General features: G+C 42.0%; 3 protein-coding genes across 4 annotated transcripts; 2 read left to right on the top strand and 1 right to left on the bottom strand.

The window, feature by feature from the left end:
* The first annotated feature begins 28,551 nt into the window (after positions 1 to 28,551).
* pmepa1 (prostate transmembrane protein, androgen induced 1) lies at positions 28,552 to 109,735 on the top strand. The gene is made up of 4 exons (XM_029682665.2): positions 28,552 to 28,943; positions 93,719 to 93,873; positions 107,489 to 107,542; positions 108,001 to 109,735. The coding sequence occupies exons 1-4, from the start codon at positions 28,838 to 28,840 to the stop codon at positions 108,589 to 108,591; spliced, it is 906 nt and encodes a 301-aa protein (XP_029538525.2). The 5' UTR covers positions 28,552 to 28,837; the 3' UTR covers positions 108,592 to 109,735.
* A 9,605-nt stretch (positions 109,736 to 119,340) lies between these two features.
* Positions 119,341 to 122,728, top strand: LOC135560202 (putative nuclease HARBI1). 2 transcript variants are annotated; one of them, XM_065001667.1, is made up of 10 exons: positions 119,341 to 120,098; positions 120,186 to 120,362; positions 120,453 to 120,514; positions 120,592 to 120,678; positions 120,766 to 120,807; positions 120,876 to 121,165; positions 121,263 to 121,815; positions 121,885 to 122,000; positions 122,097 to 122,208; positions 122,303 to 122,728. In XM_065001667.1, exons 7-10 carry the CDS (start codon positions 121,344 to 121,346, stop codon positions 122,671 to 122,673), a joined length of 1,071 nt encoding a protein of 356 aa, XP_064857739.1. In that variant the 5' UTR covers positions 119,341 to 120,098; positions 120,186 to 120,362; positions 120,453 to 120,514; positions 120,592 to 120,678; positions 120,766 to 120,807; positions 120,876 to 121,165; positions 121,263 to 121,343; the 3' UTR covers positions 122,674 to 122,728. The 2 variants fall into 2 exon arrangements, with proteins under 2 accessions (XP_064857739.1, XP_064857740.1); XM_065001668.1 differs by having other exon boundaries at positions 120,766 to 121,050; positions 121,130 to 121,165.
* Positions 122,729 to 138,318: 15,590 nt separating this feature from the next.
* On the bottom strand, positions 138,319 to 142,733 carry pck1 (phosphoenolpyruvate carboxykinase 1 (soluble)). Its single transcript, XM_029682664.2, has 8 exons — positions 142,620 to 142,733; positions 141,868 to 142,130; positions 141,293 to 141,477; positions 140,860 to 141,063; positions 140,503 to 140,690; positions 139,931 to 140,318; positions 139,564 to 139,791; positions 138,319 to 139,423 (listed from the first exon to the last, which is right to left on the bottom strand). Exons 2-8 carry the CDS (start codon positions 142,089 to 142,091, stop codon positions 138,963 to 138,965), a joined length of 1,878 nt encoding a protein of 625 aa, XP_029538524.1. The 5' UTR covers positions 142,092 to 142,130; positions 142,620 to 142,733; the 3' UTR covers positions 138,319 to 138,962.
* Positions 142,734 to 144,179: the final 1,446 nt, after the last annotated feature.

Raw genomic sequence — 144,179 nt, 5'->3', positions numbered from 1 at the left:
TCATCTGGCAGATAAATCTCATTGGCACGCCAGCTGTCTACGCAGGGTTCCTGCTCCTGTGAACACACCAAACTTGCCCACTGCTCCAGTGGTCAGTCAGGAAAAACCTGTTGCCATGCAACCTGCCCAGCCTCCTAAACAACAGCCAGCTCTGTCTGCCCCTGAGCCATGTCAGGGCTCATGCACGCCAGGACTTTGATACTACCAGGGGGGGCTCCTGTGAGTTTGTTGTGGGTCTTTTGACTCACTGTATTATTATCCTGAAGAGCCACTGTACTTTGGCAAATCGGGGTTGTTATGCGAGCTCAGGACAGTGGGCATGTTAGAGTGATAGCGAATAAACTTTGTGTCGTTGATAAAGAACAAAGTCTCGTTCTTCCAACACAATAATATATTGCATTATGTTATGGCTAGTTATGACACCTACTGTCACGCCCTGGCCATAGAGAGGTTTTTATTCTCTATTTTGGTTAGGCCAGGGTGTGACTAGGATGGGCATTCTATGTTCTTTTTTCTATGTTTTTGTATTTCTTTGTTTTTGGCCGGGTATGGTTCTCAATCAGGGACAGCTGTCTATCGTTGTCTCTGATTGAGAACCATACTTAGTAGCTCTTGCCCACAGGGATTTTGTGGGTAGTTGTTTTGTGTTTTTTCACCTTACAGGACTGTTTCGTTCACTCGCTTTGTTGTTTTTTAGTCATTCAGTGTTCAGTTTATTTAATTAAATTTACTATGAACACTTATCACACTGCATGTTGGTCCCATGATTCCTATTCCTCATCATCAGACGAAGAGGAGAAACGTTACACCTACATAAGTGTCAAAACCCACATTTATTTAAAAAAATAAATCCCTGCCAAGAAAGTTCCCTTTCATTTGAAAGCTTGTTACTTGAATCCTTTGTTGTTTTAAATAATTCTTTACCGTCTTCTTTTTTTCATTATATTTTAAATAACTTGTAGAAAATGCACTTCTTGACACTATCATGAAGCATTATGACCATCCTGTACCACATTAGGTTGTGTTTGTAAATTCAATCTGGAGTGCCAGAGTGCGCACAGAGCGCGCTCTGGGTGTTAGTAAATTCAGAGGTTGTCAGATTGTCCATTCCTAAATTCAGAGCATTCACTCTCTGAGTGTTCAGAGCGCACATTGGACGTGCTGGCAGAAGAGTAGAGTTGATCTGAGAGTTCTGACCTCACAACAGCAGTCAATCACCCAAGCTAACTGGCTAGCTTACTAGCTACTTCCAGACACAAATGAGAGAAGCTCACTCTGACCGATTTACTCAACCTAGCAGAGTTGGTTAGGCTGTTTTCATGTTATCCAGAGATTTGGTGACTAACTGTGCTTTTTTGTAAATGTTTACTGACTCCGACCATATTTGCTGAGTGTTTGTTAAATTCATCAGTTATTCTGCACTCTGGCACACTCAGACGAGAGTGCTCTGAAATCAGAATAGATAGCCAGAGTGAATTTACAAACGCACCCTTACTTGGACTGAGAAAATACACTTTATGCCACTGTTAAGAAGCCTTATGACCATCCTGTGTCACTTCACTTGGACTAAGAAAATACACTATGACACTGTCAAGAAGCATTATGACCATCATAACCATATAAGCCAAATAGCTCTATCACGTACATGCCCTTATATGAGTCATCATTCAAAAAGAGGGTGCCTTGCCCTGCTCCTGAAATCTACTCCTGCATTCATCTCAGTCATCATCAACAGAGTATTGGGGTAGGTGCATGTCTGACATCAATGTGTGTGCAAGACAATTATAATTTTATATGGTCAATTTAATATATATATACCATAAACATACTATTGACACATACGCTATGGTGTAATGGAATGTTTTGCCTTGTGTGGAAGGTTTTGTGGGTTTTTATACTCTTATTAAGGTGCCATAACTAGCCATACAATAATGCAATATATGTAACAACAGGTCTAAATATTTGTGTCATGACAGTGTTATTACCATATTACAAAAGGTTATGACAAGTCATGTCAACTGCTATGACATGGTTATGACCATGTTGTAACGCGTTTAACCTGCTGGTTGTCAAGTAAAGTGTTACCAAAATATGATATAAAACACCATTATTTACATAGAGCTACAGTAGCAATATCTATGCCAAATTGCAGTTCTGAGCATACTAGGCATTCCATATATTCTACAACATCACTCTAACTGAAAATGGCTGTTGTGTTGGTTGAATTTTCCAGGCAGGATCCAGAATGTTCTTCAGCTGGTGAACCTCTTCTTGTGTTGGGTAATGGCAGCTGGTTTAGCAAGCTTTGCTCCTGTGGCGATGTTGACAGGGATGTTGGGTTTAGGGGGCTGTGACTCTGGCTCTATGTAGACAACCGTCTGGTCCTTTCTGCACTCCACAGCCAGGTGGACAGCACTTTCTTCAACACCCACTGCTTCGACCTTTTGCAGAAGATTTGTTTGTACTGTAAGTCTCCTGGAAAGACATTTGAAAGGAAACACTCTGAAGTTTGTGTAAATGTGAATTGAATGTAGGAGAATATAACACCATAGATCTGGTAGAAGAAAATACAAGGAAATAAACATACTTTTTCTGTTTTTATTGTTGCTGCATCATCTTTCAACTGAACAAGAACATCCAAACATTCAGATAGGATGATGGGGACAATTTCAGTGAAAAATGTAAGAGGGCAACGGTACTTGTGCAAAGTTTCAGAATGATAACTTCCATAATGAGTGTGCTACATGACATTTATCATGAAGTCACCCAGGTGTCCCACACAAGTAGCCCAAATGTACCCAAGTGGCCAAATTGGTGAAGTTATCAATTTTGAATGGAATAACAATATACAAAATACCAAAATGGTATCCTAACACACCCCTCCCCCCCAAAAAATGGAGAAAAAAACATGAAAAAAAATATATACATTTACAAAATAACACTTGCAATATTTGGAAGACCCTCAGTCCTCTACACAATATTGTGCTGCTGATGCCAGGTGCCATAGCAGTCTCTTTCTGCTGTAAAGCAGAGGGTCACCAAGCATGTGGTGCAGGTGACTTCATTTTGCAAAGAACACAGCGACGCCTCCATTGCTGTGCCCTTTTGGCCCTGAGGCACATCCATGCCTGCAGAAATACATTCGGGCAGATGAACACCACTTGTGGCAGGAGCTGGATGAACCAGCTTCAGTGGGGGATGGACACCTTGGCACTGGGGGCTCCCATTCAGAGTCAGTGTCACTGTGAAAGAAAATGTTCAGTTAGAATAGTTTCACATATGAGCCCTGTATCAACAGGTATAATAAACAGATATATATATATATATATATATTAATATATATATATATAGAGTACAGGGAACATAAGGTTGAATATATTATTATAGACCTGCTAGATCTACTGTCTCATTTATATTATGATATTTCAGCTAGATTTACTGTCTCTATTATATTACGACAGACCAGCTAGATCTACTGTCTCCATTTCACTTTGGCCATTGTTGTGGGCCTGCCCTCCCTTCAACAGCCTTAAATAGGCTATTTCATTTCACAAATAATATTTTATATTATTAATTTCAAACAACGGCATTAGCATGAGAAGAACTTACCAGTCCAAAACGATGTCCTCTCCCTTCAAAAAATATTCCCCCATTTGGGAATCGCTAAATGAAACGTCCTCTATCAATTTGTTCTAAAATTGTGTGTACATCTGTATATCTAGACTTAAGATTTAGCTTTCCCTGACTTAGTCGCCATACTGATTGATATATAAACAGCTGAATATGCTCTTTACCAAAACAATGCTGTGCGCAACATGTGTGGCTCCTTCCGGTATGAATCGTCAATGGCGAATGAACCTCTTTACGCCGGAGTTTACTACATGGGTTGGTCTTCCAACACATAAACATTACATATTGCCGTTTACCTCAGCTCATTGGCTATCTCATTGGGTTAAAATACAGTCAATGAACGAAACAGCGGTCATATCATTGGTGCACAATGATGTCATTACTTGTTGTCTTCAAATCGGTTTCTTTCAGTCAATACTTCCCGCGAAATGACCCATCAGGTTTGGTTGTGTTACAATTTACCCCGAATGTGTCGTCAAAAATGGAATGAGACGGAATTCACGACACAAGTGGTTCACAAAATGTTTCGTGTTAGGCTATAAAAATGGATTTGATCAAACAAAAGACCATTCATTGTGTAACAATGAGCATTGGGATTGCAAACAGAGGAAGATCGTCAAAGGTAAATGATTTATTTTATTGCAGTCTGTGATTTTGTTACGCCTGTGCTGGTTGAAATAGTTTTTTTTATGGGGCTCTATCCTCAGATCATCATATTCAGCATCATATTCTTTCGCAGTAAATCCTTTTTTAAATCTGACAGCGCAGTTGGATTAGCAAGATTCTAGGCTTTCGAAACATGTGAGACACTTGTATTTTCATGAATGTTTAATATGACTATTTATGTAGCGATCACCGTATATTGTAGAATTTCATCCCGCTACCGGGTTCTGTGCGCAGAGAGGTTAAAACCCATTTTTCACTCCACAAATCTCTTGTTACCAAACTATAGTTTTGGCAAGTTGGTTAGGACATCTACTTTGTGCATGACACAAGTAATTTTCCATCAATTGTTTACAGACAGATTATTCCACTTATAATTCACTGTATCACAATTCTGGTGGGTCAGAAGTTTGCATACACTAAGTTGACTGTGCCTTTAAACAGCTTGGAAATTTCAGAAAATTATGTCATGGCTTTAGAAGCGTCTGATAGGCTAATTGACATCATTTGAGTCAATTGGAGGTGTACCTGTAGATGTATTTCAAGGCCTACCTTCAAACTCAGTGCCTCTTTGCTTGACGTCATGGGGAAATCAAAATAAATCAGCCAAGACCTCAGAAAAAAAATGTAGACCTCCACAAGTCTGGTTCATCCTTGGGAGTAATTTCCAAATGCCTGAATGTACCACGTTCATCTGTACAAACAATAGTACGCAAGTATAAACACCATGTGACCACGCAGCCATCGTACCGCTCAGGAAGGAGACGCATTCTGTCTCCTGGAGATGAAAGTACTTTGGTGCAAAAAGTGCAAATCAATCCCAGAACAACAACAAATGACAACGATCGTACTTTTTGGAGAAATGTCCTCTGGTCTGATGAAACAAAAATAGAACTGTTTGGCCATAATGATCTATGTTTGGGGGAAAAAGGGGGAAGCTTGCAATCCAAAGAACACCATCCCAAACGTGAAGCACTGGGGTGGCAGCATCATGTCGTGTGGGTGCTTTGCTGCAGGAGGGACTGGTGCACTTCACAAAATAGATGGCATCATGAGAAGGAAAATGATGTGGATATATTGAAGCAACATCTCAAGACATCAGTCAGGAAGTTAAAGCTTGGTTGCATATGGGTCTTCCAAATGGACAATGACCCCAAGCATACTTACAATGTTGTGGCAAAATGGCTTCAGGACAACAAAGTCAAGGTATTAGAGTGGTCATCACAAAGCCCTGACCTCAATGTCATAGAAAATTTGTGGGCAGAACTGAAAAAGCGTGTGTGAGCAAACATTTGACCCAAGTTAAACTATTTAAAGACAATGCTACCAAATACTAATTGAGTGTATGTAAACTTCTGACCCGCTGGGAATGTGATGAAAGAAATAAAAGCTGAAATAAATCATTCTCTCTACTATTATTCTGACATTTCACATTCTTAAAATAAAGTGGTGATCCTAACTGACCTAAAACAGGGATTTTTTTACTGGGATTAAATGCCAGGAATTGTGAAAAACTGAGTTTAAATGTATTTGGCTAAGGAGTATGTAAATGTCCGACTTCAACTGTACTTAAGGAAACTGAACATGAGTAAATTGAAAGTGGCTTTTTTCTGGAACCAAGTTACAGTACACAAACACCCACACAACAATATAACAAGCCATCCTGTGCACTGCTGTGCCCAGTCAGATCTTTGACACATTCATCCACTCCCACGCTGAAAGTTCAGCCATAAAAATGTTGGTACCATTGTAACAGGTTGTAATCATGCCCTGGTTTCCAGCATAGGAACAGAAAAGGAAAAGCTGATGTGGTAGTCTCAGGTAGGCCTACTCCAAATCATTTTGGCTCTGACACACACAAATGCAAGCTTTGCAGGTCCACCAACCCATCTAAATACCGCTCACACCCTGCAGTTACCTGTGGATCATGAGAAAACCTTCATAAATTAGCAGAATGTTGATAACCTATTTATTGACACTTGATGTATTGTCCAGTAATATTTAGTTTGAAGTGAGACACCTTCGGTCAATCATAACGCGTCCATAAAGACTCTATATCGCATGACGCTGTACTTACTTTAAAGTCAGACCCCTTTGGTAATTTATAACACATACATAAATGCAGGGTCAGCAGGTAGCCAAGGGGTTAAGAGTGCGGTTCAAATCCCCAAGCCAACATCTGTCAATGTGCCTTTGAGCAAGGCACTTAACTCTAATTACTCCTGTAAGTCGCTCTAAAAGACACCTTCGGTCATTCATAACAGATACATAAAGGCTTATGGTAAACACAAATGGGAAAGAGATGGGAAACTCCTTTCGATTCATATTATATTCCCCTTTCATTTACAAATCTCATGACATGACTATGAGACGTGGTTATATCTAGGGGGATTTATTTTAGTTGAGCTAGCTATCTAATGTTAGCTGGCTAGCAATTGCTCTGAAGTCACCGAAAAGATTTGAAATAACGATTGAGGTAGCTATGTAATCTAACTCGATGCTTAACTACTACAAAGTCATTTAAATGACAATAAATAAAGGTAATTTGATTTGCAAATTCCATCACGTGTGTTTACTCCGCTACTGATACACCGCTAACCAAACAGCAGTGCATATGTGAAAAGGTAATTAAAGGATAACATCACTCAAAAAAAGTTTCTTCTATTTTTCCCAGACCTCAAAAATGGTCCTCTGATGCAGTTTAAGCATTGCTGTGAACACAGAGAATCTACTTTTGGGGGAATGGGGAAAAATAGGGGTAATCTGAAACATGGAAAAACAAACAAATAAACAGATTATCTCCATAGATAGATATTGGTAGTAGAATGGCCTTACTGGAGAGCTCAGTGACTTTCAACGTGGCACCGTCACAGTTCGTCAAATTTCTGCCATGCTAGAGCTGCCCCGGTCAACTGTAAGTGCTGTTATTGTGAAGTGGAAACGTCTCGGGGCAACAACGGCTCAGCCATGAAGTGGTAGGCCACACAAGTTGAAGCGCATGTTCTTGGTTGCAACACTTACTACTGAGTTCGAAACTGCCTCTGGAAGCAACGTCAGCACAATAACTGTTTGCCATGTTCCAACATCTTGTGGAAAGCCTTCCCAGAAGAGTGGAGGCTGTTATAGCAGCAAAGGGGGGACCAGCTCCATATTAATGTCCATGATATTGGAATGAGATATTTGACAAGCAGGTGTCCACATACCTTTGGTCATATAGTGTATTATCACTATATAGCTGCAATTGAGGCAGCTTATTCTAATGCTTACCCTATAATGATGTACTAAATCACAGATTTGGCACATCATTGCACACATGTTGTTGCACATCATAAAAAAATATTGAGGCAGAAATGACAGACAGAAGCCTACAATTCGCAAATTACAGGTAACTGCCTAAATAAAGAAAACACCAACATAAGATGTCTTAATTAATAGGGCTTTGGTTTACCACGAGCCAGAACAGCTTCAATACCCCTTGGCATAGATTCTACAAGTGTCTGGAACTCTATTGGAGGGATGTGACACCATTCTTCCATGACAAATTCAATAATTTTGTGTTTTGTCGATGGTGGTGGAAAACGCTGTCTCAGGCGCCGATCCAGAATCTCCCATAAGTGTTCAACTGGGTTGAAATCTGGTGACTGAGATGACCATGACATTGGTCATTGACATTTACATTGTTTTCATGCTCATCAAACCCTTCAGTGACCACTCGTACCCTGTGGATGGGGGTATTGTCACCCTGTGGGAGCATAACCATGGTAGCCAAAAATATCACAACATTTTCATACATGACCCTAAATAAGCATGGTGGGATGTTAATTGCTTAATTAACTCAGGAACCACACCTGTCTGGAAGCAACGGCTTTCAATATACTTTATATCCCTCATTTACTCAAGTATTTCCATTATTTTGGCAGTTACCTATAGAACTCAACTGATTGAAGATTACGTTGACGTTAATATGATTAAAATATATCGGCCTATGTAGCCTATAGCCTACTGTATTTGTCTTTTCATGCTGTCATCTTGGCTTTCATTTGAAGCATATTTTTTATCCTTCGCTTGTTTCTAACAATTGCAAAAACACTGGCAACTTTGTATTTATAGTCAACTTTGTTCTGAAGTTCTGGGTGGTCGCTGAGAAACAGATTAACACCTTGATTCTATATTTAGAGGAAATCTCCTGTGTATAAAGTGATGCTGAAGGGCAAAAAAGCATCTAACGACGCACTTAGCTGTTCTAGTGGTCTGAGGCAGTCGTAAATAACGAGTGTTTTGAAGTGCAACTTAAGTAAAGATGCTTTTGGGAAACAGCTCAGAGATTTAACAATGCTCATACGGTTCTAACAATTAATTTAGCTTTAAGATGCTTTTTGGAAACTGGGCCCTGTACCATACTACCCACTGGGCACAGATGGAATTTCAATGTCTAGTTTTGATGTACATTTGTTTGAGAAATCAACTAACGTGAATTCAATGTCAAATGAACAACAAATGTCAGCACGTCATTGGTTAAAAGTTTAGTGAAAAAAAGGACATTTCCTTACTTTGATTACTTTTTGAAAATCCACATTGATTCAACGTCATCAGATATTTTGGGGGGGGCCGATGACATGGAACAAAGTTGATGCAACCAGGTTTTGCCCAGTGGGTACTAATTCTTCTAAAACCAAACAACATGCTGTCTATGAAGCCAATTAAGAGATAAGATGATGACACTAGGTCTATTGTGTGACTGCAAACCAGGGAGGAAACAAGTTAATTTCCTCTTGTAATGAACCAACATTTTAGGCGACAGTACATAGGAATTGCACAACTGACATTTTGTTAAAATTGAAGACAGATTACAGTTAATCCGTCTACCTTCATGAGGAACATGGTAAATCTCGGCAAATACTCTTTTGAAAATTATATTGTGCCAGTCTTAAGACTGCAAATCGTTATGTGTGTAACAGGGAGACTAGAAGAGAACACACCTTAGATGCCACCAACCGCCATGTTCTGGCTATCTCTCTCTCGGCTCTCTCTACTCCCTCTCTGTCACGCTGAGCACTGCGAACATGATTAAGAATGCATGAGGAGAATGTTTTACTTGTTTAGATTATACCTTAGCTGAGCCATTTAACAGCCTGTTAGTAGCCCTCACCATTACTCCTATAACCATAAATTAAGTGAGAAACAGCAGGAACCACACCGGGGGCTCTATTTATGTCTGGCACTAAGGAGGTGCAATTGTGAAACGCACGCTAGTTTTCAATTTCATCATGTAAAAACTGGTGCACTGGCATTTTCCAGCTCTAACGCAAGGTTCTATTTACCTGTCTAACATCAGCTCGCTGGTGCTGAGGTGGGAGGGGTGGCAATATTTGAGGTTCCTTAAAAACAAGCGCAAAAGTGACAATTTCATGCAGTGCTAGTGGAAAGTTTTAGGACCCACAAATACAGGTCTTAACAATAATGCAGTTGATAATGGCATAAGCAGTCTATCCAGCCATGATGCACAGTGCCCATGGAAAGAGAGATTTGCCTTTTGTCCTGATAAGTCTCATATTTATTGTAGAAACAAACAAAAGCATTGGTTTCCCCCCATTTACAAACCAAGCATAGCCTACCCTCACCTTCATTAAGGCTGGTTTAGCAGCATCACATATAGTAGGTGTGCCATTTTATCTTGGCCACTAGCCAAAAGTACCATATAAATGAAGGGGTTTAAAATAGTCTACTGAGTGTGTGTTGAAATATCTTTGTCGGTTTTTGCCCTCATGCCTTTTCATTATTTGCAATTCACATACCTGCATTTCGCTTTTAGTAGGCTATCTATCCAAAAGTGGCAATATTACTGTTCCTTTTGAGACACTGTGGAAACAACATAGCCAGTATACACTTCCTCAAAATAGTCCAAATTAATCTACGATAACTCAAGAATCACTCATTCATTTTGACGTTTTTGCAGAGGAAGTGTTTTTACATCAAACTAAGATGTTTGGTGCAGTTTATCTCAAGTGAAAACATTTGCATGGAAACTAGTCATCTCGTTCAATGACAACAAACACTTCCTTGAAGAATCCCGTCCCTAGTTCCCGTTCTACTAGGAGTAAGAGTAGATTATGGGGCTGCAATGGATAGCTGCCGTTTTACGGGCTCCTGACCAATTCTGCTCTTTGATGTGTTTTTTCACACTGATCTTAACTTTTTCTGTACATAATATTTCCACCATAATTTCCTATGACCGGAAACAGCTTCTGGACATCAGCGATCACTAACCTCGATTTGGATGAAGATTTCTACTGAAGAGATGGCGCAAGAGAGGAAAATTAATGGGCTCCCTGACGAGAGTAAGTAATCCGCCTCTATCCTTTGGCGAGTAAGTAATCCGCCTCTACCCTCTGTTCTATTGCCGAACGTACAATCTTTAAAGAACAAACTGGATGAGTTCCGGAGTCGTGGCTGAACAAAGATATGGATATTAAACATCTAGCTGTTTTTTTTGTATCGTCAAGACCGAAAGGCAGCTTCAGATAAGGTTAAGAGTAGAGGTGTGTGTCTCTTTGTTAACAATAGCCTGTGGTCGTTGTGGTCCTAGTGGCCGTTGATTATAATGCAGGGAAACTGAAATCTGTCAAACTTAATTTTTACCAGCAGGTCACCTGTGCAACTAGAGGCAAAAAAATTGTAAAACACCTTTAATTCACACACACATACACATAGAAATCTCACCCTCGCCCTCCTAACTCTATCCTCCTGATTCCTACTTACAAGCAAAAACTCAAACAAGAAGTACCAGTGAAGTGGTCTGAGGATGTGGATGCTAAACTACAGGACTGTTTCAGTAGCACAGACTGGAATATGTTCAGATAACATTGAGGCGTTTACCACATGAGTCACCGGCTTCATTAATAACTGCATCGATGACATCATCCCCACAGTGACCATACGTACATATCCAAACCAGAAGCCATGGATTACAGCCAACATCTTCACTGAGCTAAAGGCTAGAGCTGCCACTTTCAAGAAGAGGATACTGATCTCGACACTTGTAATAAAATCTGCTACAACCTCCAACAAGCCATCAAACCGACAAAACGTCAATACAGGACAAAGATCGAAACCTAATACGCCAGCTCTGACGCTCGTCAGATGTGGCAGGGCTTGCAAACTATCACAGATTACAAAGGAAAACTCAGCCATGAGCTGCCAACTGACACAAGCCTACCAGACAAGCTAAATTCCTTCTATGCTCGCTTCGAGGCAAGCAACACTGAACCATGCATGAGAGCACCAGCTGTTCCGTACGAATGTGTGATCTTGCTCTCTGTAGCTGATGTAATTTCTTTAAACAGGTTAACATTCACATACGGATAACCAGACCGCGTACTCAGAGAATGTGCTGACCAGCTGACAAGTGTCTTCACTGACATTTTCAATCTCTCCCTGACCTATTCTATAATGCCTACATGTTTCAAGCAGACCACCATAGTCCCTGTGCCCAAGAACGTCAAGGAAACCTGTCTAAATGACTATCGCCCCGAGGTACTCACATCTGTAGACATGAAATGCTTTGAAAGGCTGGTCATGGATCCACAGATGACAAAATCTCTATTTCACTCCACACTGCCCTCTCCCACCTGGAAAAGAGGAACACCTACGTGAGAATGCTTAGTGCCTTCAGAAATTATTCATACACCTTGACTTCTTTTTTTTATAAATGTGTTACAGCCTAAATTAAAAATGTATTAAATTGATTTAACACACAATACCCATATTGACAAAGTGAAAACATGTTTGCAAATATCTCATTTACTTAAGCAATCACACCCCTGAGTCAATACTTGTTAGCATCACATTTGGCAGTGATTACAGCTGTGAGTCTTTCTGGTCTCTAAGAGCTTTGCACACGAGGATTGTACAATATTTGCACATTATACTTTTTATTTTATTCTTCAAGCTCTTCCATGTTGGTTGTTGATCATTGCTAGACAGCCATTTTCAAGTCTGGCCATAGATTATCATGCCGATTTAAGTCAAAACTGTAACTAGGGCACTCAGGAACATTCAATGTCATTTTAGTAAGCAACTCCAAAGTATATTTGCTCTTCCATGTCGGTTGTTGATCATTGCTAGACAGCCATTTTCAAATCTGGCCATAGATTATCATGCCGATTTAAGTCAAAACTGTAACTAGGGTACTCAGGAACATTCAATGTCATTTTAGTAAGCAACTCCAAAGTACATTTGGCCTTGTGTTTTCGGTTATTGTCCTGCTGAAACCTCAATTTGTGTCCCGGTGTCTGCTGAAAAGCAGACTGAACCAGGTTTTCCTCTAGGATTTTGCCTGTGCTTAACTCTTTTTCCATTTATTTTTATCCTAAAAAAAACACCTTAGCCCTGCGGATGACAAGCATACCCATAAAATGATGCAGCACCCAACATGTGTGGTTTTCAGTGATGTGTTGTGTTGGATTTGCCCCAACCATAATGCTTTGTATTCAGGACATAAAGTTAATTTCGTTGCCACATTTTTTTGCAGTTTTACTTTAGCAAACATGATGCATATTTTGGAATATTGTTTATTAGGCAAGTCAGTTAAGAACAAATTCTTATTTTCAATGACGGCCAAGGAACAGTGGGTTAACTGCCAGTTCAGGGGCAGAATGACAGATTTGTACTTTGTCAGCTCAGGGGTTTGAACTGGCAACCTTCTGGTTACTAGTCCAACGCTCTAACCACTAGGCTACGCTGCCACCCCCTTTTCACTCTGTCATTTAGGTTAGTATTGTGGAGTAACTACAATGTTGTTGATCCATTCTCAGTTTTTTCCCATCACAGCCATTAAACTCTGTAACTGTTTTAAAGTTACCATTGTTCTCATGGTGAAATCCCTGAGTGGTTTCCTTCCTCTCCGGCAACTGAGTTAGGAAGGACACCTGCATCTTTGTAGTGACTGGGTGTATTGATACAACATCTAAAGTGTAATTAATAACTTCACCATGTTAAAAGGGATATTCAATATCTGCTTTTTTTTTACCAAAAGGTAGCCTTCTTTGCGAGTGTCATGGTTCCTCCTGGTACCAGAGGGCAGTAGAGACCGCCCTAGAGACTTTTATTGTACTCAGGTGTGTCTTATTATTTCATGATTGTTTCCCCTTTAAGAGAGGTGTGTTTTCTGCTTCTCTTTGTTAGTTCTTGAATTCAGTTCCCTATATGTCTCCCCCGTGTGAGTTTTGAGTGCTAGAGGATGTTGTTTTTGGTTTTAAGTATCGTTGTGTTCTCCATTATTCAAGTAAAGTGTTTATGTTTTTCCCAGGTTGTTGATTCCTGGTCAGGTTCATTCTCTGCTCATGGGTTCAACTCTACCTTGTCACAGTGAGGAATTGGAAAACCTCCCTGTTTATTGTGGTCGAATCTGTGATTGAAATTCACTGCTCGACTGAGGGACCTTACAGATAATTGTATGTGTGGGGTACAGAGATGAGGTAGTCATTAAAAACCCATGTTAAACACTATTGCAGACAGTGAGTCCATGCAACTTATGTCACTTGTTAAGCAAATGTATACTCCTGAACTTATTTAGGCTTGCCATAAAAGGGGTTGAATATTTATTGACTCAGGACATTTCAGCTTATTTTTTATTACATTTGTAACAACTTTGACATTATGAAGTTGTGTGTAGGCCGGTGACTCAATTTAATCAATTTTAAATTCAGGCTGTAACACAATGTGGAAAAAGTAAAGGGGTGTGAATACTATCCGAATGCGCTGTAGCTCAGAATTCAACACCATAGTGCTCTCCAAGCTCATCACTAAACTCAGCACCTAGGGACTAAACACCTCCCACTGAAACTTCATGATGGGCCGCTCCCACGTGGTGAGGGTTGGCAACACATGCTTGCTTAGTCTCCTCCTGTACTGCATGTTCACCCACGACTGCGTGGCCGTGCACGATTCCAACACCATTAAGCTTGCTGATGACATGACGGTGGTTGGCCTGATCACTGACAATAATGAGACAGCCTATAGCGAAGAGGTCAGTGACTTGGCAGTGTGGTGCCAGGACAACAACCTCTCCCTCAACGTCAGCAAGACAAAGGAGCTGATTCGTGGACTACAGGGAACGGAGGGCAGAACACATCCCCATCCACATTGGCGGGGCTGTAGTGGGTTGAGAGCTTCAAGTTCATCGGTGTCCACACCATTAAGGAATTATCATGGTCCTCACACACCAATGCAGCCATGAAGATGGCCCGACAGGGCCTCTTCCCACTCAAGAGGCTGAATATTTTGTATGGGCCCAGATCCTAAAAAGTTTTACAGCTGCACCATTGAGAGCATCTTGACTGGCTGCATCACCGCTTGGTATGGGAACTGCTTCTGATCGCAAGCTGCTACAGAGTGTAGTGCGTATGGCCCAGTACATCACTGGGGCCGAGCTGCCTGTCATCAAGGACCTCTATACCAGGCAGTGTCAGAGGAAGGCCCTAAAAATTGTCCAAGACTCCAGCCACCCAATTCATAGTCTCTTCTCTCTGCTACCGCACATCAAGTGGTACCAATGAAGCAAGTCTGGAACCAACAGGACCCTGAACAGCTTCTACCCCCAAGCCATAAGATTGCTTAATAGTTAACAAATAGCTACCCTGACGATCTGTCTTTTGACTCATTACATACACTGCTGCTACTGTTAATTATCTATCCTGTTGCCTAGTCACTTTATCCCTACCTATATGTACATGTCTACATCAATTACCCCGTACACCTTCACATTAACTTACATTTCATTGTTATTCTACACCTGTTACAAAGCATGTGACAAATACAATTTGATTTGATTAGTATGGTTGACCAATCACAGAAGTATGGGCGTAGACTTCGGCTACCGAACTTCAACTTGCCTCAATAAAAATGTGTGTATAAACAGCAGAAAAAAAACCTGGCGAAACGAACAAAAACATAATCAAAACATTTTGTCCTCATATATGCACAAACTGTTTTGACTCGGAAGCATGCCACAGACTTAATGTCATATCAACGGCAGATTATTTTTGAGAATCTGTCTCGCACATTGGCAATGATACGTTAGACATGAGCCTAGTATTTTGTATAGAATTGCGAATGTTATGCGTAAAAACATTTAAGCCAACGTGTGCACCACAGGTGGCTGCTGGCACTTTAATTGGGGAGGAGGTGGTCATAGTTGTCACTACTTCTGCTAGTAACCACCGGTAATGGCAACCGACATTACGCACACCTGGCAACAATCATTGCTCACACCTGTACTTCATCATCACCCTGATTAATCTCCCTTTATTTAGCCCTCAGTAGCCTCAGTCTTCAGGCAGTGTTGGTTTTGTTTATGTTCAGTATGCTACCCCTAGTTTGATTATTGTCATGGTTCTTAATCTCACCTTCTGCACCTGCTTCCTGACTCTCTATGTATGTGTTACAATAGTAAGGGGTTGAATGGAATTAATGGTATGGTATCAAACACATGGTTTCCATGTGTTTGATACCATTCCATTTACTCCATTCCAGAGATTATGAGCTGTCCTCCCTCATGTGAGAAGGTACATAGCTCGATTGCAATGCAATTTTGTCTGCTATTTCTGGAAAAGTACAAATATGATCTGTAGGATGGTTCCATTATGTTTATTAAACATTACATTTGCGAGGAGAATAACGGTGAGTGGACATTTCTCCCATTCTCTTTATATTTAATGTTTATCCAGCTCCTATGAAAAGTTTGGATGTGTGTAAAACCCTCCATAGTCTAAGTTGCCTTGTCTATATTATACACCCAGGGGAGAAATGATGGTGCCTGTAACTGTATTTAGACAGCCTATTTAAACAAGTTTTATGTTTTATTAGAATTTGATCCCCAAAAAAGTATACACCTTCTTTTTAGGCCTTATCAGCCTAGTAAATGTAAATTTGCTTATTGACTGTTTGTCATGTCCAGACTGCAATTTACAGTAGGCCAAACCCTTATATCACTGAGATTTCTGTAGGCTATGTTTAACAATGTTTTTCTGAATATGGGGCAGCTTATTTAATGAAATCGGTGATAACCAACTAACATTGGAATTGGAGTTGATAACAACGCAATACATAAAATACCTTAAGTACACAACTTGAAGCAACAACATATTTAGCCATGGAGCACATTCTGATTGTCCAGTGAGAGGCCAAGTATCGACAGACCCACAACTTATTTTTTTATCAAAACCCTGTCCTTTCGTGACACCGCCAGCTACTGGATCAACATTGTAATCCAAGATGGTGTAGCAGTCATGACTTTTGTCTTTGTCGTGTCCCGTGTGTATCCTTTTTCTTCACATATTTTTCTTAACCTCAACTTCAACATACTCTCCTGCAATCCGCCTCACCCAATGTGGAATGGATCTGCTATTTTCTTTACTTTTGAACTGGAACCCCAACAGAAGCTAGCCAGCTAACTAACTAGTACTCAGCTAGCCACTGCTTGCAGTCATCAGCTACTTTTAGCCCGGACAACTCTCGCCAGTCTGCACAGCGCGACTCAAACCAGAGCAAATCTGATTTATCTCTCCAGATTCCTACCGCAAGCTCTGAACCTTTACCCTGGATCATTGCAGCTAGCTAGCTGCTATCCGAGTGGCCACTCCTGGCTAACGTCTCTGTCCTGACGCAATAACTAATTAGCCTGGAGTTAGCCTTTGCTAGGCTCATCTCCCGGGTAGCCGAAGAGGTAAATTAGCCACTCCTTGTGCTACAATACCTATTTTGCCAATTGGCCTGAACCCCCGCCGACCCATCACGACTGGACTACTGACGTAATTTGCCCGAGTTTTTTTTCTCAATCTGGCTCCTCTGTCGCCACGTCCCCTGAATGCCCATCTGCTAGCCTGCTATCCACGGCCTGCTACATGTCTAGAGCATATCGGACTGTTAGCTTATGAGGCCCATCGGACAAATTCTTTGGCCACTATACCTATTTTGCCAATTGGCCTGGACTTTTACCACACAGAGCCCTTCTGATCCACGACAATTGGTCTGCCGACGTAACAGCACGAGGGGGCTACAACAGACTTAATCTGTCTCGACGTCCCTCTAAGGCCCTTCTGATAATTTGCTAGCCCCAGCCTGCTAGCTGCCTGAATCGCCGTGTCTCCGGCCCACCGAGCCACTCACTGGACCCCTATGATCACACGGCTACACATGCCTCTCCCGAATGTCAATATGTCTTGTCCATTGTTATTTTGGTTAGCAATTGCATTCCCCAGGCGCTCTCATTTGTTGACTTCTGTAACCGTAAAAGCCTTGGTTTCATGCATGTTAACATTAGAAGCCTCCACCCTAAGTGTATTATATTCACTACCTTAGCACACTCTGCCAATCCGGATGTCCTAACCATGTCTGAATCCTAGCTTAGGAAGACCACCAAAAACCCTGAAATTTCCATCCCTAACTATAACATTTTCCGACAAGATAGAACTGCCAAAGGGGGCAGCGTTAGCCTGCAGAGTTCTGTCTTACTATCCAGGTATGTACCCAAACAATTCGAGCTTCTACTTTTAAAAATCCACCTTTACAGAAACAGGTCTCTCACCTTTGCTGCTTGCCATAGACCACCTTCTGCCCCCAGCTGTGCCCTGGACACCATATGTGAATTGATTGCCCCCCATCTATCTTCAGGGCTCGGGCTGTTAGGTGACCTAAACTGTGACATGCTTAACACCCCGGCCCTTCTACAATCTAAGCTTGGTGCCCTCAATTTCACACAAATGATCAATGAACCCACCAGGTACAACCACAAGTCTGTAAACACGGGCACCCTCATAGATATCATCCTTTTTATTATTTTTATTTCACCTTTATTTAACCAGGTAGGCTAGTTGAGAACAAGTTCTCATTTACAACTGCAACCTGGCCAAGATAAAGCATAGCAGTGTGAACAGACAATAACACAGATTTACACATGGAGTAAACAATAAACAAGTCAATAACACAGTAGAAAAAAAGTATATTTACATTGTGTGTAAAAGGTATGAGAAGGTAGGCAATAAATAGGCCATAGGAGTGAATAATTACAATTTAGCAGATTAACACTGGAGTGATAAATGATCAGATGGTCATGTGCAGGTAGAGATACTGGTGTGCAAAAGAGCAGAAAAGTAAATAACTAAAAACCAGTATGGGGATGAGGTAGGTAAATTGGGTGGGCTATTTACCGATGGACTATGTACAGCTGCAGCGATCGGTTAGCTGCTCAGATAGCAGATGTTTAAAGTTGGTGAGGGAGATAAACGTCTCCAACTTCAGTGATTTTTGCAATTCGTTCCAGTCACAGGCAGCAGAGAACTGGAAGGAAAGGCGGCCAAATGAGGTGTTGACTTTAGGGATGATCAGTGAGATACACCTGCTGGAGCGCGTGCTACGGGTGGGTGTTGCCATCGTGACCAGTGAACTGAGATAAGGCGGAGCTTTACCTAGCATGGACTTGTAGATGACCTGGAGCCAGTGGGTATGGCAACGAATATGTAGCGAGGGCCAGCCGACTAGAGCATACAGGTCGCAGTGGTGGGTGGTATAAGGTGCTTTAGTAACAAAACGGATGGCACTGTGATAAACTGCATCCAGTTTGCTGAGTAGAGTGTTGGAAGCTATTTTGTAGATGACATCGCCGAAGTCGAGGATCGGTAGGATAGTCAGTTTTACTAGGGTAAGTTTGGCGGCGTGAGTGAAGGAGGCTTTGTTGCGAAATAGAAAGCCGACTCTAGATTTTATTTTAGATTGGAGATGTTTGATATGAGTCTGGAAGGAGAGTTTACAGTCCAGCCAGACACTTAGGAACTTAGATGTCCACATATTCTAGGTCGGAACCATCCAGGGTGGTGATGCTAGTTGGGTGTGCGGGTCCAGGCAGTGAATGGTTGAAAAGCATGCATTTGGTTTTACTAGCGTTTAAGAGCAGTTGGAGGCCACGGAAGGAGTGTTGTATGGCATTGAAGCTCGTTTGGAGGTTAGATAGCACAGTGTCCAAGGATGGACCAGAAGTATACAGAATGGTGTCGTCTGCGTAGAGGTGGATCAGGGAATCGCCCGCAGCAAGAGCAACATCATTGATATATACAGAGAAAAGAGTCGGCCTGAGAATTTAACCCTGTGGCACCCCCATAGACTGCCAGAGGACCGGACAACATGCCCTCCGATTTGACACGCTGAACTCTGTCTGCAAAGTAGTTGGTGAACCAGGCAAGGCAGTCATTAGAAAAACCAAGGCTAATGAGTCTGCCGATAAGAATATGGTGATTGACAGAGTCGAAAGCCTTGGCCAGGTCGATGAAGACGGCTGCACAGTACTGTCTTATCGATGGCGGTTATGATATCGATTAGTACCTTGAGCGTGGCTGAGGTGCACCTGTGACCGGTTCGGAAACCGGATTGCACAGCTGAGAAGGTACGGTGGGATTCAAGATGGTCGGTTATCTGTTTGTTAACTTGGCTTTCGAAGACCTTAGATAGGCAGAGCAGGATGGATATAGGTCTGTAACAGGTTGGGTCCAAGGTGTCTCTGCCATTGAAGAGGGGAATGACCGCGGCAGCTTTCCAATCATTGGGGATCTTAGATGATACGAAAGAGAGGTTGAACAGGCTGGTAATAGGGGTTGCGACAATGGCAGCGGATAGTTTCAGAAATGGAGGGTCCAGATGGTCAAGCCCAGTTGATTTGAATGGGTCCAGGTTTTGCAGCTCTTTCAGAACATCTGCTATCTAGATTTGGGTAAAGGGGAAGCTGGGGAGGCTTGGGCGAGTAGCTGCGGGGGGGAGCCCCATTCAAAAAATAAACTAGAACCAGGAACAGATATAGCACTTGGTTCACTCCAGACCTGACTGCCCTTGACCAGCACAAAAACATCCTGTGGTGTTCTGCATTAGCAATGAATAGCCCCTGCGATATGCAACTTTTCATGGATTTTAGGAACCAATATGCAAAGGCTAGCTTTTTCAAACAGAAATTTGCATCCTGTAGCACAAATTCCAAAAAGTTATGGGATACTAAAGTCCATGGGGAATAAGAGTACCTCCTCCCAGCTCCCCACTGCACTCAGGCTAAGAAACACTCACCACCGATAACTCTACGATAATCGATCATTTCAAAAATAATTTTTCTACGGCTGGCCATGCTTTCCACCTGGCTACACCTACCTCAGTCAACAGCTCTGCACCCCCCACAGCAACTTGCCCAAGCCTCCCTATTTATTCTTCATCCAGATAGCTGATGTTCTGAAAGAGCTTCAAAATCTGGACATGCTACAAATCAGCCGGGCTAGACAATCTGGACCCTCTCTTTCTAAAATGATCTGCCGAAATTGTTGCAACCCCTATTACTAGCCCGTTCAACCTCTCTTTCGTATCGTCTGAGATGTTTAAAGATTGGAAAGCTGCTGCGGTCATCCCCCTCTTCAAAGGGGGTGACACTCTAGACCCAAACTGTTACAGACCTATATCTATCCTACCCTGCCTTTCTAAGGACTTTCAAAGCCTAGTTAACAAACAGATCACCGGCCATTTCGAATTCCACCATACCTTCTCTGCTATGCAATCTGGTTTCCGAGCTGATCATGGGTGCACCTCAGCCACGCTCAAGGTCCTAAACGATATCATAACAACCATCGATAAGAGACAGTACTGTGCAGCTGTATTCATTGACCTGATCAAGGCTTTCGACTCTGTCAATCACCACATTCTTATTGGCAGACTCAACAGCCTTGGTTTCTCAAATGACTGCCTCGCCTGGTTCACCAACTACTTCTCAGAGTTTAGTGTGTCAAATCTGAGGGCCTGTCTGGACCTCTGGCAGTCTCTATGGGGTTGCCCCAGGGTTCAATCCTCTGGCTGATTATTTTCTCTGTCTACATCAATGATGTCACTCTTGCATGCTGGTGATTCTCTGATCCACATCTACGCAGATGACACCATTCTGTAGACTTCTGGCCCGTCTTTGGACACTGTGTTAACTAACCTCCAGACGAACTTCAATTCCATACAACACTCCTGCTCTTAAATGCAAGTAAAACTAAATGTATGATCTTCAACCGATCGCTGCCCACACGTCCAGCATCACTACTCTGGACAGTTATGACTTAGAATATGTGGACAACTACAAATACCTAGGTGTCTGGTTAGACTGTAAACTCTCCTTCCAGACTCACATTATTAAACATCTCCAGTCCAAAATTAAATCTTGAATCGGCTTCCTATTTCGCAACAAAGCATCCTTCGCTCATGCTGCCAAACATACCCTCGTAAAACTGACCATCCTACCGATCCTCGACTTTGGCGACGTCATTTACAAAATTGCCTCCGTCACGAGCCAGACTGCATCCAATTTGCTATCACAGTGCCATCCGTTTTGTCACCAAAGCCCCATATAATACCAACCACTGTATGCTCTCATCGGCTGGCCCTCGCTTCATATTCGTCACCAAACCCACTGGCTCCAGGTCATCTCTAAGTCTTTGCTAGGTAAAGCCCCTCCTTATCTCAGCTCACTGGTCACCATAGCAGAACCCACCCGTAGCACGTTCTCCAGCAGGTATATTTCACTGGTCACCTCCAAAGCCAATTCCTCTTTCTGCCGCCTTTCCGTACAGTACTCGGCTGCCAATGACTAGAACGAACTGGAAAAATCACTAAAGCTGGAGACTTATCTCCCTCACTAGCTTTAGTCACCAGCTGTCAGAGCAGCTCACAGATCACTGCACCTGTATATCAAATCAAATGTATTTATATAGCCCTTCGTACATCAGCTGATATCTCAAAGTGCTGTACAGAAACCCAGCCTAAAACCCCAAACAGCAAGCAATGCAGGTGTAGAAGCACGGTGGCTAGGAAAAACTCCCTAGAAAGGCCAAAACCTAGGAAGAAACCTAGAGAGCAACCAGGCTATGTGGGGTGGCCAGTCCTCTTCTGGCTGTGCCGGGTGGAGATTATAACAGAACACGGCCAAGATGTTCAAATGTTCATAAATGACCAGCACGGTCAAATAATAATAATCACAGGCAGAACAGTTGAAACTGGCGCAGCAGCACGGCCAGGTGGACTGGGGACAGCAAGGAGTCATCATGTCAGGTAATCTTGAGGCATGGTCTTAGGGCTCAGGTCCTCCGAGAGAGAGAAAGAAAGAGAGAATTAGAGAGGGCATACTTAAATTCACACAGGACACCGGATAGGACAGGAGAAGTACTCCAGATATAACAAACTGACCCTAGCCCCACGACACACAAACTACTGCAGCATAAATACTGGAGGCTGAGACAGGAGGGGTCAGGAGACACTGTGGCCCCTTCCGAGGACACCCCCGGACAGGGCCAAACAGGAAGGATATAACCCCACCCACTTTGCCAAAGCACAGCCCCCACACCACTAGAGGGATATCTTCAACCACCAACTTACCATCCTGAGACCAGGCCGAGTATAGCCCACAAAGATCTCCGCCACGGCACAACCCAAGGGGGGGCGCCAACCCAGACAGGAAGATCACATCAGTGACTCAACCCACTCAAGTGACGCACCCCTCCTAGGGACGGTATGAAAGAGCCCTAGTAAGCCAGTGACTCAGCCCCTGTAATAGGGTTAGAGGCAGAGAATCCCAGTGGAAAGAGGGGAACCGGCCAGGCAGAGACAGCAAGGGTGGTTCGTTGCTCCAGAGCCTTTCCGTTCACCTTCCCACTCCTGGGCCAGACTACACTCAATCATATGACCCACTGAAGAGATGAGTCTTCAGTAAAGACTTAAAGGTTGAGACCGAGTTTGCGTCTCTTACATGGGTAGGCAGACCATTCCATAAAAATGGAGCTCTATAGGAGAAAGCCCTGCCTCCAGCTGTTTGCTTAGAAATTCTAATGACAATTAGGAGGCCTGCGTCTTGTGACCGTAGCGTACGTGTAGGTATGTAACGGCAGGACCAAATCAGAGAGATGGGTAGGAGCAAGCCCATGTAATGCTTTGTAGGTTAGCAGTAAAACCTTGAAATCAGCCCTTGCCTTGACAGAAAGCCAGTGTAGGGAGGCTAGCACGGGAGTAATATGATATTTTTTTTTGGTTCTAGTCAGGATTCTAGCAGCCGTATTTAGCACTAACTGAAGCTTATTTAGTGCTTTATCCGGGTAGCCGGAAAGTAGAGCATTGCAGTAGTCTAACCTAGAAGTGACAAAAGCGTGGATTAATTTTTCTGCATCATTTTTGGACAGAAAGTTTCTGATTTTTGCAATGTTATCACCTCATCCCCATACTGTCTATCACCTCATCCCCATACTGTTATTTTATTCCTTTGCACCCCAGTGTCTCTACCTGCATACTCATCTTCTGCACATCTATCACTCCAGTGTTTAATTGTAATTATTTTGCCACTATGGCCTATTTATTGCCTTACCTCCCTTTTCCTACCTCATTTGCACACACTGTATATAGACTTTTTCTATTGTATTATTGACTGTATGTTTGTTTTTTCCATGTGTAACTCTGTTTTTGTTTGTCACACTGCTTTGCTTTCTTGGCCACATCACAGTTGTAAATGAGGACTTGGTTAGACTACCTGGTTAAATAAAAATATATTTTAAATAATGCGCCCATAATTCCGGCTGTGAAAATAGCACAAATATTTCTGACACACCCTTGAACCTATAACACTACTGCTAAGATTTACCATTGCATTAGATTTGTTTAAAATAGAGCCCAGAATGTTATACGTCGTCGTAGTCTATGGGCGCATTCTGCTGCCCATTCGGAACTCAGGAAATGCAACTCATCAGCCAATGGCAAATTCTTGTCTGTTAACGCAGTCCACATTTAAACCAAGCTGTCAAAAATAATGATGCCGCAGACTGAAGTGGAGATACTGCCTGCGTCGGCGACATGGCCATGAATTGAGCAGCGCTATATTTCCTCTCCCCCGCCTGGCTCACGCAGCAAAGCTGCTCAAAGAACAAAGGAATGTTTGGCGGAAAAGAGGGGCAGAGCACCGAGCGTTATGATAATCATCACCATCTATACTGGGAGGTGTGAATTGCAGACAATTACCACACGCTCAGATAGAAGCCATTAGCCATAGCCATTAGCCCAAACAAAGCAAACCATGTTTCCAAGTTGATGCATGTGCATCCAGGTATACTTATGTGGGTAAGTCAACTTATTTGAATTACATCCTTTCACATGATTTAGTACGTTATTAACATAGTCTTCTTCATTGGAAGTAAACTTCTATGTGAAATAATTGCAGTCATGGCTGTCTTGGTTGTAGAAAAGCAGGAATCTCTAAAGCTGTCCCAGCAGAGACACACATGCGGGGGACACACACACTATGGCTGCACAATCCACCAATTGAGCAAAGGGACACATCCTTTGGCAGGAAATAGCTGAAAAGGTGTTGAAAACCATTGTAAATTTATGACACATCACAATACATCAAACCAATCAAATGCCCTCCATAGTTGAAAACCGCGAAGTGGAACAACATTGTGAGGATGGCCACAATTTAATCCAGTCGCAGATTAAAACCGTATCAAAATATGTTGATGTATGTCATCTTTTTGTTGTGTTTGCTGACATCACAGGAGGAACTACTATTACCTGGTCAGAAAACAGCGGGGAACATAACCTCGTCTCCAGGCTCAATTGCTATATACATTGCATTCTGAAAGTATTCAGACCGCTTCACTTTTTCCAGATTTTCCACATTACAGCCTTATTCTAAAAAGGATTTCCCCTCACCAATCTACATGCAATACCCCATAATGACAAAGCAAAAACTGTTTTTTAGACATTTTTGGAAATGTACTTTGTTGAAACACCGTTGGCAGCGATTACAGCCTCAAGTCTTCTTGGGTATGACTCTACAAGCTTGGCACACCTGTATTTGGGGAGTTTCTCCCATTCTTCTCTGCAGATCCTCTCAAGCTTTGTCAGGTTGGATGGGGAGCGTCGCTGCACAGCTATTTTCAGGTCTCTCCAGAGATGTTAGACCGGTCTCTGACTGGACCACTCAAGGACATTCAGAGACTGGTCCCGAAGGCACTCCTGCGTTGTCTTGGCTGTGTGCTTAGGGTCGTTGTCCTGTTGGAAGGTGAACCTTAGCCCTAAGTCGGAGGTCCTGAGCGCTCCGGAGCAGGTTTCCATCAAGGATCTCTCTACTTGGCTCCATTCATTCTCCCCTCAATCCTGACTAGTCTCAGACCCTGCTGCTGAAAAACATCCCCACAGCATGATGCTGCCACCACCATTATTCACAGAGTGGATGGTGCCAGGTTTCCTCCAGACATGACGCTTGGCATACAGGCAAAGAGTTCAATATTGGCTTCATCAGGCCAGAGAATCTCTTTTCTCATGGTCTGAGAGTCCTTTAGGTGCCTTTTGGCAAACTCAAAGCGGGCTGGTGTGCCTTTTACTGAGGGAGTTGCTTCCGTCTGGCCACTCTACCATAAAGGCCTGATTAGTCGAGTGCTGCAGAGATGGTTGTCCTTCTGGAAGGTTCTCGTATCGCAACAGAGGAACTCTGGCCAAACCTACAAATTTAACATTGTACTTAATAGCAGGGTTTGGCGGAGGTATTTAAATTGTTAAAAAAATACAGATTAAAAAAAATATAGATTTGATGTCGGTTGAAGCAACGTTGACATCACTTGTGGTCTTGCTGGCCTTAAAGAGAAAAGATAATGGTTGCTTATACTACATGTGCAAATATGTTGCGTGTATAAATAAGGCATTACAGAGATGGTTTGACATCCATTGCATTGCAATACAGATACATCAATTGGGAAGTACTATACAACCAAGACATGGCCGTTCCATTCTGTCAGACCCTGGGCTGGGGTGTATTCATTAGGGCACACAATTGTAAACCGTAGCAAAATGTTTTGCAAAGGAAAACATTTTTTTCTTATTTGACAAATTCAGGTTAGTCTCTCCCCGTTCCTGCCTGTTTTCTTACATTTGGTTCCTAGTGAATATGCCCCAAGTGAATTTTGTCAGCAGTCAAAATGTTACTTATTTCATTTAAATCCATAAAGAATCAAGTGCATCATACTACAATTTTTTTCCCCCTTAGAAAAAAATGGTGTTCAATGCGAACTTGCCTTGTATTTCCATATTTTTGGAGGGCAGCTATTCCTCTAGTCCAGTGGTTCCCAAATGTTTTATAGTCCCGTACCCCTTCAAACATTCAACCTCAAACTGCATACCAACGCTTTAGCACCAGGGTCAGCGCACTCGCAAATGTTTTTTGCCATCATTGTAAGCCTGTCACAAACACACTATATGATACATTTATTAAACATAAGAATGAGTGTGAGTTTTTGTCACAACCCAGCTCGTAGGAAGTGACAGAGCTCATATAGGACCAGGGCACAAATAATAATATATATCAATAATTTTGCTCTTAACCATCTTACATATAACATTAACCACAGGTTAATGAGAAGGGTGTGCTTGAAATGATGCACATAACTCTGCAATGTTGGGTTGTATTGGAGAGAGTCTCAGTCTTAAATCATTTTCCACACAGTCTGTGCCTGTATTTAGTTTTCATGCTAGTGAGGGCCGAGATTCCACTCTCGTATAGGTACGTGATTGCAAAAGGGCATCAGTGTCTTAACAGCGCGATTTGCCAAGGAAGGTTACTCTGAGCGCAGCCCAATCCAGAAATCTGATGTAAATCAAATTTAAGGGATAACAAATCCAGTTGTTTGTCATCCATTTCGGAAAAGTACCTGCATAATTGCGCACCCAATTCACTCAACTGCTTTGTTATAGCACATTTGACATTGTCCGTAAGCTTGAGTTCATTTGCACATAAAAAAACATACAATGATGGAAAGACCTGTGTTGTCCTTGTTAATGCAGACAGAGAAGAGCTCCAACTTCTTAACCATAGCCTCAATTTTGTACCGCACATTGAATATAGTTGCGGAGAGTCCCTGTAATCCTAGATTCAGATCATTCAGGCAAGAAAAAACCTCACCCAGATAGGCCAGTAGTGTGAGAAACTTGTCATCATGCAAGCCGTCAGACAAGTGAATATTATGGTCAGTAAAACCAACTAAGCTCTCAATTAAAAAAAAAAAACATGTCAAAACATGTCCTTGATAACCAGTGCACTTCTGTATGTTGTAAAAGTGTTACATGGTTGCTGCCCATATCATTGCATAGTGTAGAAAATCCAATTATGTCTACTTTTGAAAAGAGTTCAGGGGCCTTGCATTAACAAAGTTAACCATTTTCACTGTAGTGTCCAAAATGTCTTTCAAGCTGTCAGGCATCCCCTTGGCTGCAAGAGCCTCTCGGTGGATGCAGCAGTGTACAATAGTTGCGTCGGGAGCAACTGCTTGCACACGCGTTTACCACTCCACTATGTCTCTCTGTCATCGCTTTTGCGCCATCAGTACAGATACCAATATGAGCAGCAGCTACGTTTGGCTACATAAGGCCTGTTAGTGGAATTCCCGCAAGAGAGTAACGGTTAATGTGATTGGATGTTAATTATTTCACTAGGCTACCTGTATTTGACATTGTGTTGTTATTTCGCTGAACACTAGATGGTTAAATTTGATTTTGACACCGAAACGAGGCTACTCAGGCAAGGAAAAAACCTCACTCAAATGTTTAGCTACGTTGGAAAATGTGAGAAATAAAAATGTGAATCACACAGATCTGCAATGATTGTCTGAAATGTATGTACATTGTAGAAAATCATATAGGCTATTATATATCTTCAGACATAGAATAAGCTATTCTTTCTCTGGGTCACTGAACAGTCATGCGGCTTTCAAGACATTGTTATGTCATCGTTAAAACCATTAATCTATTTGCATTAGAGTAGACGACAAGCAAATGAGGCTGTGGTAAAGTTAGAACAAAATGTACTGCATTGGATAATATTAAATGCAAGAACATTTTAATTATAGCCCAGTAAGCCCACCCATGTGCAGTACAAATGCTTGAAACAGAGCATGTTACTACTCTTTTTGAACACTAAAATTAAAATATATTAAATTGATCAGTGTATGACTGGTGTTTCAGTTTGATTTTCTTCTCCAAAACGAATGAAAATTACTGTCTGAATCTAATATGCAGCTTCCAATGCACATTGGCTACAATAATCTGTGTGGGCATTCAGACTGCGATTCGATTGGCCAGATATCCTGTCACTCTTGCCAGTTCAAGTCTGGTGTTGACGTAATCTTGTCTGCCTCTAAGCCCCGCCCCAAGAGGAGCTCAGCCGACTTGGACTTGAATGAGGTGAGCTCAGAAGCCCGTCAGACAGACGGATACAAAGTAGCACAAGCTGTTCACAAACATCGGGGATACTGGAGTACCGACGGCAGGCTGCGGCCCGGGGAGGGGGAGGACGAAGAAGGCAACTGTGACCCCAGACCCCTGACTTCCACCCGCAAAGAATTTACCAAGAAAGAAAATATCGTTTTTATGTGATTTCAGCACCGTCGCGCGCTAGAGAAGTGAACTGGAGAGAGATCTTCGATACGTTTTTCTCCTACATTTCCAGATTTAAATGTTCAACTTCATGGGTCTAATAAACGGTACAGCGGCCATCCAGACCAATGTATCCTGTACATGTAACTGCAAACGCTCGACTTCATTCCAAAGCATGGAGATCAGTAAGTACTTTTTGTTATGTTCAAGCTGCTACTTTTCTGTACTTTTCTTTCCCACTTCGAATGACCAAGCTTGTCAACCAAGCTAAGCTGTCTGTTAGGTCTCGCAGACTTCCATTGCGTGGCTGGTAGGCTAGCTAGCTTAGCTATCTATCCAAGCTCTTTCTGCTTTCAATTCAGCAAAATGTCTGGCTGACTGCCCGGTTTTTATGTGCAACGTTTCTCAGCCATAACATGTCACAGCTACTTTTTGTCTTGGGGATTTTTGTCAACTAAAAAAGGTCTAGACTGTCTGCCGTGGTTTGACATGATGAAATGAAAGCTTATCTGGTCGTCATAACAAAGTTGACTCTTGTGCAGGCCAGACGTCTGGCTATCTCTGATTTCCAGTAATTGGCTCTAAATAAGGTCAATTATACTTCCATAAAAGGTGGCTCATTGAAGACATTTTATAATACAAGCCGTGTACATGTATTGTGTATGTATATGGACAATGAAAGCAAATTAATTAATTCTGGTTATTGGAGTGATCTTGTAAACCTAAATCTTGATCATACCATGCAGACAGTGGGCCAAATATTTAATGGTGGCATGAGAGGCTTTCTTTATCACAATAACATTTTGCATATTTAAATCAGTAGATTGATTATTCTACCAGGGATTCATAATGAATTAATAAAACACAATAAATCGGTTTACAAATGGAAATATGTTTATTTATATTTTTTAATTAAATAGTTGAATTAGAGTAGAGGGGTGATTATTAGACATTAACAATAATTGTATTAGTATCGTCTCTTCTAAATCCACTCGGAAATGTCATTCAGTTATAATAGAGATTCGATATAGTCACAAACAAATTTAGGAGTAAAGTGGAATTTCTTATAATGACAGTTGTGCTAAGCTCTGCCTGCAAGAACTACATGATGTTTTGTCTAGAGATGGAGGGGATAAAAAAGAGCGAGAGATGGTCCCTGGTTTGATAAGAGAGTTTTCCCAAAGAGACAACCAGTCTGGATATCTTAGGGACTGATCTGGACATATTGAATTCCTCAAAGTAATGGACTGTGAGCTCATGTCTCCTGCATACAGTCTCCTCTTTTCCACACAAAAATATTTTTAGCCAGGAAAGAGACAAAATTCTTTTTTCCACCCCCCGGTGCAATTATGGAATTTTGAACGTGATCTGATCTTGGTTTCCCCATAATAAAAGCGCCTTCTTGTATCCTGTCTGTAGTGCTTTGTTTCTCTGTGGTAGGGCAGTCTTGACTGAAGATGAAGTGTAAAAGGTGCATGTCTGAAAGTATTTCCATTATCAGAAACAAATGCATTAGGAAGCCACTGTGTTTTGTCTAGACAGCCCCCCGAAAGAATGAGACGTGGTGGATGACAAAGCTTCAAAATCAGATAAATGGAAAATCTAAATACCACGGCCAGAATTAGGTTATTCACTTTGTTTGCCTCTGTTACTCAAAAACTCAGCCTATTTGGGAATGCTCTATCTCTCTGAGCATTTAAAATAATATGTTGAAATCAATTTCAACGCTTATCTGACTGTGTGGGTGGTGGTGGGGAGCTCATCTCAAGCTTCGATTTGGTGCTGTCTGGTGTTCTAAAGAGCAGAAAGCCAATGAAAGATATTCGACAACCCACACTTCCTCTCAATCTCAGATGATATTTGTCACAACGTTATACAATGCACTTATTCAGTACACACACACTCCTCTTTTCCCCCTATTTCTTCAGTGAAGCTGTATATTTCTAAGCTTCTAAATACTGCTTAACAATTTCATGGCAGGTAGCCTTTAAACGGTTAAGAGCGTTGGGCCATAACCGAAAGGTCGCTGGTTTGAATCCCAGAGCAGGCCAGACGGCTAGATGAAAAACTGTCGTTGTGCCCTTGAGCAAAGGCATTTAACCATAATTGCTCCTGTGAGTAGCTCTGGATAAGAGCGTCTGCTAAATGACAAAAATGTCAAATGTACCCTATTTATTCGATGCAATGATAATAATCACTGGTGGAAAAGAGTGTTTGATGCATTATACCAAGTTATCTAGCCTAAATAAAGTCATTGATAAAAACGGACCTTCTATGGCTATTTTTCACTGCCCAGACTAGAGGGCTGAATTGTTTCTTGATTTGTGATGAATTCCTGTTGATGATCGTTTGATTCTGTCGAGGCTCTGGTTCCTTCCCGGCAAGTGCTTTGAAGACAGACTCCAAGAGGAATCAGAAAAGACTTCACTCTGCTCGAGATAGCGGGTGTGATACTTTAATTAATCGTAAAACAATACTCTCCCATTATACAAACACTAAAGGCAATGGTTTAGGTTTTCTTTTAATCGGTTTCGGCCTGTCCCCCAAAAAGTTAACTGAAATATGAGTTTGCCTTTAAAGGGCTTATTCTCACTGAATAGAGTTATGGGGGTGAAATGTCTATTTACATAATATGTGCATACAGTTGAAGTCAGTTTACATACACTTAGGTTGGAGTGATGACAACAACTTGTTTTTCAACCACTCCACAAATTTCTTGTTAACAAACTAAGTCATTTTTCCAGCAATTGTTTACAGACAGATTATTTAACTTATAATTCATTGTATCACAATTCCAGTGGGTCAGAAGTTTACAAACACCAAGTTTGACTGTGCCTTTAAACAGCTTGGAAAATTCCATAAAATGATGTCATGGCTTTAGAAACTTCTGATAGGCTAATTTACATAATTTGAGTCAATTAGAGGTGGACCTAAGGATGTATTTCAAGGCCTACCTTCAAACTCAGTGCCTATTGGCTTGACTTCATGGGAAAATCAAAATAAATCATCCAAAACCTCTGGAAACAAATTGTATACCTCCACATGTCTGGTTCATCCTTGGGAGCAATTTCCAAATGCCTGAATGTACCACGTTCATCTATACAAACAGTAGTACGCAAGTATAAACACCATGGGACCACGCAGTCGTCATACAGCTCAGGAAGGAGACACAATCTGTATCCTAGAGATGAATGTACTTTGGTGCAAAAAGTGCAAATCAATCCCAGAACAACAGCAAAGGACCTTGTGAAGATGCTGGAGGAAACAGGTACAAAAGTATCCATATCCACAGTAAAACGAGTCCTATATCGACATAACTTGAAAGGCTGCTCAGCAAGGGAGAAGCCACTGCTCCAAAACCGGCATAAAAAAGCCAGACTACGGTTTGCAGCTGAACATTGGGACAAAGATCTCACTTTTTGGAGAAATGTCCTCTCGTCTGTTGAAATAAAAATAGAACTGTTTGGCCATAATGACCATTGTTATGTTTGGAGGAAAAAGGGGTAGTCTTGCGAGCCGAAGAACAGCATCCCAACCGTGAAGCATGGGGGTGGCAGCATCATGTTGTGGGGAAGCTTAGCTGCAGGAGGGACTGGTGCACTTCATAAAATAGATGGCATCACTTGAAAGGAAAATTATTTGGATATATTGAAGCAACATCTCAAGACATCAGTCAGGAAGTTAAAGCTTGGTCGCAAATGGGTCTTCCAAATGGACAGTGACACCAAGCATACTTCTAAGGTTGTGGCAATTTAGTTTAAGGACAACAAGGTCAAGGTATTGGAGTGGCCATCACAAAGCCCTGATCTCAATCCCATAGAAAAGTTGTGGGCAGAACTGAAAAAGTGCGTGTGAGCAAGGAGGCCTACAAAGCTGCCTTAGTTACACCAGCTCTGTCACGAGGAATGGGCTAAAATTCACCCAACTTATTGTGGGAAGCTTGTGGAAGGCTACCCGCAACGTTTGTCTCAAGTTAAACAATTTAAAGAAAATGCTACCAAATACTAATTGAGTGTGTGTAAACTTCTGACCCACTGGGAATGTGATGAAAGAAATAAAAGCTGAAATAAATCATTCTCTCTACTATTATTCTGACATTTCACGTTCTTAAAATAAGGTGGTGATCCTAACTGACCTAAGATGGGGCATTTTTACTTGGATTAAATGTCAGGAATTGTGAAAAACTGAGTTTAAATGTTTTTGGCTAAGGTGTATGTAAACTTCCGACTTCAACTATACACATTTCTATTTACATTAGCGACGGGAATGTCACGAGCCGAGAGAGGGTTCGGTATACGTTCTTGCGTCGCAGCTCAAAAGTACTGTAAATGTCACAATAGCCACTAGCCAGGAGGCCAAGCAAACTATTCACATAGCTAGCTACTAGCTAAAGTTATGCAAGCAACTCTTTATGCGTCTACCATATTACACTTAATTATTGCAACAAATCTCTCTAATAATGCAATAATTCACAAGCATGTCAATATTTTTTATTCTTTGACTGTAGACATTTTTACTTCAAGACAAAAGCACAGAGTTACTGCTAGCTAAAGCTAACAACATGTCATCAACTAATGTTAGCATATCAAAATGAACAATTACCCCTCTAATACAAGTACAGTAGACCTACCTTTTAACATTACAACCAACCAATCATTTTTATCAATATCATGCAAATCATTAGGCTTTGTGGTAAAATCAAATTGTTACTGAGAACTTGGGTATAATTCACTGGGGATTTCAGCAGTTTTATATGGAAGCCCTTTCCCACCACCCAAAAATAAAATACATATAGATCATCCATATAGGTTATGTTTCTTAATTTGTAGCATTGTATGGCAATTTCCATCTGTCCACGTTGTAGAAATGAGCACATCAGGGCTGCCACAAAAGTGTAATAAACTTGTCAGCTTGTAGTCCTAAAAACGGACATTAGTTAGCATTTTCTACCTCTAGTTCATTGAGCATTCCTATGGGCGAAATTAATGGGGAAAGGAATGGAGCTTTGGGATATATGCCAAAAATAAGGTCTGAGGTTAACACAGGCTTAGGAGATCTTATGTTTCATTTTGTTATGCGATAATATTAGTCAGTTAACATGACATGAATTATGAAGCCTTTACTTGCTCAAAATGTCAGTTGCTAACGAGTCGCTAACTGTCAGAAATGGAACTACAACATTAGTCATACATTTTTTCACGTAACTATGTCGACCACGCAAATTAGTCTACGCTACAGTCCACCAAAAAGCTAGTTAGCTTAGTGAGCTTTCTGCTTCCCAGCTCGAAGGAAAATGCAAGGATGTTATATTGTTTGTTTCAGGCGGCAACCTTTTTACTTGTTTTTATTACATAAATGCATCAAAATTCACAAATAGTAATATTAGCTGATGAGATTCCCATAAAACAAAATGTAAAAGATCTAAGCCTTGGTTTACTGCAGACCTTATTTTTTATGTTCATCCAAAACAAACAATTTCTCCATAGGCTTTGTCCAACAAGCCATGGCGGTGTTAGCTTCTGTAAGTGTCTACAAAAAGACTCCATTACTATTGCTCTCTATTTGCCCTAGCACTTTTCATTTGATTTAATAAAAAAATAAGCGTTGAAAAGAGGGACAAAGTACTGTTATTTTGACTGATTCACCTCATGATTTGTTTAACCGGGTTTTTGTTTTCAGCCTCGCTAAGGAGTTTTTCCAGGAGTTAAAAAAACAACATATGTCCTGATTAGAAAAAAATCTGGTCCCAGATTTGTATGATTTACTATCAATTTTTGTTATAGTATTGACATTTAAAAAAACTGTTGAGAGAAATGAGCTTCCATAGATTTACGTAAGCTCAATGCAGCCGGCAGGCGGCAGCTACTGTGACAATTTCAGAATGTAACAGGCTGTTACTGCAATTTCAGGTAAAAATTCAATAAAACAAGTCTCAAATATAACCAAAATGTCTATACATTTCAGCTGTTTCAAAGACATTGCTCTGCTATTATCATTTACACTGTAGGAGTGTTGAGCTCAACTAAGACAATACACTACCCTGATCGGAAGGGGGGCAACTGTTGGGAGAGTGTCGTGCACAACCTCCGGAGGTAGCTCATGAGACGTTATAATTTTGCAACTTTATACAACAGTATTGGCTCTCGAGAATTGATACCTCTTGACTAGCCTCTCAAATGTCCCTTTGCTATTGTCAATGTGAAAACAATCTAATAGGCATGTCAATGTCCTCTGGGGTATAAGCCACAGTAAACACTGCTCTACAACCAACTAACTAATAGCAGTTTGGTGTATACGTCAAAATAATGCCTTGGAGGTGTGAAACCAACAGAGCAGTCAGTCTCGCCAAAGCTAATGAGGCTTACAAACATTAATTCAACCTTAAATTCTCAGAAGGATTGGAAACAAGGAAGGGCCTTGGGCAAGGGATGGTTGTCTCACTAATTTCCATGGGGAATTCATTTCTCAATCAATTGTAACATTTGATAATGAATAATATGATACGGTGTGGGTTCTGTCCATATTCTTGCTATTCATACAAAAGTTTGAAGAAAGGAGGGATCCAGTGCAGTCAAGATGGGCCTAATCATTTGTCGCTAAAGAATGTAATTTTTAAATAGGCCTAGTATTGTGCCCAATTTAATTTGCAGTTAGGGTTGTATACTGTTTTTAAGAGCAAGGGCTTTTCTTTTGAAAGGGGAATTCACACAGTACACCTACACACACATACACCTGTGAACCAGGCTGGGAGTCTGGCACGCAACTTAATTTTCCTGCATCCTTACTCTGAAGACAGTTGGGAAAACAGGCATCGGGGAACATAACCAACCACAGACTGTGGAATGTTCTGCGTTCGACACCATTTTCTCTCTTCTCTCTCTCTCTCTCTCTCTCTCTCTCTCTCTCTGTCTTAGCAGGTCTTCAGTTGAGCAATCTGCACAGGAGCCCATATTCCCCCAAAGAGGTGTTTGTTCATGCATTCTCTTGTTTCTCTGTTCTCATTTCATTGGTAAGGAGAGAGTCTGTCTGACTAGCTCTCATAGGTCTGAATTTCAAGTGACTGTCATTCTTTAGAGAACAGAGCACATCTGCAGGTTGGCAGATTTGTTGGAATCAGAGCGCGGCAGCTTAGAGGTTGAGGTGATTTTAAATTAAAATCTATTCTGCTCTTTCTTATTGTGAAGTACAGTCTTGATTGTGATCAAATTGGACTTGGGTGAGCAACAAAGACTGTCCTTCATCGCTCTCTGTTTTTGGAAACCACTAGGTCTATTTTGGTGTGTTTCTTGTCATGCTGTGAATCTCTTAAATGCTGGCTAAATACATTTCAGTGTCTCGTGGGGAACGTCACCCCATTGGCTGTGTCGAGATTCTCATACTAAAAGTATTTACCTTGTACTACATATAGCCTACTACTTAGAACATACTGTTAGTATAATGTATGCACTAAGCTCCTACATACTACAGTTACACACTAGGCCAACATGCTACTGTTCATCCATATTAAGGAAATGTTCTATTGCTCCATCATGTTATCGACCACCATTTGTTCACTTTTGCTCTTACAGCCGTCCCGTTTTTTGGTTGCATTGAATTGTTGGTCTAGAAAGGGTGATTCTCTTACTGAAAAGTGTACAGTGAATTCCTACTCCATGAAAAGGCTAAATTAAGTATGACATCCTGTCATTCAAGGCATACCCCAATTATGACACATTTTTGTATACCGCACATCTTTTTAGTCTTGCATAGGGTACACTAAACATGTACTAAATAGGATGTAGTATGATTCATTGGATACAGTCTTGTGAAATAGAATACTGAAGCTATTGCCATCCTAAGCGTTATTTCAACAATCAGGCACCTTCTTTTCAGTGCCGCTAACACAATCCCCACCATTTTATGTTTATTGGAATAGCACTTCCTATTTACTTGTTTTGAAGAACAAATGATTTATGATTTGTAACCGTCTGGCCGGCATAGAACAGGCCCAGGCAGTGACAAGACGGACCACCCAGGAAAGTCTAGCTCACATCGCCCCCCTACCCCAACTCCCCCTCTCCTCATACCCAAGAAAACAAAGAATCAAATCTGCTACTAATTCAAGAGAACATGGAATATTCCATTGGACAGGATACAGGTTTTGTTCAGTAACTCCCTTCACTCTTCTTTCTCTCTTATCACTTGTTCCCACACAGTGCTATTCTCCTTTTTCCATTCTTTTTCAGTCAGGTGCAAACATGACAATGGTTGGTTGATTATGCCATTTAGTGTTTAGATTATTTTAGAATCGGATAAAATGAACTGTTAATCCAACACAATTACTTCAATGAAATGACAGTGGTTCGATTGGAATTTTTTGAGGTGGGCAGTAACCTGTTAATGGTTAGGCTACCATTAGTTCTTATGCCTTCCACACATGTTGTTCTTTTGTAAATGGAGGAATATTTTTTTTCCTCATTAGGAGCATGTCAAAAGTTACCTATTCTGGTTACAGAGGCCTAATAGAGGGTTTAATTATAATTTACCCTAATGTAGCAACATCAGGGTCATGTTCAGTGGTCATGAAATGGACAAAAACACTTTGAAACGGAGATGTGAAATGGGGAGGTACAATACTTTCTGAACTTGGGTCAGGATGAAAGTAAGAGTGTTGCACCATTTCATTCCAGACCTTGTGTGACTGCTCATGTGAAACCATTTTTAATCAAACCCTCATTTCTATATTATATCATAACCGTTACCAGGAGTCAATATCTCTGACTCAGGTTGAAGGAATGTAACTTTGGGAGTCTACTATTTGCTCATACCTTCAAATTTACCTCCCTCCCCTCATACCTCCCTCCCCGGATCCTGCATGTACAGTAATTGCAGGGTATGATTATTTTAGTCACTCTATAACCCTGTGTGTACACCATCCCCACCCACCTAACCCCATCTCCATGGGTTACCGAACTAGGCCGCAGCCAAAACCAATGATCTCATCAGTACCACTCACTGCCCAGTCATTGAAAAAACACAAGCCTCTTCCCTTTGAAGTCCTTGCTCATCTGCTCTGACACACCGGCTGTGCGTGAGCTAGCTAGCCAACCGGCATCCATTTGCATTGGAAATGAGGTGGAAGACACAAGACCTGGCAAAACCTGCCAGCAACACGGGAAAAATCACAAAGTGAGTCCTGACCACAGACCTTACTCACTCACCCTACTTGTCAAGACTATCAGATTCTTGAACTCCCTTCAGTTCTCCCCCTACGGCTCTATCTGTGGGTACCATTGGGCCCCTGTGAGGACTTGCCTGTGTACAGTACAGGGAATAAGGGTCCACAAGCAAGCAGATCGAGCTCTGAGCTGTATAATGCTTTATCTCCCCACCCCCTTCAGTTGTTATCAGTGTAGTCCTGGGCTCTATTCCCATCCAGTCACCCCCCCTGCCTCTACCCCTGCTCCCTCGCCCCCAGCCCTAGGGGGATATGCACTAACATGCATGTCCTTTGTTGTCTGAAGCTGGCCAGAATGCCAGACTGGGGAGACTTTTTTTGGAATTTAGAATTTATTTGGGTTATTCAGATCTGGGAAAAGAGTGACCGAGAGAAAGGGAGGATATTAGTGTGTGCATTAGAGGTCGACCGATTAATCAGAATGGCTGATTAATTAGGGCCGATTTCAAGTTTTCATGACAATCGGAAATCGGTATTTTTGGGCGCCTATTTTTATTTTTATACCTTTATTTAACTAGGCAAGTCAGTTAAGAACACATTCTTATTTTCAATGACTGCCTCGTTCAGGGGCAGAACAACAGATTTTCATCTTGTCAGCTCGGGGATCCAATCTTGCAACATTACAGTTAACTAGTCCAACGCAATAACGACCTGCCTCTCTCTCATTGCACTCCACAAGGAGACTGCCTGTTACGCGAATGCAGTAAGCCAAGGTAAGTTGCTAGCTAGCATTAAATTTATCTTATAAAAAACAATCATAATCCCTAATTAACTACACATGGTTGATGATATTATCTAGCGTGTCCTGCGTTGCATAGAATCTGACTGAGAATACAAGTATCTAAGTATCTGACTGAGCGGTGGTAGGCAGAAGCAGGTGCGTAAACATTCATTCAAACAGCACTTTTGGGTGTTTTGCCAGCAGCTCTTCGTTGTGCGTCAAGCATTGCGCTGCTTATGACTTCAAGCCTATCAACTCCCGAGATGAGGCTGGTGTAACCGAAGTGAAATGGCTAGCTAGTTAGCGCGCGCTAATAGAGTTTTAAACGTCACTCGCTCTGAGCCTTCTAGTAGTTGTTCCCCTTGCTCTGCATGGGTAACGCTGCTTCGATGGTGGCTGTTGTCGTTGTTTTGCTGGTTTCGAGCCCAGGGAGGAGCGAGGAGAGGGACGGAAGTTATACTGTTACACTGGCAATACTAAAGTGCCTATAAGATCATCCAATAGTCAAAGGTTAATGAAATACAAATGGTATAGAGGGAAATAGTCCTATAATTCCTATAATAACTACAACCTAAAACTTCTTACCTGGGAATATTGAAGACTCATGTTAAAAGGAACCACCAGCTTTCATATGTTCTCATGTTCTGAGCAAGGAACTGAAACGTTAGCTTTCTTACATAGCACATATTGCACTTTTACGTTCTTCTCCAACACTTTGTTTTTGCATTATTTAAACCAAATTGAACATGTTTCATTATCTACTTGAGGCTAAATTGATTTTATTGATGTATTATATTAAGTTAAAAATAAGTGCTCATTCAGTATTGTTGTAATTGCCATTATTACAAATAAATAAATAAAAATCGTCCGATTTAATCGGTATCGGTGTTGAAAAATCATAATCACCATAATTTGCAAATAAATTGATAAAAAATCCTACAAGGTGATTTTCTGGAATTTTTTTCTCATTTTGTCTGTCATAGTTGAAGTGCACCTATGATGAAAATTACAGGCCTCATCTTTTTAAGTGGGAGAACTTGATGGCTGACTAAATACTTTTTTGCCCCACTGTACGTGCATACTAGTCGACTAGTTGATTGTTTGGTCGATAGGCTATTGGTCCAACGAGTTTTTTTTTTTATCCAGCAGTAGCAAATATATATATATATTTTTTATGGCACGCTCGGTGAACTAATCCATTGCGGAGGCAAGGGGTATGCCAGGTGTACTCTCTGCCTGAAAGAGATCAATTATGCCAACAAAGGGTATCCGGCTCTGCTGGCACATTGTAGAACAGATGTCCACAGACCGAAAGTGTGCAATGTAATAATGTGAAGTATAGCCCAAAGATATTGTTTTTGTTGTGTTGAACTTGACAGTGACACTGTGTGTGTGTGTGTGAGTGAGAGGGGATTATAAAAATGTTTGTCAGTGATTGTTATTTTTGCACACATGTAGACTTGTGCACTTGATCAATGTCTACTATAGTGGGCACTATAATAGAGCAAAAATAGAATGCCTGTTTGTTTCATTCTATTTCTACTTTAAGATGTTTTTTTCCTATAGTGTTTGTGTCTGGTTACAAGCATTCTATTATAGAGGCTGTCATGCCTAACTGCAATATTAGTGTATTGTTTTTTAAAATCAAGACTTCAGTGTCATTTGCAGTAAAGTCTAGGCAACAAGTAACATTGGATTGCTTTCTTACATTTTTTTTTAGCTGTGTGTTAGGTTCACATTAACCACTTTCTTTTACAGAAAGAGAGAGATCATATTCTTTGTTGTTTACTTAGTTAAAACCTGCATTTCCCCCTAGCAGGGATTTTTTTTTGCATGTTTCAGTGCAACAAAAAAAGTGTAACCTTTTTGGGCCCTCACCAGTTTGCATCCCAGGCATAGAAGTAGGTTTATAGGCTACCTGGCTTGCACGCAAATGTATGCATATAAATGTGCCCACTTGTGGATCTGATGGTGTTTCTGATTGGTTTAATACACCACCACTAATGAGCTGTGGAGATTCTCAAAGTAATGTTTTCTTCACCTCAAACAGCAAACAAACACGTCTGTTTTTACATCCATTGATATTGACAATAGATCCTTAATATATTTGTAAAATCTTTCCAGTTCTTTCCCTTCGATAATCACTCTGCGTAAAAGGGAAGAATGTCATGCTCTGATCCAATGGTAATGTCATAAAATAGGCCTACATGATTACCTCTTATCCCTTGTGCAGATAGCCTACAGCTGTGTCTGTCCCGAGCTCACTGGTGCAGGAAACTCTTACATGCTGACCACACTGGTCTCACTGGCATGCGTGAGTGTTGCAAAATACATTTACATATACATGTTATTCAATAATTGAATTCAAACTGCTTGCGCGTCAGCGATCATCTGCGTAACTAGGTGCTAAAATAGACCTTGGTTCTATTTTAGATGCTTGATGCACTGTAAGTCCCACCTCTTCCATCTCCTCATTGGTTTTTAGGAGCATATACCCATGTGGGTGATTGAAAGTTGAACATTCCAGTCCAGTTGGTTGCAGTAATGCACCGTAAAGTTGGTTGCCAACCGCCATATAAAATCCACAGAAGATGGAGACTGAACAAGGAGAGATTACTAGAAACTATGTTTCCCCTTTTATCTGTGGATGAATTGTCAGAGTAGGGAACACACGATTTTGTGTGACTGAAAATGGCTCAAAATTCTACAAAGATCCAGTAAAAGAAAAAAGGGCCGTGTACATTTCAGGTAAAATAACAACCCAATGTTTTTATCCCAGGACATAATAGCTAGCAACAGCAAGCTAGCTAGCTGAATATCCACGAATACTTCATAATGTTTTTCCTTGTCCCCAAATTAATATTGTTGGTTCAGAGTTCGTTTTGATATTTCAACCTGCTTGTCCTGACCACATCTGGTGTGACTGGACAAAATCCACATGCGCGCGATGGCAAATGACATTTCAATAGCATTTTGGGTCATTCCATGTGATTTCAGCAAGCTATGACACCCACCATCTCAAATTGTTCTGAAATGGTTTATGTAGTTATAAACAGATAAAGATAAGCATACCTGCAACATTTTGTTCAAAGACAATTTGGCCTCTTTGAAATGAATTGAATGCACCCAAATTGGCCATATCATTTATAAGATTCATATAATATTCAGCAAATATAGTACCCAACGTCTGATTTCGACCAATCCTCTTCTTAACAATGATTAAGACGTGAAGAATCAAAATAAATGTTCAAAAGCCAGCCACGGACCTCCAAGACCCCATACCAAGCACACCCAACAGTAAGTATACATTATCTGTTCTCTATGGTTTGACAAGTAGTATGACGCTGCGGCTTGGATAAATATTTATTCAACCTATGTAATGTATTCTCAGCGAATTTGGTGCTGTTTATTTTTCCCTTTTCAGAGAAGTTGTCTATGTCCCATCACACAACCTGAATACCAGGTTCTAACCCCTAGATGGTGCTGATCCTGCTGTTAGGTGAAAAATAAGAATCCCCTCCCCTCAATGTTAACTCAACTTAATATTTAAATGATAATGATTTATACACGTACAATTAAGAGCTACAGTTGGGAGAATGTATTTGTCCAAATAGATCTCAAAGAAAAATCATATGAAAACAAAAAACAGGACTATTTATTATTAATTAAATTCGTTCACTTTCTTTTCTGTCTTCAGTGCATCTCCTGTTGCAGTGATGTCGTTAAAATCCCAAATTATTTTTGTGGCCAAGTTGCAGTGTTTGGTACTCTAATGGTGCAGATGATGCTTGTTTTTGGTAGAAAACGTGTGTCCTCTTTGTTTTGCCAAGAAAGTGACTTTGCTGGATTACTTAGATGCATGCTTTCCTTCAATGTTTTCATCATTCACATCCTCCACAATTCCAATCCAGTACTCATCATCATAGAAGCAAAGTAGAAAATTAGAGGCTCGCACATTCACCATTGTATTCTCAACTATGGGTTTCCTTAGGAACAAACTTAATGCATAATCTGGGCAGTACCCAACTTCAGCTGTGGCCTATTAACTATCTAGTGGTGAGGACAACTTCAATGACAAATTTCTCAAAACAGGGGGAACAAAACCCTCACCAAATTCTTTGAGAATACATTACATAGGATAAAGAAACAATACTCCAAGCCACAGCTCTATACTACTTGCCAGACATAGACAACTGATACTATATACATGTTTTTGGTGTGGGGGGTCCATGGGTGGCAAAAAAAAATATCTGTGGATTCATCATGTCTTACTCGTAAAAAAGAAAAGAGGTTTAGCCCTAATTGAACGTTGGGTACTATATTTATTGAATATATGAATACTAACAATTTAAAATGGCCAATTTGGGTGCAATCAATTAGCCTAATTCCTCAGTAATCAAAATATATTTCAACAAAATAACGCTGCAGGAATGCAAATTTTTAGGAAATACCCGTGGTAAGAACTGTTCAATGTTGGTACAAACAGACCAGCTATGCCCTCCGTAAGGCAATCGAAGGCAAAACGACAGTAGAGGGACAAAGTGGAGTCTAAATTAATTGGCTCAGACACGAGAAGTATGTGGCAGGGACTCATGGACAATCACGGATTATAAAGGGAAAGACAGCCACATCGCGGATACCGACACCTTGCTCCCGGACAACCTAAACAGATTCTTTGCCAACTTTGAGGAAAAAATACCGAGCTGCCGTGGTCCACCGCTGCTCACGGGGACTGTGCGCTCTCGTTCTCTGTGGCTGACGTGAGTAAGACATTTAAGCGTGTTAACCCTCGCAAGGCTGCCGGTCCAGATGGCATCCCGAGCCTTGTTCTCAGAGCATGTGCCTGGGGGGTTTACTAACATATTCAATCTCTCCCAGTCTGTTGTCCCCACTTGCATCAAGATGTCCACCATTGTTCCTGTACCGAAGAAAGCGAAAGTAACTGAACTAAATTACTATCACCCTGTAGCACTCACTTCTATCATCATGAAGTGCTTTGAGAGGCTAGTTAAGGATCAGGACATCTCCACCTCACTTGAAACCCTAGACCCACTACAATTTGCCTCCGCCCCAACAGATCCACGGATGACGCACATTGCCCCATCCCTTCTGGATAAGAGTAATACCTATGTAAGAATGCTGTTCATTGACTATAGCTCAGCCTTCAATACCATAGTGCCCTCCAAGCTCATCACTAAACTAGAGGCACTGGGTCTGAACCCCGCCCTGTGCAACTAGGTCCTGGACTTCCTGACAGGCCTACCCCAAGTGTGTTTGCTCAGCCCCCTTCTGTTCACCCATGACTGCGTGACCACACACGTCTCCAACTCAATCAAGTTTGCTGACGACACAACAGGAGTAGGCCTGATTACCAACAACGATGAGACCTCCTTGAAGGAGGAGGTGAGGGCCCCCGCGGAGTGGTGCCAGGAAAATAACCTCTCCCTCAACAAAACGAAGGAGCTGCTCATGGACATCAGTAGATAGCCGAGAGAACACACACAATCCACATCAACGGGGCCACAGTGGAGAGGGTGAAAAGCTCCAAGTTCCTCGTCGTGCTCATCACTGACAACCTGAAATGATTCATTCACACAGACAGTGTGGTGAAGGCGCCGCAGCGTCTCTTCAACCTCAGGGGCTAAGCTGAATTTCTTCAGCCTCCTAAGACCCTCAGGCACTTTTACAGATGCACCATTGAGAGCATCCTGTTGGGCTGTATCACTGCCTAGTACGGCAACTGCACGGTCCGCAACTGCAGGGCTCTCCAGAGGGTGGGGCAGACAGCCCAACGCTTCACCAGGGGCACACTGCCTGCCGTCCGAGACATCTAACACACCCAGTGTCACGGGAAGGCCAAGAAGATCATCAAGGACTTCAGCCACCCGAGCCACAGCCTGTTCACCTTGCTACCATATACAAGATAGTGACAGTACAGGGGCATCAAAGCTGGGACAGAGACTGAAACAGCTTCTATCTCCAGGCCATCAGACTGTTAAATAGTCACCACTAGCTGGCCTCCGCCCAGTACCCTGCCCTGAACTTTAGTTACTGTTACTAGCCGGTAAACATCCGGTACTCAAACCTGCACCTTAGGGTAGCAGTCTCTATCTATGTACAGTGCCTGATTTTGTGTCACTGATCTACACTCCATTCCCCATAATGTCAAAGTGGAGTTTGTTTGTAGAAATGTTTTGAAATTAATAACAAATAAAGCTGAAATGTCTTGAGTCAGTAAGTATTCAATAAGATGCATGGACCCGTTCTGTGTTCAATAATAATGGTTAACATGATTTTTGAATGACTACCCTATCTCTGTACCCGACACATACAATTATCTGGAAGGTCCCTCAATCGAGAAGTGAATTTCAAGCACAGATTCAACCACAAACCAGGGAGGTTTTTCAATGCCTGGCAAAGAAGTGCACTGATTTGGTATACAGTAGGTAAAAAAAAATGAAGTAAAATAAATAGACATTGAAAGATACAGGCGTCCTTCCTAACGCTATTGCCGGAGAGGAAGGAAACTGCTCTGAGATTTCACCAAGAGGCCAATGGTGATTTTAAACAGTTGCAGAGTTTAATGGCTGTGTAAGGAGAGAACTGAGGATGGATCAACAACATTGAAGTTACTGTACAGAATAAAAATGTTCCAACACATGCATCCTGTTTGTAACAAAGGACTAAAGTAAAACTGCAAAGAAATTTGGCAAAGCAATGAGCTTTTTGTCCTGAATACAAAGCGTGATGTTTGGGGCAAATCCAACACATCGCTGAGTACAACTCTTCATTTTCAAGCATGGTGGTGGCTGCATCATGCTATGGGTATGCTTGTCATTGGCAAGGACCAGGGAGTATTTGGGGGATAAAAATAAACAGAATATAGCTATACGCACAGGCAAAATCCTAGAGGAAGACCTGTTTTCCAACAAACACTTTGAGACAAATTCACAATTCTTGGCCTCAACAGCTCCCACCCAAGCCATAAGACGGACAATTTATATTGACACCCCGCCTCCCTTTTGTACACTGCTGCTACTTGCTGTTTATTATCTGTGCATAGTCACTTCACCCCCACCTACATGTACAAATTACCTCAACTAACCTGTACCCCCGCACACTTACTCGGTACCGGTGCCCCCTGTATATAGCCTCGTTATTGTTATTTTCATTGTTACTTTTTATTATTAGTTTTTATTTTAGTCTACTTAACTCATCTTGAACTGCATTGTTGGTTATTAGCTTGTAAGTAAGCATTTCACGGTAAAGTCAACACTTGTTGTATTTGGCGCATGTGACAGTAGGACAATAACCTAAAACACAAGGCTAGATCTGGAGTTGCTTACCAAGACGACCGTGAATCTTCCTGGGTGGCGTAGTTAGTTTTTTACTTAAATCAGCTGGAAAATCTATGGCAAGATTTGAAAATGTCTGTTTAGCAATTATCAGCAATCAACTTGACAGAGCTTGAAGAATTTTTGAAAGAATAATAGGCAAATATTGTACAATCCAGATGCGCAAAGCTCTTAAAGACGAATCACTTTCAAAGGTGATTCCACAGAGTATTCACAGAGTATTGTTAAATGCTTATAGAAATTTATATTTTTCTGTATTTCATCTTCAATAAATTTGCTAAAATATCAGCAACAAAAAAATTCACCTTGTCCTTGGAGTATTGTGTTTAGATGGGTGGAAAAATATATTTAATACATTTTGAATTCAGGCTGTAAACACAACATTTTGAATACTTTCTGTAATGTACATAGCCATTGAACAGTGGTCACTTTGACAATTTTTACATACTGTTTTACTTACTTCATATGATTCTGTATTCTAGCCAATGCTCATCCTGTATAACTACTGCTGTACACCTTTGCTATTCCTATACTGTTTATACCTACTGTCATATACATACTTTTCGTCATGTAGTGTGTGTAATATACAGTATGTGGAAACCTGCTCTTTTCAAACATCTCATCTTCCAAAATCATGTGCATTAATGTGGAGTTGGTGTCCCCTTTGCTGCTATAAGAGCCTCCACTCTTCTGGGAAGGCTTTCCACTAGATGTTGGAACATTGCTGCGGGGACTTGCTTCCATTCAGCCACGAGCATTAGTGAGGTCGGGCACTGATGTTGGGCAATTAGGCTTTCATCCCAGGTCTGGGCTCTGTGCAGGCCAGTCAAGTTCCACACCGATCTCGACAAACCATTTCTTTATGGACCTCGCTTTGTGCATGAGGGTTTTGTTTTGCTGAAACAGGAAAGGCATTGCGCACAGTGATCTTTGGCTTGTGTGTGGCTGCTCAGCCATGGACACCCATTTCATGAAGCTCCCGACTAACAGTTATTGTGCTGACATTGTATCCAGAGGCAGTTTGGAACTCGGTAGGGAGTGTTGCAACTGATGACAGACAATGTTTACGCGCTACACGCATCAGCACTAAGCGATCCCATTCTGTGACCTTGTGTGGCCTACCACTTGGTGGCTGAGCCATTGTTGCTCCTAAATGTTTCCACTTCACAATAACTGCAGTTACAGTTGACCGGGGCAGCTCTAGCAGGGCAGACATTTGACAAAATGACTTGTTGAAAAGGTGGCATCCTATGATGGTGCCACTTTGAAAGTCACTGAGCTCTTCAGCAGGACCATTCTACTGCCAATGTTTGTCTATGGAGATTGCAAGGCTGTGTGCTCGATTTTTTTTTTTTATACACCTGTCCGCAACAGGTGTGGCTGAAATAGCCGATACCACTAATTTGAAGGTGTGTGTGTGTCACTTTGGAGTCCAGAGCAAGCAAAATCGTATGGCCTACCTGTAGCAAACTAAGTGGATGTTTTAGGAGGGCACCCTGCCAGCAGAGTGCTCGTTGCCAGCCGGGTAGCCCTGTTCTTTGCCAGAATATGTTACATCTTCCTCCCATAATATTGAAGGCAGTGCAATTTTACAGCTGCTTTTCTTTAGTCATATAGCCAGTAGCCACCCTAATTAAGCATATCTGAAAATGATCAATCAAATTGGCTAGTAGTAGATTGCTAAACTATTTTATATGGATGATAAATGTTGCCAGGTAAAACTGGGGGAAATTAACAAGTTCTTTCTGGTCACTAATCTGGTTATGTGAGCGTGCCTTTGCGTGCCAATGCTGATGATTGGTCAATGGTCAACAATCAAGATGTGCAACTTTTTGGTTCTGAAGCATAGATGAGAATTTAACAATGATTGCAGGCAGTGAGTTCAAACCAAAAACAAAAAATGTATACTCCTAAAAAAACATTGGGTGAAAATTATACCACCATCGTAAAGGGCACTTTGAAGACAAGAAGGGCAAAGGGGCTTGTGCTCTGCAAAGGTAGAGCCTTGTCTGTGCAGGTGTTCTGCACAGGTGTTCTGCCGCTCAGCAAATTATTTACATTTACATTTAACAAAAACATCGATTTCTTTCTTTATGACATCCAGTGGAACAGCCACTTTACAATACAACAAAAACACGATTTCCTCTTTCACTAAACCACTCACTCCCTCACCCTCCTCTGTTTTGTGTTTCGCTTATTCCTATCCACTCTGAACATTTTGTAAATTCTTTGGGGGTCTGTGGGATACAGGACTGTACCACTGTAACCGCAACAATGAGAAGCACTCGGCTGTGTGCTTCTCTACTCCACCAGCTGCCCCTCCCTCTTTCCATTTTACATAGCCCACTCAACACCTTAACTATTACATAGAGAGAAGAGAGCTGTTATCTCCCATCCAAACATCCAAACAAGAGTGAGAGGGAGGATGAAACAGAATGAAAGATATCAACCTGCCTGGAGCCCAACGGAGACGGCACCTTATTGTTCTCCTGTACGAGGGCATCCATTTTACCATGTTCATTTTTGGATTCATATATTTTTATAGAAATATGCGTGCGCAAACCACATCACAGGTTTTTGCAGACTCACCCCAGCGACAGTATCTAGGCCCTCTGCTTGCTGCACACAGCTTCTCTGCTCTGCAACCCTGGCTTTATTTAGCCTGCCTACACACACACGCACACACACACACACACTACGAAGAAGCTCGCCAATCCGTTTGGAAGAGATCAGTAATATTAAGAGACTGTTGCTCCTCTCTTTGTGACCCAGACCCCAGTGAGAGAAGCGGATTAACATGGCGGATCCCCTAAAATAATGTAGGAGAGAAGTCGATGCATGCGTCAAGTGTGACTGGGTCGTCCCTGTTTGACGACTGTGGTGCATGAATGGAGCCTGCAGACAGTGGGAGGCGACTCAGACACTGTCTGGCACTAATAACAGTGGTGCGTGTGTGCTTGTGTAGGAGCATGTGCATGTGAGCAACCTGGGTGAGTAGAGGCTAAATGTCTGCTCGCATTAGTGAATGCAGTTGTCTGTTATTGAATCAACCGCTTGAGTTTTGTTTCTCTCTTTCCCCCCCGAGTCTTCTGTGAAAGTTAGATTGGTCCACCAGCACATCTGGCCAATTTGGAAAATATCAACGTTTAATGGAAGGGTTTCTTCGATCACTCGGTTGCAATTATTCCCAAACAATATTTTTAAAGATGCTTGATGGAAACACTATTTTCAACTGAAAACATAATCACCTGGAGAATTTATCTGCAGGAGAGAATGACTTTTGGCAAACTCAAGGTGTTTACTTTTGTTGGATGACATGAAAATAGATATCTTTGGCTACGCACACCAATGGTTGGTTTGGCATCGAAATGAGAATGCATGAGCAGAAAATAAAATCCTGGGACCCTTGTTAGGGGCAACGGCATCAACTTTCCTCATTACCAGGATATTTTAGGCTAAAAATTGGCTACCAGTGGAGCTTCCAGCAAGACCATAACCCCAACCACACATCAAAATCCTCAAAGAAATGGTTAATTGGCCACAAAATCAAAATTTTGCAATGGCCATTTCACTCTCCAGACTCCAAACCCATTGAAAACCTGTGGTTTCAATTGACATGGGTAGTCCATAAGCCCAGACAAATGACATCAAGGATCTGGAAGGATTATGTATGGTGGAATGGTCGACGATTCCTTCCAATGTGTTTTCCAACTTTTTAAAACATTTAAACTTTCAGTGTCTTTATGCTCGCAAGGTGAGGGGTGTCAATAATTTTGACTCCTACATTTTTTTGATAGAGATTTTGTTTAACAAGTAATACAAATCTTTCTCGGAGCAATTGTATTTATATAAAATAATATAGTTTGCCAATTTTTTTGGAGCATACAATATACACTGCTCAAAAAAATAAAGGGAACACTTAAACAACACAATGTCAAGTCAATCACACTTCTGTGAAATCAAACTGTCCACTTAAGAAGCAACACTGATTGACAATAAATTTCACATGCTGTTGTGCAAATGGAATAGACAACAGGTGGAAATTATAGGCAATTAGCAAGACACCCCCAATAAAGGAGTGCTTCTGCAGGTGGTGACCAGACCACTTCTCAGTTCCTATGCTTCCTGGCTGATGTTTTGGTCACTTTTGAATGCTGGCGGTGCTTTCACTCTAGTGGTAGCATGAGACGGAGTCTACAACCCACACAAGTGGCTCAGGTAGTGCAGCTCATCCAGGATGGCACATCAATGCGAGCTGGGGCAAGAAGGTTTGCTGTGTCTGTCCGCGTAGTGTCCAGAGCATGGAGGCGGTACCAGGAGACAGGCCAGTACATCAGGAGACGTGGAGGAGGCCGTAGGAAAGCAACAACCCAGCAGCAGGACCACTACCTCCGCCTTTGTGCAAGGAGGAGCAGGAGGAGCACTGCCAGAGCCCTTCAAAATGACCTCCAGCAGGCCACAAATGTGCATGTGTCTGCTCAAACGGTCAGAAACAGACTCCATGAGGGTGGTATGAGGTCCCGACGTCCACAGGTGGGGGTTGTGCAACACACAGGACGTTTGGCATTTGCCAGAGAACACCAAGATTGGCAAATTCGCCACTGGCGCCCTGTGCTCTTCACAGATGAAAGCAGGTTCACACTGAGCACTTGTGACAGTCTGGAGACGCCGTGGAGAACGTTCTGCTGCCTGCAACATCCTCCAGCATGACCGGTTTGGCGGTGGGTCAGTCATGGTGTGGGGTGGCATTTCTTTGGGGGGCCGCACAGCCCTCCTTGTGCTCGCCAGAGGTAGCCTGACTGCCATTAGGTACCGAGATGAGATCCTCAGACCCCTTGTGAGGACATATGCTGGTGTTGTTGGCCCTGGGTTCCTCCTAATGCAAGACAATGCTAGTCCTCATGTGGCTGGAGTGTGTCAGCAGTTCCTGCAAGAGGAATGCATTGATGCTATGGACTGGCCCGCCCGTTCCCCAGACCTGAATCCAATTGAGCACATCTGGGACATCATGTCTCGCTCCATCCACCAATGCCACGTTGCACCACAGACTGTCCAGGAGTTGGCGGATGCTTTAGTCCAGGTCTGGGAGGAGATCCCTCAGGAGACCATCCGCCACCTCATCAGGAGCATGCCCAGGCGTTGTAGGGAGGTCATACAGGCACGTGGAGGCCACACACACTACTGAGCCTCATTTTGACTTGTTTTAAGGACATTACATCAAAGTTGGATCAGCCTGTAGTGTGGTTTTCCACTTTAATTTTGGGTGTGACTCCAAATCCAGACCTCCATGGGTTGATACATTTTATTTCCATTGATGATTTTGTTGTCAGCACATTCAACTATGTAAAGAAAAAGTATTTAATAAGAATATTTCATTCATTCAGATCCAGGATGTGTTATTTTAGTGTTCCCTTTATTTTTTTGGAGCAGTGTAGTTCAGTATTTGAAACATTTATTTTATACAGTCATTTTTCCTAGTCTTAATCAAGGGTGTCAGTAATTTCGGACCCCACTGAGTATTCAATCGGGTACCCCTTTGTTAAGCGACTGACCACCCCTTTCTCTTCCCCATTTAAAACCAAAGGATCATTCACTGCCCATCTGGCACAAGTTCTCACACTTGTTAAGCAGAGGTTCTCCCTCTCTATAAATACAAACTCCCTCTGTCACTCCAAGCCCCCTCCCTGCCACCCCTACCTCCTCTACAGCATACACTTGCAGTCACACTAACCTTCTCCCGCCGCCCAGTATAAAAGTCACAGATCACATGGGGGTAGAGGGCTGCATTCCCGTGGGATGCCCACAGGACCTGCGGGTCCTGATAGAGATCATTGCTACACGGTCTGCATTTTTCATGCTGCGGGCGGGAGTGGGCGTTCAGACAGAGCTTAGCGATGAAAATATTTTTGTTGTCCCCCAGATTATTTAGAAATGGCCGTCTTTCTGCTTTGTGTTCGTTAGCCTAAGGCCTCAAACACACCTACAGCGTCATTGCTCAAAATGGTATGCAGCATCATCTGGATATGTGTGCAACAAAAGTTCAACATTCACCTTCTGCTACCCCTTTCTGTCAAGCCGTCTGCACATACAATTTGATGTGTATGTTCAATATATCCAAATTATGCACCACACAGAACGCACTGCAATTGCACAATGCTGCAAGGCAAACTGAGCGTTCCATTGTAAAAGTAACTTAGATCACATGAGGGCCCTCTCTATTTTTATACCCATTTACAGGTGGTGTCTCTTTGTAATTGAATTATTAACTACAGTGGCTGGCTGGCTAGTAGCCCCGGGCTCTTGTCTGACACTGAGCCAGACTGTCTCGGACAAATGGCTACTACTTTAGCAATGAAGGCTAAAGCTGACCCGTAAGAGCTGATATCAAATCAAATCAAATTGTATTTGTCACATATACATGGTTAGCAGATGTTAGTGCGAGTGTAGCGAAATGCTTGTGCTTCTAGTTCCGACAATGCAGTAATAACCAACAAGTAATCTAGCTAACAATTCCAAAACTACTACCTTATAGACACAAGTGTAAGGGGATAAAGAATATGTACATAAACATATATGAATGAGTGATGGTACAGAGCGGCATAGGCAAGATACAGTAGATGGTATTGAGTGCAGTATATACATATGAGATGAGTATGTAAACAAAGTGGGATAGTTAAAGTGGCTAGTGATACATGTATTACATAAGGATGCAGTAGATGATATAGAGTACAGTATATACATATATATATATATGAGATGAATAATGTAGGGTATGTAAACATTATATTAGGTAGCATTGTTTAAAGTGGCTAGTGATATATTTTACATCATTTCCCATCAATTCCCATTATTAAAGTGGCTGGAGTTGAGTCAGTGTGTTGGCAGCAGCCACTCAATGTTAGTGGTGGCTGTTTAACAGTCTGATGGCCTTGAGATAGAAGCTGTTTTTCAGTCTCTCGGTCCCAGCTTTGATGCACCTGTACTGACCTCGCCTTCTGGATGATAGCGGGGTGAACAGGCAGTGGCTCGGGTGGTTGCTGTCCTTGATGATCTTTATGGCCTTCCTGTGACATCGGGTGGTGTAGGTGTCCTGGAGGGCAGGTAGTTTGCCCCCGGTGATGCGTTGTGCAGACCTCACTACCCTCTGGAGAGCCTTACGGTTGTGGGCGGTGCAGTTGCCGTACCAGGTGGTGATACAGCCCGACAGGATGCTCTCGATTGTGCATCTGTAGAAGTTTGTGAGTGCTTTTGGTGACAAGCTGAATTTCTTCAGCCTCCTGAGGTTGAAGAGGCGCTGCTGCGCCTTCTTCACGATGCTGTCTGTGTGGGTGGACCAATTCAGTTTGTCTGTGATGTGTACGCCGAGGAACTTAAAACTTACTACCCTCTCCACTACTGTTCCATCGATGTGGATAGGGGGGTGTTCCCTCTGCTGTTTCCTGAAGTCCACAATCATCTCCTTAGTTTTGTTGACGTTGAGTGTGAGGTTATTTTCCTGACACCACACTCCGAGGGCCCTCACCTCCTCCCTGTAGGCCGTCTCGTCGTTGTTGGTAATCAAGCCTACCACTGTTGTGTCGTCCGCAAACTTGATGATTGAGTTGGAGGTGTGCGTGGCCACGCAGTCGTGGGTGAACAGGGAGTACAGGAGAGGGCTCAGAACGCACCCTTGTGGGGCCCCAGTGTTGAGGATCAGCGGGGTGGAGATGTTGTTGCCTACCCTCACCACCTGGGGGCGGCCCGTCAGGAAGTCCAGTACCCAGTTGCACAGGGCGGGGTCGAGACCCCGTTTAAATGTTTTCCTCACGTCGGCTGCAGTGAAGGAGAAGTCCGCATGTTTTAGTTGCGGGCAGTGTCAGTGGCACTGTATTGTCCTCAAAGCGGGCAAAAAAGTTATTTAGTCTGCCTGGGAGCAAGACATCCTGGTCCGTGACGGTGCTGGTTTTCTTTTTGTAATCCGTGATTGACTGTAGACCCTGCCACATACCTCTTGTGTCTGAGCCGTTGAATTGAGATTCTACTTTGTCTCTATACTGACGCTTAGCTTGTTTGATTGCCTTGCGGAGGGAATAGTTACACTGTTTGTATTCGGTCATGTTTCCAGTCACCTTGCCCTGATTATTAAAAGCAGTGGTTCGCGCTTTCAGTTTCACGCGAATGCTGCCATCAATCCACGGTTTCTGGTTTGGGAATGTTTTTTAATCGTTGCTATGGGAACGACATCTTCAACGCACGTTCTAATGAACTCGCACACCGAATCAGCGTATTCGTCAATGTTGTCGTCTGACGCAATACGGAACATATCCCAGTCCACGTGATGGAAGCAGTCTTGGAGTGTGGAATCAGATTGGTCGGACCAGCGTTGAACAGACCTCAGCGCGGGAGCTTCTTGTTTTAGTTTCTGTCTGTAGGCAGGGATCAACAAAATGGAGTCGTGGTCAGCTTTTCCGAAAGGAGGGCGGGGCAGGGCCTTATATGCGTCACGGAAGTTGGAATAGCAATGATCCAAGGTTTTTCCCGCCCTGGTTGCGCAATCGATATGCTGATAAAATTTAGGGAGTCTTGTTTTCAGATTAGCCTTGTTAAAATCCCCAGCTACAATGAATGCAGCCTCCGGATATATGGATTCCAGTTTGCAAAGAGTCAAATAAAGTTTGTTCAGAGCCATCGATGTGTCTGCTTGGGGGGGAATATATATGGCTGTGATTATAATCGAAGAGAATTCCCTTGGTAGATAATGCGGTCTACATTTGATTGTGAGGAATTCTAAATCAGGTGAACAGAAGGACTTGAGTTCCTGTATGTTGTTTTGGCCACACCACGTCCCGTTAACCATAAAGCATACGCCCCCGCCCCTCTTCTTACCAGAAAGATGTTTGTTTCTGGCGGCGCGATGCGTGGAGAAACCAGCTGGCTGCACCGTCTCTGATAGCGTCTCTCCAGTGAGCCATGTTTCCGTGAAGCAAAGAACGTTAGTCTCTGATGTCCCTCTGGAATGCTACCCTTGCTCGGATTTCATCAACCTTGTTGTCAAGAGACTGGACATTGGCGAGGAGAATGCTAGGGAGTGGTGCACGATGTGCCCGTCTCCGGAGTCTGACCAGAAGACCGCTTCGTTTTCCCCTTTTTCGAAGTCGTTTTTTGGGGTCGTCGGCTGGGATCCATTCCGTTGTCCTGGGTGAAAGGCAGAACACAGGGTCCGCTTCGCGAAAGTCGTATTCTTGGTCGTACTGATGGTGAGTTGACGCTGCTCTTATGTTCAATAGTTAAGATGACCTGGGGTACCAATGTAAGAAATAACACGTAAAAAAACAAAAAACTGCATAGTTTCCTAGGAACGCGAAGCGAGGCGGCCATCTCTGTCAGGTTAGAGTTTTATGGCCTAGTGGTGAGGGTTAGGATTGAATAGATCTAAACTGAGTGTAGGCTACTGTAGATCTGTTGTAAGGGTTCTTTCTACATGTACCGTGCCTTTGGAAAGTATTCAGACCCCTTCACTTTTTCCACATTTTGTTACATTACAGCCTTATACTAAAATGTATTAAATGTTTATCCTCATCAGTCTACAAACAATACCCCATAATGATAAAGCGAAAACAGCTTTTTAGAAATTTTTGCAAATGTACACTACCGGTCAAACGTTTTAGAACACCTACTCATTCACAGGTTTTTTCTTAAATTTGTACTATTTTCTACATTGTATAATAATAGGAGACATCAAAACTATGAAATAACACAGTGTTAAACAAATCAGAATATATTTTATATTTGAGATTCATCTAATGCAGCACTCCCATCACTCTCCTTCTTGGAAAAATAGCCCCTACACAGCCTGGAGGTGTGTTGGGTCATTGTCCTGTTGAAAAACAAATGATAGTCCCACTAATCCCAAACCAGATGGGTTGGCATATCACTGTAGAATGCTGTGGTAGCCATGCGGGTGAAGACTGTTAAACAGCCTTGAATTCTAAATAAATCAGTGTCACCAGCAAAGCACCATAACACCACCTCCTCCATGCTTTACGGTGGGAAATACACATGCAGACATCATCCGTTCACCCCACACCGCGTCTCACAAAGACACGGTGGTTGTTACCAAAAATCTCCAATTTGGACTCCAGACCAAAGGACAAATTTCCACCAGTCTAAAGTCCATTGCTTGTGTTTCTTGGCCCAAGCAAGTCTCGTCTTATTATTGGTGTCCTTTAGTAGAGGTTTCTTTTCAGAAATTTGACCATGAAGGCCAAACTCAAACATTCTCCTCTGAACAGTTGATGTTGAGATGTGTCTAACTCTGTGAAGCTTTTATTTGGGCTGCAATTTCTGAGGCTGGTAACTCTAATGAAGTTCTTGACTGTATTGACTGACCTTCATGTCTTAAAGTAATGATGGACTGTTGTTTCTCTTTGCTTATTTGAGCTGTTCTTGCCATAATATGGACTTGGTCTTTCACCAAATAAGGCTTTCTTCTGTATACCCCCCTACCTTGTCACAACACAACTGATTGGCTCAAACGCATTAAGAAGGATATCAATTCCACAAATTAACTTTTAACAAGGCACACCTGTCATCAAAGCAAACAGTGGCTATTTGAAGAATCTCAAATATAAAATATTCTTGATTTGTTGAACACTTCTTTTTGGTTTACATGATTCCGTATGTGTTATTTCATAGTTTTAATGTCTTCACTCTTTTACAATGAAGAAAATAATCAAAATAAAGAAAAACCTGAATGAGTAGGTGTTCTAAAACGTACCTTATTTATGTAAGTATTCAGACCCTTTGCTATGAGACTCGAAATTGAGCTCATGTGCATCCTGTTTCCATTGATCATCCTTGAGATGTTTCTACAACTTTATTGGGGTCCATCTGTGGTAAATTAATTGGATTGGACATCATTTGGAACGGCACACACCTGTCTATATAAGGTCCCACAGTTGACAGTGCATGTCAGAACAAAACCAAGCCAGGAGGTTGAAGGAATTATCTGTAGAGCGCCGAGACAGGATTGTGTCGGGGCACAGATTTGGGGAAGGGTACCAAAAAAAATGTCTGCAGCATTGAAGGTTCCCAAGAACACAGTGAAGAAGTTTCATACCACCAATACTCTTCCTAGAGCTGGCTGCCCAGCCAAACTGAGCAATCAAGGGAGAAGGGCCTTGGTCAGGGAGGTGACCAAGAACCTGACTCTGACAGAGTGACCATCAGAAGAACCTTCCAGAAGGACAACCATCTCTGCAGCACTCCACCAATCAGGCCTTTATGGTAGAGTGGCCAGACGGAAGCCACTACTCGGTAAAAAGGCACATGACAGCCGGTTTGGAGTTGGCACCTAAAGGCACCTAAAGGACTCTGACAATGAGAAACCGTATTCTCTGGTCTGATGAAACCAAGATTGAACTCTTTGGTCTGAATACCAAGCTTTAAGTCTGGAGGAAACCTGGCACCATCCCAACAGTGAAGCATAGTGGTGGCAGCATCATGCTGTGGGGATGTTTTTCAGTGACAGGGACTGGAAGACTAGTCCGGATTGAGGCAAAATGAACGGAGCAAAGTACAGAGATATCCTTCGAAGAAACCCTGCTCCAGAGCTCTAAGGACCTCAGACTGGGGTAAAAGTCCACCTTCCAACAAGACAACGAACCTAAGCACACAGTCAGGTCAACGCAGGAGTGGCTTCCGGACAAGTCTCTGAATGTCCTTGAGTGGCCCAGCCAGAGCCCGGACTTGAACCCGATCGAACATATCTGGAGAGACCTGAAAATCGCTTTGCAGCAACGCTCCGCATCCAACCTGACAAAGCTTGAGAGGATCTGCAGAGAGAAGAATGGGAGAAACTCCCCAAATACAGGTGTGCCAAGCTTGTAGCATCATATCCAAGAAGACTCAAGGCTGTAATCGCTGCCAACGGTGCTTCAACAAAGTACTGAGTAACAAAAACCAGTGGCAAAAAAGACCCCAACTCCAGCCTCTAAAAACCCACTGGGTTTGCCTTCAAATTGACTGACTGTAAATCCATAGGCAGATGCCAGCAGCCAGCTCAGTGCTGAATAGCTCAGAAACAAAGCTGATCTCATTGGAGCTTTCACACTGGATGCCACGAACCAAAGTCTGAATACTCATGTAAATGTGATATTTTTAAAATACATTTTCAGAAATTTCAGTCAACTATTATAGGGTATAATGTGTAGATTGATGACAGGAAAAAAACAATTGAATCCATTATCTAATAAGGCTGTAATGTAACAAAATGTGGAAAAAGTCAAGGGTTCAGAATACTTTCCAAAGGCACTGTGTGTTCACAAACTATGCCCGTACCTGTAGGTTCCATAGAGCTAGCATGGCTAGGCTAAGTGTAGCTACACTCTCCAGCTTGCCTCTTTTGAATGTTAGCCGGCCACAATGGCTCTCAATCAGTGGTTTGCAGGTCCCAGAGTCAAGCTAGCCTTTCTATAAACAGAACACCATGTGTTGCAAATAGAGCCCAGTGGTGCTATCACCATTGAGCACTCATTCATTACACCACCTCTCTTATTCTCTCTCTTGTTCTCTCTCTGTCAGTGTCCGTCCTGTCCCCTTCTACCCTCCCTGTAGCAGATCCTCCTTGCTGTTCTCCCAGTGACTTTGGTTCTTGGCATCCAGTGTGAAAGCTCCAAGGAGATCAGCTTTGTTTCTGAGCTATTCAGCACTTTGAGCTGGCTGTTGGCATCCGCCTATGGATTTACAGTCAAAGTCAATTTGATGGCAAACCCAGTGTTTTTACAGGCTGGTGTTGGGGGGGGGTCTTTTTTTGGCTATGGTTTAAAAAAGACAAGACAACATATTATTTGATAGAACACTAAACTCAGATGTTCTAATTTTTGTATAGTGTCTTTTGTAAGTTATAACGCTCATCTAAACAGAGCTTGAAGTTTTTTAGCAAGGCTTTTGGTGGAGACGTACATTTTTTGCTGTAGGACATAATCGATCTTGGGCAGTCACTCTATTGATTGAAAACATGATATTAAAGAGTCTCACACCTAAATAAATTATCTTAAACCATAGTAGTTTCTCCTCACAAAGGGGTTATTCACTCTAGTGCCTGAACAGTGGAGTGGGGCATGGGAATAAGTGGAGATGGGAGGAACGTATGTTGGCACAGAAGAGGGCAACTCCCCATCAGAACAAACCAACCCAAAGCCCCTAACAGGCCTTCATTAGTCATTCTGCTAATCACTACCCATGTCTGGTTGCCCCCACTGTGGCAGAAAGGTTGGGGTTGGGCTGTGGGGTGGGGTAGCTATCTGTCCCTCATTCTCTGTCTCCCTCTCTCTCACACTCTGTGTCGTATTAAGCCATATTGGCCCTGAATAGTGCATATGTTCACTTCTGGGAAAGCCCAGAGAACAATGTCCAGCACTCCGGCAGAATATTTCTCTTTCACATGAAATAAGAATATTTCATTCATTCAGATCTAGGATGTGTTATTTTAGTGTTCCCTTTATTTTTATGAGCAGTGTTTTTATATGTACATATTATTTTTCCATCCCTTTAGATTTGTGTGTATTAGGTAGTTGTTGGAGAATTGTTAGATATTACTGCACTGTCGGAACTAGAAGCACAAGCATTTTCCTACACTCACTAACATCTGCTAACCATGTGTATATGATCAATACATTTTTATTTGATTTGAATGTACGGCAGGGCAAGACATTAACGCCTGTCCGGGACAAGTAAAAAATAAAATGTTGGGCAAGCAGAATTTAGGTTTAAGTTGTCCGAATGGGCAAGTAAATACATATCATACAATATAAAACAATTACTCTGATCAGAATTGGATCAATGTCCTCCAGATGCAATGTTTTGCACTGTGTTCTACCATTTCTGAAGATTGCATTGACGGGCATGAGCAGTCTTTTTCAATTACCCTTTGAGATCAAATCACAGAGCTGCGTGTAGCCTCGTGTGCATCGTTGTTTACATTTACATTTAAGTCATTTAGCAGACACTCTTATCCAGAGCGACTTACAAATTGGTGCGTTCACCTTAAGACATCCAGTGGAACAGCCACTTTACAATAGTGCATCTAAATCTTTTAAGGGGGTGAGAAGGATTACTTTATCCTATCCTAGGTATTCCTGAAAGAGGTGGGGTTTCAGGTGTCTCCGGAAGGTGGTGATTGACTCCACTGTCCTGGCGTCGTGAGGGAGTTTGTTCCACCATTGGGGGGCCAGAGCAGCGAACAGTTTTGACTGGGCTGCGCGGGAACTGTACTTCCTCAGTGGTAGGGAGGCGAGCAGGCCAGAGGTGGATGAACGCAGTGCCCTTGTTTGGGTGTAGGGCCTGATCAGAGCCTGGAGGTACTGAGGTGCCGTTCCCCTCACAGCTCCGTAGGCAAGCACCATGGTCTTGTAGCGGATGCGAGCTTCAACTGGAAGCCAGTGGAGAGAGCGGAGGAGCGGGGTGACGTGAGAGAACTTGGGAAGGTTGAACACCAGACGGGCTGCGGCGTTCTGGATGAGTTGTAGGGGTTTAATGGCACAGGCAGGGAGCCCAGCCAACAGCGAGTTGCAGTAATCCAGACGGGAGATGACAAGTGCCTGGATTAGGACCTGCGCTGCTTCCTGTGTGAGGCAGGGTCGTACTCTGCGGATGTTGTAGAGCATGAACCTACAAGAACGGGCCACCGCCATGATGTTAGTTGAGAACGACAGGGTGTTGTCCAGGATCACGCCAAGGTTCTTAGCGCTCTGGGAGGAGGACACAATGGAGTTGTCAACCGTGATGGCGAGATCATGGAACGGGCAGTCCTTCCCGGGAGGAAGAGCAGCTCCGTCTTGCCGAGGTTCAGCTTGAGGTGGTGATCCGTCATCCACACTGATATGTCTGCCAGACATGCAGAGATGCGATTCGCCACCTGGTCATCAGAAGGGGGAAAGGAGAAGATTAATTGTGTGTCGTCTGCATAGCAATGATAGGAGAGACTATGTGAGGTTATGACAGAGCCAAGTGACTTGGTGTATAGCGAGAATAGGAGAGGGCCTAGAACAGAGCCCTGGGGGACGCCAGTGGTGAGAGCGCGTGGTGAGGAGACAGATTCTCGCCACGCCACCTGGTAGGAGCGACCTGTCAGGTAGGACGCAATCCAAGCGTGGGCCGCGCCGGAGATGCCCAACTCGGAGAGGGTGGAGAGGAGGATCTGATGGTTCACAGTATCGAAGGCAGCCGATAGGTCTAGAAGGATGAGAGCAGAGGAGAGAGAGTTAGCTTTAGCAGTGCGGAGGGCCTCCGTGATACAGAGAAGAGCAGTCTCAGTTGAATGACTAGTCTTGAAACCAGACTGATATGGATCAAGAAGGTCATTCTGAGAGAGATAGCGGGAGAGCTGGCCAAGGACGGCACGTTCAAGAGTTTTGGAGAGAAAAGAAAGAAGGGATACTGGTCTGTAGTTGTTGACATCGGAGGGATCGAGTGTAGGTTTTTTCAGAAGGGGTGCAACTCTCAACTGTTGTTGATTTTCGTGGTTAGTTTGATTTATTTGCCCATTTATTTATTTATTTATATATATATATATATATATATATACATAAATAAATAAATGGGCAAATAAATCAAACTAGCCACGAATATCAACAACGGTGCACACGAGGCTACACGCAGCTCTATATTATATATATATATATAATATATAGAGTGCCTTGCGAAAGTATTCGGCCCCTTTGAACTTTGCGACCTTTTGCCACATTTCAGGCTTCAAACATAAAGATATAAAATTGTATTATTTTGTGAAGAATCAACAACAAGTGGGACACAATCATGAAGTGGAACGACATTTATTGGATATTTCAAACTTTTTTAACAAATCAAAAACTGAAAAATTGGGCGTGCAAAATTATTCAGCCCCTTTACTTTCAGTGCAGCAAACTCTCTCCAGAAGTTCAGTGAGGATCTCTGAATGATCCAATGTTGACCTAAATGACTAATGATGATAAATACAATCCACCTGTGTGTAATCAAGTCTCCGTATAAATGCACCTGCACTGTGATAGTCTCAGAGGTCCGTTAAAAGTGCAGAGAGCATCATGAAGAACAAGGAACACACCAGGCAGGTCCGAGATACTGTTGTGAAGAAGTTTAAAGCCGGATTTGGATACAAAAACATTTCCCAAGCTTTAAACATCCCAAGGAGCACTGTGCAAGCGATAATTTTGAAATGGAAGGAGTATCAGACCACTGCAAATCTACCAAGACCTGGCCGTCCCTCTAAACTTTCAGCTCATACAAGGAGAAGACTGATCAGAGATGCAGCCAAGAGGCCCATGATCACTCTGGATGAACTGCAGAGATCTACAGCTGAGGTGGGAGACTCTGTCCATAGGACAACAATCAGTCGTATATTGCACAAATCTGGCCTTTATGGAAGAGTGGCAAGAAGAAAGCCATTTCTTAAAGATATCCATAAAAAGTGTCATTTAAAGTTTGCCACAAGCCACCTGGGAGACACACCAAACATGTGGAAGAAGGTGCTCTGGTCAGATGAAACCAAAATTGAACTTTTTGGCAACAATGCAAAACGTTATGTTTGGCGTAAAAGCAACACAGCGCATCACCCTGAACACACCATCCCCACTGTCAAACATGGTGGTGGCAGCATCATGGTTTGGGCCTGCTTTTCTTCAGCAGGGACAGGGAAGATGGTTAAAATTGATGGGAAGATGGATGGAGCCAAATACAGGACCATTCTGGAAGAAAACCTGATGGAGTCTGCAAAAGACCTGGGACTGAGATTTGTCTTCCAACAAGACAATGATCCAAAACATAAAGCTAAATCTACAATGGAATGGTTCAAAAATGAACATATCCAGGTGTTAGAATGGCCAAGTCAAAGTCCAGACCTGAATTCAATCGAGAATCTGTGGAAAGAACTGAAAACTGCTGTTCACAAATGCTCTCCATCCAACCTCACTGAGCTTGAGCTGTTTTGCAAGGAGGAATGGGGAAAAATGTCAGTCTCTCGATGTGCAAAACTGATAGAGACATACCCCAAGCGACTTACAGCTGTAATCACAGCAAAAGGTGGCACTACAAAGTATTAACTTAAGGGGGCTGAATAATTTTGCACGCCCAATTTTTGATTTGTTAAAAAAGTTTGAAATATCCAATAAATGTCGTTCCACTTCATGGTTGTGTCCCACTTGTTGTTGATTCTTCACAAAAAAAATACAGTTTTATATCTTTATGTTTGAAGCCTGAAATGTGGCAAAAGGTCGCAAAGTTCAAGGGGGCCGAATACTATTGCAAGGCACTGTATATAATATATATATATATAATATATATTATATATATATTTTTTGCATCAGGTGGATCATTTCTACAATGCGGTGCCTTTTCTGTCCCCAGGAAGTATTTGTTCATGATTATTGTATTTAAGATTTTCTGTGTCCCTGGTTTCACTTTCCATCATGTTTTATTCCACTTTAAAAAAAAAAAAAAATCCCCTTAACAGAATGACATCACATTCAGGAAGTGTCATAATGCTGGCCTTCTAGGCAGAGTTCCTCTGTCCAGTGTCTGTTATTTCACCCATCTTAATCTTTTATTTTTATTGGCCAGTTTGAGATGTGGCTTTTTCTTTGCAACTCTGCCTAGAAGGCCAGCATCTTTGCGGGTACAATTTATTGAAGCTGCTAGTTGAGGACATGGGAGGCATCTGTTTCTCAAACTAGACACTAATGTACTTGTCCTCTTGCTCAGTTGTGCACCGGGGCCTCCCACTCCTTTATAATCTGGTTAGAGACAGTTTGCGCTGTTCTGTGACGGGAGTAGTACACAGCGTTGTATGAGATCTTCAGTTTCTTGGCAATTTCTGACATGGAATAGCATTAATTTCTCAGAACAAGAATAGACTGACACGTTTCAGAAGAAAGGTCTTTGTTTCTGGCTATTTTTGAGCTTGTAATCGAACCCACAAATGCTGATGCTCCAGATACTCAACTAGTCTGAAGAAGACCAGTTTTGTTGCTTTAATCAAAATAACAGTTTTCAGCTGTGCTAACTTAATTGCAAAGGGTTTTCTAATTATTCGCCTTTTTAACACAACGTGCCATTGGAACACAGGAATGATGGTTGCTGATAATGGGCCTCTGTATGCCTATGTACAGTGGGGCAAAAAAATATTTAGTCAGCCACCAATTGTGCAAGTTCTCCCACTTAAAAAGATGAGAGAGGCCTGTAATTTTCATCATAGGTACACTTCAACTATGACAGACAAAATTAGGAAAAGAAATCCAGAAAATCACATTGTAGGATTTTTTTGAATTTATTGGCAAATTATGGTGGAAAATAAGTATTTGGTCAATAACAAAAGTTTATCTCAATACTTTGTTATATACCCTTTGTTGGCAATGACATAGGTCAAACGTTTTCTGTAAGTCTTCACAAGGTTTTCACACACTGTTGCTGGTATTTTGGCCCATTCCTCCATGCAGATCTCCTCTAGAGCAGTGATGTTTTGGGGCTGTTGCTGGGCAACACGGATTTTCAACTCCCTCCAAAGATGTTCTATGAGGTTGAGATCTGGAGACTGGCTAGGCCACTCCAGGACCTTGAAATGCTTCTTACGAAGCCACTCCTTCATTGCCCGGGCGATGTGTTTGGGATCATTATCATGCTGAAAGACCCAGCCACGTTTCATCTTCAATGCCCTTGCTGATGGAAGGAGGTTTTCACTCAAAATCTCATGAATCATGGCCCCATTCATTCTTTCCTTTACACGGATCAGTCGTCCTGGTCCCTTTGCAGAAAAACAGCCCCAAAGCATGATGTTTCCACCCCCATGCTTCACAGTAGGTATGTTGTTCTTTGGATGCAACTCAGCATTATTTGTCTTCCAAACACGACGAGTTGAGTTTTTACCAAAAAGTTCTATTTTGGTTTCATCTGACCATATGACATTCTCCCAATCTTCTTCTGGATCATCCAAATGCTCTCTAGCAAACTTCAGACAGGCCTGGACATGTACTGGCTTAAGCAGGGGGACACGTCTGGCACTGCAGGATTTGAGTCCCTGGCGGCGTAGTGTGTTACTGATGGTAGGCTTTGTTACTTTGGTCCCAGCTCTCTGCAGGTCATTCACTAGGTCCCCCCCGTGTGGTTCTGGGATTTTTGCTCACCGTTCTTGTGATCATTTTGACCCCACGGGGTGAGATCGTGCGTGGAGCCCCAGATCGAGGGAGATTATCAGTGGTCTTGTATGTCTTCCATTTCCTAATAATTGCTCCCACAGTTGATTTCTTCAAACCAAGCTGCTTACCTATTGCAGATTCAGTCTTCCCAGCCTGGTGCAGGTCTACAATTTTGTTTCTGGTGTCCTTTGACAGCTCTTTGGTCTTGGCCATAGTGGAGTTTGGAGTGTGACTGTTTGAGGTTGTGGACCGGTGTCTTTTATACTGATAACAAGTTCAAACAGGTTCCATTAATACAGGTAACGAGTGGAGGACAGAGGAGCCTCTTAAAGAAGAAGTTACAGGTCTGTGAGAGCCAGAAATCTTGCTTGTTTGTAAGTGACCAAATAGTTATTTTCCACCATAATTTGCAAATAAATTCATAAAAAATCCTACAATGTGAATTCTGGATTTGTTAAACTCATTTTGTCTGTCATAGTTGAAGTATACCTATGATGAAAATTACAGGCCTCTTTCATCAATTTTAAGTGGGGGAACTTGCACAATTGGTGGCTGACTAAATACTCCCCCCCCCAACTGTAGATAATCCATTACAAATCAGCTGTTTCCAGCTACAATAGTGATCTACAACATTAACACTGTATTTCTGATCAATTTTATGTTATTTTAATGGACAAAAAATGTGCTTTTCTTTTGAAAACATGGACATTTCTAAGTGACCCCAAACTTTTGAACGGTTGTGTATTATAATTAGTGTTTTATTAGTGACTCAAGCTATTAGCACCAGGCAACATGACTAACCTAGGATTACAGTGTATTATTTAGCTTGCGCCATGGCTAGCTCCAAAGTTGATCCTTCACCATTTAGGCCTAGCTTTTTTAGTAGTCTTGAAGCTTTTTGCAGTAGTGAGCTCTATTTATAGTCTATTACAATTTTATGTTGAGCCCTGTGGTAGCTTAATGCTCAGCCAGTGCCATATTTGGCTTTATCACTAACTTAGAGACTAGCAAGCTAGTGCACCTCACTGCAGGTGAACCTGAAACAGATTTTCCGTTATATGAGCTGTTAATGGTGTCCGACCGGTGAGTGAGTCTCCTCCTTCCATAGCTGCTCTCGACTGGCCTTTGTTTAGCAGTCTAGACATGATGCAAAGGGGAATACAGCAGTGCCACGACTCAGACAGACACCGAGACCTCCTAACCCCTTGCCTGTCACTCCCAAAAGTCGTCCGGGTCTAATATATGCATGTATGTGTGTAGGGGGCAGGGACATGGGAAATTGGGCCGTATATGTGATATGCATAATCTGCATTCTAGATGAGGTTACAGAGGGGCTCCAAGCACTGTGGACTGGTGGTGTAGCCAAGTTTTTCCCACAAATTAAGTTCAGCCATTCAGGTTTTGTTTATTGTTACTGCCCGTGTGATATTTTAGCCTTTGCACAATTAAATGGTTAAATTGTTAGTGCAACGACTGAGGTAAAAAGCGTATCTGTGTCATAACTCTCAATATACCTTTACAATGGCTACCCACACAGAACTACAATTCTGTTTTGTGACTAATATAATTTTGTAGGAATGAATAGAAGTTACAGTGCCTTCGGAAAGTATTCAGACCCCTTGACTTTTTACATTTTGTTACGTTACAGCCTTATTCTAAAATGTATTTAAAAAACGTTTTTCTTCAGCAATCTGCACACAATACTCCATAATTTAGGCCCTTTGCTATGAGACTCGAAATTGAGCTCATCCTTGATGTTTCTGCAATTTGAATGGAGGATTGTTTCGGCACAGATCTGGGGAAGGGTATCAAAACATTTCTGCAGCATTGAAGGTCCCCAAGAACACAGTGGCTTCCATCATTCTTAAATGGAATAAGTTTGGAACCACCAAGACCCTTCCTAGAGTTGGCCACCTGGCCGAACAGAGCAATCGGGGTAGAAGGGCCTTGGTCAGGGAGGTGAACAAGAACCCGATGGTCACTCTGACAAGCATTTCGTTACACTTGCAATAACATCTGCTAACCCTGTGTATGTGGCCAATAAAATTAGATTTGATTTGACAGAGCGCTAGAGTTCCTCTGTGGAGATGGGAGAACCTTCCAGAAGGACAACCATCTCTGCAGCACTCCACAAATCAGGCCTTTATGGTAGACTGGCCAGACGGAAGCCACTCCTCAGTAAAAGTCACATAACGTTCCGCTTGGAGTTTTCCAAAGGCATTTGAAGACTCTTAGTCCATGAGAAACAAGATTCTCTGGTCTGATGAAACCAAGATTGAACTCTTTGGCCTGAATGCCAAGCGTCATATCTCTGGATGGTGGTTGCAGCATCATGCTGTGTGGATGATTTTCAGCGGCAGGGACTGGGTACCTAGTCAGGATCAAGGGAAAGATGAACAGAGCAAAGTACAGACAGATCCTTGATGAAAACCTGCTCCAGAGCACTCAGGACCTCAGACTGGGGCAAAGGTTCACCTTCCAACAGGACAACGAACCAAAGCACACAGCCAAGTCAACGCAGGAGTGGCTTCCGGACAAGTCTCTGAATGTCCTTGAGTGGCCCCGCCAGAGCCTGGACTTAAATCCGATCGAACACTTCTGGAGATACCTGAAAATAGCTGTGCAGCAACGCTCCCCATCCAACCTGACAGAGCTTGAGAGGATCTGCAGAGAGGGATGGTAGAAACTCCCCAAATACAAGTGTGCCAAGCTTGTAGCGTCATACCCAAGAAGACTCGAGACTGTAATCGCTGCTAAATATGCTTCAACAAAGTACTGAGTAACAGGTATGAATACTTATGTAGATGTGACATTTCAGTTTTGATTATTTTATGTATTTGCAAACATTTAAAAAAGTTTTTGCTTTGTCATTATGGGGTATTGTGTGTAGATTGAGGGGGAATAAACTATTTGATCAATTCTAGAACAAGGCTGTAATGTTAAAATATGGAAAAATCTAGGGGTCTGAATACTTTCGGAATGCACTGTATACACTAGGACAGGGGTGTGCCTGAACAAGTCACATTCATCTTTCCATGTAACTCAGTGGTAGGAATAACACGTGTAACAAAGATGAGAGTTGTAAGGCCTATCCAGTTTTCCAGTCATATTATATTGTGTAATAGGTTGTATTTTCTGTGAACATTCTTCTCCTATGTGTGGCTGTGAGGGCTGTCACTTAATAAAACCCAACTGGTCACACAGACCAGAGCAAGAGGCCCCAGGTCCCACCTCCAAGTCCCATCCACCTTTCCCTCTATGATGATTGGCTTAGGAATTCTGATGTATGTAAATTATGTTTTGCATATGAAACCAGGCTTGCCGTGCATCAGAGGGGAAATGGGAAGGTCTGGGGGAAATTGAAAAGGGGTGGGGACAGGGTGTCTCCTGGCAACCTGGCTGTGTCTCGGGGGGAAGGTCATTGGTTATTATGGGGTGGCACCGCTGCAATCAAAGCAAAGGGTTCATTGTCAGAATGACTGGGGGTTGGGGGTGAGCAGTGCTTGGTGATGGTAGTTCTGTTGCCCTAAGACCACAGAGCTAGCCTTATCAGCCCTACCACCTTCTCCGTTCTTTAATATTACACTCACAATTGCAGCCATAATTTCAGAAATACTCTAATTTAAAAGTATTTTCCCACATCCCCCACAATCGTTTTAAAACCCACTGCATTTCCTTTCGAATTTTTCCTCCCAGTGGCTGCCAGGAATTCATGACATGACAAATGTTCCTCGATACTAGTCTGCGAGAGATGGTTTCAGTTGCTCAAGTTTTGTCCTGCCCCAACATCTCGCCCAGAACCATCCAGACGGAAGTCATCTGAACTTGAGGCTCAGGCATGAGTAAGCGCTGACAGAGTTGAAAGTAAAGCCCTTTCTCTCCTCCCCTCGAACGGAGCTATAAAAGTTTAAACCCAGGAAGCAGCCCTCTGGGCCCGATGTGCTCTTCCTGAAACTGACTCATGGCTGCTTGATTTGCTTCCGTATGGAGCAGAGGGGCTGCTGGCTGAGGTTTGTGTGTGTGCGTTCATGTGTGTGTGTCCATGTCAGTGTGTGTGGGAGTGTGTATGTCCCAGCTCCTAACCTCCCAGCTGGGGCATTGTGCAGAGTGCAGCTGAACAGACTCACCCAGACCATCCTGCACAGTACAGAACGCTTAGCTGTCTGTGTCCAGTGTGACGGATCAATCTCATTAACCATAGTCATACACATCCGCTTCCTGCATTGTCTGCCCTATGTAACTAACTTGGGTAGCTTACATGGACCATTTGCAGAGATTTTGACTATTTCCAGTGATGCGACAAAACCATAACCCTTTATATTGCAATCAAATTGCCTTGTTTATAATAGCCCAAAACTATGGGAGAATAGCGAAGCAGAGGGATGCGTAAACCTTTATCCCTGCATTATTCATTAAGGGCAACATGGCTGTTCAAACCTAATGAAGTTTAGTTCAACCGCCCAAGGATAATGTCCTCTGAAATCTTAAATGGCAAGTGTAATAATATTTGCACAAACCTGGCTCCCCAAGGTCCTAGCTTGACGACTGGACATGTATTATGCATTGCTTTTTAGCACAGCCGGCTTTGCAATTGTCTAAATTAATTTCCTTTTTAATTACCATTAGGCTGTCTGCAGTTAGCATCAGCGGCTAATGTGCGGCCTAAAGAGGTCAGAGTGAGGTAAAGTTCCCCCGTCTGTTTTTCCCCTCAAACTTCAAATTCTTATAGCATTCTACAGTTTATTTAGGAGACAATCTCTCAAATGTATTTTTAACTGGTTGTATGTATTTTGACTTTCATGTTTTAACGAAGGCCTAAAGCTTATTGTATTAAGGACTTTATTTCCCCTCCCTTTTTAAGCCGGTAAGTATGTTGCTTCCAACTAGAATAGGGGCAATTCCACTGTAAGAGAATGATTCTAAGACTCTGATTTTTCACTTTAAAAGTATGCCAAACAAAAACCATTGATTGCAAAGTTAAAGGACTACTTTGAACAATTTTCACAGAACATTTTACAAAAAACATGGCAGATGTAAAGTTTGGTAACAGAATGATTGTAAACTCTACCTTGGTTTGTGACCATGTTTTCAAAAAACTCTTAGATATCTACTCTGAATTAAGATTCAAAGATGTCTGCAGAATGATTGGGGTGTCAGCAATGATATGACACGTTGAGTTTGGAAAATATATTTTGGTTATTGAACTACTGTAAGTGAAGTGGATTAACACCCGGTAACAGAGTGATGGTAACAGAATGACATCATGGGTCCCTGATCTGTACTACACAGAGATGCATAATTCTGAATGTCATTCTCTTCATGGTGATGTATCCTGAAAAGGAACACAAAGGTAGAAAAATTAAATATCCTTATTTTGGGTTTTATTCTACATACTAGCTATTATTTTTATGAGCTCTGCTCCCAGACAAGACCAAATTTAGTTGTTCTAGACCGCACCAAAATCTGTACCAATCATAGACGTGAAATGTTTCACAGGTTTGGACAGCAAATCAAATCAAAGTTTATTTGTCATGTGAGCCGAATACAACAGGTGTAGACCTTACAGTGTAATGATTACTTACAGACTGAAATGGTGTTAGATGAACAATAGGTAAGTAAAGAAATAAAACAACAGTAAAAAGACAGGCTATATATAGTAGCGAAACCTGTAAAAGTAGCGAGGCTACATACAGACACCGGATAGTCAGGCTGATTTGAGGTGGTATGTACATGTAGATATGGTTAAAGTGACTATGCATATATGATCAACAGAGAGTAGCAGTAGCGTAAAAGAGGGGTTGGTGGGTGGCAGGACACAATGCAAATAGTCCGGGTAGCCATTTGATTACCTGTTCAGGAGTCTTATGGCTTGGGGGTAAAAACTGTTGAGACTCCTTTTTGTCCCTGACTTGGCACTCCGGTACCGCTTGCCATGCGGTAGTTGAGAGAACAGTCTATGACTGGGGTGGCTGGGGTCTTTGACCATTTTTAGGGCCTTCCTCTGACACTGCCTGGTGTAGAGGTCCTGGATGACAGGCAGCTTAGCCCCAGTGATGTACTGGGCCGTACACACTACCCTCTGTAGTGCCTTGCGGTTAGAGGCGGAGCAATTGCCGTACCAGGCAATGATGCAACTAGTCAGGATGCTCTCGATGTTGCAGCTGTAGAACCTTTTGAGGATCTCAGGACCCATGCCATATCTTTTTAGTTTCCTGAGGGGGAATAGGCTTTGTCGTGCCCTCTTCACGACTATCTTGGTGTGTTTGGACCATTTTAGTTTGTTGTTGATATGGACACCAAGGAACTTGAAGCTCTCAACCTGCTCCACTACAGCCCCGTCGATGAGAATGGGGGTGTGCTAGGTCCTCCTTTTCCTCCACAATCATCTCCTTAGTCTTGGTTACGTTGAGGGATAGGTTGTTATTCTGGCACCACCAGGCCAGGTCTCTGACCTCCTTATAGGCTGTCTCATCGTTGTCGGTGATCAGGCCTACCACTGTTGTCGTCTGCAAACTTAATGATGGTGTTGGAGTCGTGCCTGGCCATGCAGTCGTGGGTGAACAGGGAGTACAGGAGGGGACTGAGCACGCACCCCTGTGGAGCTCCAGTGTTGATGATCAGCGTGGCACCACCTGGGGGTGACCCGTCAGGAAGTGTTGGATCCATTTGCAGAGGGAGCTGTTTAGTCCTAGGATCCTTAGCTTAGTGATGAGCTTTGAGGGTACTATGGTGTTGAACGCTAAGCTGTAGTCAATGAATAGCATTCTCACATAGGGGTTCCTTTAGTCCAGGTGTGAAAAGGCATTGTGGAGTGCAATAGAGATTGCATCATCTGTGGATCTGTTTGGACGGTATGCAAATTGGAGTGGGTCTACGGTTTCTGGGATAATGTTGTTGATGTGAGCAATTACCAACCTTTCAAAGCACTTCATGGCTACGGACGTGAGTGCTACGGGTCTGTAGTCGTTTAGGCAGGGTGTCTTAGTCTCTGTGCCCAAGAACACAATGGTGGTCTGCTTGAAACATGTTGCTATTACAGACTCAACCAGGGACATGTTGAAAATGTCAGTGAAGACACCTGCCAGTTGGTCAGCACATGCCCGGAGCGCACGTCCTGGTAATCCATCTGGTCCTGCAGCCTTGTGTATGTTGATCTGTTTAAAGGTCTTACTCACGTCGGCTACAGAGAGCATGATCACACACACAGTCGTCCGGAACAGCTGATGCTCTCATGTATGCCTCAGTGTTGCTTGCCTCGAAGCGAGCATAGAAGTGATTTAGCTCTTCTGGTAGGCTCATGTCACTGGACAGCTCGCGGCTGTGCTTCCCTTTGTAATCTGTAATAGTTTGCAAGCCCTGCCACATAAGATGAGCGTCGGAGCCGGTGTAGTACGATTCAATCTTTTGCCTGTTTGATGGTTCGTCGCAGGGCATAGCAGGATTTCTTGTAAGCTTCTGGGTTAGAGTCCCACTCCTTGAAAGCGGCAGCTCTACACTTTAGCTCAGTGCAAATGTTGCCTGTAAATCCATGGCTTCTGGTTGGGGTATGTACGTACAGTCACTGTGTGGGGACGACGTCCTCGATGCACTTATTGATAAAGACAGTGACAGATGTGGTGTAAAGTTCAGTAGGGTAAAACAAACAGTTGAGCATATTTCAGTAAAGTACAGTGCAATACAGTAAATTGTACCTCTAGTGTGCTCTATTGTATTATACTAAACTCTACTGTTTTGTGCTGACCTATACTCTGCTCTTCTTTACTCTACTGTGCTGTCCAAACTTGTGAAACAGACGTCTATGGTAGGTTCAGATTTGGAAGGACCATAACTACTTTTCAAGGTCCATGGACGTCTTGTGATCAGTGAGTGAGAGGGGTGAGAGAGCCAGGAGAGGTAACATTAACGAGAGAGCGAGAGAGAGAATGGTTGACCTGTTTTCACACTCTTGCTTTGACCCCCACGCGACAACGAGAAAGATAGTAGTTATGAGTTGACATAACTAGTATGCCAGTGGAAGGGAGGACCGTAAGCAGGTGACCCAACTGAAGTTTGACTAGTATGAATTCCCAGTTGTTCATTCTGTTACCGATTTGGTAACATAATGACGTGTTTTAATCACTTAATAAATCATAAAAAATGTATCAGTGAAAACACTAAGTAAATGGTTGGTCTACCTTTTCTCGTTACTTCTGTGCACTTTCATTATCCTCCCTCATGGGGGGGAGAAGTTAGCAAAAACCAACACATCTAGGATATTTTCTATCAGCTTGACAAGAAACTAGGCAATATTTCTTAAAATTCCATCTGTTTGAACAGAAGTCAAATCCTCTTAGCTTTCATTTGACAACAAATTTGATGCGCTCGTATGAACTTCACATGTTAGTGCTCATGGGGCTTTTTGCATGGAAATGCCCGTAGACTTTCCAGACAGTCACAATGGGAGAGAAATTTAGATGGGGGTTCTTTTAGCTTTCCTGACGATTGTGGTTGAGTAGGATTTTGAATTTGAAGTAAATTGAATCAAGTCAACACCTGTCACTCCTATTCTCTCTGTGAAGTTAAAAATGTCACTTCATGCTTTGATCAAACATTGTTGATTTAAAGCTGCAATATGTAGCTTTTCACACACGTTTAGATGGTACAATGATTCTCTACACTTGCTTGTTTTGCCACATAAACGGAAATTAGGCAAACTATTAGAATTTGAACAACCAAGAAAAGAGTGATTTCTACAGTGCTTCTTTAAATATTTTTTATAAGAGTTTGGCTGCAGACAATTTGCCTGCTAAGCATAGTAACACATGTTACATTTTTATGTTGGTGATGGTGTGTGCTCCCGTCTGGTCTGAAGTGGCCATTGTTTGTGGCCTTGTCTAGACTGGCTGCCGACCGGGCTTACTTGCTGATGCAGGCAGCAAACAATGCGGCAAGCTGCTGAATGTGTGTGTGTGTGCCCCATAAAGGAATCCCCCTCTGCCCGGCGGGGACAACTGAACACGCATATGTGTATATATGTATGTGCTGACACGGATTTAGAGAAAGGGGTGTGTCTGTCTCTCCTCCCACCCTCAAAATAGGAAACAGCTGGGACTGTCTAAATACCCTACACACTCATCTGAATTGTTCACTATTGTTTGTCTATAGGGTGCAGGGGGCGGGTGTCTGGTGCCCTTTGCAGATGTTTAATGCAATTTGTTAATTTGTCCTTCCCTTTCTTTTCATAGCTTTCTCTCTTATTTGCCAGAAAAGGCAGCACCCGTAGTGAAACTTCAGAAGTCCTCATTGATTCCTTTTTTAAAATATTTTTTGAATTTTTACCCCTTTTTCTCCCCAATTTCGTGGTGTCCAAATGTTGTAGTAGCTACTATCTTGTCTCATCGCTACAACTCCCGTACGGGCTCGGGAGAGACGAAGGTTGAAAGTCATGCGTCCTCCGATACACAACCCAACCTAGCCGCACTGCTTCTTAACACAGCGCGCATCCAACCCGAAAGCCAGCCGCACCAATGTGTCGGAGGAAACACTGTGCACCTGGCAACCTTGGTTAGCGCGCATTGCGCCCGGCCCGCCACAGGAGTCGCTGATTCGCGATGAGACAAGGACATCCCTACCGACCAAGCCCTCCCTAACCCGGACAACGCTAGGCCAATTGTGCGTCGCCCCATGGACCTCCCGGTCGCGGCCGGTTACGACAGAGCCTGGGCGCGAACCCAGAGTCTCTGATGGCACAGCTGGCGCTGCAGTACAGCGCCCTTAACCACTGCGCAACCCAGGAGGCCATTATTGATTCCTGTATAGTTATCGCTAGTCCCCGCACAGAACATATTTGACAAATTGTTTCTGAGGTAAATCACAACCACCTGCTGATGATTGTAATGCTTCCGCAGGTTCATCAACCTAAAACCTTGGAATGGATGTTGTGACATAACAGAGAGCTTAAACCCGCCAAACGGCTTCCGGTTGTCTTTTTGGGTTGAAAAAGGATGTGATTCCATAATCCCAAAAAATGAGGGCTCAGACAAAGAAATGCCTCACCTAGACTGAATTCAGCACGGGCAATTAAGAGCAGCTGTAAACCATCAATCCAGGCCTCTGCAGAACAGCAAATCTCTTTTTGGAAGTGCCTTTCGAGAGCTGCCTTTTTCCTTGGGTCATGTATTGGCACTCCCACCAGAAGCCAAGATAGAACACGATCGTAGGGAGTGAGGGAACAAACGAGTGTTGGCCACACACTGGCTCCTGTGCACCTGTGTTCACTTCATGCTGGCAGTGGGGTCTGCTGTGCTTCCTTCACCATTCATTCCATTTCTGCTCCTCCCCCCTACTCCCGCCTACAGCCATAATTATAACCTGGCACATGGAGCTCTTGCTGTTGTTATTGTTATTTCTCAATCCTGGCAGATGTCTTCATCTCTTAAAATGACTCATTTGGACCTCTGCAGCGCTGGGCAAGAGCACGTAATGAAGTGCAACATGCTTCACGGCCGAGGTTCAACCAGTTATTAGAAGGGGTTTATGGGGCTACGTTCAAGAACCAACACAACCCCAACTAAATACCAAAAATGTCTTCATAAGATTGAACAAAGCTTAACCACACCGGTTGTGTAGTTTTAACACCATTGACCTTGTAATCTAAACACATTTCAGACATGTTAGACTTGTTCAAGCTACCATAAATCTGTAGAATAAATGTTGTAAAGCCCTTGGCATATAATGACTAGTTTCCACATTAGGTGTTAAGCTAGTTGCTTTGATGTTGTGACTAATGCCCTATGAGTCTCAGCAGCCCTTGTGGCTGCCTGCCACATGTGTTCAGCTTGCTATGTTTCCTGACCAAAGCAAACAACTCTGCTTTTATTTTTCCTCCACATCTGCACCATTTTAGCCTTCCCAGTTAGCGCTAGCATGGAGGGCTGTTGTGTATATCTCCAAGCTTGATTATGTGCAAAGACGAGAAGTCCATCCAAGTCCCGGCAGTACATTCAAGTCCCAGCAGTACACCATCAGAAATGACTGGATTTGAGACACGTTTCATTATGTATCTAGAGGGCTTTAGCTCGTAAAATTAACGTTCGAAACAATATCGATGAGTCATGGTGTAAACACTGACTTTACAGAGCCCAGGGGGAAATTGTGTCGGATGTTGAGCCAAAGTCTACTTTTTTGGATTTGAGAAACCAGCCGACTAACGTGCCTCATCCTGAGCCAAATAATTTTTTCCATTGGGCGAGCCCTTAGTCGTCAGAGCTGTGGGAATAATTTCAGTAAAGTAAATTCTGAGGTTACTGGACTTTTCTCCTCTAATCTCTTGTCTATGTTTAAGGAAAAAATACATTGTTCCTTTCAATGTCTGGGCAGTGTCTATGATTCCAACCCCAATTCAGATCTTCATCGTCCTTCATTCAACCTCACTCATCCGAGCATACATTCATTAAGTGGGATTTGTGTAGCTGGGGTTTGTTTTGTCTAGTTCCCTCCCCCGATGAAAACGAACCGGATTCCTGCCAGGGCTCTTGTAGTTAGACGAGTTTGACTGTGGTGGTGGTGGTGGAAGTGGTGTTCTCTCTCTAGACAGACACTGTTATGTCTGGACGAGTGTTGAGTCTGTCTGCAGCTGCGGCTGACGGGTATGGCAAGTTTTCAGCTCTGGAAAAACTTGGCAGCCATCTGTTTATAGATGAGGCTGCCATGTTGGGGAACGTCTGTGTTCCCTCCAAGAGACAGTTTACACAGCGCAGACCTGGAACATAAAACCCAGCACCTGGAAATGGCCTCTCTTTATCGGCCTCCAAGGCCCATGCAGTCATTAGCCGTTTCGTCTGTTCCCACAAGCTCTTAAAGTCAACACTGGTGCAGACTGTTGTTTTTTTATTATCAAGGTGAACGTGAAACATTTTCGCTTGAACTCTTGAACTTTCTATTCTCATTAGAATCCCTTCCTGTATATGGCCAGGCTATATTTAACAGTTGGAGTATGTTTTCCCTACAATAGGCCTGTCATGTCCTATGTCTGGACACCCGTGGGCAAGATTAACTGTAGGGAGAAATTCACAGCTTCTAGGTTTGTATGTCTGTGTATATGGATGTTGTTAGGGGAGACAAAGCACATCCCACCCTATTCAGACTGTAGCCTAGATAATAATTATGTCTAGCACCACTCCAGCTCAAAACGGGAATGACTGTCAGACAGAGCGAGAGGTGCGTCCTTATTGGAGTTAGCCAAGCGCTGGATGACTTGCTCTTTGCTCCCCAGTCTGGCTCCTCATGTTTTCTTATTCAAATGAAGGAGAGCGTGGCTGTGTGCCCTTGGTGACAACAGATAAATGAGGTGGCAAGCCAGGGACCGGGGGAGTGCGAGACGAGGTCTAGGTCTAGCTCCCGCTGGCTAGAATAACAATGAGCGTCACACCGCTCGGCCCGCAGACAGGCCAGTTGATAACAAGGTTAGATTTTCATAAGCTACAGACAGTCAGACAGTCAGGTCTGGGGGTACATGCCGGTGGGTGAGGCAGGCTCAGTCCCGCAGTGAGCAGTGTGCTAATCGTCCGTTGAGCTGTGAATGATGGCATGGAGGAGGAAACTCAATTTGAGATTCTGCCATGATTCTTTTAAAACACTGGGCACAGACTCGACAGACGGCTCTCAAGCTGTTCTGCCGGCTTTCCTTTTCAATCTTTAGAAGGGATGTTTATTTTTGTGTGTTTTAACACCACTATTGTGCTCCGTATTGTGACGTTGCTTACTTTTCCTCCATATTGTTTCAAGGGTGGTGAATCACAAGGAGGGTATGTACAGTATGACTATACCTTAGGCCACACACACTGTAAAACCTGCAACCTCTCACACTCCCATCCCATGATATGTCTAGCCAAAACATGACCTTTCGAAACTCCCTTTCTTGTCCTGTAGCCACAGAATCGAACAGATCTGTTCTTCCTATTTTCCATGCTCCTTCACCCATACAACTCCTTTGCTTTAGGACACTCTTCTAGCAATGTGGAAGTACTCAAGTTAATCCAGTAGCCCTGCTCATCCTTTGTTCTTCCCTTCACTTGTCTGTTTCAGTAATTCGTCAGCCAGGCCTCCCCTGTGGGTTCTAATAGGTGGGGGTGGGATTTAGTGGCGAGAGTAGGTGGGGTGGTAGAGGGGGGGGTATAGTCTAGGATTCCCTGAAGCTGCCAGCTCTGTCTAGTCAGGGAGAGGAGAAGGAGGAGGCGATGTCTGTCACCCCCCTCCCTTGGGACGAATCCGAGATGAGCGAGAAAATGAGTGTGTTTATTCTATTTATGTTCTAACAGGGTCGTTCCACCTCAAAAAGCATAAGAAATAGGTTTTCGATGCCCATCAGATCAGATTGTTCTGAAATACTTTATGTAGTTAGTAACAGATATGATTAACATAGGATTTATAGGATTCAGATAATATTCAATAAATATAGTATCCAACATTCAATTTGGAACAAACTTCTTCCTACCAATGAGTAAGAAATGAGGAATCCCTCCCCAAAAAATGTCAGAAGCCCCCCCCCCCCCAGACCTCATGCCAATCACACCTCAACAACCAGTATACAGTTTCAGTTTTCTATGTTTGACAAGTATGGACTCTGTGGCTTAAAGTATTGCTTCTCCGTAATCTGTAATGTAGTTCCTGTGAATCTGGTGGTGTTTTTTCTCCCCATCTGTTCAGAGAAATTAGCCACTGAAATAGCTTGCATCGCTTATTTACCATAAAGTAGTGGAAAAGTACCATGTTTTGACCATCTAGATGGCGCTGTTCCTGCTATACTGCCACACTCTTTTATCCGTTATGCTCATCTCTTGTGTTTATCAGATCACATTTCCTTGGCAACTTTGGGTAGAAAACCAATAGATATGTCTCATTATGAAAATAAATTGTGGTCATCCTCACAATTCAAGACAGTCCTCCATGAAAGCAATTCAGTTTGTCCTAATAAGCAACCCAATGCTTCAACCCAACTCTCCTTGAATAGTCCAACAAGTGGCCGCTGTCAGAGGGTTATCCTTATGCAGTTCTCATATGATTGTCATAATTTTATTGTAAATAAGAATATAATATGTTTCTAAACACTTCTACATTAATGTGGATGTTACCATGATTACGGATAATCCTGAATGAATCGTGTTTATCCTTATTCATGGTAGCATCCACATTAATGTAGAAGTGTTTAGAAATATTCCATTCTTATTTACAATAAAATTATGACAATGCATTATGTACCATTCATTTCTATTGGGCACAAAATAATCTGAAACACAACCAAAACAAACACATTCATCCAACAAGTTTGTAGAGTCACAAACTTAATGTAGTCATTGCGTGCTAGAAATATGGGACCAAATATAAACTCTAGTTGAGCCGACTCTAAGCTGGGGTAGTTCATTTCACGTCTCAGGGCCTCAGCTGTTTGAGAGAGCGGTGAATGTGCTGCAAATCCAGGGGGACGCAGGCGAACATAACAAACAAACCACTGTTCGTGATTCCACTCGTTCGAAAAGAGGCAGGTGTGATTAGAACTCGGTCAGATCAAGGATATAAGCGCTCTGAGCATTGATCAATGTAGTTACATTCCTGATTAGAACTGTTGTAGCCTAATGGTTTGCTTATTCACCAGGAAGGGTCTAATAGTTACTATTCCCAACCTTTTTTGAAGGGAATTAACCCACCACAAAGGGGCCGTTTCCTGCACACATATTATCGTAAAAGAGTGACAAACTGATTTGCTTTCATGGAGGACTGGCTTGAATTCTGAGGATGACCACAAAATGTATTTTTTATTCATGAGCCAAGTCTATTGGTTTCTACCCAAAGTTACGAAGAAAATGTTGTGATCTACACCGAACAAAAATATAAACGCAATATGTAAAGTGTTGGTCCCATGTTTCATGAGCTGATCTAAAAGATCCCAGAAATGTTCCGTACGCACAAAAAGCTCTCAAATGTTATGTGCATTTCGCCTTTGCCAAGATAATCCATCCACCTGACAGGTGTGACATACCAAGAAGCTGATTAAACAACATGATCATTACACAGGTGCACCTTGTGCGGGGGACAATAAAAGGCCACCCATTATGTTGTTTTGTCACACAACACAATGCAACAGATCTCAAGTTTTGAGTGAGTGTGACTGCAGGAATTTCCACCATAGCTGTTGCCAGAGAATGAAATGTTAATTTCTCTACCATAACCCACCTCCAACGTCGTTTTAGAGAATTTGGCAATATGTCCAACCGGCCTCACAACCGCAGACCACGTGTATGGCATTGTGTGGGCGAGCTTATGGTAATGTTGTGAACAGAGTGCCCCTTGATGGCGGTGGGGTTACGATATGAGTAGGCATAAGCTATTGACAATGAATACAATTGCATTTTATCGATGGCAATTTGAATGCACAGTGATACTGTGACGAGATGCTGATGCCCATTGTCGTGCCGTTCATCCGCCACCATCACCTCATGTTTCAGCATAATAATGCAAGGATCTGTACACAATTCTGAAAATGGCCCAGTTCTTCCATGGCCTGCATACTCACAAGATTGAGCATTAGTGGGATGCGCTGGATCGACGTCTACAACAGCGTGATCTAGTTCCCGCCAATATCCAGCAACATGACATAGCCATTGAAGACGAGTGGGACAACATTCCACAGGCCACAATCAACAGCCTGATTAACATTATGTAAAGGAGATGTTTCACTACATGAGGCAAATGGTGGTCAAACAAGATACTGACTGGTTTTCTGATCCACACCTCTACCTTTTTTTTAAGGTATCTGTGACCAACAGATGCATATCTGTATTCCCAGTCATGTGAAATCCATAGATTAGGGCCTAATGAATTTATTTATATGAACTGTAACTCAGTAACATCTTTTAAGTTGTTGCATGTCACATTTATATTTTAGTTCAGTATATCAGTATATTTAATGAACACGAGACCAGCAAACTGGATAAAAGAGTCTGGTGACATAGAAGGAACAGCGGCATCTAGTGGTCAAAACGTGGTACTTTTATACTATTGTACTGTAAATGATGCAACCAACTTATATTACACATTTCTCTGAACACGGTGGGTGAGAAACATCACCAGATTCACAGGGAATACATTACATAGTATGGAGAATAAATATTCCAAGCCATACTATTCAAATAGAGAACTGATACTGCATACTGGTTGTTGGGGTCAATTGGTGTGGGGGTCCATGGTTGACTTTTGACAATTTTTGGGGATTCCTCATGAATTACTCATTGGTAGAAAGAAGTTTGTTCCAAATCGGATGTAGGTTACTATATTTATTGAATATTATCTGAATCCTATAAATTTAAATGGCCAATTTGGGTGCAATCAATTAGCTTAATTTTCTTGAAGGTACATTTTAATTTAAACAAAATAATTTCGGAACTATCTGAGATGGTGGGTGTCATGGCTTGCTGAAACGACATTGAGCGACTCAACACACACGTTCAGGGAGTGGTCAATCCCAGATAGACATGCAACATATTTAATGGCTGTCATATTTCATATTTCAACATAGTTCAATGGGGCACAGGCTTGGTAAAGATGGCATGGTTCTAGTTTTTTGGCCCCTGGCACCTTGACCTGGTTACTACGAGACTCCAGCCCCCCCAAATGGCACATATTCGAAGTCTGTCAGATTCACTCCAGTCTTCTAGACAAGCATCATCGGCCGCTGTCGCAGATCGAAAGTGGGTTATCACAAGCTGTGCACTGGGACAAACATTGGCTGTGCTTATTCTGCTTTTTTATTTATCTTTATTTTTGCAAGGTGTACCTCCCAGTCAACAATCTAACGAGTCACCAAATGTGTGCCCAGTTGACCTGTCTCATCATTCCAGTGAGATTATTAATTTCCTTCATCCCTGATGTAAAATCAGTTCAGAGTTGTATGTCTCTACAGTGGACTGTTTGGAGCACAGTTGCTTTCTGCAATTCATTTGCTTCTCGAGGTAATTAATTGTCCTACATTGGGCTGGGACTCTGTGTTGCCTGGTGTAACTTTGGCAGAGTTGCATGAGGCTCAGTGTACAACCCCTGCATCTCAATATTCAAGTGTCCTCCACACACACTAATGGCATGATGCCTTGAGTCCCTTTCTGGTGCTTTACTACAGTTACTTTCGTTTTTTTCTCTCTTTTGCAATGCTGCTCTTGTTAAAGTGTTTTGGTCTGAAATACGTTTTACATCCCTTCATGGCACAAACTGGTGAAATAAAGGTACAATTAAAATAGCACTGTACATATCATTTTGTCAAGTCTGCCTGTGTATCTCTCTTAGTGTTTGTGTGTGTTATGTCCACTTAGTGTGTGTTTGTGCATTCCCATATGTGCACATATATTTGTGAATGTCTAAAACCTGGCCTAGGAGTCTCATATTCAGCATCTCTACAAAACTGTGTGTATCTCTGTGGGGGGGGGGGGGGAGCAGCATCCCGAGCATCTGCTGTTGTCTGGAAATGCTTTAGAGACACGCCGAGCAGCAATTGAAACTTGCTCTGAGATGTTAAGCTACGCCTAAGAGCTCAACATATAGAGAGGTGGAGATTTTAAAGAGCAACAATTCCGGTTTTGTTTGTCTAGATTTCCTCCCGACTAGATGACAACCATATTTCCACTAGACCTGTTTTCCGACAGCTCTTGTCCGGACTGGCCGTTCATTCTATCAAATCTACCTTTGACTCTTCCATGTGTGCCCCTGTTGTTTGGGTTGAAATAATTACTATAACTTGATTTTGATTAAAGCACAGTCGGCTTTGTTTATTGAACAGTTGCTTCCCCCAAGACTTGTTCAAACAAAGACTCCAGGAAGGTTTCCCATTACTTTGGGCCTTCTCCTCACCCTCTCTCTCACTCCCACCCCTTAACCCACCAGACATGTGTGAACACACAAACACCCTTGAACTTCACCAAAGCTCCAGTTCTAAACTGGGTGGGTGGTACATGGTTTGCTTGTGGTTAAATTTTCTCTGCTAAATAAAATAAAACCCATCTCAGAATTGTCACTGAACAGACTTCACTTAGTGTTAGCATCAGTGCTAATGGCTACACCATGTTAGCAAAAGCGAATAACTCGCTTACTCACCTCCTGTTCTCCACCACCCATTGCTATCAAACTATGTTTAACTAAAAGTTCCTAGCATTTAGGCTGAGCCTACTCCGCTTAGCATTAGCATCTAGTGCTATCATTTTAACATATAAGGTAAAGCTAATAATTCACTTAGCTCCCCCTTCCCCCCTCTTTTTTCCCCACCCGTATCAATAGTGTGAGTGTCCCGATCTAAAGTTCCCACACTTGTTGGTTGTGGCTGTATGACCGTGGCTCCAAAGTCAATGAAAAGGGGTTGCTTTGTCCTCCCCCCCTTCTGTCTCACTATTGCTCCCCACTGTCTCGGTCTCTCCCTGCTCTGCCCTTCTCAGTGACTCTGCGCAATGCAGGCCTGCCCTGTTTGCTCCGAGCATTGCACCTCCTCCAACCCAGCCTTTTTAATGGAAATTGGCAAGCAAATGTTGTGCACCTCTGACCTACAACCCGCCGCTGGCACACACACACACATACACAAGCGCACACACCCATCCTGCCTGCCCATGTGAGCAGACAGTTTTACAGACTGATATATCCCCCTTTCCTTACACACACACCCTCCCCACACCCCGCTATCTGGCCACTCCCAAATTCCCTAGACTAACAGTGTGTCGAGTCAGTAACAGGGAGGGAGAGACAGATGAGAGAGTGGAGTGCTAACCCTCCCCCCTTCGTCCCGCTGTCTGTCTGCGTGCTTAGAGCTGTCTGGCTCAGCAGTGACCGCGAATGCCCCGGCCTGACACTGAGCAAGGGAGGGAACAGAGATGTGGGGAGGGGGGGTGCAGGGTTGTCTTCCTTCTGTGACTGGGGGGGTGCAGGGTTGTCTTCCTTCTGTGACAGGGGACTCCCTTGACCCCCCTCACCTTCCCCATTTGGGGGCGAGTGAGTATCTCCACAGGCTGTATTGTCTAGAGAGAGAGAGCAAGTGGCTGGGGTGCTGTTGCTCTCTAGCTCGAACACACACATACACACACAAACAAAATCAGCGACCCTTTTTGCACTAACCTTTTTGACTCATCACATATGCTGCTGCTACTGTTTATCTGTCACTTTATTCCTAGTCATGTACATATCTACCTCAATTACCTGGTACCCTGTAAATATAACCAAGTTATTGTTACTCATTGTGTATTTATCATTACTTTTATTACTTTTCTATTATTTCTCTCTGCATTGTTGGGAAGGGCCCGTAAGTCAGCATTTCACTGTTTGTCTACACGTGTTGTTGACAAAGCACGTGACAAAAATAATCTTCTTTTTTTGGTGTTGAAAATCGCACAAAAGAGAACCCTCCCCTGAACATCCTCCGTGTCAGCTGGCCTAGTTTGGGGAATGATAATTATTTGTTTATGTATTTGTTATTTAACCCTTGTTTTACCAGGTAAGTTGACTGAGAACACATTCTCATTTACATCAATGACCTGGGGAATAGTTACAAGGGAGAGGAGCGGGGATGAATGAGCCAATTGTAAACTGGGGATGACTTTGTGATGACTAGGTGACCATGATGGTATGAGGGACAGATTGGGAATTTAGCCAGGACACTAGGATATTTAGTGACCACAGAGAGTCAGGACACCCGTCTCCAGTCCACCTGCTGTTCCCAGTCCACCTGCTGTTCCCAGTCCACCTGCTGTTCCCAGTCCACCTGCTGTTCCCAGTCCACCTGCTGCTGCTCCAGTTTCAACTGTTCTGCTTGCGGCTATGGAACCCTGACCTGTTCACCGGACTTGCTACCTTGTCCCGGACCTGCTGTTTTCGACTCTCTCTATCGCACCTGCTGTCTCTAACTGAATGATCGGCTATGAAAAGCCAACTGACATTTACTTCTGAGGTGCTGACCTGCACCCTCTACAACCATTGTGATGATTATTATTTGACCCTGCTGGTCATCTATGAATGTTTGAACATCTTGGCCATGTTCTGTTATAATCTCCCCCTGGCACAGCCAGAAGAGGACTGGCCATCCCTCAGAACCTGTTTCTTCTCTAAGTTTCTTCCTAGGTTCCTGCCTTTGTAGGGAGTTTTTCCTAGCCACCGTGCTTCTACATCTGCATTGCTTGCTGTTTGGGGTTTTAGGCTGGGTATAGGGGTATAGCACTTTGTGACATCGGCTGATGAAAAAAGAGCTTTATAAATTAATTTGATTGATTGATTAACGTCCCATCCAAAAGACTGCACCCTACACAGGGCAATGTCCCCAATCATTGCCCTGGGCCGTTGGGAAAGGGTACCTCCTCCTGGCCCTCCAACACCACTTCCAGAAGCATCTGTTCTCCAATCCAGGGACTGACCAGGACCAACCCTGCTTAGCTTCAGAAGCAAGCCAGCAGTGGGATGCAGGGTGGTATGCTGCTGGCATTATGAGCAACTCTTGAACGGTTAAACAGTGTGTGTATCTGTTTGTGTGCGTGTTAGTTGTTGCAGTGGTCCGGAAAAAGGGAAACCGCAAGGTCTCCTCATTGCGCAATTTTTTCCACAATCTGTTCCTAGGGATTTATTCTGGAAGCTTTGTTGGAAAGCTTTGGTAAACTTCTTCTCTGTTCGGTCTGGCAGCAACTGCTCAGAGGCCATTTTCTCCTCCACCCCCGACTATCCCTTTTTGAACATTCCCATTTGCATTCCTTAAGATAAGCCATTTCAGGAGCATGAAGGCTTGCTTTTCTCAGAACAACATTCCTCTCCTCTCTTGCAATGCTTTGTCTATTAAAAATACCCAGAGAAGATAGATAGAAGATGGACTACTTGAATAATGTGGATTCATGTCTATAATTAAAAAGGCTGTTAATAGCAATACAAAAAATACTTCTTACAAGACACAGTGTTGCTGGTGGACAATGTAGCGGCTTTCATTTGTTTCTATGATATAGGTTAGGCTTAGTATATGATGTAGGCCTACCTTGTGATATATGGTACTCAATAACACCATGACCTTGGTAGTGGTGTGAATGTTTAACTGTTAAAACAATTAAATAAATAGGGATCCTTAACATGAATTAATCCCCCCCCCCCCCCCCAAATGTAAATCACGGATCAGTTATTAAACATAATAAACATATTATTTTTTAACTAGACGATAGGCTAGAAACAGGGGTGCCTGGAGAAGTGGGTATACTCAAATTTTTCAAACGGCCCACTTGGTGAAGTAAAGACGCCCTGTGTAGAAAACTGGGAGACCCATGGGGCGGCGCACAATTGGCCCAGCGTCGTCCGGGTTAGAGGAGGGTTTGTCCGGCAGGGATGTCCTTGTCCCATCGTGCTCTAGCGACTCCTGTGACGGTCGCCAGGTATATGGTGTTTCCTCCAACACATTGGTGTGGCTGGCTTCCGGGTTAAGCGGGCATTGTGTCAAGAAGCAGTGCGACTTGGTTGGGTTATGTTTCGGAGGACGCATGGCTCTCGACCTTCGCCTCTCCCGAGTCCGTACGGGAGTTGCAGCGATGAGACAAGACTGTAACTACCAATTGAATACCACGAAATTGGGGAGAAAAAGGAGTAAAAAAAATGTAAATCACAGGTTTTTTTATTTTATATTCATCAGAGGGGATTAAGAAGTGAGTAGATGCAATGCCCACTGAAATAAAAGTGGGTATACACCATATACCTGCGTATATAGCCTCCATTACACAACTAGCTATAAAGGCCTGGGAAAAGTTCTGTAATTTAAAAGATACACTCAGCGATATAAAGTAGATGCAGAAAGTATACAGCATAGTGGGTCAATTTCCGCATCAACTAAGAGTGTTGAAGCGCAAGGCTCAACTTCTCTACTGTTTTGATACCTGGCTACCATGCTGTCAACAGTGTGAAGCGAACCTGTGCACATGAGCAGATACAGGTTGTGACTATGTGACAGCGTTGCATCTTGCTCATCTCAATATCCTAGCCTATTCATTGGTGATATGCACTGCTTTACTGAAGTTACAAGACATTGAAAGAAGAAACAACAAATTGTGAGACAGCTTTTGATTGCAAATAGACACGCCTAGTGCACGCTTCTGACTCTGTCTGCCTGGTTCTGACATACTGTGCCCCCCCCTCTCTCGCTGTCCCTCGCTAACAATGGAAGATGCAAGTTTGATTGTGTTTTTGGAAGGACAGCTTCCGTTCCAAAAATACTGAATCTTAGGAGTCGATTCCGCTCTTGACACTCAGAAATGGGAGTCAGCACCGGGAGTCGGTGTGTCAGGAGTCGAGGAATCAATTATTTTGTAGTATACTCTCTACCACTATGTCATCGTTGTTAACAGTTCTAAAAAAGAGGCCTGTATGGCAATAGAGAGTGATGTGCCCAGCTACGCAGTCCTACCACCCTCTCTGCCTGCCTGGCACACACTGGCCCCACTACGTCGCCCTGCTGCTAGCCCTGCCATCTGTGTGGAGCCTCATCCCTGTGTGTGCATGCTGGTGTGTCCGTGCCCCCGGGCACCATGTCAGAGCGTAAGGCTGTGCGCCAGCTGACAGGGCCGTTCCAGACAGTGGGTTTGCATAGTCGCTGGCTCAGGTCACTGGCCATATATTAACCCTGATGCTTTAGTAGAGAGACCCTAGCAACAACACTGTTTGTTTGTGGGAGCCGGGTTTAGGGTTGGGGTGTGTTTTGGTTTTATGAGCGTGAATTTACCTTAAGTCAATATTGAGGAATGAGGCCGAGGAACGATGATTTCTCATAACATACATTCGTATTATCCTCCAGTTTGTGTATTTTAGGCCGTGAATAAATGTGGCATGTGTATATACAGTACCAGTCAAAAATTTGGACACACCTACTCATTCAAGGGTTTTTTATTTATTTTTTACTATTTTCTACATTCTACATACGATTTTCAAAACTATGAAATAACACATATGTAATCATGTAGTGACCAAAAAAACTAAATATGTTTTATATTTGAGATTCTTCAAAGTAGCCACCCTTTGCCTTGACAGCTTTGCACGCTCTTGGCGTTCTCTCAACCAGCTTCATGAGGTAGTCACCCGGAATGCATTTCGATTAACGGGTGTGGCTTGTTAAGTTAATTTGTGGAATTGTAGAAAATAGTACAAATAAAGAAAATCCTTGAATGAGTAGATGTGTCCAAACGTTTGACTTAAATGTATAAACATTTATGAATGTGCTTTTCCATAGTAATTTTGGTAATTCTGTCTAGTCTTTCTCTCCCTCTTTCTGTCTCTCTCCCATCATTATTCTCTTCATCTCTGACCCATCTGTCTTTCTCTGGATTGTGCCACCACTCCCCCTCTCCCTCTCCTCTCCCTTTGGAAATCTTTTCTTTTTTTTGCACCCCATTGTTCGGAGCAGTAGGGGACACTCATTGTGTGTGTGTCGAGTAATGCGTGTGAGAAAGTGGGGACAAGGCTGCAGACCTTTTGCGGGCCGCAGTGTGTCGTTCTGCTCAGTGAGCACACAGGTTGGGGCTCGCCAAAGTTGAGGTATTAGGGGTAACACGATGCAGCCGGTCTCAGGGGGTCCCCACCACCACCATAACTGCGTACAAACTCAATGTAGCGGTGAGTTGTGCATTAATCGTTACTATCTTGGATTTTAATCATTGGGTAAAATCTGTAGGAGTTTGTTTTTTCTCTTCGTGCATTAGTTTTTTTCCCCCCAAGTCAAAAGTCCAATGTGATGAGTCATTGAGCTCGTTTTCTAGACTATCTTGAATTTGAGTTTCTTTGCCAATTGTGTGGTTGTCTGTGTATAACTAGCGTGATAAAAGCCTTTGTTGTTGTGTGAGGACGGCAAACTCTCCTTTAATGCTGCTGCAGGTCAGACATGGTTGTGTAATAGTCACTGGTAAGACTTCTGGAATGTTGGAACAAACTATTTTCAAGTCTCTAGCCTGCGAGAGCATTTCAGTATCTGGGTTATGAGCACACTGCCTAGCTTGGTCTCTTTGTTGTTTTGAATAGAATAGGTTAGGGGCAAATCCATGACAACAGAATTACACTGAGACTGAGGCTTTTTCACTTATACAAAACAAAAAACAATGTTTTCAAAGTTTAACAAACTACGCAACTCTATGCAAAATGACTACTTTGAAGAAATGACACAGTACATTTCACAAAAACACATTTACTGGAAGAACAGTGCAGATGCTAAGTTTGGTAACACAATTACAGTAAAATCTCCCTCCGTTTATGCGACCATGTTTTCCAAAAACTCTTAAATACTGTTAAATATCTTCTCAAAATGAAGATTCAAAGATGTCTGCAGAAAGAATGAGGTATGAGCTGAACATAACAGTATGCCTGTGGAAGGAAGGAAGGAAGGAAGGAAGGAAGGAAGGAAGGAAGGAAGGAAGGAAGGAAGGAACCCAACTCTGGTTTGTGACTACTATGATTTCTCATTGTAGCCAATTCAATTGCAGTAATTCTGTTATGGATTTGGTAACAAAATTATGAGCTTTAATCACTTAAATAATGTTTTACTAATTACTTGTTACTTCTGTGTACTTTTGTTACCCTCTCTCCTCATGGGGATATACATTTGAAAATATCTTTAACATACAGTGCCTTCAGAAAGTATTCACACCCCTTGACATTTTCCACATTTTGTTGTGTTATAGCCTGATTTGAAAATGGGTTTAAATTGAGATGTGTCACTGGCCTTACACACAATACCCCATGTCAGTGGAATTATGTGTTTTTTTTTTTTTTGTTTTTTTACAAATTAATTAAAATTGAAGTCAATTGGTATTGGAGTCAATTAGTATTCAACCCCGAGCCTAAATGCGTTCAGGAGTAAAAATGTGCTTAATGATGCACTCCGATTTATTCTAATTGCTAAAATTCGAATAGTTTGCCTAATTTCAGTTTGTGACAAAACAAGTAAGTATAGTGTAGAAAATCATTGTACCATCTAAACCATTGTGAAATATATTTTCCATAACCAAGCTGGTGTACAAAACTGAAAGTAAAATATGCAAAAATGAAACTTAAGAACAAGAAGCATAGAAATAACACACACAGAACAGATCTTAGAGTTTCTTTGAATGAGAAGACAGATCTTTAACTCACCTTTCTACGTCTACCATTTAATTAATTTGTAAGATGGGTAATGGTAGAAATTTGTATCTATGCCTTCATTTCCCCAAAATATAGACTGAGCTTTATTTTGTCACATAATTTGATATGCTCCTATGAACTTCATATGTTGGTGCTTTTACATGGAAATGACCTTAGGCTGTTTCACAGAGGAAGCTACTGTGTTAGCTTATGCTTTGCTTATCTGCTCAGTTAGACTGTCTGTGTTTGGTTTGAGTTGTTGCTTGGGGCAAAAGTCCCTGCTGGATTTTTTATGTGGGGCTGTCTGTGAACTTTCTCTCTCTCTCTGACTGTTGAAGTGTGAGAAGAACACAAAGTATGTCTGAGTTAGAAAGTGTGTGTGTGTGCGCGTGCGCGCGGAGTCCTGCATTTGTATGTCTCTGTCTGCTTCTGGGTCTGTTTGTGTGCTCCGTCTGCCAGGGTCACGTGGGGGGAGGGGAAGGTCAGGTTGTCCTGCCCTGTCTCCAAACAAAGATTGCTCTGTCTACCTCGACACTGTTGTGAACTCTTCTGGGAAAAGAGCTCCCGTGGTCTCGGTATCAATAGAGCCTCTGAGCTGACCAATAACTCCTCATTTTACTACACGCGCACACGTGGTGCGCTATGGTGATAATATTCAAACATGACATAAGACTGGAAGCAGCCTGTCATGATGACAGTATAAGTTGTCATCAATGACATCATACCTGTCATAATACTTGAGATGTCTTTCATATCATCGATGATGTGGTACTTAAAATAGTTCCTGTTTGGCTTTTCTATTGAGTAGGGTATCATATGTGCCTACTTTTAAGAGTTGTTACGAATACTAAGGGTATGTTTCAAAATAATTTTCACAATATTGGTCCCAAATATATAGCTTGGCGATATGGACAAAAAGTTATATAGAGATAAATGTAACTATTTTACTCTAAAGGTAAATCCATCAATAAAATAAATATATGCAGCAGGATTTATTTTTATGCCAAGTAAGACAACTGAGATGGTATGCTATGTTATAAAAAGTGAGCTATTTCAACATATCCCGGGAATGCATCATTGATATGTTGATGTGCAACCTGTCAAAATAGGATCCAGAATGATCAAATTCCTTTTGGGGCTCTTCAGAGATTAATTTGCAGACCACTTTGTGCATGGGCCTATTGGCATAGGCCTATTTACCACCTGAGAAAGTGGGAACTCAAAACACTTAGTAAATTTCTAACTCTAAGATCTTGTTGCTAGATAGCCATGTACGCTAATTGATTAATTTATCAGCAAATGTAATGTCCTACAAAACATTCCAGTGCTAGGCCTAAGCTACTTGATGTGGGCCTATTCAGTGCAAATGGCATGTTCCACTCGGCTCTGCTGGCGCATCAAAATCATACTACGTAGCCTACTCCGGTTGGAAAGTGGTGCCATGAACTCAATATTGAGAGGTGAGAAATACATTATATACTCAGACAGCTGTGACACTCTCCTCGATGTAACAAGAAAAGCGTATTTTTCTTGCAATTGCATTTTGAGTAATGGTCATATGCTTGTGTTTATCAGAATGCATCTCTCCCTCCTCCGTGCGCACAGTCGTGAGAGGGCAGCCCACAGTGAAACAGGGACAGGCGGATACTTTCATAGCAGGAATCAACATAATGCATAGGCTATTACTGTTGACCAGAAATAATGGTTTTAGAACAAAAAAATAGTTAGGAACATTGTTTCGCAAAATCACTGAATATTACTGAACTAAGCCAAATGCTTCGGTAGGAGGAGGGCAATGTTGGTGTCTGTAATTTTTGCTTTATCATCCCAGCTCTACCCACACATACTTACTAGGAACCAAGCAAGGAAGTACTACATTAGTAAATGAAAAATAACTAAATTGAATTATATAGCAGTCCCCTTTTAGCCAAAGGTAAGTATAGAGGACCTTATAAGTAACAAGGTACTTATGTAAATACCTAGTAACAACATCTGCAGATATTTGTATTTTGTATTTATTTATTACCAGAGACAGGATGATTGACTTGAAGGTATGTGGTAAGTACATGGTAATAAATAAATACAATATACCATAGATGTTTTTACTTGGTATTTACATTATGGGTACCTTGTACCTTTGGGACTTTAGAGGACTATTATATATTACATTTTGCTACTTTGTATTTACTAAGTAAGTATGTAGTACGTACTTGTTTGGTACCTAATAAGTATGTTTTAGACCAAATAGTTACCATGTGTTTACTTTTTATATTTATCTAGTTATTGTCTAATAATTACCGGGCTGTAAAATGAAGGGTTACCAAACATTGCAGTGCATTCGGAAAGCATTCAGACCCTTCGACTTTTCCACATTTTGTTACGTTACAGCCCACCTGTGGTAAATTCAATTGATTGGACATGATTTTCAAAGGCACACACCTCTGGTCTGATGAAACCAAGATTGAACTCTTTGTCCTGAATTCCAAGCATCACGTCTGGAGAAAACATGGCACCATCCCTACAGTGAAGCATGGTGGTGGCAGCATCATGCTGTGGGGATGTTTTTCAGCAGCAGGAACTGGGAGACTTGTCAGGATTGAATGGAGAAAAGTACATAGAGATCCTTGATGAAAACCTTCTCCAGAGTGCTCAGGACCTCCGATTGGGGCGAAGGTTCACCTTCCAATAAGACAATGACCCTAAGCACACAGCCTAGACAATGCAGGAGTGGCTTCGGGAAAAGTCGGATTTGAACCCAATCTAACATCTCTGGGTATGACAAAGCTTGAGAGGATCTGCAGAGAAGAATTGGAGAAACTCCCCAAATACAGGTATGCCAAGCTTGTGGTGTCATACCCAAGATGACTCGAGACTGTAATCGCTGCCAAAGGTGCTTCAACAAAGTACTGAGTATCAGGTCTGTATACTTATGTAAATGTGATATTTCAGTTTTTTATTTTTTCCAAATTTGCAAACATTTCTACAACCCAGTTTTTGCTTTGTCATTATGGGGTATTGTGTGTAGATTGATGAGAAGAAAAGAAAACGTTTAATAAATTTTAGAACAAGGCTGTAACGTAACAATGTGGAAAAGTCACGGGGTCTGAATACTAAGTTGTCTTCAATTACCATGGTCCCAAAATGTCTCAAACACCCTTTCCCAATAAACTGTGCAATGTACATATCCTCCTATCTGTCCTCTTGGGTTCTTCTATGAAGGGAGTTTCACGCACATCCAATATAATAACCGGAGCTAGACTAAAAGAAGGTCCAATACATAGTATCCTCTCACTTGATGATATGTTGATGAAGCTTAGGTGATACAATCATCAAGTATTCCACTCTTCCACTAGCTCTAACCTCTCCCTTCTCTCTCCAGCCCAGTTGGAGTTTGTGCAGATCCTGGTGATCGTGGTGGTGATGATGGTGATGGTGGTGGTGATCACATGCCTGCTCAACCACTACCGCCTGTCAGCACGCTCCTTCATCTCCAGGCACAGCCAGGCTCGCAGGCGCCAACTACCACTGACCTCAGTAAGTACTCTACACTGACCAGAACGTAGACTTTACTCTACAGCCTCCACACAGACCAGGGTGGGGAGTCTACTTTACAGCCCCCACACAGACCAGGGTGGGGAGTCTACTTTACAGCCTCCACACAGACATGGGTGTAGACTATTTTACAGCCCCTATAAGTACTTGATAATTACATCTCACTGACCAGGGAATATACTTTACTTGACAGCCGCCACACAGACCAGTATGCAGCCTTAACCAGTGCTTCCCAAACTGTGGGTTGGGACCCACTTGTGGGTCAAGGCAGGGAAAGAGATAAAGGTCGCGGGATACACATTTTGGTGCATTGCACATTTTCCGGATGGACACAACACTTTCAGTGTTAACTTAAAGCTGCAATATGTAACTTTTTGGGTGACCTGGGCAAATTCACATAGAAATGTGTATTATAGATCTGTCATTCTCATTGAAAGCCAGTCTAAGAAGCTGTAGATCTGTTCTGTGTGTGCTACTTCTATGCTTTTGGTTTTCTACACCAGCTTTAAACAGCTGAAAATACAATATTTTTGGTTGTGGAAAATATATTTCACAGCGGTTTAGATGGTGTAGAGAATCATTGCACAATGTCACATAAACTAAAATTAGGCGAACCATTACATTTTTTGCAACCAGGAAATGGCAGTACTGTTTCTGCATAGTGCATATTTAAATAACTATACCAGATATAAAGTATGCAGAAAAGATAATATACATTTGAAGTCGGAAGTTTAAATACACAAATTTCTTGTTAACAAACTATAGTTTTGGGAAGTCGATTAGAACATCTACTTTGTGCATGACACAAGTAATTTTTCCAACAATTGTTTAGACAGATTATTTCACTTATAATTCACCGTATCACAATTCCAGTGGGTAAGACGTTTACATACACTAAGTTGACAGTGCCTTTCAACAGCTTGGAAAATTCCAGAAAATTGTCATGCTTTAGAAGCTTCTGATAGGCTAATTGACATCATTTGAGTCAATTGGAGTTGTACCTGTGGATGTATTTCAAGGCCTACCCTCAAACTCAGTGGCTCTTTGCTTGACATCATGAGAAAATCAAAATAAATCAGCCATGACCTCAGAAAAAAAATTGTAGACCTCCACAAGTCTGGTTCATCCTTGGGAGCAATTTCCAAAAGCCTGAAATTACCACGTTCATCTGTACAAACAGTACGTAAGGATAAACACCATGGGACCACGCAGCCATCATACTGCTCAGGAAGGAGATGCGTTCTGTCTCCTAGAGATGAACGTACTTTGGTGCGAAAAGTGCAAATCAATCCCAGAACAACAGCAAAGGATCTTGTGAAGATGCTGGAGGAAACGGGTACAAAAGTATCTGTATCCACAGTAAAACGAGTCTTATATCAACATAACCTGAAAGGCCCCACAGCAAGGAACAAGCCACTGCTCCAAAACCGCCATAAAAAAGCCAGACTACGGTTTGCAACTGCACATGGGGACAAAGATGGTACTTTTTGGAGAAATGTCCTCTGGTCTGATGAAACAAAAATAGAACTGTTTGGCCATAATTACCATCATTATGTTTGGAGGAAAAAGGGGTAGTCTTGCAAGCCGAAGAACACCATTCCAACCATGAAGCACGGGGGTGGCAGCATCATGTTGTGGGGGTGCTTTGCTGCTTGAGGGACTGGTGCACTTCACAAAATAGATGGCATCATGAGGAATGAAAATTTCGTGAATATATTGAAGCAACATCTCAAGACATCAGTCAGGAAGGTAAAGCTTGGTCGTAAATGGGTCTAACTGACCTAAGACGAGGAATTTTTACTGGGAATAAATGTCAGGAATTGTGAAAAACTGAGTTTAAATGTATTTGGGTAAAGTGTGTGTAAACTTCCGACTTCAACTGTATACTCGGTATATAATATACTGAGTATAGCAAACATTAGGAACACCTTAATATTGAGTTGTACCCCCCCTTTTGCCCAGCAACTCCACTCTCACTTGTCTCCAATTCCACATCCCAACCCTCAGCTTCCTTCAGCCCATCCCACCGATCTCTGCTGGCCACCCTCTTTTGATTTCCATGCACCATATATCTTTCAACTATGCTGTAGTGTTTTAACATACAATTTGAATCTATTAAATCGAACAGAATCCACAGATTATGAGTTGAAGATAAATATTTGAACTAAGAGTATTAGTGATTGACTGACCAGGTCTCTCTAGATCTCCCTACAATACTATTTCTAGGGTCAATTTTCGATCAATGTTATGCATTTTCAGCCATTCCTGAACCGGAGACCAGAAACAGGCTACCTGAGGGCAATACCAAAACAAATGGTCTATTGATTCTGTATCCTTACAACAAAATCTGCAGCGCTGCAATGATTGCAAGCCACAAATATTCAACATCATGTTGGTGGCAAGAATTCTGTACAATAATTTTACAACAAAATCTGCAGAGCTGCAATGATTGCATGCCCCAAATATTCAACATTCTGTTGGTGGCAAGAATTCTGTATAATAATTTTAGCTGAAAAGCACGATGTCTTGAATCTTATTTTTATTTAACCTTGATTTCAACAGGGAGTCACATTGAGATTAAACATATTTGACAAGAGAGCCCTGTACACATTACAATAAAACCAGAATATTAAAACATACACGTGTATAAAACAATATAATTCAGTACACAATTAACAAAAATAAACATTTAATAAAAGCAATCACATTCAACTACATAGAGGTTCTCAATCAATAATTTAAACTACCTGAGTGGCACCAGTACATCTAGCTGCAGTGAACTCTGCATATTGTTCCACAAATTAGGTGCAAAAAACTAAATGTGGATTTTCCTATGTCTGTGGAGACTGAAGGGATCTCTAGTGTTATCCATTCCTGTGAACGGGTTTGGTAACTTATTATTCTTATCTTAATTAATGAAGTTACATATGGAGGGAGTTTCTGTAAGATTACTTTGTAAATAAGTAAATGAGAATTCAGCTCTCTTCTTAGACAGTGAGGCCCATCCCACATTTGTATACAGACTACAATGATGAGTCCTGAAATTGTCCCTGTGATAAAACATATTCCACAATGGTAGACTGCGTCCAAGGGTTTTAAAACAGAGGTTGCCGTATGCATGTAAACAATTTCACCAAAATTCCAATACAGGGAGAAGCGTTGCTTTAACAATATTTCTCCTATTTTTAATACTAAGGCATGATTTATTTCGATATAAAAAATATATATTGGAACTTAGCTCCTTAGTCAGATTTGTTATATGCGTTAGGAAGGATAATTTGCTAAAATAACTAACAAAGTGAACAATAATGGACTCAAAATTGAACCCTGGCGAAAACCTTTTTGAATCTCAAGAAATTCTGATTTAACCCCACCTATCAAGATGGCCTGAGTTCTGTCGCTAGGATAATTCTGAAACCATAAACAGGCTGTATATCCCAGGCCTACTCTTGATCATTTCTTCAGCAAAACAGAATGATCAACAGTGTCGAACGCCTTTGACAGATCAATAAACAAGGCAGCACAGCTCTTTTTAACATCCAAGGCATTGACAAGATCATTAGCAACTAGCGTGGTTGCTGTGGTAGTACTATGCCCAGGCCTAAACCCAGATTGGTTTATATTAAGAATACAATTGTCAGATAAAAAGGATGAAGTTGTACATTAACCATGTATTCAAGAATTTTAGCTTAACAAGGTAGTCTTGAAATGGGGCGATAGTTTTCAAGATCATTTGCATCACCACCCTTATGGAGTGGCAGAACGTGTGGATTTCCAAGCTTTTGGAATACTTCCTGATAATGTTAAATTGAAAATGTGGGCTCCTGAGCCAGCAATAAGGGGTGTTGCACACTTAAGCAGACCAGGATCCAAATTATTAGCCCCTGTGGATTTTTGGGGGTATAATGTTAACAAAAAAACTCCTGACTAGCATTTTCAGTATCATTCAATAGACTTTCACCATCTACATCCAAACTACTCTTTTCAAGAGCTGGCTTTGAAATATATTCAAATATAATGCCTGCAGAGATAAAATGGCGATTAAATGCATTAATGATATCAATTTAGTCAGTAATAGGGCCAGAATCTAAATTAATTTATTGGGGGAGAGAAGAGGGGATACAACCCTTCAGTCATTTAACAGCTTTTCAAAATTTAGCTGGGTTCCCGGTACATTCAGATAGTATATTAACATAATAATCTGATTTTGCTTTTTTAACTAGTTTTACACACAGATTTCTCAACCGCCTAAAAGACTGCCAGTCTGTGTCTGGGAGTCTGTGAATATAGCTTTGGCCTAGGCAGCATCTCTGTTGTGTATATGACTTCAGATAGCTCTGGACTGAACCAAGGGCAAGATTAAAAAAATTTTGTTCACATTTTTTATTAAGGGAGCATGTTAATCTACAATACAAATGAAAACATTTGAGAAGTGGTTAAGAGCCAACTCTGGGTCAGGTATAGATGCAATACAATCAAAGTCACCAAAATAAAGGTCACAAAAAAGGCCTGTTCATGTATCTTGTTGATAAAACAAGGTTTGGATCAAGGCGTCCATATATCCCTGACATATGCAATAGGACAGTGGTCACTAATATCCAACGCAAATACCCCACTCCCAGCGTATTTCTCTGCAATCAGCTGGGTCAAATTTAGATTAGTACAAAAATCATTTAGGCAATCAGCATCCTGCGTTCTCCATGCAAGATTAAAATCTCCAGCAATCAACACCTCCGGTGTAATAGAAATGGCAATTAAGTCAGTGAGTTTGTTTAGTACAATTTTTTTTGGCGGAAGGTGGATGATAGATTCCTATAACTGTTTTTCTTAAGTTGAAACAACTGCAGATTTAAAGCCAACAATTCAAATTGTTTAGGACTGGAAGTAGCCTTTAACAGAGACACACAAATAAGATTATTTGTGTAAATAGCAACACCACCACCTTTGCCTTTCCTATCATCCCTAAACACATTGTAACCATCCATAGCAACATCATACACTGCTCAAAACAATAAAGGGAACACTTAAACAACACAATGTAACTCCAAGTCAATCACACTTCTGTGAAATCAAACTGTCCACTTAGGAAGCAACACTTCGCAGTTCCTGTGCTTCCTGGCTGATGTTTTGGTCACTTTTGAATGCTGGCGGTGCTTTCACTCTAGTGGTAGCATGAGACGGAGTCTACAACCCACACAAGTGGCTCAGGTAGTGCAGCTCATCCAGGATGGGACATCAATGCGAGCTGTGGCAAGAAGGTTTGCTGTGTCTGTCAGCGTAGTGTCCAGAGCATGGAGGCGCTACCAGGAGACAGGCCAGTACATCAGGAGACGTGGAAGAGAGGCCGTAGGAGGGCAACAACCCAGCAGCAGGACCGCTACCTCCGCCTTTGTGCAAGGAGGAGCCGGAGGAGCACTGCCAGAGCCCTGCAAAATTACCTCCAGCAGGCCACAAATGTGCATGTGTCTGCTCAAACGGTCAGAAACAGACTCCATGAGGGTGGTAATGAAGGCCTGACGTCTACAGGTGGGGGTTGTGCTTACAGCCCAACACCGTGCAGGACGTTTGGCATTTGCCAGAGAACACCAAGATTGGCAAATTCGCCACTGGCGCCCTGTGCTCTTCACAGATGAAAGCAGGTTCACACTGACAACTCGTGACAGACGTGACAGTCTGGAGACGCCGTGGAGAACTTTCTGCTGCCTGCAACATCCTCCAGCATGACCGGTTTGGCGGTGGGTCAGTCATGGTGTGAGGTGGCATTTCCATTGATAATTTTTGTGTGATTTTGTTATCAGCACATTCAACTATGTAAAGCAAAAGTATTTAAGAATATTTCATTCATTCAGATCTAGCATGTTATTTTAGTGTTCCCTTTATTTTTTGGAGCAGTGTATATCAACTCATACACCCTGTACCATGGAATCGGTACATCAAAAATCTCTTCCCAGCTATTTAGCAATCCTTATGGCACAGCTGTCAACATCCTTGTCCTCAAATGAAACTGGTATTCCTATTTATGCTATTTTTTATTCCTCTGCCCGTTTTGATCCTTTATATTGGGCAGACAGACCAGTTCTAATCAAATGTTATTTTTCACATGAGCCGAATACAACATTACCATGAAATGCTTACTTGCATGCCCCTAACCAACAATGCAGTTCAAGAAATAGTTAAAACATCGAATCAATCCAAAAGTAACACAATAAATGTACAAAACAATAATGACGCTATATACAGGGGGTACCGGTACCTAATCATTGCAGGGGTACGGGTTAGTCGAGGTCATTTGTAAAGTGACTATGCATAGATAATAAACAGTGAGTAGCAAGCAGTGTGAAAACAAAGGGGGTGGTCAATGTAAATAGTCCGGTGGGCCATTTGATTCGTTGTTCAACAGTCTTATGGCTTGGGGGTAGAAGCTGTTAAGGAGCCTTTTGATCCTAGACTTGTTGCTCCGGCACCGCTTGCCGTGTGGTAGCAGAGAGGACAGTCTATGACTTGGGTGACTGGAGTCTTGGACCATTTTTTGGGCCTTCCATTGACACCGCCTGTATAGATCCTGGATGTCAGGAAGCTTGGCCCCAGTGATATACTGGGCCGTACGCACTACCCTCTCTAGCGCCTTACGGTCAGATGCCGAGCAGTTGCCATACCAGGCAGTGATGCAACCGGTCAGGATGCTCTCAATGGTGCAGCTGTAGAACTTTTTGAGGATCTGGGGACCCATGCCAAATGTCTCCTGAGGGGGAAAAGATGTTCCATGTAGCCATGGCTCTATGTAGTACTGTGCGCCTCCCATAGTCTGTTCTTGACTTGGGGATTGTGAAGAGACCTTTGATGGCATGTCTTGTGGGGTATGCATGGGTGTACTAGCTGTGTGCTAGTAGCTTAAACAGACACCTCAGTGCATTCAGCATGTCAACACTTCTTACAAAAACAAGTAGTCATGAAGTTAATCTCCCCTCCACTTTGAGCCATGGGAGATGTACATGCATATTATTAATGGTAGCTCTGTGTACATTTTAAGGGCCAGCCGTGCTGCCCTGTTCTAAACCAATTGTAGTTATCCGGGGTTCCTCTTTGTGGTACCTGACTTCACTACTGAACAGTAGTCCAGGTGTGACAAAACTAGGGCCTGTAGGACCTGCCTTGTTGACAGTGCTGTCAAGAAGGCAGAGCAGTGCCTTATCATGGACATACTTCTCCCCATCTTAGCTACTGTTGTATCAATATGTTTTGATCATGACAGTTTACAATCCAGGGTAACTCCAAGCAATTTAGTCACCTCAGCTTGCTCAAATTCTACATTATTTATTACAAGATGTAGTTGAGGTTTAGTGAATGATTTGTCCCAAATACAATGCTTTTAGTTTTAGAACTATTTAGGACAAACTTATTCCTTGCCACCCACTCTGAAGCTAACTGCAACTCTTTAAGTGTTTCAGTCATTTCAGTTGCTGTAGTAGCTGACATGTATAGTGTTGAGTATTCCGCATAGACACTTTGGCTTTTCTCAAAGCCAGTGGAAATTCATTAGTAAAGATTGAAAAAAGTAATGGGCCTAGACAGCTGCCTTGAGGAATTCCTGATTCTACCTGGATTATGTTGGAGAGGCTTCCATTAAAGAACACCCTCTGTGTTCTGTTAGACAGGTAACTCTTTATCCACAATATAGCAGGGGGTGTAAAGCCATAACACAAGGTTTGCCAGCAGCAGACTATGATCCATAATGTCAAAGGCCGCACTGAAACAAAACAGCCCCCACAATCTTTTTATCGTCAATTTCTCTCAGCCAATCATCAGTCATTTGTGTAAGTGCTGTGCTTGTTAATGTCCTCCTCTATAAGCATGCTGAAAGTTTGTTGTCAATTTGTTTACTGTAAAATAGCATTGTATCTGGTCAAACACCATTTTTTCCAGTAAAGGGGGCCTTACTATTCTTAGGTAGCGGAATGACTTTTGCTTCCCTCTAAGCCTGAGGGCACACACTTTCTAGTAGGCTTAAATTGAAGATGTGGCAAATAGGAGTGGCAGTATCATCCGCTATTATCCTCAGTGATTTTGCATCCAAGTTATCAGACCCCGGTGGCTTGTCATTGTTGATAGACAACAATCAATTTTTCACCTCTTCCACACTAACTATACAGATTTTAAAATTACACTGCTTGTCTTTCATAATTTGGTCAGTTATACTTGGATGTGTAGTGTCAGCATTTATTGCATGTTATGCCTAAATTTGCTAATCTTGCCAATGAAAAAAATCTTTAAAGTAGTTGGCAATATCAGTTGGCTTTGTGATGAATTAGCCATCTGTTTCAATGAATGCTGAGTTTGCCTTTTTTCCCAGAATTTAATTTAAGGTGCTCCAAGCTTTTTGCTATCATCAGATCCGGTGTAGTAGGGTTCTAACTTAATCCTGTATTGACACTTTGCTTGTTTGATGGTTCGTCTGAGGGCATAGCGGGATATTTTATAAGCGTCCGGATTAGTGTCTCGCTCTTTGAAAGCATCAGCTCTAGCCTTTAGCTCGATGCGGATGTTGCCTGTAATCCATGGCTTCTGGTTGGGATTTGTAGGTACGATCACTAGGGGGACGATGTTGTCAATGCACTTATTGATGAAGCCGATGACTGAGGTGGTATACTCCTCGATGCCTTTGGATGAATCCCGGAATGTATTCTAGTCTGTGCTAGCAAAACAGTCCTGTAGCGTAACATCCGCATCATCTGACCACTTCAAAATTGAACGAGTCACAGGTACTTTCTGCCTTAGTTTTTGCTTGTAAACATGAATCAAGAGGATAGAATTATGGTCAGATTTGCCAAATGGAGGACGAGGGAGAGCTTTGTATGCTTCCCTGTGTGTGGAGTAAAGGTTGTCTACAGTTTTTTTTTCATCTGGTTGCACATGTGTCATGCTGTTAGAAATTAGTGAAATTTGCCTGCATTAAAGTCCCCAGCCACTAGGAGCGCCGCTTCTGGATGAGCATTCCCCTACCTCCTCCCGCTGGCACCTGCCTAGTTTTGGGGTAATGATGTAATCAATTGGTTGTAATCTTGGATTGAGCAGACCTTCCCATACAAGTATAATAACTCCATGAAAGACATAACGCTACCATTCCAATTTACAATATAATTTAAAAACAAAATAAAATACCCTTTTCAAACATTCATAAACACAGGTCTTTTATCAACCAGCACATTTGAGGTCAGCCATAATATTTGTTGGAATATTTGTTTTATCTTTTCAAGGGAATTAATTTGGAATTGTAGCCAGCTCTGCGATGCTTGTTTGAAAAAGAGAGATACTTTGAAAAATGTTTCATTTTCAATTAATCGAAAATGAGACGTGGCAATCTGCACAAAGACAAAAGGGCAATTTTTAAACAATAGATGAGCTTTTCTTAGTAATATACCAATTAGGGTTCAAGTAAAACTTTTGTATAAGTGAAGCTTTTAGAGAGAGGTTTAGTGCTTTTATATTTAATAATCTCAACCCACTCAGTTCATATTCATTATATAGATAAGGTACACTTTATTTTGCCTGGTTTAGCATCCCAGATAAAGCGTAATATTTTTTGCTCATATGATTTGAAAAATGAATCACCAGGAGTAGGCAGCGCCATAGGTAAGTGAGTAAACTAAGATATGACTAAAAAGTTAATCAGGGCAATATTTCCATAAATAGAGAGGTATATACAGTGGGGCAAAAAAGTATGTAGTCAGCCACCAATTGTGCAAGTTCTCCCACTTAAAAAGACGAGAGGCCTGTAATTTTCATCATAGGTACACTTCAACTATGACAGACAAAATGAGAAAAAAAATCCAGAAAATCACATTGTATGATTTTTTTATGAATTTATTTGCAAATTATGGTGGAAAATAGGCCATAGTGGCGAAAAAATTACAATATAGCAATTAAACACTGGAGTGATAGATGTGCAGAAGATGAGTGTGCAGGTAGAGATACTGGGGTGCAAAGGAGCAAAATAAATTAAATAAATAACAGTATGGGGATGAGGTATTTAGATGGGCTATGTACAGCTGCAGTGATCTGTGAGCTGCTCTGACAGCTGGTGCTTAAAGCTAGTGAGGGAGATATGAGTCTCCAACTTCAGTGATTTTTGCAGTTCGTTCTAGTCATTGGCAGCAGAGAATTGATAGGAAAGGAGGCCTAATGAGGAATTGGCTTTGGGGATGACCAGTGAAATATACCTGCTGGAGCGCGTGCTACGGGTGGGTGCTGCTATGGTGACCAGTGAGCTAAGATAAGGCGGGGCTTTACCTAGCAAATAATTATAGATGACCTGGAGCCAGTGAGTTTGGCAACGAATATGAAGCGAGGGTCAGCCAATGACAGCATACAGGTCGCATTTGTGGGTAGTTTTTCGGGCTTTGGTGACAACGGATGGCACTGTGATAGACTGCATCCAATTTGCTGAGTAGTGTTGGAGGCTATTTTGTAAATTACATCGTTTAAGTCAAGGATCGGTAGGATAGTCAGTTTTACGAGGGTATGTTTGGCAGCATGAGTGAAAGATGCTTTTTGCGAAATAGAAGCCGATTCTAGATTTCATTTTGGATTGGAAATGCTTTATGTCAGTCTGGAAGGAGAGTTTACAGTCTAACCAGACACCTAGGTATTTGTAGTTGCCCACATATTCTAAGTCAGAACTGTCCAGAGTAGTGATGCTGGGCGGGTGGGCAGGTGTGGACAGCGATCGGTTGAACAGTATGCATTTAGTTTTACTTGCGTTTAAGAGCGGTTGGAGGCCATGGAAGGAGAGTTGTTATTTGATCTGATTTTATTAACTAACATTTCGATAGCCATAGCGAATAGATATGGTGACAGCGGACACCCTTGTTTAACTGCTCTTGACAATTTAAAACTCTCTGAGAAGTAGCTGGTATTTACTATTTTACATTACTTTTACCCATTATATAAGAGAATCACCAACATTGGAAAAATCCAGGCATTTATAAATACATTCTGTTCTTACTTTATCAAAGGCCTTTTCAAAATCCAATAACACCTGGCCTGACTTCTTAGATGTTTCATGTTGTTCTTTTATCTCTAGTAGTTGTCGTATATTATCTCCAATGTATTGTCCGTGTAGAAAACCGGTCTAATCAGGATGAACAATACCTGGTAAAAAAAAGTGCTCTGCATTTCACTAGTATTTTTGCAAAAACATTGCAGGGTAAAAGGCCTCCAGTTTTTTTTTTAGATAGACTGGATCTTTATATTTGCCATCGGGGTCTTGTTTTAATAATAGTGAAATCAGACCTTTCTGCTGAGTACCTGACAGACTACCATTTCTATAGGAGTAGTTAAAACAAGCTAACAATGAAGCTTTGAGAATATCAAAAAAGGCTTGATATACCTCTACCGGTATGCCATCAAGCCCTGGGGGTTTTCCAGACTGAAAGGATTTTATAGCCTCAAAGTTTTTCATCTGTAATTTAGTCTTCGCACTGATCCTTTTTGTACATTTAGTTAATTTTAATTTTTTTGTATTTGCAAATAATTCCTTACAGTAATCATCATTCAGAGGTTGAGGATGAGACAGAATAGAGAACATCTGCTTCAAATATTTAGCTTCCTCTTTTAAAATATAATTTGTAGAATCATAATAACGAGTATCTGCTAATTATTTTTGGTAGCATTCCTGTGTTGGAGATTCGGGAAGAATTTGGTGCTTTTTTTTCCCATATTCCATCCAGTTTGTTTTATTTTTGTAATAGATTACATTAGATCGTTCTTGAATAAGTTCCTCCAGTTCTTTTTGTTTTTCCTCCAACTTATTTTGAATCTCTAGTAATCGTTTTTATTTTGATCTACCTGTACTATTTCATGTATTTCCCTTGTTGGTCTTGGCTCTTTGGACAGAAACTGCTTTTTTTTATTGATACATTTTTAATTGAATGACCTCTGCACATACATTTAAAGGTATCCAAAACTTTAAGGAGATTTATTGAACCTATATTGTACTGACAAAATTCAGTTATAAATATTACATTGTCCTCCAGTAAACTTTGATAAAATTTCCAATATTCCTGTCCACGTGGAAATTCTGTAACAGTTATTGTGAAGGCCAATTGGATGATGATCCGATCGCATTCTGTCTCCTATCAATACTTTTTCAACATTTGATGCAAGAGAGAAAGAGAAAATAAAGTAGTCAAGACGACTAGCTTGATTAAGTCTCCTCCATGTATCTCTCACTAGGTCAGGGTTTTTTAGTTTCCAAATATCCATTATTTCTGTGTCCATAATATTTGTGATTTCCTTAAGGACATGGTGATGATAGTTTGTAGCGTGATTTATTTATATATATATATATACATACATACATTTGCAAAAATGTATTAAAAAAACAGGTTTTGCTTCGTCATTATGGGGTATTGTGTGTAGATTGATGGGGGGGGGAGACACGATTTAATCCATTTTAGAATAAGGCTGTAACATAACAAAATGTGGAAAAGGTCAAGGGGTTTGAATACTTTCTGAATGCACCGTTTATGGACAAATACACGTTTAAAAATGTTTAACAATCGAACAAGATTTGTTTTAGTCGGGGACAGCCCTAGTTGACTCCAATGCTTCCCACAGTTGTGCCAAGTTGGCTAGATGTCCTTCATGTGCTGGATCTTTGTTGATACACTCAGGAAGCTGTTGAGTGTGAAAATCCCAGCAGCGTTGCAGTTCTTGACACAAACCGGTGTGCCTGGCACCTACTACCATACTCTGTTCAAAGACACTTAAATATTTTGTCTTACCCATTCACCCACTGAATGGCACACATACACAATCCATGTCTCAAGGCTTACAAATCCTTCTTTATTGAAGTGGATTTAACAAGTGAATAAGGGATCATAGCTTTCACCTGGTCAGTCTATGTAATGTTTTGTATACTCGTTTTAATGTCTGGTGTTTCTTTCTTTGTGTGTCTTTGTCAGAGGCTTATGGGAGACAGGTTGTCTGCCACATGTCTGCCACATCGCCCAGTGCAGTTATCTGAAGATTCCAAAACCATATGACTGCACTACTGCTTTCTGAATCACCCACACACACTGCTGCTTTCTGAATCACCTAGCCTGTGATTCATTCGTTAGGAGATGTGGGGAATGATGCCGTGTGTGCGTGTGTGTTTTGGGCTAGGCAGACGTCTGTGTACTCTGCAGGAGGGGGTATGAGTCAGAGATGACAGAGCTTTCTGTGTCACGGTCAGTGTCTGGCTGTGTGTTTGTTTAGGATTGCTTGTGTGAAGAGCACTCGAACAGTACATGTAGCTCTTGTCCAATTCACAGCCCATCTAGGTGTAGAGAAAAAGGCTCAGATAGAAGGACAGGAAGTTTACAAAGGCACTCCAGTATTAGCCCTTGGGTTCTGCCTATTAAGAGATGCTATACAAGTATACCTTACTCTGTCTGGCTCTGGGGTTGATCTCATCACCTTCACCCTATGCTCAAAGGTGGTTGGCTCTTTGGCTGGAAAGGTAAGTACTCCACTTAGTTGCACAACATGGTATCCAGTGAATGATAAATTCTTCTCTCTCTGTCTTTCTCCTTGCACCTCGCCATCGCTCTCTCAGGATGGGAGTCTGTGGTCCTCAGACGGCCCAGGGTCCACCAGTGGAATGAGCGAGGTAAGGGCGATTATGGGTAATCTTGTTTAGCCATTAAGACTTTACATCTATAGGGGTCATCCCTAAACCCAGGGACCTAAAATTCATCCCAAATGGGCGGAAATGTATTATGGATTTGTCCTCTGATATAAGAGCAGAGAGGCTATGGGTGTTTATTGATGTTCATAGCAAAGAGATGACAACGATGGTGCTGTATTGTTTTGAATGGTTGCTCGGCCCCCTGTCAATATACTCTCACTCAATATACCTTCACACACTATTTTTGTCACTGTGGATAAAAAGAGTGTTCTGAACAAAAGGACCACAATGGAAATAAGTTGTTCAACTTTTTTTGTTATCCTCAATTATTTTAAGTGCATTGCATCCAAATACAAGTTGTCAATTTCATCAAAATAATCACAAAAATGAATGACCAAATATGTGTGTTTGTGCTAACTCCCTCTACTCCTCCCTTACAGCAGCAGGTGTACACCCCCCGGCCCCCGGACCGCGGCCCTTCCTACCTGCAGAGGGAGCGTCTGGCCCGCTTCCAGCCCACCTACCCCTACCTGCCCCATGCCATCATTGACCTGCCGCCCACCATATCGCTGTCGGACGGCGAGGAGCCCCCGCCCTACCAGGGCCCCTGCACCCTGCAGCTTCGCGACCCCGAGCAGCAGCTGGAGCTTAACAGGGAGTCGGTGCGCGCGCCCCCCAACCGCACTGTCTACGACAGCCACCTCCTCGATACCTCCCTGTGCCCGCCGCCCAGCCTCAATGCAGGAGTCAGTGCTACCACTGTAGCCACATCCGCACAGGCCTACTCCAGCCGAGTGGAAGGGGCGCCGCCGACTTATAGTGAGGTTATAGGGCACTACTACCACCCCTCTTCCCTGCCCAGGCACCACCACCAGACTTCCAGTGGCAGTGGGGGCATGGGGGGCGGAGGCGGGTTAGGAAGCCCGGGTCCCTCGCTGCTCCATGGGATACTCCAGCAGGCCCACCTGGGCAGCTTGGAGAGCAGGAACGCACGCAACAAAAAGGAGAAGCAGAAGCCTCGGCAAGTGTGACGGCAGTGTTGGTATCGGCTGTTTATTTCTTTCTCTGCGCACTTCAGCTGAACTGTTGGTGTCAGGCAGGGTTGGGGAGGGGAGGTCGACATGGGGTGACGGGGAGGCAGACGCAAAAAAAAAGAAATGCCTCCCCTCTGAACTTTACCCCCCCCCCGGTCACCGTCATAACTGACAACCGTCGCCCCTGACTTACTTTGTATAAATATTTACTTGTTCTTTGTTGTCTCCGTGCTTACAGCTTTTTTTCTATATTGACAAATGCGAAAACAAAAAAAGAGTTACATTTTTTATTTTATTTTGTATTTAGGTTTATTTTGTTTTTGTATCCCTTTTGCATCATTTCTAGTCAATTATCTCCTTGTAGTTTATCCTTAGTTGCTCCCAGAGTCTTTTAGAATGACCAGGTCTTCCTTTTTTTAGATGCAGATGGCTCTTTTAGTGATCCGCCACCTAACCCCGTCTAGCTTTGTGTGCTGTCCGTGTACAGGCTTGTACAGTGCATTGATAGCAATCTTGTATCAGGTTGCCAGATTCAGGCTCTCACGGGTTGCCAGATCGAAGCTCATATGTTAGCCCTAGTTAGCCTCGGCTCATGACCCAGTTGGCCACAGTGTAGGCACCCCCGTCGCTCATTAATCCACATCAAAGGGTGAGTAAGCTTAGCGGTGTGGTGGTCAGCGTTGGCATCCATGGAAACACATGATTGACAGCTGACTGGGTCTGTGTATCAACATGTGCACTGGAATAGAGAGTCCTTTGAGGTCAATTGAGTACAGTACTTTTCCCACTGTAGTGCTTTATGGCTATCTTGCTGTACTATCTGGACCCATCTGAGTTTAGTATTGTACTTTGGGTCTTGTCCAGTCGATTTTAGTACTGTCTTTGGGTCTTTGGACAGACAAGTTCAGGAGTTCCCGTGTGCAAATGCTCTTAATTTTTTTCTGGATCTTTTTTAAAGAGATGTTTGCACAAGATTCAAGACTGTTTATCTGGAGAAAAAGAAAAGAAGTCTGCAATATGTATCATAAGAGAGGAGAGTGTGAGCAGGGGTATTTTTGTAAACATGGATTCTAAAGAGAAAAATACATTTTTTTGTTTTTTATTTTTTTGTCTGCTCTAGAAATAAAAGTGAAAACGGTCATCTGTTGGGGTGCCAACTCAAATGTGTTTAACATTGTGCTATCTATACATATACATCCGTATGTATATGTATCAATGTATGTGTGTAAACATATATACACGTATATAGAAACGGAAAAACAAAGTTAAAAAGCACGATTTTAGAGTTATTTATATAATTGTTGAAAATAATTGCACTATTTTTTTATATAACAAAATGGAACGAGGAAAAAAGAGACCTGGAGTTTTGCGTGCATGTGTGATCATGAGTGACAGAGCCCTCAACCTTTGAACCCCCAACTTTGAACTCCAGTTCAAGTTTATTATCTGCAGAGCCCCCAGATTTCTGACCAGAAGTAGGGTGAAGTTGCTCCTAGATGCTGATCTTGGGTCAGTTTCCCAGCTTTTTCCCTACTAATGGTTAAGGTAAGGATAGGGGAAGAGAAGCTGATCCTAGATCTGTACCTAGGGGAAACTGCATCTGACCACCATTTCATAGGACTGCAGCGTACAGTAGCCTACTAAACAAAACAGCAGTACCGTATGGCCAAAATCGGACTTAAAACATTTTGTACGTGACTTTCAAATTGATCTCCTATTGATTTTAGGCAAACGTTAGAGTTAAAGTTGCAGATTTTAATTCAGGATTCTGCTCGTAAGACCTATTCCTTATGCTTAACTCTTTCACCTTTCTTGGCCTTTAGAAAGTCCAAATCAACACAACTCCATTAACCTCAATTACCTACTATCACTCAAGATGTATTTGTCAAATCATTTATTTTGACAAACTACCTCAACAAGCAACACGTGAAGCACGTAGTTTCACCTACCTTCAGATATTTTCATGGTTAGTGCCCGTATTGAATTTCAACTCATGGATTTTTTGTTTTTAATGCAAGCCTCCACCATGTGTAGGTTTGGAACAGAAAAAGATTAATCAGGAAACTAAAGTTGGAGTGGTGACCTTCACCACTTTCCTCTAAGCTTTGTATCTGAATGTCAGGCCTTTGAAGCGGCCAGGTGAGCGCGAGAGTGCTTTGTCAATAGAGAGCATGACTGAGCGTTTAGCAGGCAACTGTACGCTGCACACATCCTCCTACCGTCTGGGCTTTTCTCCAACAGGCATCTCTTAGCACTTTAATGAAGAAGGAGAGAGATGCAATCTCCCTCAGTCAGCATTGGTCTCACTTCAATATTGATATTATGCAACTGCTCCCTCTGAGGTGAGACTCAAACTGCAAGGGGGCCCAACTTAAGATGGTATCACAGCAAAGAAGAGAGATGTGTGTGTGACAATAATATATATATATATATATATATATATATATATATATATATACAGACACACACACATACATACATACACGTGTGCACACACACAGTGAGCTCCAAAAATTGGTACAGTGACACATTTTTGGTTGTTTTGGCTCTGTACTCCAGCAATTTGGATTTTTTATATAACGACTATGAGGTTAAAGTGTAGATTGTCATCTTTAATTTGAGGGTAATTTCAACTGAATTAAAGCTGACAGTCTGCACTTTAATCTCATAGTCATTGTATAATTTCAAATCCAAAGTGCTGGAGTACAGAGCTAAAACAAAACAAAAATGTGTCACTGTCCTAATTCTTTTGGAGCTCACATATACAGGACCAGTAAAAACGTTTGGACACATCAACTCAGTCGGGTTTTTCTTTATGTTTACTATTTTCTACATTGTAGAATAATAGTCAAGACCTCAAAACACATGGAATCGTGTAGTAACCAAAAAAGTGTATTTTAGATTCTTCAAAGAAGCCACCCTTTGCCTTGATGATAGCTTTCCACACTCTTGGCATTCTCTCAACCAGCTTCACCTGGAATGCTTTTTCAACAGTCTTGAAGGAGTTCCCACATATGCTGAGCACTTGTTGACTGTTTTTTCTTCACTCTGCGGTCCAACTCATCCCAAACCATCTCAATTGGGTTAAGGTCGGATGATTGTGGAGGCCAGGTCATCTGATGCAGCACTCCAACACTCACCTGCTTGGTCAAATCGCCCTTACACAGCCTGGAGGTGTGTTGGTTCATTGACCTATTGAAAAGCAAATGATAGTCCCACTAAGCACAAACAGATAGGATGGCGTATCGCTACAAAATGCTGTGGTAGCCATGCTGGTTGAGTGTGCCTTGAATTCTAAATAAATTACCGACAGTTTCGCCAGCAAGGCACCATCACACCACCTCCTCCATGCTTCACTCTGGGAACCACACATGCGGAGATCATCCGTTCACATACTCTGCGTCTCACAAAGAGATTGGAACCAGAAATCTCAAATTTGGACTCATCAGACCAAGCAAGTATCTTCTTATTGGTGTCCTTTAGTAGTGGTTTCTTTTTAGCAATTCGACCATGAAGGCCTGATTCACGCACTCTCCTCTGAACAGTTGATGTTGAGATGTGTCTGTTACTTGAACTCTGAAGCATTTATTTGGCCTGCAATTTCTGAGTCTGGTAACTCGAATGAATCTCCTGCAGCAGAGGTAAATCTGTGTCTTCCTTTCCTGTGGCGGTCCTCATGAGAGCCAGTTTCATCATAGCGCTTGATGGTTTTTGAAGAAACTTTCAAATTTCTTGAAATGTTCTGTATTGACTGACCGTCATGTCTTAAAGTAATGATGGACTGTCATTGCTCTTTGCTTATTTGAGCTGTTCTTGCCATAATATGGACTTTCTGTATGTATAATACCTTGTCACAACACAACTGATTGGCTCAAATGAATTAAGAAGGAAAGAATTTCCACAAAGTAACTTTTAGCAAGGCACACCTGTTAATTGAAATGCATTCCAGGTGAATACCCCATGAACCTGGTTGAGAGAATGCTAAGAGCGTGCAAAGCTGTCAAGGCAAGGGGTGGCTACTTTGAAGAATCTCAAATATAACGTGTATTTTGATTTGTTTAACACTTTTTTTGGTTCCTACATGATTCCATATGTGTTATTTCATAGTTTTGATGTCTTCCCTATTATTCTACAATGTAAAAAAAATGGAATGAGTAGGTGTGTCCAAACTTTTGACTGGTACTTTATATATGTACAAAAGTGTGTGGACACCCTTTCAAATGAGTGGATTAGGCTATTTCAGCCACACCTGTTGCTGACAAGTCTATAAAATCGAGCACACAGCCATGCAATCTCTATAACACATTGGAAGTTGAATGGCCTTACTGAAGAGCTCAGTGACTTTCAACGTGGCACTGTCATAGGATGCCACCTTTCCAACAAGTCAGTTCATCAAATTTCTGCACTGCTAGGCCTGCCCCGTTTTACTGTATGTGCTGTTATTGTGAAGTGGAAACGTCTAGGAGCAACAACGGCTCAGCCCTGAAGTGGTAGGCCACATAAGCTCACAGAACGAGACTGCCGAGTGCTTAAGAGCTTAGTGTGTACAAATTGTCTGTCCTCATTTGCAACACTCACTACCGAGCTCCAAACTGCCTCTGGAAGCAACGTCAGCACAAGAACTGTTCTTTGGGAGCTTCATTAAATGTGTTTCCATGGCCGAGCAGCCGCACACAAGCCTAAGATCACCATGTGATATGCCAAGTGTTGGACTCCATTGGACTCTGGAGCAGTGGAAACACGTTCTCTGGCATGATGAATCACACTTCACCATTTGGCGAATCTGGGTTTGGCGGATGCCAAGACAACGCTATCTTCCCTAATGCCAACTGTAAAGTTTGATGGAGGAGGAATAATGGTCTGGGGCTGTTTTTCATAGTCGGGCTAGGCCCCTTAGTTCCAGTGAAGGGACATCATAACACTACAGCATACAATTACATTCTAGACAATTCTGTGCTTCCAACTTTGTGGCAACAGTTTGGGGAAAGCATTTTCCTGTTTCAGCATGACAATGCCTCCATGCAAAAAGCGAGCTCCAGACAGAAATGATTTGTCGAGATCAGTGTAGAAGAACTTGACTGGCCTGCACAGAGCCCTCACCGCAACCCCATCGAACACCTTTGGGATGAATTGTAACGCTGACTGTGAGCCAGGCCTAATTGTCCAAAATCAGTGCCCGACCTCACTACTGCTCTTGTGGGTGAATGGTAGCCATGTTCCAACATTTAGTGGAAAGCCTTCCCAGAAGAGTGGAGGCTGTTAATGCAGCAAAGGGGGGACCAGCTCCATATTAATGGCCATGATTTTGGAATGAGATGTTTGAAAAGCAGTTGTCCACATACTTTTGGTCATGTAGTGTATGTCTATATGTGTAAGACACCTTGCACTTTCTTCCCGTTGGCCCCACTTGATTTATTTCTTATGTTTACATTTAATTTTAGGACAAATAACCTGAATTAAAATAAACATGTCTGACCCTTCATAAGCAAGCAGCCAAATGATTGATTTAAGTGGTGTGGCCATTTGACCTCTGACCCCTAGTGACATCTCATGATGCAGTTTGATGACCTCGGTGGAGAGCTTGGGCAGGTTTTCTGTTTTGATTTCAGTCTTTGCTTCAGGGAAACCAGTGCTGACTGATTACAATACAGGCAGGGTGGGGAAGTGACACATTACGAACCTAAAAAAAAGGAACCACTATTTGCATACTGTACTAAACCGTACCGCTGTTTAACCTTGACATAACACTTTCATGGCGTTATGCCTGTCGTAACATTCTATGACTGTTCGTTACAATAAAACAATATCAGTACTTGAAATTAAATGTCATGTATAATGACGACAGACATGCTAATGACAACTACATAATGTGGGTATCCTGTCAATTTGCATGAAGTAAAGAGCTACATTTTCCTCCGAACTCTAAACTTGTCAACATTTCTGTTAATAAAATGCACTTCGTACATAAATTGAAGGCATTGCAAGCTCCAATAACCCCTAACATATTTGGTTGCGTTGTTTTCGTACACTACCTTACCCATCTAATGACCTCTTACCGTCTAGACTGGGTGCTCAGATGAAAGCAAACAGAACCACTCAGACAAAACAAATAATACTGAATATTCCAAATGGTGTTCCCTTAGGGTTGGTACCTTACATCACCCCCTGTCCCCATCTGAAATGAGCTACAGTTCCAGAGAGATGCCCGTGTCCAATGATGGAGTCCCACATAGACCTTCCTCGTGCTGCCATTGGCTGGGTGTCGGTCCCCTTGGAAATGTTCAGTGTTTATGTGCGCCTGCCTGTGATGACAGATTAGGCGCCGTCTGTGCTGTCAGTCTGCCTAGACTTGCCCTAGACTGACTCACAAAATGACAGACGTATGGATGATAATGTTGACAGAGTTGTCGCGGAGAGTGTTGCAATATACCTACTATTTGCCTTTTGATAATGTAGTAATTGTTTAACTTCGAGAAATGTAAAGGTTTTTTTTTTTCTTTCCGTTTTTTCTTTAAAAAAATATATTTTTGCTCCAATTCATTGTACACGCATATAAGGGTTTTGCTGAATGAATAACAGAACATTTATTCCATGGTTTGACCACCAGGTGTCTTCACTAACTATATTGTCTACCATAGTGAGTCAGGCTTGGAGACAATAGCCCAAACCAGGTTGGGCATCACTTTGTTTCAATGCAGCCAGTACCACAGGTTTCTGCACTTTATTTAAACTGGTAGAGTTGATGGGAAGTACTTTTAGGTGACCAAGTGCCAGATCGATGCCTTTGCTCCTATTCGCTATTAGAGAACCCTTTAGTCGTCTTCAACATGCGCTATAGTACTTAGTGTGGAATTATATGCCTCTTGCTTTTGGCGGCACCATTTTGAAGACAAGTACAAGGAACAACCAGATGGGGACAGGCTCAAAGGCATCACCCTGGGCCAGAACCTTCTTTACCTTCGTCCACCCTCCCAACTACAGCCTCCTTGACCAGTGTGAACCTTACGGAGTCCATATTAGGACAGCTGAGATTAAAGCCATCCTAATATGGACACCATAGAGTGGACCTGGATGGGTTAAATTCTGCCATATTACCTATTGGTCTATATACCCAAATCACTATAGATTCCCTTCACCACCACATGCTCAGTTTCTAGATGTGTGCCTTTGAGGATTTTGTGGTTGAGACTTTTTTTGTAATGTGTTATAGCGCAATTTTCTTCCTCTGGATTCTGTTGCCTTTTTCACATGAAACAAATAGCCCTTGTTATTTACAATACCAAAAAATACAATAGAGAATTGACTCCCATGTTCTATCATACGATGATCATTTCCAACTTCGCTGCATGCATACCGATAAGAGTAAATATTAACCTTGAAGCACTAAAGTAAACCAAATGGGTGAAGCATGGGATGGAGAGGTTTCTAAGGGCCCAGCTCTATGAATATAGAACATAGCAAACAGAACCTGTCCTATTATGCAGTACATGTCCCACTACTGCATTATAAAACAGGGGTTCGTACTTTGCTGCATTGTAATCATCATCTGTTTTAGATTCCGATATTTCCTTCAATAAGTTACTGTTGAGGGTTTCAGTGTGGGGGGAAAAAAGCATTTCCAAAGAAGAAATCATCCTAACCAGACTCTTTTAGACTGTCAAGAGTCAAAATGACTTGAACTTTGTTATTTTCCTTTGTTTGACTGTTTTTTTTTTTGACTGTTCTGTTGCTTTGCTTGTTTTGCCCTTCAAATTAGCATTGCTTTGAGTCTTTTCTTTTTTTGAAATAAATAAATGAGCGATGATTAAAAAAATAATATGGTTGCAGTATAAGCATATTTATCAAACTCTTAAGCAATTTATTAACTGTACAGAAAAACCGACTATCCTGGTGCTTATTTTGTTATGACGCTGTGTGTACTGATGAAGAGGTAATGTTGTACTGTCTATATAAAATCAGTTCTATTCTATAACATGTTCTATGCCGAGATGTATTGCAGTAAATATATAGATGCCTACTGTTGTCGACAATAATTGCTTACGTGTATCAACATTGTTTATTTAAATTTATATTGGATCCTTAAAGTGTTACTGGGTTTGTATCTCTATTTGATAACAGGAGACAATGTCTATAACAGAACATGCTATGAATCTGATACATTTCAATTAGCCCCCAATTAAACAAGTAAAAACATTTTATAAAAACTGTCTGCTTTGTCTTTTTACTCACTCACTTTCACGTCAATTACCCTGAAGAATAAAATATATTAAAACACACCATATTTAGTTTATTATTTCTTATTGTTGCATTGTCGAGAATAAGACAAGAACCTGCAAGTAAGCATTTAGTTGGACGATGTATACCACGTGTATCCTTTACCAGTTTAATCAGTTGCTTATTTGACAGTGATATTGGTTACTACCACAAGATGGCAGTTGTACACAATTGTTGGAGCAACGCTTTACTGCAGCTTTCCTCCATGCTAGTGTACACCAGTTGTAGGCAGTGACACTCAGTATCCAGCAGGAGGTAGGCTTTTATAATTTATTCTTATTACTAGACCACACACAGTATACGAGCCGGAGTACTAGTTACATACTAATGTTAGATTCCAAATTGACCTCTAGCCCCTACTCCCAAGCCAACCAAACAAATATCTAAATATGTAATTGCACTGAACTATACATTTTAATGTGACAAACTCTTGCAGTTACACAGAAGCATACAATTTATTTTACTAAGCTGCAGTACAGGTTAAGTTTTGAATTCCCCCAACCTGACTCCCTACAGCCCTCAAACTCAACTCTGGACATTGCAGCTAGTTCCACTGCTTTTTTCATTGTTCCCCTCTAATCAGGGACTGATTTAGACCTGGAACACCAGGTGTGTGCAATTAAGTATCAGGTAGAACAGAAAACCAGCAGGCTCAGGACTGCGTTGGGTAAGAGTTGAATACCCCTGCCCTACAGCATATTCAAATTCACAATACACAAGATTTCCAGTTGTTAATGGTCATTTCAATTGACAATATACCATTGATTCTTAAATAATATAACTCATTATTTCACTTCATAAGGAATTTGTCTTAGACGATTATCACCCTATTGTAACCCTAAATCTAAAGTTGTATAACTCAAATTTGTATATTTTTGTTGTCAAATGAATAGCTTCAAAATATGTTTAAAACCCATTTTGATCTCATTGACTGTCAATCATTGCATGCATAGCTCTGTGGATAGGAGTTTCCCAGACCCATCCCTCAGCTTAATACAAACAAAATGGTGGGGCTGCTGTTAAGGTGAAACACAAACTCAGGATTGTGGCTTTAAGGAATCCCACATTATCCTGTATAGTTAATGATCCAAAGGGTGGAACAGAGTGAACACTATGTTTCCTACAAGTCAGTTTTCTCACTCAAGACTTATGTAACGGTTCTTGATAGAGGAATCAAGGGAATTGAGTTTATGATTAAACATCACAGTATCAAATAGGTCATCTAGCATTAATTTCCTCCGACAATATAGTCTGTTAGAAACAGCTCTCCCTTTTTGTCTTGTGATGGTGTATTCTTGTAATGTTGTATGACATTGGCAAAAATAATTATGTTGTGGTACCAACAAATGCCATGGTATTAACTTGTTTTTTGAAGCAAGTCCTTGATTACCATAGAACTCTGAATCCAAATAATACTTCACATTTCAGTCTGTGAAAATAAGGTTTAAATAAAATTATGTTAAACTATTTTAAAGGTAAAATCTGTGATTTCTACATGAATTGTACAGTTACAGAAGTATAAATAGCATTCCTCCCCCAAACATACCACCCCTGTTATTGGTAATGATGAAAGGTTGGCATGTGTTGGCGGAATGATCTTTGTGCCTCTGTAACTTTTTCCCTCATAATTTTTCAAGATTCATTCAGGATAATCCGTAATCATTTTAGCATCCATACTAAAGTAGAAATGTTCAGAAACATATTATATTCTTATTTGCAATAAAAGTGACTGCAAAATGACACTACATTATCTACGATTAATTTAAATTGGGCACAACATAATCTGAAACACAACCAAAACAAACTGCAAATGCATCCAACAAGTTTGTAGAGTCACAAGCTTGATGTAGTCATTGCATGTTAAGAACATGTACAACAAATACAACACGTTTGGCTACTTTAATACACATATAAGTGTAAACTTTTGGTTCCCTAAAATGGGGGACTATGTACAAAAAGTGCTGTAATTACTAAACGGTTGACCCGATAAAGATGAAAATACCCTCAAATTAAAGCTGCACTTTAACCTCATAGTCAGTGTATCATTTCAAATCTAAAGTGCTATAAGAGCCAAAACAACAACAAAAATGTGTCTGTCCAAATACTTTTGCACCTCTCTGTGTATACCGATTGATTCTTGACAAAATATAACTTATAAATGCCTCCTGAGTTTAGTTAAACTTTCATACCCCATCAGAACCCCAAATATAAGATTGTTTTACTCCGTTGTTTATAAACAATGCAATTGTAAACAAACACTGTGGCCTCAAAACATGTCCGGGATTTCAATCCGATCGCTGATTTAGACAATGTGCCATTTAAAACTAATTCCAATTGAGCCATATTATGCAGCGTTTACCGTGAATGATCGTCTCCGTGGTACATTGCCTTTAAAACGTGCATTTAAAAGTCCCAAAATGTGCTCATTCAAAGCTTAATAAACAAAATGATATTGGCAAGATCAGTTTGCAGGGGCCTGTTGCACAAAAGTAGAATTAAGACATCCGGGATAAATGACTCAGCTGAGCTCAATGAAGCCAAAACATGTGCGTCCAGGCTTAATTGGTTGCACAAAGACCAAGCCAGGATGAGCAGACACGGATTCATTAAGCCAGGTGAAACCAATCCTGGATAGGTGCGCGCTCACGGCTCACTCAAATAGACCCCGCCACAGATCACAGATTAACTGATTTACCATGGCAACTAGAGCCGCGTACTTTTCCCCGTCGGAAGCACAAATCCTCATGGAGGCATACGAGGAGGTAAAAGATATAATTAAGAAGAAAGGCAACACCGCCACAGTGATAAAGCAAAGAGAAAAAGCGTGGCAAAGTATTGCAGACCGCCTGAATGCGTAAGTAGTGCACAATTACACACTCACCGCTCCGCTGAAACATCACAATTACAATTCAAATATTTAATTCACATCTCCAAAAATGCACTTGTACTGTAATTATGAAACGGTTACATTTTTAATTGAAATGCACTGCAGATATGAGTGAAATTGTGTAAAGTAACTCCATCACACTGTATAAAGCTATGATAATTTTTTTGATATTTTTACTGAAAACAAGACAAAAATACCAAGTAATTTTTTGCAGTGTGACTCCATTAAATGTGTGTGTGTGTGTGTGTGTGTGTGTGTGTGTGTGTGTGTAGATTAAACATGAACGGGCCAAAACGGACATGGCAGCAGGTCAAAATCAAATACAAGAACATTCTGCAGAATGGTATGGTCCCTGACTAATATTTAACAAAGCACAAGCATATATTGTACCCAGAAGGTGCCTGCTCACACATTGTCTGTACTGTTTTAGCAGTGAAAAAGAATACCCACAGACAAGGCACGGGTGGTGGGTCACCAAAGGCTGACCTTACCCCAGCAGAGGACATGGCCTTGGAGCTAAATAAAGGCAGGCCCGTCTTAGAGGGGATCCCTGGGGGGAAAGAGACGAGCATAGGTTCCTCCCAAGATGCCACCCGCTTCATTCAAGGTATGTCCTTCCATCTCTACATGGGATACAACCACATTCATATTGAATCAATTTGGACTGTCTGACTTTGGTTTACCTATTGCCTTGCAGTGCCTGGCAGCACTGTGTTCCTGTTAGAGCCACCAGCACAAGCACCAGACGATGCTGATCCAGTGAGTACTCCATCAAAGGCATACTGTAGGCATGTCTTGTCTACTAGCTTCAATATGAATCCGATTAAATGTGATAGGGTGAAGGCCCCAGTGCAGCAGCAACAGCACATGATGGAGACGATGATGAGGAGGAGACCATCTCTCTGGATTCCAGAAGGCATGAGGTATCATGTTAAGACTGTGAAAGTACTATTTACTCTACAATGGTGAGGAGTCCTCATCAAAATCAAAAAATCTAATTTCTTTTACAGGACCCAGATGCTATACAGTGGGAAAACCAGCCTGGCAACATAGTGCGTATTAATAAAAGGACACCACATCCTGCCAAATTCCAGCTGCGCTAATTGTATTGTGTTCACAGAGCTCACAAGCTATCAGAAAGTTGTATGGCAACCACCTCCGGCACCAAATAGAACTGGCAGACATAGACATTCAGTACAAGAAGAAAAAGATGGAAAATCTTGCACTGGAGTCCGAAATAAAAAAGAGGACAATTAGGAAACTGGACCTTGAAATAAAAAAAACTTGAGAGGGAGGTGAGATATGCCTTCAATGTACACTGTATGCTAACTGTAACACAAATGTATTAATCATTATTTTTCTTTCCTCCCCCAGCTCCAAGAAGATGACACAGCTCAAAATAAAAATTAGGTATATTCTCGTAAAGTCAAGTGAGCCATGACATATGAGCTCTTATTGTGAGCACACAGGACGGTGGCATCTTTCTAAGGTTTTTTTATTTTCCCAGCAATCAGTACAACCAAGTCATCGTTATAAGGCATCGCCCTCTTTTGCCCACCCCCAGCACCAGGTGTGGCCACTAGCCTATATGAAGGCCCAAAATTGTGTGTTCCTTTCTGCTCTGACAATGGCATGCCCATTCGTGCGAGATGTGGTGGATGAAGAAGCACTTGTGCTGAGGAGAGCCTTCAGGCGAGAAAGGGTCTTCAGGGACCGGTTGGACCCACTGGCCTTCCCTGATGACCATCTATATGAAAGATACAGGTTTTCTGCAGATGGCATCAGGTATCTATGCAGACTACTGGGTCCCAGGATTAAGCACCGCACTGCACGGAGCCATGCACTGAGTGTGGAGCAAATGGTTTGTGTGGCCTTGCGCTTTTTTGCTAGTGGAGCCTTCCTGTACTCAGTGGGGGATGCAGAACAGCTGAACAAGGCCACAATTTGCCACACAATAAGGAGTGTGTGTCTGGCTATCAAAGCATTAGCAGATGTCTTCATCTCCTTCCCTGGCCACAGAAGACTCTGTGACATCAAAGAGGAGTTCTATAGGATTGCAGGTAAGAGGATCTACAAATTACAGGACAACTGTTAACACATAGTAGGATACTCATTACTTTGTGTGACAGGTTTCCCCAATGTCATTGGTGCAGTGGACTGCACACACATAAGGATAAAAGCCCCCTCAGGTGCCCATGAGGCCGATTTTGTGAATAGGAAATCCTTTCACAGCATTAATGTTCAGGTGAACATAACTTTTTGATATTGTCCATTGACGAACACTCTGCATTGCCAGTGATGTGCATTGATTGGTGTAATATTCCTCATCTTATGATTTCAGATGGTCTGCAATGCTGACTGTGTGATCAGCAATGTTGTGGCAAAATGGCCTGGCTCAGTCCATGACTCCAGAATCTTTCGGGCCTCTGAAATCTATCAGTGCCTATCACAAGGTAAGCCACACAACCCCTATTTATAACCATCATGGCTGTGTCAAGAATATCACTGTGTTTATGAGGTAGTAATGATGAGATTTTGTGTTGACAGGTGAATTCTCTGGTGTGTTGCTGGGAGACAGGGGGTATGGCTGCCAGCCTTTTCTCCTGACACCTTTCACAGACCCCCAGGAAGCACAGCAGGCCTACAACCATGCCCATGCCAGGACCAGGGCCAGAGTTGAAATGACCTTTGGCCTCCTGAAGGCACGCTTTCACTGCCTTCACAAATTAAGGGTCAGCCCTGTTAGGGCATGTGATATTACTGTGGCTTGTGCTGTCCTCCACAATGTGGCCTGCCTGAGGAAGGAGAGGGCCCCCAGAGTGCCACCAGCCATGGACTGGGACAATCCGGCAATCTTCCCTGATGACGACAGTGGTCGGCTGCTGAGGGACCAATATGTGTTGAATTATTTTAGTTAGTATGTGTGCTTTCAATTTTGGTTAAATATGTCCTGCGGTGGCAGAGGAATTTGGGTTTTTTGGGTTCGTTTTTGACCAATTTGGCCTCTTATGATGTTTGTGCGGTATACTGTGTGTAATACAAGGCTGCAGGGAGGCTACTGCATCCATTCATTTGTCTGTTCAGTTGATGTGTATGGATTTGTCCTGCATTTATTTTAGTGTGCAGACATGCAGGGTGTGTTATATACAGACCTTTGAATGTGTATGTATCATTTTGTATAATATGCTTGGATTCTGTGCTTTCCATCTTGTAGAGTCACTGTGACTTCAGTTTCGAAAGGAGCTGATGGTTTACCTGCTTTGTTTTGTCCTTATTCAATAAAGGAACATAATGTTACACATTGTGTTTTTATATTCATATGGAATGTGTATTTGTTTATATGACAGAGTACTAGGGCCACACTGAAGAAAAAGGATAAAGTCATAAATTTATGAGGCTGGTTCTTTCTGCAGAAAAGCTACATATTGTTTTTACAGTTTTGATACTTATGACAATGTGATACTTAATATTCTGGCACATCAGCATGTCTTTGTTTATGAAACCATACTGAAGTACAATTTCACGAAATGCCCCACATCTGTCATTTTAACAACTGTCCTCCTTTAAAACAACTGGTTACAATATTATGACTTGTGTTTTTTTCCCTCTGTGGCCCTAATATTCTATCATTTTATATATAGCCTTATAGTCTATGGGAAACTGTAAATTATCTAATGATAGCAACATCATCTAAAAATCATTTTTTATCCAAAATCATTGAAATTAATGATCACAAACGTTTAAATAATAACAGTGGGTCTAGTTATGTGATAACAATGTATAGTGAGCAGTGAAATAACTATTGGTTTCCATTTGTGGTGACTGCTGACTGACATTAGGGATGAGATTAAATAGATCCTGGAATTTAGCCTGGTCTGGAGCAGGCTAGCTCCACAGAATAAATCTCCATGGTAATTTATACCATAACATATCCTCCTGCCCCCTATCCATCTTTAGTGCAACCGGATTACGGATCAATTGAGCCAGGATCACCAAGATATCCTGGCTTAATCCCTTATCCTAGTTTTGTGCAACAGGCCCCAGGTCTCTCTTGTCTTTTAACAAATGCTTTCAAAACGTGAAATACATTGGGACTAGAAAAGAGAAGAGAATATGAGACTTGGATCATATACATTAGGACATGCAAAGGAAAATGTTTTATAATGGAAAACCAGGTTCCCTCACTTTTTCAGTCCATTTTCCATCCATTTCAGTTTGGTGCCTAATTAATACAACCCTGGTTTCCTTTTATGGCAAACTGTCCTCATGTTCCGTAGTTCAGCCATATCTTATGCGGTAGTTAAAGGGTACCAAAGAGTCATAAACTCAAATGTGTCTTGCAAAACCTCGGCTAAAGAATGATTCAAGCGACAAGCCATATCAGTTACAATACAAACCATTCAAACCTTTTAGATAAACTCTCGACTTTGGTGCGTACATTGTATGTTTTTAGCATTGAGCAATTCAGCTGTGCGCAGGCTGATGCTATCGCCACGCTATCTCCCCTGAGCAAATATTATTTGGGATCCCGCAGGCTCTTACATAATTTAATTGCTCACTTTGCATAAGAAACATTGTGTTGACAGGGTTGCAAAATAATAAACTCCTATTAATAAAATGTAGGCTGAATATTGCACCGGATTAGACCCAAAGGTAATTTAGGTTATATTATAGAGTATATTTACATATTGGGTGATAGTGAATGATAGGGCTGTGTGTAAAATAGTTTATACCTGTAATCAAGAAGTCAATTGTTCACAATTGATAAGCGTGTTTTTTTTTTTGAGGTGCTACATTTACTTATATTATTTTGACGATATTGACACAAAGGGATGTACTATTTTCATTCCTTTCAGAAAATAAACATTGCACTGTTACTTTAAATCTGTCAGTAAGGATTGTAGCATCCAGCCAAATCATTCTAATATGTTACTTAAATTGAAACAGCAATGAACATAGTGCCAAATCATGTTGTTACTATCCTGTATGAATCTGCTGGGAGCTAACCAACATTAGGCTCTAACTAGCAAATCAAACGGCTCTGAGATACGAATAATAATGTCAGCTAGGGAGACAGCCAGCTAACATTAGCTAGCTAGCTAACAGTACACTTTAGCTAGCTAGCTAACAGTACACTTTAGCTTAAGACATGTAGCTAACTAGCTAGGTAAACAATTAAACTAGCTAGGTAAACAACGTGTAAGATCACACACATCACGTAACCTTAGCCAATGAGCCAGCCAGCTAACGTTAGCTAGGTAAACAACAATGAACATAGTGCCAAATCATGTCGTTACTACCCTGCATGAATCTACTGGGACTTATTTGGTGAAATTGTATTTTAAAGTACACATATTAGCTACTAATGACTCGTTTGTACATCTGTATATAAGTCGCTAATAAGGTCTTTATTTTGTGTTATTAGCAATGTTTTAGGCCGTAATTAAGTATTTTCTTATTCAACGTTCTGATTTAAAGACACACTATGGAAGTTTAGATGCTAATTGTTTATATAAAATGTTTACTTGATTGTTGAATACATTTCTTATCTCATGAAACATTTTCAGTTTCATGCAAGCATTGTATGCTGTTTCTCATGAGTGTGGGGAGATGTGCCCCTTTGTGTTTCATGTTACATAATATACCATACAACCAGCATTCATATATATATGAAAATATATTGAATATTGGCTGCATGGTGTATATGTGGGGAGGTGTGCTCCTTTCTGTCCAATGAGGTCAATTGATAAGCGTGTTTTTTTAGAGGTGCTAAATGGGTTGACTGTTTCATCTTAAATCAACCATAATTCCCCATGTGTGCAACAAGGAGGGGCAATTGAAGGCAAGCTTAACAAAAAAAATGTTAACTTGCTAAAACATTTCTAGCCTATCTATGCATGGGTAACAGCATTGACGTGTTATGCTCAACTCGCTCAGTTTTCCACAACAAAACACCAGAAAATGTCTAAAAGAGTTAAACCAGCTCTCACCTGTTTCTACAGAATAGTTTTACCATGTAAAACATAGTGTTCAGTTCACATTACGGGATTGACCTTATACCTGAGGGACAATTATATTTTTTTATCACTAATTACAAGTCTGTTGTGGCTCATATGGAATTGTTTTAAGATGGTCATACCATGGATCATTTAGCTATTTGATTTTGAGTGTAAAAAAATATATATATAAAACAATTTGATAAAATATTGAATTGGTCTTTTACTACTACGATATGACAGAGCCGAGTGACTTGGTGTATGAAGAGAATAAGAGAGTACAGAGAACCGAGCCTTGGGGGACACCAGTAGAGAGTATGTGGTGCAGACACAGATCCTCTCAATGTCACCTGGTAGGAGTGGCCTGCCAGGTAGGATGTAATCCAAGAATGTGCAGAGTCTGAGATGCCCAGCTCTGAGAAGGTGGAGAGGAGGATCTAATTGTTCATGGTGTCAAAGGCAGCAGATAGATCAAGGAGGATGAGAACAGAGGTGAGAAAGTCAGCTTTGGCCGTGTGGAGAGCCTCCATAACACAGAGTAGAGCAGTCTTGGTTGAGTGACCCGTCTTGAAGCCTGACTGGTTAGGGTTATGAAGATTGTTCTTAGAGAAATAGCCAGAGAGTTGGTCAGAGACAGCACACTCAAGTGTTTTGGAAAGAAAACAAAGAAGGTATACCGTTTCTCAGTAAAGTATTATGTTTATCCTTAACCACTGATTTCTCGTCTGGTCTCTTCTCTGCACCTGGGTCCAACCTCACCACGTCACAGCAAGCTTCTGCCAACAACATGGACCCACCAGAGATCATCCAGATCAAGAATGTTGTAACCCACCAAGGAGCACTGCTGGAGCGGCAGCAAGAACAACTCCTGGTGTGGGAAATGGCGGTGTGGGAATAGCAGCCACCATCCTGCATCTTCATATTAGCCTTCACTGTCGAGCTGCGATGAGTCTTCTCCTGGACAAGGGGAGACCCTGACAAGCTGTGCAGTTATTCCCCCCCCCCCCTCCCCCCAGGCTACCCAGTCATCGTCTGTCACTACCCGCAACCCTCCACTGGGACACCTAGAGCCTCGCCACATCCCCATGCATCCATTAAAGACCAAGACTTCTCTTCTCTCCCCTCCCGAATACTTCGAACTACGGGAGGCTTTCAGTAAAAGTCAAGCAGCCACCCTCCCTCCTCATCATCCATACAACTGCGCCATAGAACTCCTACCCAGCTCCAGCCATCCCCGGGGCTGTTTTTACTCCCTCTTGATCCCTGAACATGCAGTCATGGACAATTACATCCGGGAGTAGCTGGAGGCAGGTTTCATTCACTCCTCAATATACCCAGCTGGTGCACGTTTCTTCTTTGTTGAACAGGATCACGATTAAGAATCGTTACCTCCTACCCCTGATATCCGCCACCTTGGAGCTGGCCCAGGGGGCCCAATTCTTTACCAAACTGGACCTCCGCAATGCTTACAATCTGGTGAGAATCAGGAGGGAGATTAATGAAAACTGCCTTTAACACCCCTAGTGGCCACTATGAGTACTTAGTCATACCATTCGGATTATCGAACTCACCAGCAGCCTTCTAAGCATCGGTCAATGATACTCAAGGATATGTTGAATAGGTTCGTCTGATATTCTCCAAGTCCATTCCTGAACACATCCTGCACATCCACCAAGTCCTGAGATGCCTCCTGCAGAGTCAACTATACATCAAGATTGAGAAGTGTGAATTCCATTTATACCAAATCTCTTTCCTGGGCCACAGTATCTCTACCGCCGGCATCCGGGTCCATTCAAATGGACCCTGTTAAGGTTAGGGCAGTCACTGACTGGCCCTGGCCCACCTCACTCAAACAAGTTCCACGGGATTTCCAACTTTTACAGGCATTTTACGGCCCTAACCCACAAGTCCCAGACCCATTTTGGCTGGACCCCGAGGCTGGCAGGGCATTCATGGATATCGAGGGACGTTTCACCTCCAGACCCATCCTCGTTCATCCTGATCCTACTCGTCCCTTTGTGGTAGAGGTGGACACCTCGGACACCGGAGGGGTCATGTCACAGCAGAACGAGGGGACAAGAGACTGCACCCATGTGCCTTTCTTTCCAAGCGGTTCTCGCCAGCAGAATGCAACTACGATGTAGGCAACCGGGAGCTCTTGGCAGTCAAGTGGGTCCTTGGAGACACTAGCTGGAGGGTGCACCTCATCCTTTGGTGATCTGGACGGACCATAAGAACTTGGTCTCCATTCAAGAAGCCAAGAGGTTGAACGCTCGCCAGGCTAGGTGGGCTCTGTTTTTTTAACAGGTTCAACTTCACTCTAGTCTACCGCCCAGGATCCAAGAAAGCAGGATCCAAGAAAGCAGATGCACTGTCCCGCCAACATGATGTCTCTAACAAGGAGAGGGACTCTGAGCTCATTATCCTCAGCTCCCGTATTGTGGCTCCCGTGTTCTGGAGTATAGAGACCACGGTACGACAAGTCCAGACCTGAGAACCTGATCCCGGCGGAGTGCCCACTAACATACTTTATGTTCTGCGATCAGCCCATTCTCGAGTGCTACAATGGGGACACTCCTCTAAATTAACTGGGCATCCAGGGTTTAATCGGACACTGGAGGTCCTGAGGCAGAAATGATGGTGTCCCAACATGATTGAGGATGTGAGAACATTTGTTGCATCTTGTTCCACCTGTGCCCAAATCAAGTACTCATGACAGTGACTGGCTGGGTTGTTCCAACCTCTGCCCATCCCCAGCTGGCCCTGGTCCCACCTGTTGCTAGACTTTATCACAGGGTTACCTCCATCCCAAGGGCTTACCACTATCCTGGTGGTCATTGATCGGTTCTCCAAGGCAGCTCATTTCATTGTCTTACCTAAGTTGCCCTCAGCGAAAGAGACCGCTGATCTCATGACTACCCATGTCTTTCGACTACACAGACTTCCCCAGGACATTGTCTCGGATCGTGGGCCTCAGTTCGTCGCACGGTATTGGAAAGCCTTCTGTTCCCTGTTGGGGGTGTCAGTGAGTCTCTCCTCGGGGTTCCACCCACAGTCTAATGGGCAAGCGGAGCGGGTCAACCAGGAACTGGAGAAGTTCCTCTGCTGCTTATTTCCCACCCAGACCAGCAACTGGAGCAAGTTCCTCGTCTGGGCAGAGTATGCTCACAACCCACTGCCTGAACTCGTCCACTGGACTGTCGCCGTTCAAGTGTCAATTTGGGTTCACCTGAACAAGAGTCCTAAGCGGGGATGCCATCAGCCGAGGTGTTCATTAGATGATGTTGCCGCACCTGGATCAAAGCATGATCCTCCTTGCTCCGCTCCGCTCCTCTACCCAACACCAACACCAGGCAAACTGACACCAAAGGCCTCTTCGGCACCTCCGAACAGGTCAACGAGTGTGGCTGTCCACCCGTGATCTTCCCTTAAAGATGGACTCACGGAAGCTCGCTCCACGCTACATAGGACCATTCAAGATCCTGAGTCGCATCAACCGGTCACCTATCGTCTCCAGCTTCCCAGGTCTATGAGGGTCAGTCCATCCTTCCATGTCTCCCATCTCAAGCTGGTAAGGCCCAGTCCCTTCTCTTCACCTACAACTGCTCCTCCGCTGACTCAACTTGTTGATGGTCGCCCGGCCTACACTGCATGGCGTCTGTTGGAGGCTCGTCGGGTCCGAGGCACACAGCAGTACCTGGTGGACTGGGAGGGCTACAGCCCTGAGGAGCGGGAGTGGGTGCCTACCTGGGACATCCTAGATCCAGGCAGTACTTCAACCAACTATGTGGTGGTCATCCTGGCTCTGCGGCTGGAGTCACTCCTAGAAGGGGGGGTACTGTCATGGTTCCACCTGTCACCAGAGGGCGCAGAGACCGTCCTAGAGACATTAACGGCACTCAGGTGTGTCCTATTCACTCATTATGATTTCCCTGTTAAAAAAGGTATGTTTTCTGTTGTCCTTTGCAGAAGCTTGAATTGTGTGCCGTGTGCGTGTGTCTCCTGAGTGAGTTTGTGACTTAGTGTTTGTTGTTTTCCCAGTGTTACTGTGATCGTTCCGTTACAATTTCTCTGTAAAGTATTATGTTTATCCTTAACCACTGATTCCTCGTCTGGTCTCCTCTCTGCACCTGGTTCCAGCCTCACCGTGTCACAGTTACAGATCAATGTGCAAAGTTTGATGTCAAATATGGACCTTCTTGATATCTGGGTGCATGACACAAGCCCGGATATTTTGGTTCTCACAGTGACTTAGCTAAACGGCTTGATACCGAAAAAGTACATTGACATTGCTGATTACAACATCTTCAGGTGTTACAGACTGAAAAAAGGGGGAGGGGTGGCTATTAGTGGTGGTCGGTTTAATTTAAGATGAGGAAGGACAAAAACAATGTTTTAATGAGGATGGCCTTATTTCTATTACAGCGTATTGGATGACTGTCATTCATATTCCATTCACCCAGCTCAATGTAACATCGATAGGTTTATGCTACTACATGATGCTCAAATGTCCATATACCCATCAGGTGGTTGCTACAACCTAGTCTATGAATGAAAGTTTACAACGTAGGTGCAGAGGTTGAGAGAAATTTGAATAATCAAGGTGACAGACATTGACACATTCAATTGCACAATCTTTCCTGAATCTAGCTGATCTAGGGTGTAGTCATTAGTCCAACAGTTGTAAATGAGAGTTTCTATTGGACAAATTCAGGTATGTTCATCCCCGTCAGGAGGCTTAAATATCCTGATCTAGTCAGATATATATGGTGAAGGCTCAATCAAGCTAGTCATCTTGACTACTTTCTTATGTCATTTTCGCTGGCACCAAAAGATTGTTGGTTGGGGACAGAATGTGATCGGACCATCAAATAATTGGTATACACATTACTCTTACAAAATGTCTGCGAGGGCAATGATATTGGAAGGTAATCAAAGCCTACTGGATGACAACTTGCTTTTTCCTACAAAACATACTGTAGGTACAGCAGATCCCCGTATTGGCACCCCATAATTAGAGGACATGCAATACTCATCTTTAAAACATACTAATCAGGGTGGATGACGTGACAGCGTGGTAGGCACAGCTTGTCCCATGAATTAATCACAAAAATTGAGGATTAGCTAATAACTACGAATCAAATATTCTGGATAACATAGAGAATCTGAAACTATATATTGATCGGCATTTTGATACGCTCAAAAAAGAAACGGATACATCGAAGCGATCAAGAGAAGACCTTTTCTCGAGTTCTACGAGCGAAACGTTAGGAAAGCAGGTGGGTGGAATATAAGGACAATTGGAGGTTTACAAAGTTGCAGCTACAGTATGCTTAACAGTACAAATTATTATGTTACAGCTATATGGACAATTCATCATCATGGTTATTTTTAATGGTAAATTTACAAACAGTGGTTGTGGTAAACAGAATTGAAACTTGTGTCTCATTATGCTAAGTGAGGAATAGTATAATATATATATATAGTAAGTTATAATTGTAATGGCTTAGCAGATCATAAAAAAAGAAGATCAATTTTTACATGGCTAAACGATCAATAATATAATATCTATGGTTTACAGGAAACTCATTCTACAAATATAGATAAGGTTGGGTGGATAAAGGACAGGGAGGGAGAAATATATTTTTGTCATGGTCAAAGAAACTCAAAAGGGGTGATTATACTAATTAATACAAATTTTGATCTGATTGTGCAAACTGTGAACACAGATCCGCAAGGAAGATGGATTATTTTAAATATGCTATTTGACCAAAACAGATCTGGCTTATGAATCTATATGGGCCAAATAATGATGATCCATATTTTTTCGAAAATATATATAATAATCTATTGAGCTCACAAGCAACAAAATAATCTATTATTATGGGGGGGATTATAATATGGTTTTAAGTACCTCAATGGATCATAAAGGAAATCATTCTACAAACTATCCCCCTCAAGCACTTAAGGAGATTACAAAGATCATGGATACATTAGAAATAGTGGATATTTGGAAGTTGAAAAACCCTGACCTAGTGAGATATATACGGAGGAGGCTTAATCAAGCTAGCCATCTTGATTACTTCCTAGTCTCGTTCTTGCTTGCATCAAAAGTTTTTAAAAGTATTAATAGGAGACCGAATGCGATCGGACCCCCATCTAATTGTCTTCCAAATAACTTACAGAATTTCCACGTAGATGAGGATATTGGACATTTAATCAAGCCTATTGGATGACAATGTGTTCTTAACTAAGACAAAATAAATAATAATTTACTATTTTGTACAACAGATCCCTTTATAGTATGGGACACGTCTAGAGACCATTCAATACAATACTCATCATTAAAACAAAACCAGTTTAGGTCAAAAGAGATTAGACTGATAAAGGAAATAAAGGAAGTAACAGCGCAGGTAGATGGTAATGGAAACTGTACTATAGAGGCACAAAATTGGTTAGAGGAAAAACAAAAAGAAATGGAGGTACTTATTCAAGAACAATCAAGTGTAATGTATTACAAAAATAAAGCGAATTGGATGTAAAATTTGGAAGAATGCACAAAATGTTTCTTGAATCTTCAGCACAGAAATTCTACCAAAAATAATTTACAGAAACTCGTTACAATATGATGGAGATATCCATGATTCACCAAATTATATTTTTCTTTTCAGTCTCCTCCGTTTCCACTGAATGATGTTAACTGTAAGGATTTCTTTCCTAATAATAATAATAACAATAATAATAATAATTTATTTTACAGAAGAGGAACTTTGAGGCAATAAAATCTTTTCAGTCTGGAAAAACACCAGGGTTTGACGGTATACCAGTAGAGTTATATCAGACCTTTTTTGTACTCAAATATCCATTATTAGCATGTTTTAATTACTCTTATATAAATGGTAGAATTTTAGGTCTTCAACAAGAAGGTCTGATTTCATTACTACTAAAACAGGACTCAGGTGGTAAGTATAAAGATCCAGTCCATTTAAAAAACTGGAGGCCTCTAACACTTCAATGTTGTGATGCGAAAATCCTGGCGAAATGCATAGCATATAAAATAAAAAAGGTTATACCAGATATTGTTCATCCTGATCACATGGACGGTATATTGGAGATAATATACGACAATTACTTGAAACATAGAGGATACCAGGTCTGGTCTTGATAGCAGATTTTGAAAAGGCGTTAGATAAAGTACAATTAGAATTTATATATAAATGCCTGGAATACTTTAATTGTGGTGTATCTCTTATACAATTGTTTTTTGCATTTTTCCCCATTTTCCATCCAATTCGCTTTACTTTTAAATATATTACACTTGATCGGTCTTATACAATGGGCTAAAGTTATGTACAGCAACCACAGATGTAAAATAGTAAACAATGGTTACTTCTCAGAAAGTATTGAGCTTTTAAGAGGAGTCAAACAAGGCTGTCTGTTGTCTCCATATCTATTTATTATGACCATTGAATTGCTAGTTATTAAAATTATATCCAACAAGAACACCAAGAGGTTAAAAATCCAGGAGATAAAACAAAAGTGTCAACGTATGCTGATGACTCTAGTTTTTTCTTAAGTCAGCAATTTGGATTCCTGCACAGTCTCATTGAACATCTCGATCACTTTTCTAGCCTCTCTGGATTAAAAGCTAATTATGACAAGTGTACCATATTATGTATTCGATTGTTAAAAAATACACTGTTTACACTACCTTGTAGTTGACCAATAAAATGGCTGGATGGTAAAGTAGACATACTTGGTATTCACATCTCAAAAAATATAAATTAACTTCCCACAATTAATTTCAATAGAAAGTTAGCAAAAATAGATATGATTTTGCAACCATGGAGAGGTACATACTTGTCTATTTATGGAAAAATTACATTGATTAACTCTTTGGTCCTATCACAGTTGACTTACTTACTTACTAATGGCATTGCCCACTCCAGATTATTCGTTATTTTAAAATGAAATAATTTCCAACATATCACTATTTTTAAAACAAGCCATAGAAAGCGGGTTGCAATTTTAATTTAATAAACCAGAAAAGACAGAACAAATATTACAACAAATATTATGGTTAAACTCTTAAACAAAAATTATGGTTAAATATACTAATTGATTTTTAAGAACTATTTGGGAAAAATATTTAAAAATTGGTATAATCTTTGTTAATGATATCATAAATAGGACTGGTAGAGTTACATGCAGTTACCAAAAATGTATGGAACTGTCTGCTCTAACCAAAATTACAACCAACTGATTGCAGCATTACGGCAAAAATGGAAGAGGCAAATGGAAAGGAGAGAAGGTAAGGAACTTATCTGTTGCATTGGCTACATAAATTTGTGATAAAAAAAGTATACCAGTTTCACTTAAAGATTTATAAAAATGACAGATGCGCATATAGGTTCTGAGGAGATTTTCAATGTACTGATTCCATGGCACATGGTGTATGAACATACACAAAATGACATCGGATTCAAAACGTAGAATTTTTCCATTTAAATTATTATACAAAATTCTTGCAACCAATAGAATGTTAAATATATGAGGATACAACCATCTCCGCTCTGCAGATTTTCTGCGAAGAGACAGAGTTCTTAGATCACTTGTTTTGGTACTATCATGACTCAGGATATGACCCAGATGCAGACACAGGTGGCGGATAGTACAGTTCTCAGATTATTTATTATAAACACAGGGCAGGCAAAGGGCAAGTCGAGGACAGGCAGGGGTTTGTCATCAGGTCAGAGTCAAGCAGGTACAGGACAGGCAGGCAGGCTCGGGGTCAGGGCAGGCACAAGACGGCAGGCTGGCAGAATAGTCAGTTACCGAGCAGTTTCCAGACCAGGTGGTGATGCATGTCAGGATGCTCTCGATGGTGCAGCTGTATAACTTTTTGAGGATCTGGGGACCCAGGCCAAATCTTTTCTGAGGGGGAAAAGGTTTTGTCTTGCACTCTTCCCAACTGTCTTGGTGTGTTTGGACCATGATAGTTTGTTGGTGATGTGGATTCTCGACCCGCTCCACTACAGCCCTGTCAATGTTAATGGGGGTCTGTTCGGCCCGCCTTTTCCTGTAGTCCACGATCAGCTCCTTTGTCTTGCTCACATTTTGAGGGAGAGGTTGTTATCCTGGCACCACACTGCCAGTTTTCTGTAATACCAACATGTTTCAAGCAGACCACCATAGTCCCTGTGCCCAAGAACACTAAAGTAACCTGCCTAAATGACTACCGACCCGTAGCACTCACGCCTGTAGCCATGAAGTGCTTTGAAAGGCTGGTCATGGCTCACATCAACACCATTATCCTAGAAACCCTAGACCCACTCCAATTTGTATACCGCCCCAACAGATCCACAGATGATACAATCTCTATTGCACTATAGCCTATACTGCTGCTTTTTAATAATTTGTTACTTTTCTTTCTCCTATTTTTTGGTATTTTTCTTACAAGCCCTTAACCAACAATGCAGTTTTAAGTAAGCGTTTCACTGTCAGGTCTACACCTGTTGTATTCGGCGGATAGTTTTCTTTTACGTAAAAAATGGCCCAAATCACCGTCTATCAACATTAAATAAATCAATGTTGAAGACACTGGCGAGACATGCCTAAATATTCTTCACTTTTACTGACTTTTTCTTTGCTATGCCACAAGCGTGACTCCTCTTGCTTCTGCATTTTAATGCAAGAGTGAGAGAGGTCAGATCTGTCCATGGATAGCCAGGGATTCTAATAAATAGCAGCACTGACCTATGCTTTGAGAAGTAGACGGTTGGCTTGTCAGTTAAGCATAGCTGAACCAAAAACTGAACCAGTTATGTTAATTTATTAAACGGTTTCCAGTTCAACCAGTGAGACTAGTTAACCTGGAGATGCTGACAGTGTGAATCACACTGCTGCTCTCATTTAGCTATTTACGCCGTACGGATTGTGGTTGTTGTGAATGTCTGTTCACAAATGGAAATGTGTATTTGAACCCAATAATGGTTGAATTCAAGAAGTTTAAGCTGCCTATCAATCATTGTTTTTGAAACCAGTGGACTGCCCGTGAAAAATGCATTTGTATTGAACACGAAGGAGACAGAGAGCTGGTTTCAAGCACAGGGCGCATCAGGTGTTTATTGAAAGGGACCATAGGAGGAGGCAGGTAGCTGTGTCCAGGGGCAGGCAGGTCATACATGGTAGGTCCAAAATGGCAACAGAACAGGCAGGGAGTAGGCAAAAGGCGTTGTGAGTGAGGCAGGCAGGCAAAAACTATCATCAACGGGAGGAGAGATGGACAGGAAAAACCAGAGCTCCGAATAAGTGTCTAAAAACAAACAATACAATACCACAAACAATACCTCACAGTGATGGGGTGCAAAGAACTTAACTAAATAGTGTGGGATGATGACATGCAGGTGTGAGAACTGGAGCCGGATTCACAAAACATTACTTACAAAAACAATTAAGAAGCTGCTAAAGACAAAAAAATAAGAAGTTCATAAGATAGTTTATAAATGCAATTCCTCAAAATGTTCTTAGGGATTCGTAGTTTTCTTAGGAACTTCGTAAATATCTTCTTATGTGGCATTGACATTAGTGACGTGCATGAAATTAATAAATACGCCTATGTGACTCTCATGATAGGATTTGGCCCACTATAATAAAGTGTTGATATTTACATTTTATTACATCTATTTTTTTGCTTTATGTCTCGGGAATAAAAATGTTTTATAAAGGGCTCGCGAACCCGTTATACACACAAAAAAACATATTTTTTCACATTATAGCCAGACTAACGTTAGCTACTGTACATCAAAATCAAAAATGGATAACCAAGGAAAGCGCAATTAAAAACTTCAGCAAACAAGAGCTTGAAGTGATGGTGGAGGAAATAGCAGCCAGGAAAGGGTTGCTGTTGGGGAAACTTGGTAGACACCAATAGGAGAGGATGGGCGACAGTGGCGGAGTCTGTCTCTGCCTTCGGGGGTATGGCAAAGGACAGTGACGCCGTAAAAAATCAGTGGTCCGACATCAAGTCGGCTGCTAAGAGACCATTAATGTGGACCAGCTGGAGTTGAAGGTGTCGTCCATGATAGGAGAGATGGTGGTAGAGGGACTGAGCAACCGGTAAATTAGGTAGCTACCTTAGCTAGCCAACGCGTCCCGACCTTACAGCCAACAACATAGCTAACGACGTTAGCTAAGCTAACCAAGTTCTTCTTTGCAAATTGACGAGATAACGCTAGCTATTTAACACTTCTAGAATATTGTAATATATTGTTAATTACTAGCTAGCTAGATAACAGGCGTTTAATTTGTTTTCGTGCTGTATTTAAATATCCGGTAACCAACTGTGTCTGTGGTGTAAGAAAACGTTCATGTTTACAAAAGTATTAACTCGTCTCAAGACAAGGGTTTAGCTGTCCTAAAGCTGAGTAAATTTCCAAGAAGAAATCCTAAAGCATTATTTTCAAGAATCCCATTTCTTCTTGACTTTTTTCTTCTGAAAAAAAAATGGAAAAACCTTAAGAACATTTCCAATAACATTATTGAGGAATAGCAACTTTGCTTAACTTTCTTTTATGGAAACAATGGGAGTTAAGAAGACATTTCTTCTTAGAAAAGTTTTGTGAATCCGGCCCCAGGCGATTAGAATTCCGGTGATTGGGATCTGGAGAATAAACTGGAAAGTGGGCTGCGTTCAAGGGTGTTTGGGAGTATGAGTTGGACGCAGACGTTACAGCGCTCTTGCAACAGCTGTATAGTGCAGATCCAAGCCTATGGAATAAAAGTGGGGCTTTTATTGCTCAACCTAATTAATGCTGATTAAAAAATAATAATCCATAGGCCTAATGGACAAATGCTCAAACTTGCACACTTTTGATAGACTTAAAGGGGCAATCTGTAGTTGCCACATCCATTTTTGGATTTATAATTTATATATCCACTACGTTCAAAAGTTTGGGGTCACTTAGAAATGTCCTTGTTTTAGAAAGAAAAGCATTTTTTTGTCCATTAAAATATCATCAGATTGATCAGAAATACAGTGTAGACATTGTTAACATTGTAAATGACTATTGTAGCTGGAAACGACAGATTTATTTAATGCAATATCTACATACAGAGTACATTAGAGTGTCTAGTTTGAGAAACAGACGCCTCACAAGTCCTCAACTGGCAGCTTCATTAAATAGTATCTGGAAAACACCACTCTCAGCGTCAATAGTGAAGAGGCTTCTCCGGGATGCTGGCCGTCTAAGAGACGCCATGGAGGAGGCGTCTCTTTCTCAAACTAGTCACTCTAATGTACTTGTCCTCTTGCTCAGTTGTCCACCCAGCATGCACCCAGCATCAACTTCTAATTTACTATCTTGTGGCAGGAGAATTAGATTTCGGGTCATGGTTAATTGTTTTGGGATTTGTGTGTGAGGTACAGTAGGGTTTTGTTCCAGTACATGCGCTTGTAGTTATCATTACCATGCATATAATCCCACCGTATAAATCAGGCAAGACAGTCATACTTCAACCACTTCTATCATAAGGAATCCCATATGTAAAAACCAGAAGAATCATAAGTGAATTTAAAGTTTAAATAAAGTTTATTGTTGTCTTCCTTTTGAGATTTCAGATTACAACAAAGAAACAACAAGGCAATACGATAGAGTACAAAAATAAATGAGGACATAACAAAACAGAAACAGTGAAGACCTACACACATTTGAGATGTGTAGGGGTGAAATACATGTAGGTGGTTGGGTCCATGGTACAGCAATGTTCACCTCTAACCCGCTGTACCAACATGGAATTACCATATAAACATATGGCTTTGGCTATTGTGCGTTAATAAGTTATTGTTAAATAACACAGACATCAGTTGTTTGGACTGCATCATATGCTTTGAAAACAGAGATGAGCAACTGATCAATTGGGACTACAAAGACTGTTCCCAGATATTCTTAAATTAATCGTTAATCTTATTCAAGTGTAAATATGCTAATGTAACAGTGGAGGATTTCTGTTTTACAAGAGAATTAGAAAACAAGTTTGAGGAAAATTAAAGTTATCTGCACAGCAGGTTTCTAAAGTGTCTTTTGAAAATAGCTAACTAGCTCAGTTAAATATTCTAGAATGATCTCTATTCTCTAGTCTGTGGAGGTCTAAGGGCTTTTGGGCTCAGAAGTGCCACATTTCTCTTTATCGCTCTCTGTCTCTATCTCTCCCTACATCTGCCTCACCCTGTGCTCAAGACACTCTAGCTGCTTGGCCACCTCATTGGGAAGATCATCATTAACCTGGATGTCAAAGTAGGCCCTAATATCCTCCACCTCCTTTTGCCAGAAGTCCTTAGACAGACTAAACAGCTCCTCCAGGTTCACCTGGTTCTCCCCCAGGCCCTCCAGGTTCAGGGAGCCCTTGCAGGGCAGGTAGCCCACGGCGGAGGGCATGGCTCCGGCTTCTCCATCCAACCTGCGGAACATCCACTCCAGCACGCGGATGTTGTCCCCGAAGCCAGGCCACAGGAAGCTGCCGGACTGGCTCTTGCGGAACCAATTGACGTGAAAGATCTTCGGCAGCTTGGCGTTGGGCCGCCCGGCCATGCTCAGCCAGTGGGACAGGTAATGGCCAAAGTTGTAGCCGAAGAAGGGCCGCATGGCGAAGGGGTCATTCATGATCAACTTGCCTAGCGGATTGGAAGAAGAAGAGAGTTTGGTAAATATCATTCTTCAATTCAGCTCCATGTCATTTCCGCTGTCGTCTTGAAGTTTCTAAAAGTTGCTTTAGTCATCAATGCAGCAGGTTACACTTGGGAGTTTGACTTACCTTGGTACTCTGCGGCAGCTGTGGCTTCTGATCTCATGGAAGCTCCGACAAACACGCCGTGTTGCCAGCTAAAGGCCTCGTAAACCAGGGGGACACCTTCAGGTCTACGTCCCCCAAAGATGATTGCTTCAATTGGGACACCCTCAGGCGACTCCCACTGGGGGTCAATGATGGGACACTGACTAGCTGGAGTGCAGAAGCGGGAGTTGGGATGTGCGCAGGGCTCTCCTATGGGAAGACAAAACAAGAGCGGAGAAAACATCAGTATACAAAACAAGGGAAGTGTGTTTCAAGAAGTGTGTTTAATGAAGAACCAGCCTTGTGGGGAACAGCCAGCCTTGTGATGGCCAGCTTTGCGGAGACTTACCATCCTGGGATGTCCAGGGGTTGTTCTTCCAGGAGGTCACCGTGACTCCCTCAGGGAGTTCCTGGTCCATGCCCTCCCAGTAGACACCACCATCGCTAGTCTCGGCCACATTGGTGAAGATGGTGTTCTTGCAAATGGTTTCCATGGCGTTGGGGTTGGTCTTTGCTGAGGTTCCAGGTGCCACACCAAAGAAGCCATTCTCTGGGTTAATGGCTCTCAGGTTGCCTTCGTCATCGAACTTCATCCAGGCGATGTCGTCCCCAACACACTCCACCTTCCAGCCGGGGAGTGTGGGACTGAGCATGGCCAGGTTGGTTTTGCCACAGGCACTGGGGAACGCAGCTGCAATATACTTCTTTTGACCAGCAGGGTTAGTAATGCCCAGGATCTGAACAACAACAAAGAATAGTGCATTTTACATTTCCATTCCAGAAGTAACTGACAAATTATAGATTTTTTACAATGTGGAATTAAAACAATCAAGTGGAACCATACTGTACTTGTGCACCTCAGCTGTTCTCACGGTACACTATGCACTTATTGGGTTATGTTTATTGTTACTATGCCCTTACCAGCATGTGTTCGGCCAGCCAGCCCTCCTCCATGGCGATGCGGGAGGCAATGCGGAGTGCAAAGCATTTCTTTCCCAACAGGGAGTTCCCTCCGTAGCCACTGCCAAAGGACACAATTGTTCTACGGTCAGGAATGTGGGCGATCAGGGTGAGCTCAGGGTTGCATGGCCAGTTATTGACCAGGGGCTCTGAGAGAGAGAGAGCGAGATCTTAGATTTGAATGGATAACGGTAGTATTGTAGTACTTTATTCTTACAGTCATTTTACTAAATATAACCGGCATTGAACAGAAAAATAATGTAATTTGTTTCTTCGTTTTCCATGCATGTTGAAAGCATACCCTTGTGCCTGACTTACTTTTGAGTGGCAGGGGGCAGCCCACAGAGTGAAGGCAGCGCACAAAGTCTCTGTTTCCCAGTGCGGCCAGCACAGCCTTGCCCATGCGGGTCATCACCCTCATACTGGCCACCACATAAGGTGAGTCAGTCAGCTCCACTCCGATCTTAGACAGGGGGGAGCCCACAGGCCCCATGCTGTAGGGGATCACGTACATAGTACAACCTAAAATAAAGAGGAGTGAACAGAAGTGATTTTAGGACTCATGGTGATGGTGCAGCTAGTGTATGTCCTTCTGGTAAAGCATTGTGTAAAAATAAATAAAGATAGTCATCATATAAATATGCTCCCAATAATATAATCGGTAATCATCATTAACATGTAAATACAAGAGAAGATAATGCTACTCTCAGTCTTAATACAGCAAAACATCCCAGTTGATTTTAGACTGTACCTTTCATGCAGCCTGGGAAGCGTAGGTCCATAGCCTTGTCCAACTCCTCCTGAGACATCCAGCGCCCAAGCTGGCTGATGCCACCTACTCGTGGAGACGGAACCGTGTCCCTCTGCTCCTGGGTCACGATGACCGTCTTGCTCTCCACGCGGGCCACGTCTCTGGGGTCTGTCCGGGCCAGCCAGCTGAAGGAGAGAAGAAAAGAAAGACCATTGGATCAAGACTCAAAATATGGCCACCGCCACCTCTCACCATTGTCACATTGTTTTTCCAAGTTTGAAATGGAGGCTGTAGCTATAACTATATGCGGAGTGGTCAGCCCATAAGTTATTAGAAACAATATCAAATCATGTCATATATATCCTTGTATATATGTGGTCAATGCCATTATAATACTAGAGCAACATTTGCAACATCCATTAAATATTGTAACAGGTCTTAAACTTTGTCTGCCTCTTCATCATGCTCAGACCAGCACACTACACAACCACAGTTATCAGAAACATTCAATTATCTCAGGGTCCCCAACTCAACATGACATCTATTCACTGAAACTGAATGGTGAGGTGACCTACCAGTTCTCATATTTGGTCAGCTTCTTGATCATGCCCTGCTCCTCCAGTTTGGCTAGGATGGTGTGGTTCTCCTCTTCAGAGCCGTCACAGATGTGCAGTGATTCGGGCTGACACAGGTTGATGTTAGTCTCTACAAACTCCTTGACGGCCGGGCTCAATGCACCCAGGTCCCCCTGGACAACCCGGACGCCTGCCTTGTTCTGGGACTGCAGCTGAGGAGGCATGGTTGGTTCTGTTGGCTGAAAGTGGATGTCACTGGAGAACTAGAGGAGAGAGGGAAGGATGGAGAAGGGATATGTTGAAAAAAATGGGCAGTTTGAACTTTCAGGTTGGTGTACAGTTGCCAAATAAGCCACACACCACAAAAATACTGGTATTGAGTGTTTGTCAGGTAAACATATTGTCCAAGATTCATTTTTATCTGTTCAATGGTAGGATTACAATTCCATAATGTTACAATGAAGTATGATTTTTAATTTCCTCATATGTATTCAGAGAACAATGTAGATTATGAACCCATGGTCCTGAATAGAGACTGCATAATATTAATAAACAGATATATAACATTTTATAAGTGGATGATTTATTTTACATATGTTTGCATTTTAATAAAATATTATTCTAAAATGAATAGAACTATTTTGTAGCAAAACGAGATGACAACATCTTGCACCACGTCTCTTCACAAATGTAATGCATGGAAACAGGATAATGAAATCCTACAAAAAATAGTATGTATAATATTGCAGTACCTTTTCTTCTTTGTTATAAAGAAGGAGTTAGATTTGCCTCATCAGCTTAGTCTTGATGATGAGGTTTTGATGCTTGTTGTTCCCTGATGGTCTGTTCTTGAATTGTATCCAGTTAGGAGAAGTCTGCCTTTTTATACTTTGGGAATGTTTTGGGGGAAGGGATGACCAAAGGTGGCCCGTCCTCAAAGTTATTTGCATGAACTTATAATACCTTATGTTCTGCTTTTGGAAAACTCTGACAATCCTCAGTGAATCATTAATCCTAAGATAATACGTAGTTGGGGGAGTTAATCATTCAACTGAGCATCTTGTTATTTCAAAGGTATAGTTGCACACAACCGTGCATCTCTCAAGAGTTAAACTTTGATCCATATTGCAAGTGAGCGTCATCTGACTCTTGCTATTGGCACATTTTGGAGGCTCGCCAAAGATGGACAATGATCTAAATGCTGACACTGCAAGACTATAAAGGAATGTGCCGATCCTTGAAGTTCTAATAATTCTGCATATTTTTGACATGTCAAAATAAATGTAACTTATAATTGTGGATGTAAATATAAAACATCTAATAAAAATGGTTTTTCACATGTCCCAAATACAACAGGTGTAGACTTTACCGTGAAATGCTTATTTACGAGCCCTTTCCCAACAATGCAGAGTTAAAAAATAAGAACAATTGTCTGTTGGAAAGCAGACTGAACCAGGTTTCTTTTTGAATTTAATGTGCTTAGCTCTATTCTTTTTCTTTTTATCCAAAAAAAACTCCCTAGTCTTGCCAATGACAAACATACCCATAACATGATGCAGCCACCACCATACTTGAAAATATGAAGAGTGGTACTCAGTAATGTATTGTGCTGGATTTTCCCTAAACAGAACGTTTTGTACGTTCATGACAAAAACGTTCATGACAAAAATGTAATTTCTTTCCCACATTTTTTGGGAAATTGCAAACAGGACGTATGTTTTGGAATATTTGTATTCTGTACAGGCTTCCTTCTTTTCACTCTGTCATTTAGGTTAGTATTGTGGAGTAACTACAATATTGTTGAACCACAGCCATTCAACTCTGTAACTGTTTTAAAGTCACAAATGTCCCTGAGTGGTTTCCTTCCTCAGAAAAGACGCCTGTATCTTTGAATTGATGGGTGTATTGATACACCATCCAAAGTGTAATAACTTCACCATGCTAAGGGTAGGTAAATAAAGTTGAAACGTTATTAGAATTTGAGCACGTTTGTAAACTTGCTAGCTTAGCTAGCTAAACAGAAAACGCTAGGCTACTTTAATTCAACATTTTACAAAATAAATGTTATTTTTTATTATGGGATATGTCCAGTGGTATAGTGCTATTTGTTTAGGTGAGAGAGCTTATGATGTCATAATTTCCACAATCAAAGTTTGCACTGACCGTTGAATAGCCTATCATTATAGAATATGCATAAAAGGCATCCTCCAATTGCAACTTCTGCCCATGCCCACACACATTGACTAAAGAAAATGTTTGATTTTTAAGATCCTCAAACACCAAGTTAGGCATCGTCTACCAAATTTCAAAAT

Source organism: Oncorhynchus nerka, linkage group LG15, assembly GCF_034236695.1.
Source record: "Oncorhynchus nerka isolate Pitt River linkage group LG15, Oner_Uvic_2.0, whole genome shotgun sequence".
Classification (NCBI taxonomy): domain Eukaryota; kingdom Metazoa; phylum Chordata; class Actinopteri; order Salmoniformes; family Salmonidae; genus Oncorhynchus; species Oncorhynchus nerka.
Note: the sequence above shows the minus strand (reverse complement) of the source record. Positions and strands in the feature narration are given on the sequence as shown.

Bases quoted from the DNA above. Each gene is read 5' to 3' on its own strand.
- pmepa1 (XM_029682665.2), top strand. From the start codon at position 28,838: ATGTTCAACTTCATGGGTCTAATAAACGGTACAGCGGCCATCCAGACC. The intron at 28,944-93,718 runs GTAAGTACTTTT...TTCTCTCTCCAG, and splicing joins ATTCCAAAGCATGGAGATCA to CCCAGTTGGAGTTTGTGCAG. The intron at 93,874-107,488 runs GTAAGTACTCTA...TCGCTCTCTCAG, and splicing joins GCCAACTACCACTGACCTCA to GATGGGAGTCTGTGGTCCTC.
- LOC135560202 (XM_065001667.1), top strand. From the start codon at position 121,344: ATGAAGGCCCAAAATTGTGTGTTCCTTTCTGCTCTGACAATGGCATGC. The intron at 122,001-122,096 runs GTGAACATAACT...TTATGATTTCAG, and splicing joins TTCACAGCATTAATGTTCAG to ATGGTCTGCAATGCTGACTG. The intron at 122,209-122,302 runs GTAAGCCACACA...TTGTGTTGACAG, and splicing joins CTATCAGTGCCTATCACAAG to GTGAATTCTCTGGTGTGTTG.
- pck1 (XM_029682664.2), bottom strand. From the start codon at position 142,091: ATGCCTCCTCAGCTGCAGTCCCAGAACAAGGCAGGCGTCCGGGTTGTC. The intron at 141,064-141,292 runs GTACAGTCTAAA...TCTTTATTTTAG, and splicing joins CTTCCCAGGCTGCATGAAAG to GTTGTACTATGTACGTGATC. The intron at 140,319-140,502 runs GTAAGGGCATAG...GTTGTTGTTCAG, and splicing joins GGCTGGCCGAACACATGCTG to ATCCTGGGCATTACTAACCC.